This window comes from Monodon monoceros, unplaced genomic scaffold, assembly GCF_005190385.1.
Source record: "Monodon monoceros isolate NGI ecotype Baffin Bay Population unplaced genomic scaffold, NGI_Narwhal_1 Super_Scaffold_2, whole genome shotgun sequence".
In the NCBI taxonomy this organism is placed as follows: domain Eukaryota; kingdom Metazoa; phylum Chordata; class Mammalia; order Artiodactyla; family Monodontidae; genus Monodon; species Monodon monoceros.
In genome coordinates this window covers 32,695,534-32,839,712 of record NW_021703776.1, presented here as the reverse complement: position 1 = coordinate 32,839,712, position 144,179 = coordinate 32,695,534, and the positions used below count along the sequence as shown (strand labels likewise).

Below are 144,179 nucleotides of genomic sequence, written 5' to 3'. Positions count from 1 at the left end.
TTTATGCTCCAAATCCTCCCTGTGAAGATTATGACTATACCAGTAAATTTCTTAGGGTTTACTTTTTTAGGTCCCTGTTGCTTCCATTCCTAAATCCATGCAGCCTGTTGGCCTGGCATGGATTTAGGTGTGTCACTTTTCTGATATCCACAAAATCCCACTCACAACAAGCATCCTGTGAGTCTAGTAACTTCAATGGTCATGAGGAAAGTAATGATATTCATAGAACGGCTTTCTTCCATCTCCTATTGCCTCTGCTTTGTTCCCATTCTCATCCTTCTCATCCCTTAATTCTGTCCTCCTCTGTTCCTTTGTATACAAACAACCTTATCTCTACATCACACACACTACTCCTAATCCCTGGTGAAGCCAACACTATACCTGCAAAAACTTACCTCATCTAAGAACTTATCAAGAACTTCCCAAATAAACGTTGTTCTTCATCTACTAAACAAATAAAAACTGTTCTGTCTCATTATATGTGTAATACATGTGAATGCAGAAGACAATCTTGCCTAATGGGGTCTGATGTTTTACCCAGGTCATGATCTGTTTGCTTTTTGTCGTTATCTGTCATTACCTATCATTACCTATCATTCATCTTTATAGATTTTAACGCATCATCTTCCATCAAGAAATGGATGACATGGAGAAGCAAAATATTTTATCTCTCTTTCAAGGAAGGAATGGGGGATGAGATAGAGAATTTTGGGGAAAAAACAAAACAAAACTATATGCTAGGTGACATCTGAGGCATTTTACAAATATTACCACATTCAATAACCTTTTTAATTGAATCTTCACAGCAAATGAATGAGATGGGACTCCTGAGGCTGAAAGAGACCGAGTAACTTTCTCAAGGTCACAACAGCTATTAAGTATGGTAAGTGAAGTTACTTTATTCTGCTGAAATGCTGAACTAAAGATTGGAATAGATGTATAAGTTTTCTTTAGCATCTCTTTTTTTATAGCTATGACATCACTCGTCAACCTAAAGTCTTGGTCCTGCATTTGCAAACTGACCAAAAATTAAGCAAGGAGGATATGCCTTTGTAAGAATTTAAGTTCATTACAGACTCTTGGAAGAGAAGTTCAGAAACCCAAGGCTTGGGCTATCACCTTGTTTCTACTGGAGATGGTAACAAGGGAAAGAGTTAAATTTTTACCTACTAAATCAGTTATTCCTTCATTGATTTACCTTAATAACAGAATCACCTTATTTTAAGTCAAGATGAAATTCAAAACTGAACTTGGATCCTGTAGTCTAACAAATGTCTGTGACCTTAATATAGTTATCCAGACTTTTACCACTCACAGTCAGCCCCCAGACAGAGGAAATGACTCATCTCTTTTTAAAACTGAAAGTGTTAAAGTTAACATAAAATATGCCAAGACAAAGTACTTCTTTATATATGGTTCAGGAAGTATGCACTTGTGTTTTTACAAGTCTAATTCATGTGCAGGCCTTTAATTCTTGGGCACCTATGTCAAAATTTCAGTAAAAGTAAGCCCAAAATTGAAAAATAAATAGATTATCAGTAGAAAGGACCATCTATTCTTGGGTTTAATTATACCTATATGTTTCATATGAAAATTTAAAACTTATTTTTAAGTGTGCATCTATTATTTTATCTCCAAATATAACAAAATTTCCAAAAATGTTGAAAATGAGAAAACATGAAGTACTTCATTTGAATACAAATAATACATGATGAATTGAAAATATGACTGTGCTAATTTTTCATTTAAAGACTTAGCTATTCTAAGACTCATTTTGAAGAGGTCCATTGAAACTAAAAGGCAGACTGACCTCACCACAGCCATTCAGCAAGGAAAAGCCACCTTCAAGGTGATGATAGCCATATACAATATGTATTCTTTGATAAGAAAAAACACAGCATCTCTGAAGACAGAGAGAATACCTTCAGATGCACGCCTCAAAGAGAAACTCAAAAGGAAAAGAAGTCTATTTCAAAAGAAAGAAAAAATGTTTGAGGTCTTGCTCCCAAAGAGAGATTTTGCTTTAAACTACTCAAAAAAGGAAAATGGCTGGCTGATATCCAAAGATGAAGAAAGCTTTGGCATTCTTGACCTCAGATACCTTAATGAATGATACACAAAAAGTCCTATGCTACAAAGTCCCATTACTAAGCTGGCATGCAAGAGGGAGGAATCATCCTGTGAGACAGAGGGTACATATACAAGACAATTATTTTACTGTAGGAACACTGGTGCCAGGATCTGATACACAAGGGTCCAAAGCTTGGCTGGGGATAGTATTCACAAATGCCCAAAAGTAAAAGCAGTAAAATAAAGACCAAAGAAAATCCTGAAGTTTAAGGCCAAACTACACTAGAAACCAAGGACATAATCTAGAATTAATGCCTGGCAGAACAAAAAGTTACCTGGGCATGATGTTGGTGAACCAAAGCAGTGAGAAGTCAGGTTTTGCAAATAAGGCTGTTTTCATGGCTTGCTTTTATTGGCTGTATAGTAGAAAATGTTACAGTGTGTTGGGTTTGACCTTAAAGCAATGGGACCTAGGAAGACAATAGGTTTAAATAAACTTTGTTGTACATCCAGTAACAACTGGCAAGGCATTTCTTATTCTTGGTTTTTATTTTCCTTTTCTTTTGCTCTGGTTATTTTTCTGTAACTCCTATTTCAGTTAATGACACCACCATTCTCTCCTTTGAGCAACTCCAAAATAAGGGATTCATCTTGACTCTTCCTTCAGCTAGTGTACCTAATATTTGTCTTTAAATGAACTCAGCATTTTTTAACTTAAATGTGTTTAAAAGGAAACCTTCATATTATTAATTAAAATGGAAAACCTCCATTAGTTACTATAAAACAAATTATCTTTAAAAATTCAATGAAAATAAAGCAATGTCAATAAATTTTAGTATAAATCCACTCCCTCTTTTTCAAAAAGATAATTAGCAAATACCATTTGATACAGATTAGTATCAACCTAAGTTTTTCTCCTTAAATTAATTAGAGGGGTTAAAAGATAATTGAAAAGGAAATTATTTTTTCATTGTGTGACTTAATTATGATTTAATGCAGCATCCTTGTACCATCAAAAGGTCATCTGTAGACAAGTTCCACACTTTGAGAAGCACTGGACCATGGGATAAAATCCAAACTCAGTAGCTTGATATGATCTCACTCCTGACTACCTTTCAATATAATTTCCTGCCACTCCACAAGCCACACACCCTGACTAAATTTGGCCCCGTTAATTTCCCCACTGTGTCTGCTGGGAAAATTCTAATGCCTCACTCTGGAGGTTTCAGATGTGAAGTCTAGAGGGACCTCCCAGGCACATTTCTCCTTAGCACTGACAAACATTCCTCATGGACTAAACTGTAGTCAGGTTCTTCTGAGTCCTCGACTCAACTAGGTTTCAACCTTGGCCTATAAAGATTTGAATAAATGCTAGTATGGTTTATAACAGCTCAAGGCCACATCCCTAGGATGACCCTAGTCTCCTCAAAGTACCTGCCTGAGAAAGCTCAAGACTTCCAAAAGAACTCACTACTTGTTCCAGCCGACGCCTGAAGATAGGGCCCCCGTCTCCCAGTCTCTGTGGGAGGGTAGGACCCTAATTTTGAAAAGTGCCAGTTAGGAAACCCAGATGGACTTCATGTGGACCAAATGCCCCCTTCTTGCTTTCTGTAATTTTTTTTTTACTTCCCTGAAAAATTCTGTTGCTCTCTTCCTTACTCCTTCATTCTCTTTTTAAAACACCAAGTCTCCTCTGTACAAATTAAAGTTGAGTTGACAGCATGCTGGACTGCTTTCCCTACTGCAATAGTTATTGCTGATTAAGTCTATTTTTACCACTTTAACTGTGACTGCCTTTGTTTACCTTTGACAGCACTTCACATCTGCTCCTAATTCACTACATTGTAAATCTTCAACCATCCCTCTTTCTTGCTATGTTGTGCTCACTGGTGTACTCCAAGTGCCCAGATCAGTACCTGTACAGTGTCTCCCATATTAGAAATGGCAAACTCTTTTGCTCACAGGTTAATGAAGTGAAATGATTCAACAATATTTTGTCAGATAGGTTTTTGTACTATATGTGTACTATGCATGAAATAGCTAAACAATATTTTGTCACATAGACACCGATCCACCACTGAGGCAATATTTCCTTGAGAGGAATTTTTAACTTTAAATAACTGCATACACAAAAAGGGAGAACACTGCTATGTGACTACTGTGACCAGGGCCATGTGGAAAGGATCTAACATATTGCTGTCGTTTTTCTCTCAACCTACAAATCATAAGAGGGACATCACACATTACATTAAGTTTTACAGTTTAAAAATAATTTTAAAATCTTTATTTTCATTCTTTCTTAACTTTGTCAGTATCATTTTTAATTCCAATGTTTCCTTTTACCTCTCATCTTCCTCTTTTGGATGTTCACTTCCTTTTAAAATGATAATTGTCTATGACTTTTCGTATTTTTTGTTTTATATTAGTAAGAGGATTTCTATAACTACGGCATGGGGAATTTACATGCAAGTTATGGGAGACACTGGGTTTTTACTTCAAAATTATTGATACTTTTGTTTTACTGCTACTAACTTACAGGTGAAAATGCTACTTTGCATAGAAGCCTATTTTATTCCATGAAATTAAATGAACCATAACTCCAAAGTGTGATGAGGCACACACAGCATGACCACATTATTTCGGAAAGCTGAAGAGTTGCCAGTCTGTTGATCTCAGACTTCATGAACCAAAGTGCAGCTCAAATTGGTTCCCTGCAGTGGCTTTGAGCTTCTGCCAAACAGACACTGTAGGACTGAAAACTACAAGGTACGGAGATGGCACCTAGGTACAAGTTTAGAAAGTTAACTCTTTCACTGAAGTTTATTTTCTTACTTTTATTAAAGGGGTTGGTGTCACATCAGACATTTTGCTTACTTAAAGGTAATATAAAATAATTGCTGGGATAGCCTACCACTGAAAACGTGAAACTAAATGTGGGGCCTGTGTGAGCATCCTTCTTTTGCCACTGAATTGCAAATGCTTCTTCCTATACACAATTGTACTAGCATTAAACCATAAATGTAGAATTCTTATTGTGGGTTGATTTGGGGCATATTAAGTCTCTTCTTGTCTTCAATTGCTGTATCAGCATCACCTTGTTGCCTAAAACTTCGTTGTTTCAGTCTCTGCCCCTCCCACTCTCGGAGTCAATTCTAATGCAATCAGGCAATATATTAAGACTTCTAACCACAATCATTAAATGGAGCCTGGAATTAAACACGCATTACTGTGCCCAGAATCCAGTGTCTGTGGAGTGACTACGCATTCATGCACCTGGCAAGCTGCAACCACTCTCCCACCCAACATTCTGTTGCCCAATCTTCATTATCGGATTCCTGTCCCTGCAGACATCCTCCACTCCTCGGGCTGCAACGCGTGTCCTAAGCGAAACCACCACTGGTTTAACAAGGGACCTGCCCCTGACTAGAATCTGGCCTGGCACTTCACACCCCTTCCCTAGACACTGACTGAAGCTCTGCTTCCAACTAAATGAGCTTTTTCCTTTCCTTGCCTGGAGCTGAAACACTAGCATTGCCATGAATTCTTATTGCTATATCGTCTCCCACCAGATTCCAACCCCTTATAAATTATTCCTGGCCCAGAATCTCAGTCTTCCTAATCTCAGATATTACGATTAGGAATGCTGGTAACCCACCCACTTTAGATCCCAGCCCCCTTTTTCCTGCTTATTTCTCTTTCCCTGACCTGAGGTCCAGCGTACTTCATAGTAGGTGAGGTGTGCGATAAGACATGTCAGTGTATTTATATCCCATCATATAAAGAAAATCTTTGAAGGCATCTTTTTTATTCAGTGCAAATAATCACCACAATTAATCTGTTTGGTGGTTTCTATTTTTTTTAATGAAAAATAAACCTTTATTTTTTTTCTATTGAGAAAATAGTATAATTTCCTTTTGTTTCATTGTTCCAAAATTTGATAAAAGTTACTCTTTTCAAGTTGCCATAATTTGTTAGGTGTTAGAAGTACCTGCAGTACGTAGTTTACTTTGTGTTAGGAGCTTGATTCTTCCTATAAAGCTTTCTGTACCATCTATATTCTGTGCTGCCCAGTTTCCCTGGCAACATGTTTGTTCCCATGGAGAAACAAAAATGAACACCTATACAGAGTTGAACTTGAAGATATAAAACTTCACAGGATGGATAGTTTGATCAGAGGCTATTAAGGCGCAAAATGAAAAGAAAGAAAAGCAGAAAATATATCTAGGTTTCAAGTTCCAGCTCAAAGCTAAGAAACTACTTCTGATCTCTTTTGACCTAAGTAACAAATGTATTCTTGGTGTCCTTAACAGCAACTTTAAAGAAACTTTTTTTTTTTTCTCCCAAAAGCACTTTTTAAAACTCACTACCTAGGCAAAGGGCCTTTTGAAATAGTGACTGGATGGTTTGTTTTATTTTAGCAATTTGGTCCCCGTAATGGCAATTTGTATTACATGTTACATGAAACTGCCTAAATTTAAGCCAACTTGATTTGAGAAACAAACAAACCACCCAATCTATATGCTAACAGTGAGACTGTTAGCAAATGAGCATAAGATTATTTTTTTTAATAAAAACAGGTTATTTTTCTTTCTTTTTTTAAATGTCCAGAATTTTCCTAGTCAACCTATTGCCAGTTTATGCTATCTGAATAGTGCTTGCAAACTGCAAATGGATAGAAATTCGGCTGCTTTGGTTGAATATGAAGGGAAGTTGATAGCCTCAGTTAAGGCTCACACCACTATGCCAAATTCCTAACATTATTATAGCAGGACTTGGAATGATAAATGATACCAGTAAAATAATTCACACTCATTTGCAAGCTCCATGCAAGTGGCATGAGCTCCACTAATAAGAGACAAAAGCGAAATCACTGGCTCTGGTGGCTCTTTGCTCTGTGACCTCCCACCCTCCTGCCTGCCTTCTTTGCCCCCCACTTTATAATCCAGACTTCATCCTCTCCATTTGTATCTCACTTCTTTGTCTGCTGTCCGCTAGCCTTCTTGTGTTTTTGCTCTAAAACCTTGACCTCCTTTTTCCCATTTTGTTCTGCTGTTCCTACTCTACATCTTTGTCACTTTTTTCCTAGCTTCACTCTTGTTTCTTACTCTCTTCCCTCTTCAATCTTTACCTTTTTTTGTATTATCCTTATTTTCAGTCTCCTTACCTGCCTTTAGTTTATTTTCAATCTTGCTACATTTTCATCCTCTCTATGCTCCCCCTCTTCTCCTAGAAGTTTGTACATTTCGCTCTATCTTTTTTATTATTATGTATTGTTTCTGGATGAATTATTTTTCTTTCTCCTTCCATGTATTATTTTTTTCTGATTGTTTGAACCCCAGTCCCACTGACCTTGTGCAAAAGACTATGACAGGAGCAATTTAAAGTTTGTCTTTATTATGATAAAAGTGGAAGAAAAATTAGCTTTAGGAAATAGCATCTTAAACAGTAGGTTGCCTTCTTGTTAACCAGTCTCTTTGTCCTCCCTGTAGGTTCACAGTGAGTAGAATCAATGAGATTTGTCACCTTTATCTGTCTAGATCAGGTGTTATTCACCCTAATCATGTAGAGAAGAACAGGACTTTGAAATCAGTAAGTCCAGCATGCTGAGTTGCTGCCACTCAAGAAAAAATAACTTTTGTATATTATACGGTTGGTCAACTGACAAGCAGAAGAATAAAGATGTGGCCCAGGATTTGCTGTAGCTGTTGAAGCAATAGTTAACAAGGAAAGAAAACACAGGTTTTACTCCCACTTATTTTTGTATGGTATTCGGGTGGGGGCATTTGCATCATTTTATATTGTTTATTCCATATGGCAGATAGAATAATAAAAATGTTTTAAACTCAGAACTTGTTTTTGATCCTCTATCATCAAATGGCATGTACTTTGAGTTGCTTCTTTACAAAAAAATTTTGGGAGTAGGATGTTCATCTTTCTTTTATAGACTTTTACCTAATTTCTAAAAGTATTCAATAGTGAATTTCATGTAAAGATAAATGGTCATTCAGGTTTCAATGCATTGCTTTGAACTAATAAGATATACATCCTAATATCTGAATTATTCATGACTATATATAGCTATATAAATTTTATATATATATATCCATTAGTATAGTGGCAGATTCTTTGTGTATGCTTGCTTTGTCATACTTAAAATTGAATTTTAATGTAAATTACATTTATTAAGCACCTAAAAGTCACACCCATCCCCTGACAAATTTTCAGTCTTATAAATCCATGAGAAAATATTCATGTCCCATGATATCTACTGGTTTTATAGCACTCAAAGCCTTGCTCAATCATTTTCACTAACCATAGTTAAGATATCTGCCCTTTGTTTTCTTCAGTTTACTGCTTTTGCATTTAACAGTTTTTATCTTGCTTAAAGACCTCAGGTTCTAAAAAAGACCATGACTTGGTAACTAAACCAAATTTATCCTATTCTAGTTTAATATTCTGTTATAATAAAATTTTTAGTACAGAGGAATTTTCCATACAGTATCTTCTTTTCCTTATTATTAATATAATTACAGAGCCAACATATACAGTCATGCAAGCTGAACATTGCACAATGCTAGGGGGTCATTCTTGATCTATGTGTGGGGTCCTGTATACAGTTGGATTCATTTTGCAATTCTCACTGAAACGATGCCATGCTTTTACTCATCTGATGGACAAAAATTTCTACTTCAATAATGCTGAATCATGTTTGGTTTTTATTCTCTAAAAATCCTGGAATGTAACATTTTAGAGTTAAGAGGAAATTTAAAGGTCTAGCTCTCCTCTTTCATGTTACATAGAAGGAAGATAATTCCAGAGAAATGATGTATCCTGACCACAATTTTATCACCATATCCACGATCAGAGTCAGCGTTAGAGCCAACCCTCTGATTCCTAGCTTCAGGAATATCATTTTGAATACATTCATGGTGATACAGAAAATATTTCTACCACACAAATCCCACTGGTTCAACTTTTTAGATTTTTAGCCTAATTTTACTCCTAGACAATTTTACATTGCAAGCTGCTAGAGGACTGAAATAATTTCTGAGTAATCCTCCTTATGCAGCTTGCTATGTAATCCAGCAACATATTAAAAGGCTTTTTGAGCTGGGATGGTCACCATCTCCATTGACTAACACAGTGAAGAATATTTAGAAAAGAAACTGTTCAATGCTACTGTTACATCTATATTACTACAGTATAATTTTGGAATATTAACATTAAACAATTGAAATAGAGTTTCTTAGGAATTAAAATGTTTCCCAATAATGTACTGAGAAACTACTAGTTTAATTTTAATCTTCTCTATATTTTCTCCATTAATATCAGCCCATATTTTTCCTTCTCTTCTTTTTTATTATTCACAAACAATGTGTGGTTTTTGCTGTAGTATTTTAATTTGTTTCTGTTCTCTTGCTGCATCTAAAAAGCTTATCAATTCCATGTACACCAAGTTTGTCTTTTATTTGTTTTCTCTCCTCCATGCTCCTTGGTGTGCATACGGTTCATGTTAAATGTGTGCTACTGAAGTGGACAAGAATTGAACCTGACACTTCATCACCGAAGTTCTGATTAAATGGAAACAAATATCTAAATTTAGTCTACATTGCCAAAAACATTGTCAAAAGTGTATGTAATGAATTTAAATGCCAATGGAACTAATCATTAATGTAACAACTTTAAAATGGAAATTACTATAAAGCAATATATAATAGTGATGCTTAAAATTGTTTCTCCTTCAAGTAGGTTAATGCATATGGAGAAAACAAGGTGCATACCATCACAAAATCATAATGCTTTTTAAAAAATTATTTCATCTTTCCCCCTTTTTTTTAGAACTGAAAGAGGTAAATGATGGGTTTGGTCGGCTTTTCATTTTGCAAAAGAAGAGAAAGAGAACATATTAGTGTTCCAAGAAGCCATAGCTTCTGGCAGATGCTGCAAAAATGAATTAGCTCGTTGGCCCCTTTTTATTTATTTATTTTTTTGGAGACTTGTGTCAACTTTGAGTGGAGTTTCCAACTGCACAATGAGCATCTGGACAGTTTTGACATCTTTATTACACTCTCTGAGTTCTTAAAATGCTACCATTTTGTTTAAAGATGATTTCTTTCAAGATTAAAACAATTATTTAACTGCCAAGAATAAATAATTCCATGACTCAATACCAATATAATTATCTTCCCAGATCTGGTTTCCTAACTAATATTCATAATCAAAATACCCGTTGTTTAAGCAAAATTAAGATTTGATTGATTGCTTGACGATATTCTCATTCCAATCCATTTCTTTCCAGGCCTAATTTTGTTTCTTGTATTTGCTTTGCACTGAATTTTTGTGGTTTAAATAGCCCGTTTAACATGACCACTTTCAAACAAGATCATAAATTCTCATAAAAGCAGACTATGGAATTCATAATCATAGCTCTTGGCCGCCACCTAAAGGTTTCTTTTTTGTTTTATTTTACATAAGACCTACTGTGCATTCCATTTATAACAAAACCGTTGCCTGCAACATCACATGTTTTCACATAAGTATAGGGTAAAGAGACTTATTTCACAATGTCTTTTCACTTTTGTATACTTGTATCAGCAGCCAATATAATTATATCCACTTCTCAATCTATTTGGTACTCAAAGACAATTTAAACTAGGGCCTCTGAGTGGTTTGAAATTTTCCATTCATTCAAGAAATAGTTTGTCCTTATTATGTATCACTCCCACTCCTAGGTCCATCTTAGAAATAAAAATATTTAAATCATGGTTTCTGGCTTCAAGAAAAATGTCCCAGATACTGATGTTTTAAGAAACTGGCTTCTCTTTTGTCATAATCTGTATTAGAATTATCGTTAATTGGATGCCATAGAGTAAATCGAGGAGAAGCCTGAACAAAGAGAAATGTTTCTCATTTCCAACTTTCCAAGGTAAATGCAATTAAACTCATGTTGACTGAACAATTGCTGAATGTAATGTATATGCTAAACTCTTTGAATTCCACAGCAAACATAAATAACAGGTGTAACCTCTTGATTATATTTAAGAGTAAATAAGATATCAGAATTAATAATTGACCTGTTCCATATCCTATTCTCACTCCCTTTATTCGCCTCCTAAGAAACACCTGATTGAATCAGGCAAAATATCTCCAACTTCCTACTTGTATTCTTTTTTTGTTTGTTTTGTTTTGCTTTGTTTTTTTGCGGTACGCAGGCCTCTCACTGCTGTGGCCTTTCCCGTTGTGGAGCACAGGCTCCGGACGCGCAGGCTCAGCAGCCATGGCCCACGGGCCCAGCCGCTCTGTGGCATGTGGGATCCTCCTGACCGGGGCACGAACCCGTGTCCCCTGCATCGGCAGGCGGACTCTCAACCACTGCGCCACCAGGGAAGCCCCCTACTTGTATTCTGACAAAGTCATGTTTGGAGACTGAAATAAATGCCATATGATATCATAGTGAAAAGTTAGGTATGAACTCTACAAACTTCTCATTTCAAAATTCATATGAATAAAGCATCTATGAACTACCCAAGTTGTTCCCAAACTTGTAGACATGTTTTATTAGCATGTATACTTACCACTATGGATTTTATGTATTTATCCCTTGACCTATTTATGGACCACTAATCATTAATTCATCAATTCAAAGAATATTTAGTAGGTGTGTCAGGCACTCACCATTGTCAGTGTTCAATAAAACAGACTGCTCTTTGCCCTCATGGAATTTGTGAAGAAGATGAAAGAAAGACAGGAAGGAAGGGAGAAAGAAAGGGAGAGAGGGAGGGAGGGAGAGAGGGAGGGTGGGAGGGAGGAAGGAAGGAAGGAAGGAAGGAAGGAGCTATAAAGGAACTTAACACACTGTACTGTGATAGAGAATAATGTTGAGGGGAGACAGACTTTCATCAGGGTAATAAAGAAAAGTTTTTAAGGGGAGGCAGTATTCAAAATGAGACCTGAAGAATAAGGAGCCAGCTCTGCCAAGAACACAGAGAAAGAGGCAGAGGGAATTGTCTATGATGAGGCCAAAATACAAAGAGAGGGCCACGGGATACAGAGCTGAATGAGCAAAGGGGAGTTTTGTGAGATGGGAATGGAGAAGTAACAAGGAACCCAATCATGCAGCGCCTTGAGAGCCAGGGTAAGGACACTGGGTTTTACTTGAAGTAGGATGGAAATCTACAGTAACAGATTAGAGAAGTAGTCTGATCTGATGGCTGCATGAAGAAGGGGTTGGAATGGGCCAAGGGAAGAGAGAGACAGTTAATAGTCTATTACAGAAGTACAAATGGGAGAGATGATGGTGACATGGACAAGGGTGGTGGCAGTGGAGGCAAGAGAAATGAACACACTGGAGATGAATTTTGGAGCTAAATTCAATAAGATTTGGTGGTGTTAAATGACCCCTTGCTTCTGCTGTTCCTTCCCAGCTTGTTAACATTTGCTGACATGAATATAACTGAAATGCTGATATAGTTCTCCATGTTAGACTTAGACTTCTAATTTAGATTTTACGTCAAATGTGAGCTTTAAATTTAGTAAAAAAAAATTTAAGAGGGCTTCCCTGGAGGCGCAGTGGTTGAGAGTCCGCCTGCCGATGCAGGGGACACGGGTTCGTGCCCCGGTCCGGGAAGATCCCACATGCCGCGGAGTGGCTGGGCCCGTGAGCCATGGCCGCTAAGCGTGCACGTCCAGAGCCTGTGCTCTGCAACGGGAGAGGCCACAACAGTGAGAGGCCCGCGTACCGCAAAAACAAACAAACAAAAACAAACAAATTTTTTAAGAAAATATTTTAATAGAATGACCTATTTGTACATCAATAAACACTTATTATCTAGCATTTTCTGCATATGAGGCAATCTACAACAATTAATTTTATGAATAATGGAAGTTTATTTACTAAAAGCACCAAAGCTTAGTTAATTTTAACCACTTAGAAGAATTTTTTCTAAAATTGTTAAATATTTCCCTGATCTCTTAAATAGAATATATTTAAAATAAGTTAAGCTTTTCAAAAACTCTGGGTCACCATGATGAAAAATAGCTGCTGTACCTAGTGGTATCCCTAAAAAAAGTGAGATATAAAAGTGGGTCTTGGGCTTCCCTGGTGGCGCAGTGGCTGAGAGTCCGCCTACCGATGCAGGGGACACGGGTTCATGCCCCGGTCCGGGAGGATCTCACATGCCGCGGAGCAGCTGGGCCCGTGAGCCAGGGCCGCTGAGCCTCAGCGTCCGGAGCCTGTGCTCCGCAACGGGAGAGGCCACAACAGTGAGAGGCCCGCGTACCGCAAAAACAAACAAACAAAAAAACAAAACAAACAAAAAAAGTGGGTCTCCTCTACTCTGAAAAACTGAAAACTATTCTGCTTTGAAATAATTACATTTTGTGTTATTGTTGTCTCAGTTGTCCTAGTCCTCGTTGTGCCAAACTGTAGACATCCACTTCTGACCCATTCTAACATGATGCTTTTCTTTGGCTGTAAGCTCAGAAACCTGCTACTAGATTTTCATGCAAGTTAATAGTATGTAGACTCCAAGTAAAGTACAAACTTTTGTATTCTATTTTGACTGTACAGAGGCTTTGTTAACATGCTGTTTTCTCAAGTATATTTTAGGTCACTGAAGTTGCTTGATCAGCAAAATTTAGAACAGGGAAATGTCCCTATACTAGCATTTTATTTCCCACATTTTTCATGATGCTTCTTGAAAATGGTATTCACATTATCACATACATTATCATTTTAAGTATCTGCAAAGGATCCTTCCTTATGACACAACTTCAACTACATCATTATAAACATTGGTTTTTTTGTTTGATGCCAAAAGTATAGTTTTAAATGTAACATAAAAGCACATAAAATTTGACCGTAAGACTAGACTAAAAAAAAATCCCAAATCTCTTGACTTGGATTATAATGTTATCTCTTTCCTTTTTTCATTTTGCCATGCATGGAAACTAAAACAAATCAAACGTTCACAAAATCCCAATTAGCAACACTAATTTCAAAGTGTCTCTTGACAAATAATATGTGCAGATTACAAACCCAAAGATATGTTTGAAGCAGCTCTTCTAAATAGCTACATTCCTCTCTCTATATCACTACCTTGTTTCATGGAAGAAAATGTGTAAATGTGTAATGGAAATGTGTAAATGATTAAAGGATCTGTATAAACAAAGAACATTCTTAACACGCATAAGAATTATTTTGAGGACTTATTGAAAAACCAGATACCAGATGCCTAAAGCTGACCTGAGAAATGAGAGTGCTTGAGAGAGAGGTCTAGAAATTAGTATTTGAAACAAGAATTCCCCAGCTTATTGATATAGGTGTTCCATAGAACAGTCTTTAGTTAGCATTGTCATAGACACCAGGTAATCAATCCTAAACAATCTGCCTTTGTATTTTCCAAAGATGACTGTACCAATGCATACCATCCTATATGCTCTTCCTATAAGGTGACATTGGCATCTCTTCACCAAAAGATGGGGTTTATGTTCCTTCTTGAATCTGGGCAGACCTTTGGCTACAGTGGAAATGATGCTATGTGACTCCCAAGACCAATTCATAAAATGCAATACAGCTTCCACCTAATTCTCCTGGGACGCCTGTCCTTGGAATCCAGCCATCATGCTGTGAGAAAGCCAAGCAGCCACATGGAAAGGCCACATGAAGGTTTTGCAGCCATAGCTCCCACTGAAGCCCCCATTGACAGCTAGGCATCGACCACCAGACATGTGAGTGAACCTTTAGATGATTCTGGTTCCCTGCTTTTTGGCCACCACAGTAGAGCAAAATCAAGGTCTCTCACCCAGCCATGGCCAAATTTCAGCTTTGTGAATAAAATTAATGTTGTCACTGTTCTAAGTCACTAAGTTGTACGGCAGTTTTTATACAGCAATAAATAACCAGAACAAATTCAAAATATTATGTGGCTTCCTCAGATGAAACATAAAGCCTCAGATAAATCTTCACACATGCCAGTTTCCATTTAAGGATTTCAAATTCTATCCAGCCAGGTCTCCCCAGGTCCCAGAACTGCTTGCTAGGTCTCGCTTTAGTTTATTGCGTAGACCTCTGGTTCTCAACCAGGAGTGATTTTTGCCCCTCAGGAGACCTTTGGCAGTGTCTGGACACAGTTAACTGTTGTCACGACTGGGGAGGAAATGCAATTGGCATCTAGTGGGTAAAAGCTAAGGATGTCGGTAAACACTGCAGTGCACAGCACAGCGCCTCCTCCTCAAAACAAAGAATTATCAAGCCTAAATAGGAGACTGAGAAACTTGCACCTAGACCTGGCCCAGCAGCGAGGTACTCCATACTTACCTGTGATTCTCTTCATTATATAGCTATGGAGTTCTCAACCAGGAGTTGAGGAAAAGGGGTGGGTGGGGGCACTAGAGTTGGAACATCAGGATTATCTGTGAAGATTTTCAACTTACACAAGTGAGTCTATGGTGCTTAAAACTGGTTACAAATTAGAATAATTTATCAGTTCTTTTCCTTTTGAAATACCAACTGTATTTAAATACCAGCTCAATCCCCAACTCTAGAGATTCTGATTCAAAAAATGCTGGAAAGGCAGTAGTATTTAAAAACTACTTAGGTGATTCTAATGTGTAGAATATTAGCCCCTTCAACTGGAGATTATGACTCCTAACTTGAGGAGAAGTATTTGCGGAGTCTAAAGAGTAAAACTGTAAAATACTTACAGGTGATTCTGTTGGCACCCCTCTTCCTCTCCCCCACTGAGAACCTTTGGCCTAAGTGCTCTCCTGAACTTACCTGCCATGTTATGGCAAGAAAAGGACCTGTGCCAGACTCTCACTTCACTCTCCTTCAGTCCCTTCTTTGGGACTGAAGCAAATCCTAAGGCTCAGTAAATGCTTCGTAGGCCAGTAAGAAGCACCATTTAGTAAATGCTGAACAGCCAATTCAAGTATAATAGGATCACTCTGCTTCACACCTCTCCACCAATAAAATCAGCTCTATTTACTAGATTTTCCATTAGAAGCCTGAGGTAGATATAAAAATATCAGTCAATATTCTTAGAATTTTACCACTTGGATGTCAAGCTACACCAAATAGTTTATACGATTTACAAAGTTCAAGATGAGACTGAAGTTGTTGATGGGATGTTATCATGCTGAGTCAGATTCATCTCCTTCTATATAGAACTTGTCTTGCCCCATCCCCCCAAAAAGCCATTAGCAAGGCAAATGCATTGTCATCTGCCTCAGATGCTAAGCAGATGAAAGTCTGCTCATTAAAAAAAATGAGTTGGGTGGAGAAGGGAAAAATGTGAAATAGGCTATTATTATACTAATTACTTTGGCAAAAATGTGTTATTTCATCATGACAATAATCTTTTCTGAACATGTTATTATTACGTTTGTGGTAAAAAGAAAAAAATCAAAACTATGTTTTTCTTCTAAAAATGTATTTGTTGAAGGAAAACACCAATTGAATAAATTAAATTTCTCAATATGATCAAGTTCTAACTTTTCTGTTTTTAATTCTTTCCCATTAAACCCAAAGCCAGAAAGAATCTTTAATGTGTTTTGTTACTTAGTAAAATTATTTTTCACCCTCCTCAAAACATAAATGTATGTGTATTTTAATATGTCCTTAAATCTTCTGTCCTTGGGCCTAAAATAGATAAGAGAAAACCAAAACAGAGTAAGGTTTTTGGAATGGGTTTTCAAGCTCTGGGATCCTTCTAAAAGAAGTTTGTATGGCAATTATGCTTTGAGTTCTTACACCTCTCCCTTCTCTAGAGACATATTGTTAGCTATGTGGGTAAAATGAACTTTAAGTTCTTCAAACTCTTGTTATCTTTTCAGCTTGCTAGTACTCAAAAGAATACTTATAAATAGTTTCTTAAAGGTGCTCGGCCTAATGTATTACTGAATACTTTATGTAAATAACAAAACCTGTTGTTGCCCAGTTGTATGTACATCTTTGCTTGAGCATGTCCCTAATACTGTCTTCAGTGTCCATGATGGAGGCAATATTGTTATTTAGTTTCAGGACCTAAAACCAACTAGGCAGGATCTAGTTTCATAAAAGTATATCTGTTTTAACAGGAGAGAAGCTGTTATAATTCTAAACCACTTCCTGCAGGCTGAGTAAAACACAGAGAGAAGAGGCACAGTGGAAAGTGGTGAGGGCCAGGACACAGAACAGGTAACAGGTAATCACTATTTGGTAAAAGGAACTGTGAAAAGATTGTCAGTAATTTTACTTATGCCAAATTCCATTGGCCATAATGTAGTTCCTGCTGCATTGATATTAAATGTTTGGTTGATGCTAAGGAAATAAAGAATTGGAGGTTGGGCACTGCCCCTTTGTTCATAAGCCACTAGTGCAGGGATCACAAAGTTAAATGTCCACAGGACTCAGGCATGTAACAGATACGAGCAAACCCTGTCTTGGTATATGAAAAGCAGTAACATGATTGCAGTGAAAAATGGTAATTGACTCTCAGAAAGACAACAGAGAATGGTGAAGACTGTGGCAAACTGGAGAGCCTGGGCTCCTTAGGGGGCAGCTAATATGCAGTTCCAGCTCATTGCCTTGCAGAAATGTAAGCCTAGTCATGCCTAATATTCTCATTGTTCAATAGAAGCTGAAAGTAGGATTTTATGAAATCTCTTGGTTTTAAAACATTTGGCAAAAAATCAATAATTTTTTAAACCACTCTATGGGCAGATAGTATGAGGGCCAAACAAAATATGTTCATATTTGATTCTGAAACTTGTGTTTCACAGTCAGGAAGATCCAGGAAATCCAAGCAAATAATTAGGGGTATATTTGAGAGGAAAGGGACCTCAGCTAGCAGCAATACAAAAGCTCAACGATTAGCAAAGATGTGAAACTCAGACTAAGAAGCAATTCTCAAGTTTCTTTTGCTAATCTTGCCAAGATAGATTATGGCTATCTTAATAAAGCCAATCTCCTTTCCCTTGGCCATTTGACCTCCTTTAAAGCTAAATGTGTTAGGTATTTTCCATTCACCCATCCAGTTCCCTTCTCTACCCTCTTTGTGTCCCAGGAAGCTAGCCAGTGTAGATTGCATTAAAGGGTTGCTTCCTCTCTGGCTTACACCGTGTTTGTTTGGCCCATCTGGGGCACTGACAGGAGTTTGGAGAGTAGGAAGAGATGGACATCAGGGCATTTATTTGCCCTGCTTTTTCCCTGCTGGTTCACTGATTAGCTCTTTTCTTCCCATCTGGAGGCTCTCTATTATACAGATCCTCCATGCCCTTTGTGTGTGTGTGTTTCTTGAAATACTCCCTCTTCTTGACCCTCAAGACAAGGGTCCTAAGGGTTCCCCACTGTTATAAGGCTTAGGGGACTATACCATCACTTGTTCCCTTCCATAAAACCTGCCCTGCAGGCTTCAACTACCCAGCTTAACTCTGCTTTCTATTTCCTTCTGGGAGCCTGCCTTAAGACGCCATTTCCAAGGACACAATCATTCCCCAGGGCTGGGATCTTAACTGGGCAAAGCTTCTCATCAAGTCCTTTAATTCTTATTTTTATGGGTCCTTTGAAAAAGCAAAGCTGTTTGGCAAGAAGTATCAGGAGCATTGAGAATGTATCTAACCTTTGACCAAGTAACTTCACCTTGGAAATTAGTTAAGGAAAGAATCTTAAATATTTAAGAATTTGAATAAAAATTTATGCAAATATGTTTATTTTTAAAGTGGTCAAAAACAATAAACAGCTCACATGCCATTTTAGGACTATGCCAAGTATCTTTTGTTTGCTCCACCAGCTTCCCACTCCACTTTTCGCTGCCCTGAGGTGCCAGCCTTTCTGGACTCCACTACCACCTGGCTTAGGGATGAGCTTTGCCAATTGTGTGTCTTGATCAGAAATCAGAGAAGGGGGAAAGAATGAAGTAGGGGTAGTTATTCTTCCTGTCCCTCCCTGAAGATGACCTCAGGCTGGCTGTGACTCTTCAACAAAGGTGACAGAACTTGTCAGGTGATATCCACACACTAAGTACTTCTGGGGTCCAGTGATGCACCCTTCTTCTGCCCTTTGAAGCCTAAGGAAAGCGACGTGTCTCCCCATGGTTTCTAACTCAAGGATACAGCACTATTACAAAATCCTATCACTATGTTTGCGAATAGCCCCTTCATTGTCAAATTCTCTTCAAATTACCCAGTTTGAGCATACCGTCTATTTCACTGCCAAGAATCTAGTGGAATCAAGGAGCATATTTAAGTAAACTCATTTGGGAATAATATATAACATAGAAAGATATTCCTGAAAAATCTGTATTAACAAAACTGGTAAGTCCAGTATGAACAAAGCTACATAAAAATAAAACAAATGAAATTCACCATGAAAATGTAATACGTCCTTCACATTTTCTGTTATAAAAACACACTACAGGGCTTCCCTGGTGGCGCAGTGGTTGAGAGTCCGCCTGCCGATGCAGGGGACGTGGGTTCGTGCCCCGGTCCGGGAAGATACCACATGCCGCGGAGCGGCTGGGCCCGTGAGCCACGGCCGCTGAGCCTGCGCGTCTGGAGCCTGTGCTCCGCAACGGGAGAGGCCACAACAGTGAGAGGCCCGCGTACCGCAAAAAAACAAACAAACAGAAAACACATTACATTTTTAATAAAAAATTTCCTTTAAAAGTTACTTAAAAGTGAAAGACACTTTAGATTATGCCTACAGGAATCCAGAACGATGTAGAAGTGGAATTAGAAATAATTCTTGAGAATAAAGTAGGACAAAAGAGAAGGAAAAGGAGAAAAAAATGCCCAGCTGAGGAAAAAGCCTATGGAAAAAACAAGTAAAAGTGCTTGTACAAAAATCAGGATTCTGTTCTGTACAGCATGTAGGTGAAGTTGAGAAGAGGGGAGAAACATGCCATTGAAAGTGGTACCCAGAATGTGATTTGGGACCAGAATATTCAGGGTTTCATAGTTGAAGCTAATGGTCTCTCTCATGGCCTGCAGAGAGGTTGGGAATGGCATAAGATGAATCATAGATGGGTTTAAGAAAAGGATAACAAGTTTATTTTTATTTTTTTTAATTTAAAATTTTTTCCCTCTTTGCACAGAGTTTTATTTATTTTTTTATTGAAGTATAGTTGATTTACAATGTTGTGTTAGTTTTGGGTTGTACAGCAAAGTGATTCAGATATATATATATATGTATATTATAAATATATAATATATATACATATTCTTTTTCAGATTCCTTTCCCTTATAGGTTATTACAAAGTACTGAATATAGTTTCCTGTACAGTAGCTCCTTGCTGGTTATCTATTTTACATATAGTAGTGGGCATATGTTGATCCCAAACTCCTAATTTATCCCTCCCCCGACTTGCCCCTTTGGTAACCATAAGTTTGTTTTCTGTGTCTATGGGTCTATTTCTGTTTTGTACATAAATTCATTTGTATCACTTTTTAGATTCCAAATATTAGCAATATCATATAATATTTGTCTTTGTCTGGCTTACTTCACTTAGTATGATAATCTCTAAGGCCATCCATATTCTACAAATACCATTATTTCATTCTTTTTTATGGCTGAGTAATATTCCATTGTATAATATATACCACATCTCCTTTACCCATTCATCTGTTGATGGACATTTAGGTGGTTCCATGTCTTTGCTACTGTAAATAGTGCTGCTATGAACATTGGGGTAAACGTATCCTTTCGAATTATGGTTTTCTCCAGATATATGCCCAGGAGTGGGATCACAGGATCATATGTTAGCTCTATTTTTAGTTTTTTAAGGAACCTCTATACTGTTCTCCATAGTGGCTGTACTAATTTACATTCCACCAACACTGTAGGAAAGTTCCTTTTTCTCCACACCCTCTCCACCATTTATTATTTGTAGACTTTTTGATGCTGGCCATTCGCATTGGTGTGAGGTGATACCTCATTGTAGCTTTGAATTGCATTTCTCTAGTAATTGGCTACGTTGAGCATCTTTTCATGTGTCTTTTGGTCATCCGTATGTCTTCTTTGGAGAAATGTCTTTTCAGATCTTCTGCCTGTTTTTTGATTGAGCTGTTTTTTTTTTTGCTTTTGAGCTGCCTGAATTGTTTATATATTTTGGAGATTAATCCTTTGTCAGTTGCATCGCTTGCAAATATTTTCTCCCATTCTGTAGGCAGTCTTGTCATTTTATTTATGGTTTCCTCTGCTGTGCAAAAGCTTTTAAGTTTAATTAGGTCCCATTTGTTTACTTTTGTTTTTATTTCCATTACTCTAGGAGGTGGATCCAAAAAGACATTGCTGCGATTTATGTCAAGAGTGTTCTGCTATGTTTTCCTCTGGGAATTTTATAGTATCCAGTCTTACATTTAGGTCTTTAATCCATTTTGTATTTATTTTTGTATATGGTGTTAGGGAATGTTCTACTTTCATTCTTTTACACGTAGCTGTCCAGTTTTTCCAGCACCACTTATTGAAGATACTATCTGTTCTCCCTTGTATATTCTTGCCTCCTTTGTCATAGATTAATTGACCACAGGTGTGTGAGTTTAGTTCTGGGCTTTCTGTCCTGTTCTATTGATCTATATGACTGTTTTTGTGCCAGGACTATACTGTTTTGATGACTGTAGTTTTGTAGTATAGTATAAAGTCAGGGAGCCTGATTCCTCCAGCTCCATTTTCCATGCAAATGGAAAGCAAAAAAAAGCTGGAGTAGCAATACTTATATCAGACAAGATAGACTTTAAAATAAAGGCTGTTACAAGAGACAAAGAAGGACACTACATCATGATCAAGGGATCAATCCAAGAGGAAGACATAACAATTTAAATATATATGCACCCAACATAGGAGCAACTCAGTATATAAGGCAAATGTTAACAGGCATAAAAGGAGAAATTGACAGTAGCACAATAACAGTGGGGGACTTTAATATACCACTTACACCAATGGACAGATCATCTAGACAGAAAATCAATAAGGGAACACAGGCCTTAAATGACACATTAGACCAGATGAACTTAATTGATATTTATAGAGCATTCCACCTGAGAGCAGAATATACATTCTTTTCAAGTGCACAGGGAACATTTTCCAGGATAGATCACATGCTGAGCCACAAAGAAAGCCTTAGTAAATTTAAGGAAATTGAAATCATATCAAGCATCTTTTCCAACCACAATGCCTATGGGATTAGAAATCAACTACAAGAAAAAAACTCCAAAATCACAAACATGAGGAGGCTAAACAATATGCTACTAAACAACCAATGGATCACTGATGAAATCAAAGAGTAAATCAAGAAATACCTAGAGACAAATGAAAATGAAAACTTGACCATCCAAAACCTATGGGATGCAGCAAAAGCAGTTCTAAGAGGGAAGTTTATAGTGATACAAGCTTACCTCAGGAATCAAGAAAAATCTCAAATAAGCAACTTAACCTTACACCTAAAGAAACCAGAGAAAGACGAACAACAACAAAAAAACAAAATTAGTAGAAAGAAAGAAATCATAAAGCTCAGAGCAGAAATAAATAAAATAGAGACCAAACATATAAATAAATAAATTAAAAAAGATCAATGAAACTAAAAGCTGGTTCTTCGAAAAGATAAATAAAATTGATAAACCTTTAGCCAGACTCATCAAGGAAAAAAGGGAAGGGCCCAAATCAATAAAATCAGAAATGAAAAAGAGGCATTACAACTGATACCGCAGAAATCCAAAGACCATAAGAGTGTAGTATAAGTAACTATATGCCAACAAGATGAACAAGCTAGAAGTAATGGACAAATTCTTAGAAAGGTACAATCCCCCAAGACTGAACCAGGAAGAAAGAGAAAATATGAACAGACCAATTACAAGTACTGAAATTGAACCCGTGATTTTAAAATTCCCAACAAACAAAAGTCCAGGACCAGATGGCTTCACAGGCAAATTATACCAAACATTTAGAGAAGAATTAACACCTACCCCTCTAAAACTATTTCAAAAAATTGCAGAGGAATAAACACTTCTGAACTCATTCTATGAGGCCACCATCACCCTGATACCAAAACCAGACAAAGATATCACAAAAAAAGAAAGTTACAGGCTGATACCACTGATGAACACAGATGCAAAAGTCCTCCCCAAAATATCAGCAAACTGAATCTAAACAATGCATTACAGGGTCATACACCATGATCAAGTGGGATTTATCGCAGGGATGTAAGGATTTTTCAATATCCACACATCAATCAGTGTGATACACCACATTAACAAGTTGAAGAATAAAAAACATATGATCATCTCAATAGATACAGAAAAAGCTTTTGATAACATTCAACATCCATTTATGATAAAAACTCTCCAGAAAGTGGGTACAGAGAAAGCATACCTCAACATAATAAAGGCCATGTATGACAAAACCACAGCTAACATCATACTCAATGGTGAAAAGCTGAAAGCATTTCCTCTAAGATCAGGAACAAGACAAGGATGCCCACTCTAGCCACTTTTATTCAACATAGTTTTGGGAGTCCTAGCCACAGTAATCAGATAAGAGAAAGAAATAAAAGGAATCCAAATTGGAAAAGAAGAAGTAGAACTGTCATTGTTTGCAGATGACATGATACTAAACATAGAAAATCCTAAAGATGCTTCCAGAAAACTACTAGAGCTCAATGAATTCAGTAAATTTGCAGGATACAAAAGTAATATACAGAAACTGGTTGCATTTCTACACACTAACAACAAAAGATGAGAAAGAGGAATTAAGGAAACAATCCCATTTACCATCACATCAAAAAGAATAAAATACCTAGGAATAAACCTACCTAAGGAGGCAAAAGACCTGTACTCAGAAAACTACAAACACTGATGAAAGAAACTGAAGATGACACAATCAGCTGGAAAGATATACCGTGTTCTTGGATTGGAAGAATCAATATTGTGAAACTGAGTACACTACCCAAGGCAATCTACAGATTCAACACAATCCCTATCAAATTACCAATGGCATTTTTACAGAACTAGAACAAAAGTTTTAAAATTTGTATGGAAACACAAAGGACCCCAAATAGCCAAAGTAATCTTTAGGAAGGATAACAAGTTTAGATTTGTATTTTGGAAGGAAAACTCTAATAGCACTGTGGCAATGAGATGGCTGGGAGTTCAAGATAAGGATGAGAAAAGCCTGAACTAAGGCAGCAGTAAAGAAATAAAATAGGAAGGAAAAGACTGCAGACACTTCACTAATGTGGGATTAATAAAATTTGTTAACTAATGAAAGACAGGGGTTATGCAGTACATATCTTTAAGAGAGAACAGTAATACCTAGGGCACACCTAAAATCATGATAATATTCTTTGCTACTTTAGCTTTAAAAAGCATTCTTCTAGTGACCAAAATATCGTTTGCATTTTTTGTTGTTGTTGTGATTTCTATCATACTGAAATGTGTATCTTTATAAATAACTTTATTATATTTCTGAATCTTTAGGGGGCTAATTTTCCAGATATAAAATTAGTGTTTCAGATATTTTAAAGATTTATTACATGCTGTCAACGGATTGTAAGAAAGTTTGAGCCAATTTACCATTCTAAGATTAATGAGTTTCTATTTCAGCCTTCTATTGTTAGATTAAGTACTGTCATTTAAAAATTCTTTGAGCATTTAATGGGTAAAAATGGCATCTCAGTTTTTTAATTAGTATTTTTTTGGATAGCTGATGGCACTGAACTGCCATGTTTTTAAGCATTTGTATTTCCTATCCTTGAATCATATGCTGATGCTTTCTGCATATATTTATCTATTGCAGACTAAATGTTTTCTTATCCATTTGTATGGACATATTCTGTGTTAAGTATTTTTACCCTTTTTTGAAATATTTATAAACACCTAAGTTTTAAATAAATCATATCAAATTTGTTGATCTGTTCTTTTGAAATTGCATACATTATTTTTACATTTAGAAAGAACTTTTATTACCAACACCAGAAAACAATTACATGTGTATAGTTTTGAAGTTTTACACTAAGCTCTTTAATCCATCATAAATGCATTTTGGTATAAAGTAAGTTTCTAGTATAAAATAGGTAAGCAACAGGATATATTCTACAGCCCATGGACATATAGCCATTATTTTGTAATAACTTCAAATGGAGTATAATATATAAAAATATTGAATCACTATGGTGTACACATGAAACTAATATAATACTGTAAATCAACTATACTTAAAGAAAAAAAGAAAAAAAAGGCTTAGTTACAGATGGAAAAATAAAAAAATAAAATAAATTTCAAATTCATGTTGGATGTTTTCCAAATAACTCACATTGTCCCATCACTATTTATTAAATTTATTATTCTCTCTACATTGATACTCAAAGCATATCTTATATTAAATCATCATTGATAGTAGAGCCTACAGCTGAGCTATTCTATTTACCAACTCAGTCATCTTTTTTTTAATTATTATATATTACTCCCAAATCAGATTATAATATCTTTGAGAAAAGGGACTGGGTTTTACTAATGCTTGTATTTTCCATAGGACCTATCACTTTACACATAGTAAACGTTCAATAAATATTGACATATCTATTAAATGAATGCTTAAATTGAATATCCTGTGCCTAATTTACAAAGAATTTCCTCACCATGTTAAAAGGTCACATTCTTCAAGGTGAAACATGAAGTAATTTTGAAATTGGAGAACAGGGCTGAGAATGGAAGCATTCCAAGTATAAAAATGCCATGTGAATTTGATTAGAATAATTTAAATTTTGTAGTGACTTCATTCTCCAGAGGCGATGTGATCATGAGAAAATACTGAGAGAATTTTAGTCGTGGGCTTACTCTGAATTACTGAAGTTCAGAAAGCCCTTTAGCTGTATAGTGATGTGCAAATCAGTCCACATACCACCATGGCTCAACAGATGAACTATGTCAATGGTGAAATGTTGTCTTTATAATGTCTGCTGATACCTTTATTTGGGAGAACCAGCTGTGGATCCTTAACATTGTTATACATTTAGAGTACTGAGCAATAAAGCAATGATATTTAAAACATATTACATATTCATTTCCCCTCCTAAGTATAAGTTTAAACATGCTAAATTTTAAATAAAAGGCAGTATTAAGTATGTTGTCCCTGTCATGTACAAATATGTGAAGCTTTCATATAGTTAGCTTTCTGTCAAACTACACAGGATGACTTCAGGCTGAAAAGATTGCGGAACAATCTTTTTGATTAAGGAGACATAAAACTAGGCTGTCATAAAGAATGCTAGGATTACAGGCTTCTATATAAAGACATGCTCACTACATCTATTAATGTGGGTAAAGAATTGTATAGTTACCAGAAAAGGAAAGTTATGTATTCAGCAAAACCAAAGATATCTGATGTTATTTTTATGACAATATGCAAGTCTTGAAATAAGTATTTATGCACTTTCAATGTTGTTTACATTGTGAAATTAAAGTAACCTAAATTACCATCCCAAAAACCCTTGGGATAATGTATGGTGAATTCTAACATGTTTCATTCTCCTTTGATTCTCATAATAATCTTACTTAGTAGTGTGTGTGTGTGTGTGTGTGTGTGTGTGTGTGTTTGTGCGCGCGCATTAATAGACTTTACTTCTTATAGTAGTTTTATGTTCCCAGTAAAATTGATGGAAAAGTACAGAGTTCCCTTTTGCTCCCTACCCTCCCATATTTTGCTTCCCCCACTATCAAAACCCCATACCACAGCAGTACGCTTAAAACAATGGATGAACCTACACTGACATACCATTATCACCCAAAGTCCATAGTTTACATTAGAGTTCACTCTGGATGTTGTACATTCTATGGGTTTAACAATTGTACAATGACATATATCCACCACTGCAGTATTATACAGAGTAGTTGCACTGCTCTCAAATTCTCCTGTGCTCCATCAATTTACCCTTCCCTCCCCTCTTAACCTGGCAACCATCTTTTTCCTGTCTCCATACTTTCGCCTTCTCTAGAATATCATATAGTTGGAATCATAGAGTATGTAGCCTTTTCACATTGCTTTCTTTTACTTAGCAACATACGTTTAAGGTTTCCCCATGTCTTTTCATGGCTTGATAGCTCAGTTCTTTTTAGTGCTGAATAATATTCCATTGTCTGGATGTACCCCCTTGTATTTATCCATTCACCTCCTGAAGGACATCCTGGTTGCTTCCAACTTTTAGCAATTATAAATAAAGCTGCCGTAAACGTCCCAAGTGCAGATTTTTGTGTGGAGATAAGTTTTCAACTCCTTTTGGTAAATACCAAAGAGTGCAAGTGATGGATCATATGGTAACAGTGTGTTTAGTTTTGTAAGAAATCACCAAACTCTTCTAAAATGGCTGCAACATTTTGCATTCCTCCCAATACTGAGTGAGGGTCCCTGTTACTCCACATCCTCACCAGCATTTGGTAGTGTCAGTGTTTGGGATTTTGGCCATTCTAATAGAAGTGTAGTAGTATCTTGTTTTAATTTGCAATTTTGGTAGCTATTTTAATTTTATCACTGTATAAATGAATAAACTCATTCTCAGTGAAGTTAAATAACTTGCCCATGATTCTACACTACTAAGTAGCAGATTAAAAATTAGTTTGTACAGATTCCAAAGCCCTTGTGCTTTTTATTCTGCAGGTTGCCTTATAGCTAGACAAGAATAAAATTCAAATTCACACACAGAGAACACCATAGAGTAGTTTCCAGGCTCATTATTACTCGTTTTAGTTTAGGTTCCTCCAGAAGAGGACCCTGAGACAAGAAAGTATCAGGGAACAGTGGAGAAAGGAAGGAGAGAAAGGCAGTGAATGAAGGATGTTTGAATACAGTTATCCCTGTGGGCAACTGCAGCTTACTCCTACAGGGAACCTAGGGAAACAGTGCTCAGTATTACTCAAAATATAGTGTGTGACAGAACCACTCCTTGAACTGTTTAAGACGCATCCAGGAAAAAGAATATATAAAAAGTAAAAGTAAGTACTTAGAAACTTCGATAACAACTTGACATTTTTGTAACTTCCATTTTTCTTTTTTTTCTTTTTTAAATTTATTTTATCATTCATTTTTGTCCACATTGGGTCTTTGTTGCTACGCGTGGGCTTTCTCTAGTTGCGGCGAGCGGGGGCTACTCTTCATTGTTGTGCACAGGCTTCTCATTGTGGTGGCTTCTCTTGTTGCAGAGCATGGGCTCTAGGCATGTGGGCTTCAGTAGTTGTGGGACACAAGCTCAGTAGTTGTGGCATGCAGGCTTAGTTGCTCCACAGCATGTGGGATCTTCCCGGACCACGGCTTGAACCCGTGTCCCCTGCATTGGCAGGCGGATTCTTAACCACTGTGCCACCAGGGAAGCCCCAACATCCATTTTTCTAATAATTCGTTTTATTTTTTTCCAATCCATGATGGATTGAAAATGAAAAACTGGTCCAAAAATAGTGTGAGAAGCACTAGTATGGAACACAAGGCCCAAAGTGATTCCTTTCAAGGAGCAAGGGAGCTGGGGTATTCATACCTCACTTCCCATCAGGTCAGTCCTTGGTTGAGACAGTGTCCAGAAGTGTTCATTTCCCCGCACTTCTGCCTGGGTGGAATGAAGTGGTATGCCCAGAGGGACACATGAATGTCAACAGTAGTGTCTACTACAAACTTTGTCAATGAAAAATTTCACTAAGCTAATTAATCTAAACATCATCACATCTCTATAATCATACTGATAATGAGTTAAAGGCTAAATAAGCATTAATTTGCTACGTGCTATATTTAGAAGGATAACAGAAAGCTAGAATTTGACTATGCACAGATAAAATGTTTCATTCAAAAGCACCCATGAAAATAACTAATACTGCCAACCAAAGCATTGGTTAGTGAGTAGGGTAGCTAAATTAAAGCTACATCATTACCTAAAATTCAACTGTAATGCAAAGCAGTAGTCCATGGAATTCAGGATATGTGAGTAATGAGCATCTGTCACTTTACAGGGCTTCCTTCATCAACCTAAGATAATTTTGTGTCATCTTGTTGGAAAATAGTATTTTATTTTCCACTAAGGAAGCCAAAGGCAAGAAGAGCTCCTCCTTCCTTCTCTCCACTCCCAGAAAGCCAGGGGACTGGCATGTGATGAAAGTTCTGAAAATTAGGTATTCTCAACCAGGATTCTGAATCTTAAGCAAGTGGTCCAAAGATGAAAGGATGATTAGAGAGCATTCTTATTTTTTGGAGACTTACTGCTACTGCTTACGCCTTCCTTGGTTTCTGGCCTTATTTAATCCTGGTCTCTCAGCCTCCTGCTAATTCTGTGAGCTCCCAATTTCCTTCCAATAGTTTCCTTTTTTTACTTATGACAGTTACAGTCTGACTCTTACTTGAAACCAAAAGTCTTCACTGATATGAGGTGGTGGTGAAGAATCAGAGCTCTGATTCATGCTTGCTCAGTAATTCTCTTGAAGAAGTGAGGTCAGTCTCTTCATCAACCTGGTTTTTAGTTTCCACATTTCTACAGTAGTATTAGTTCAGCAGTGTGCTTTATGTAAAATTAGTCTGTGAGATGTTCTCTGAATAAAGGATTCTTCCTTTGGAGAATCCAGTTGCATGTTAGCCTTTTTAAGTTCCTAAAAAATTGTCCAGCAAAGAATTTAACTTAACTTTAACCCAGCATTTCCTAAACTTAATCATGGAAGTCTTATTTCTGAAAATATTAACATCTCACACAGTTATTCATCCATAGAATACCTTGGAAAGAGGCATTGGCTCCAGCAGTTCATTTTTCTTTGACTTTGCACCTGACACTGGAGTTTATCACTAAGCACACATGAGGCCTTTGAGGAGTCTCTGCATTAATCCATTATGGCAGGGGTTCTTAAACCACAGTAAATAAAGAAGTATTTGAGAAGTCTGTAATAATGCATATTGCTGGACATCACACCAAATCTACGAATTCAGAATCTCCTGGAATAGAGTAAGGAATCACTCTACAGGTGACTATGTTGTAGGCAGTCCTCAGTTCACAGTATGAGGAACACTACTTTCTGTAAAGTACCTCCTGAACCTCCTGATGGCTTACATTCTTTATCATTGGAAGAATCTAGAAGTCATAGTCATAATACTATATCCCACTGGCTTGATCATTCAGATCATTCATCTCCTAAAAGCTGTAGATGAAGCAAGTTCGTAGACAACTTGTGAACATCAGCTTAAAACCTCTGTATAAAACTTTGAAAATCTCTGATCCAACTTCAGAAAGATACAATATTAAAATGTGAATATGGTTTTAGCTGTAACTATGGGGTCAATAATTTGGACAAAATCTACTTAAAGGTTGAACACACACTAAAAGGAGCAGTCAGTCTCTCAGATGTCTCTCTCACTCCTGTTAACTGTCTATAGCTTATTCATTTCTCACCATAAACTATTAGTGAGAAATCAAGGTTAAAGGAGTAGTAGGTCAGAAACTTAATTCATCCAATTTTATGACTTATTAGCAACTAAAAGATTCTGATGATAGGAAGCCTGAAATGAATAGCTAAAATGTTATTTTTAGACTATCTGTGAATTTCACTTGCTCTCATTAACACAAATGATGAAAAATCACCTGTCAGAAATTTCAAAGCAAGACAGCAGAACACGAAAGAAACAAAAATTACTCAAGTCACCATCTTCTGGAACATTTTTTCTCTGTTAGAATTCTTCAGGTAATATATGAAGAGAATAATACTACATTTCTTCACAATATCCTGTACATTTTCTTACAGGAAAAAGGACGAGTTGTGGTGACATTTTTTTTGTTGTTGTTGGAAACAAGCAAACTTTTTGCTCCTGGGCCACTAGTTATATTTACTGTAAGAAACCCTTACAGATGATTTGGAAGATTCAGGAGAATTCCCTTTTGTCTTTGCAATACAGCCCCAAATGTATAGATAATTTGTTAGTAAATAATTTGCAATCATAGTCTCACAGCTGCAATATTCTCTTATTTTATTTTGATAATCAGAATTATAACCTCTTTGCAACTGGGGAGTGACAATATATGGAGGTGTGCTTATTCTTCAACATCTCCATAAAACTGGTATACTGACATATATTTGCATGGGCTTCATATAACACAACACAGAATTCTTTCTTTCCAAAGGGCTTCAAAATTTACAAGCTTACCGATTTACAAGCTTTGCTTTATTCCTCTTGCTACACAGTTGTTTTGGCTTAGTATATAGAATATATCAACATCTAACAATATAGAGTTTAAGAAATTTGTACATACCTTACCATATTTCACAAAGTTACTTTCATTATTATTTGCATAAATTTATTTTATTTAATATTGTAACTTCCATTTACATTTCCAACACTAAGAATTAGAATTAAAAATGTCATGAAACTCTGATGTGATAGTCACTCAACAATGCAGAGTGTACTTACATATACATCCTTATAGGGATTATGGATTGACCTTTTTTCTTTATTGTAGCACTGCACTGTCTCAAGGGTGGCTGCATTCCTTAGGGTTGTGAACTAATCTCTGGAGAATACACATGCTGCCTCACTGAAGAGTCACTAATCAAAGCCTGAATGTGTTCCTTTTGTGTTCAAATTTCAAATCCTCATCCCCACTCCAGCCATTTTTCAGGATCCTTCCTTTAAGGCCACCGAAAGCAAAACAATAGCTGTTCAAACTTGGAACTAAGGAAAGAAAATAAAAAATGAAGCTGGGCTGGATTTAATTCTATGTAGAGTACATTGCCAAGAGTGCAATTATGTTTACAAGCATCAGTTTTTTCAGGTTTGGGTCATTCATTTGGTCTCTCAAAAGGACCTGCTTTGTAGATCCAGGGCACTTGTAATTTTCCACCTGCGTTCCTGGTTTGCTTAGCTAATCCTGTGGGCCCCAACGTGCAGTCCACACCTGAAAAGGGGGAGTTTTTAATGTCGTGGTTTATTAACCAGGTACTTTCCATTCACTCAGTTAACAATTAGAAAACAGAAAGAAAGAAAAAAAAAGAGCGAGAAAGCCTCCTACTTGTTTTTTTACTCCAAATATGGAGATGGAAACTATTAAACAAATAAGAAGGAGGGAAACTCCCGCATATTTCACCTTGACCTGGCTGGAATGCTCTGATGCCTGTAAGAGGCGGTGCTCTATGAAAGAGATCAGGCAGGCTGCTAGTGGAAAAATGAGAGGTCAGACTTTACCACGGGGAACCTCTCCTGCCCCTAGAGGAAAAAGAGAACCATCAGCCTGTGTCTCAGATTGGAAACAGCGCCTTGTTTTCAATCCGGGGGACTGGGTTCCCTCCCTCGACGTAACGTCGTAGGAATGGGACCCAAGAAGGCGCGCGGCTTCCCCGACAGTTGCCGGGCTTAACACCCGCTCCAGGCTTGAACCGATATTTCTGAGCTGCCAACAGGCAGAACGGCCCTCCCGCCTCCTCTCTTTAGTCTCACTCTTCTGCTCCACCGCCCTTTGTAACTGCTTTGTTCCGTTTATTTGGAAGGTGACGCTTAAGGTCAAAAGATCCACCGTGACTGGCAAAAGCCCAGAGCCACCACCATATCCTGGGAAGAGCAGGGCTGTCCACCTCAGGGCTGAGGCTCGGAGTGGAGAAGGAGCCGTGAGAAATTTCAGCTGCAACTCCGGGTACAGCCCCTGCGGACCGGCCCAACTCTCCAAGGGTTGGGGAGACGACGAACGGTCTCGGGGTGGGGCAAAGGGTGAGCTCCGAACTCTGCCAGCAAAGTGGGCAGTGCTCACCAGCGAAACAGAGGGTGTTGGGGGGCGGGGAAAGGTGCCTGGACTCCACGTAGTCTGTGGCAGCTGCCGAGCAGTGAGTATCTCCCAACAAAGGAACGCGCAGCTTCGGGGTCAGAGGCTGGGGTTTGCGCACAGCTGCCAGTCTTGCTGAGCTAGTCTCCGCGCCACCTAGGCGAGCGTTGGGATGTAGGGATTCGGAGAGGAGGGGGAAAGAGAACACGGTGTGAGATTCCTGCTGCGCGGCTACGCATCAGGAGTTCTTGTGAACGATGGGAATGGCAACTCTCAGAGCCAAGGGGAGGAAAAAGAGCTGGAGTGAGCAAAACAAAGAGTGAGTGTGGGCCGCGGTGACTTCATGCCTCACCAATGTCCCGCCCACGCTGCTCCGAGCTGTTGCTGCAGCCCGAGCCTCCGCGGCAAGGAACTCTGTAGCGTGGGGCGGTTTCCTAGCAACTCGCAGCCCGAACGCTCCTAGCTAGCCGCACTTTGAGAGCCCCAACCCTCCCTCCCCACCCCAGCGGGGCCGGGGCAGGACCATTCCTCCCCCGCCCCTCGCCAGCCTCGCCTCCTTCTCATCCTCTCCGGGGTGCATCCCAGAGCGCGACAGCTGTCCCGGCTCTGGACGGCGGGACGCCTGAGCAGCACACTGGAGCCAAAAGGACGAGGGCACGAAGCACTCGCCCCCGTGAAGCCAGGCTCCTGCACCCCCGGGGGACCTCTCCTTCTGCGCTCGCGGCCGTGCGCTCCACTCCCGGTCAAGCAGGGAGCTGCGATGCCTCACTCGGTGTCCGCGGGCGCCGGCGGGGGCTTCTAGGGCGCTCCGGGGCCGCCTCCCCCTGCTGCTGGCACATCAAGCTTCCTCCCTCGCCAACCAGGACGCTGCCTCTTCGACTTTGCTCGCTGCTCAGCTGACGAGGCTGCAAAGTTGCAATTAAGTGAAGTTGGCTTCCCTGCCCACCTGTGGAAGAAGCTCGACCTCATTGATGCGCCATCGACTTTTTCCCCTTCGGCCTCGCCAGCGTCCCCTCCCACAGAGGCAGCATCACCCACTGAATGTACATTAGGCTGGTTTTTCCCCCCAGCTTCGGGCTTTGTTTGGGTTTGATTGTGTTTGGCTCTTCGCTAAGCTGATTTATGCAGCAGAAGCCCCATCGGCTGGAGAGAGACAAAAGCTCTTTTCTTTGTCCCAGAGCAGGCTACGGAGCCTTTGCTCGCGTCGCCGCCCCGGGCCTTTGGCCGTCAGAGGAGGTGCTTCTCGCGGAGATCGCGGGACCGGCCGTGCGGAGCTGGGAGGGCCGCGGGGGCCCTGAAATGCCGAGCTGTGCCCAGGCCGCCGTACCTGCATCGTTTGCTCCGAGCCGCGGGGTCCGCCTGCCGGGCCTGCTGGAAACATCCTAGCAACACTTGGCACTTCGCGCCCGGGAGCGCGAGCGCGCATCCGGTTAGCAGCCAGGCGGCGGGCGCGGTGCAGTGCGGGCTGCTTTGCATTATGTGCCGCTCGGCCCTGGCTTTTTTTACTGCCACATTAGTCTGCCTGCAAAACTGCAGGCCAGGTCCTGCCCCATTCCTCCGGGCGGCCTGGGTGTTTTCAGTTGTTCTTGGACTGGGCCAAAGTGGTAAGTTGTTTTGTTTTCTTTTGTTTTCTTCCCTTCCTCAAAGGTCTTGGGCTGTCACGAAGAGCATCCCGGCCAGGTAAGCGGCCCGGTGACAGCCTCCATCTGCAGAGAACTTCAGAAGGGTGGGTGTGTGGCGCCGTTCTCCATTGCAGGTGGCCCGAGGGAGGCCAGGTGTCAAGCGTTTCCTCCCTAGAGGGACAGCAATAACTGATTACCTGAGGAGACCCTGTGTGTTGCTGAGGGAGGCAGTAATAGCATGGAAGTTTGGGAGTGTGGTGGGCCGTATTTACAGAAGCCCGTTTAGGGGTTCTGCCCCGTCCTTGAAGGCATCCTCCTTGAAGGCATCCTTCTTGAAGGCATCCTCCTTGAAGGCATCCTTGAAGATGCTCCCCATCTTTCTAGTATGTGGGTCCACTAACCCCTAGCTTGCATTTGATTCAAGCCTGAGGACAAATTGGTATAATGAGAGTGAGCGTTCTGTTTTTGAGTCCATGAAAGAAAAGGATAGCTGCTCACAAGTTTCCTCTACCATAGTGCTCAGCTTGAATGACTTAAACATATATGAAGAATATTCTTGCTTTAAGTCACTGTTTTTTCAGCTCAAGAAACAATTCCTAGCTAACTGATCCCTCAGTGAGATCAATCCTTGAGACCGAGACCCTGAGACAGAACCCGAGAGCAGGATTGACAACTTTCAGTCCAGGCAAGCCACTTTTGTCAGAACTACCTGATTTGGAGAGGATACTTCTTTATATAGGATATTGTCCCCTCATTTTACAAATCACAAAGAGAAGCTCAAGTCAAATAGTGTATGAAAAGGTGCTTTGGCACTTGTGAATTAGATGCAAATTTAAGGTGGCAGTACTGGATTGTTAGCAAACAGTAAGACATAAAGTAAGTGATAATAATAATCATGAATTTAGGACGAGTTCTTATTGGTATTAAATGTAGGCCAAATATTTATTTTTGCCAATGCAATGATTATTGCCATACTTTTTGGAACATGTTTACTTTATCTGTGTTTGGTCATTGAGACTTAAATTCTACTAGAGCCTTTCTCTGGCCTCTCCTGTTGAAGGAGAGTTGTAATTGTTCTGTACACTAAAATGTTCTCCTATGCTTTGAATTGATGAGCCAAATTTCTGCCTGAACCTAATTAAAACCATCAAGTCATAACCTTAAAATAAGGGTTTATAATGGAAACATGCTAGCTTCACTTATTGGTTGCATACACAGCTGTCTAATATTTGTTTCCAAAGAAGATTTATCCAACTGTGTGAAATGAGAGCAGTTAGAGTTAATTTTTATCTTGTGGCTCTTTTTTGGCTTATAAGTTGATTTCAAAATAAGTGAAACTTAAGGCAAAGGAAAAAGTAACATTATCAATTATCAGTTAAGTGACACCACTGAGCATAACTCCATCCTGTGTCAGTAAGTGACAAAGTATTTTTCTGGATTTAGTAAATACATACATACGCATATACACTAGTAAGATGACCAAAACTCGTGTCAACAGAGTATATTTTGTTCCCAATACTTAGGCAAAAGAAAAAGTGCTACTTGCCCCCAGATTTTGCTCGTAATTGTGAATTTTTAAAACATATTCATTGTGTTTGTAAAGATTAGTCAAGTTCTCGTGTAATAGCATTGTATTTCCATCCAGTGACTGTAGCTGATTTGAAGCAAATATTATGAATGAGCTCTCTTGCACCTGCAGTTGTGAAAAGGGAATGCTTATCTGAAATCAGAACAAGGCATCCTTTTCCTAGTCTCTGTCAATATACAAAGATTTCTGATGTATACTGGTTTGCACTGCAGTTAAAAACATGCAAAAAATTTAAATTATAGCCAGTACAACTCAGAAAATTAGAGATCAGCGTAAACTGTTGTACTTTTGTGATATAGCTACAAGTCTCAAATTATATGTCTTCACAGTACAAATTAGATGCTTAAAGCAGAATAGGAATTTAGGTATCACTTACAAAGGAAATCTTGTTCCCTTGCTCAGTAGTTTACACCAAGGAAATGTTGAGGGCAATAAAGCCATACAAAAGAAACCATAAACGGCACAACTTTGGGTTTAATTTTTGAAGTAGAATTTACAGGTCCCAAATACATAGTGGACTTTTAATAATGAATATATAGTGAGAAAGGGGGATGTTATTAATAAAATCTGAACATTATTCTGATCTAGAAAAAAAATTATTGGAGTTTGTTTTTCAACTTTCCTTGGTGGAAATTACCGACAATCAGAGAAACAATAACACTATAAAATGGTTAATGAGTAACTGGAAAACACTAGAGAATACCTTATGGTTAATATTTGAAGAGCTAATGTATTAACACTGCTGTTTCTACATTTGCTAGTTTTGAAAGGCTAAACATCTTTTTAACCTAAATTTTTACATAGCAATATAAGAGTGACAAATTTCAGAAACTACTATTTCTTTTTGGAAAGTGGTAACTATTGCGCTGAAATTTCACCTTCTGTGCATAATCAACTATTTATTCTTTTACATAACAATCAACTGGATTAGCATTGTTTTATAAGTGTAGTATATTACCTCAGAACATGTTTTATAGAATAAGTTTCAGAATTCTTTATGCTTACCTAAAGTGAGAGGATATTTAAGAGAACCAACACTTCATTTTTAAAAATCCAGTTTTCCAAATTATTTGCACAACAAGCATCCAAATTAATTCTATCTTAAAGCAACTGAGATACTTTCCAATAAAAAAGCTTGTACTGTATATGAAAAGGCTATGTTTGTGCTGTATATTTTCAAATCATACCAGCAAAGTAGGTGATATGATTTGAAAAATGACATAAAAATTCCTGTGCCCCTGAACAGTTCTTTCACCTGTTACCAAATTATCAAAAATTTCACCATTTAATGGATTTCTTTGGATTAAGCATGGTATTGACACTATGTTTCTTCTAATTTTTAACTTTATATTACGGACATTTTCAAACACACAGAGAAGAAGAAAGAATGGTGTAAGGAATCACCACAGACCCATCACCCAGCTTCATCAACTATCAACTGAAGCCCAACTTCTTTCATGTCTTCCCCCACGCATTTCATTTCCTTCCCCCAACAAGACTATTTTGAAGCAAATGTCTCATATCATTTTGTCCTAAAATATATCAGTAAATCAAAATACTACTGGAGGAGAAGCACGCTTCATTAATTCCCATAACACGAATTTTTTTAGCTAAAATTTAGGGCCACAAGAACGTCCACTATCTTTAAAGGGAGGAATGCGGAAGTGAGGGAGGCAAGCAAAGGCAAAGACAGTTTCAAGTATTTGCTTCTCAGTGGTTCTATTATATAGCTCCATTAAAAATATTCTTTAAAAAGTATGCATGCATATGAAAAAGAAAAAATACAGACAAATGTAATTACTTTATTCCAGTGGAATCACAGCAAGTATACCTTGTTTGAGTTTCAGTTTTAAGGAATGTTCCCCGTCTCTTGCATCATCAGTTTTCTCCTCTCTACTAGATCATTTACAGCATATGCATATCCATACATGCTGTAATAGCTTTCATCTTCTTTTTCTGTCTCCTTTGTAGCAAAAATTCTTGAAAGAGTTGTCCATACTTGCTGTCTCCAATTCTCCTCACCTTCTCTTTTAATCCATTGCTCAGGATTTCTTTACCATCCCTGAAGTTACACCACTCTGTTAAGATCAGTGACCTTCCTATTGTCAATCCGATGGTCAGTTCATAGTCTTCATCCTTCTTGACCTACCATCTGTCGGCGAGTTGACACTGTTGATCACTCCCACCTTTGAAACACTTCTTTCCTTGGCTTCCTGGACCCACATTCTCTTGGTTTAAGCTCCTTCTCCATCCCTGATGTTGGTTCTTTCTCATGTCCCAACCTCCAAATATAGGAGTGGCCCAGGATTCAGCCCTCAGATGTTCTCTTCTAGATATATACTGGGTCTCAGGTGGACTGATCAGGTCTTGGGTATTAAATACCATTTCTATGCTGACAGCTCCAGTCCTGCCCTCTCATCTCATCTCCAGAGGGTCTAGCAAACTGCCTATTCAACATCTCCACTGTATGTCTAAAGGCAAAGTTAACCCTAACATAGTCAAAACCAAACTTCCAATTTTCTCCCTCAGGTTTGCTCCTTTCACACACTTATTCATCTCAGTAAGCGATGTCAGTCTTCCAGTAGTTTGGGATAACACTTTGGCAGCACCCTTGATTTCTCTGTTTCTCCCACATTCCATGGTCAGTTCACCACCTCAATTGCCTAAAAAGCTGATTTTGCTGTGATTTTCTTTCGTCCACTCAGAGTTGATAAAAGTTGAATTAATACCATAACTTTTTTTTTTTTAAGTATAGGATATCTTCAAGTGGTAGAGCCATATATAGCACTCTGAAGAATAAGAGGACTGACCAGGTAGAAAAAGATCTTAGAATAATATTAACCAGCTGATATTTTTTTAAATGTATGTTTAAGTCTTAAAGATATATTATTTATTCATGAATATATACATACCTAGTAAGCTAATTAAGCCTTGATTGGACTGAAAACAAAATTAGTTAGTAACTTTAATAAAACAAGGGAAGTCAGAGGATATAGTTTAGAAGAGAAAGGGACACTATTGAATAGGATTTAATGTAGACAGTTAACAAGATAATCAGTTTTCAGTCCAATTTGATATTTTTATGAGACATAAGAAATAACATGATATAGCAACAATATATTGCCTTTTCAATTTTCCTGTACTCCATTTTGAATGAACCTTCCTTGAAGCAAATAAAGTATTTGAGATAATCTGGCCTGTGTTGTTTAACAGCCTTTTCTGCCCCATCTGCTAAATTAGATTTATCCAGGTATAGTTTATGTTAAATTTTCACTTTGTTCACCACTCCTCTCCCCCAGGGCCATTCTATTGATCACTAGATGGATCTCAGAGGGTACAGTTTTTATCTAAAGTTCTTTAAACTTTAATAAATGGGGCCTGATATGCAGAGACCATCCAGTTTTCTTAAAAAGTAATAAACTGTTTGCCTTGTGATATAGTCTTTCTCTTGTTTGTACTTATTAAGCAAAGATGCTCAAAGCATCCTCTTTGAAAGTGCCTGTTGTATAGCATTCTCAGTCATTTAAATGATGTCTTTTCACTGGTTTGATAGGTCTCAGTGATAGGTCTCAATGAGTAACTTATATAAAAATTATGTTATTTTTGATATTATTGAATCTTACCTTAACAAAGTGACATAAGGAAATAGTCTTTTTATATGTTCATTGAATGACCTGACAACATTCATAACCAATCCTGTATTGTTTATGCTCAGTCCTTCTTGGTCCTCAGAACTCTAGTCCCTGTTGCAGCCCAAGTCTACACATTTAGAGCAGTTTTGCCAGCATGAGGACTGTGAGGCCCTATGTATCTTCTCCAGTTATATATGAAATGTATTCTGTAAGCTATTTATTGATTATAAAGGAAGCCATAGAAAAAATATTTTATGCTTATGCATATTGCATTTTATTAAATTGAACAATTAAATACTGAGCTTCTCAAGTAGGTGACCTAACTGCTAATCTCTAAAAATGTAACTTTTCCAGTTGTATCCTAAAGATGTCATATAAGTATGGCTTCTATATGTAGTGGAAAGAAAGTGCAATGCTCATGTAATTTCACAAACAACTGGGTAGCTCTCTCTCTGTGCCATGCACTGATATAGATGATTTACCACATTAATTTAACCTTCATACTAACACTATGAGAGAGGTAGAACTGTTATTCCTGTTATAGAAATGAGGAAACTGAAGCACAGAGAAGATAAGTAACTCACTGAAAATCACCTAGCTAGTAAGTAGAAAAGATGGGATTTGAACTCGGTTATGCTGCCTCATACTTGATTTAAAAAGTTTCTAGATGTTGAAGTTATACATTCAGTGTGACTGTCAGATAGAGGACCTTCATGAGGAGGCCCATGGCATATTTGGAAAAAGGCCTTTCATTCATCCCCTTTCTTAATTGTTGGTGTGCCAAGGTGAATTGTGGTGGAAATCTGGGTGTTTCAGGGTTGTCCAGAAGGCAAGGAAACAATGGCCATAGGTAACATGCATGTGAGAGCACGGAAGCCTAGGAACAGAGTTTGGACCTCCTTCCCTGGAGGTTGCTGGGCTATGCCATGTAATGCTGTTACCCTCACGGAGTAACTGCAGCGAGGAGGATAAAGATTTGTGAATCAGGGCATGGTGAAAACATACCTCCTGTGGAGGCAAATACTCTCAACCTCATATACACCTCACTGTGGTTGCTTTCATATGGGAGTAAGAAAGGGCGAGAAGACACGTGGCCTTACGGGCGTAAACTGGAGCGAAACTCTTCCTCCCACAGGATTTCCGATGTGTTACAGATGTGTTTGACTTGTGGTTATGAGAAAGAAAGGAAAAGAGAAAGACATTGAGCTACTAAGTAGCTGGTAACCAGTTCAGTCAGAGTGTTCAAAGGGACAAAATCATGGTACAAGGCATCACACCATTGATCAACATAGGGCTCAAAGCATTCCTAGCCATTTGGAGCCACTCTATTATATAGCTTGATACTCTGTGTTGTTTAATATATTCATATTATTTTTTCTCCATGCATTTTTACAAAGTAAGTGTTTTTTCGGCTGTTAAATATTTACAGTGATTAGCCATAGCCAGTAGTCTACCAATATTGGTCATTTAGAGCATGGCATTTCCAGTATATGCCAGGCTCAAGGCGTCTACTGCTGTACTTTCTTCAGGCAGAAGTTTTTGCTCTGTGTGTGTGTGTGTGTGTGTGTGTGAATGATTTCAGTTTTATAACTATTTGACAGCAGCGGTTAGTTCACATCTATATGGACTGTCTATAGATTTCTGAAAGTGGTGACAGATTTATAGGTTATCAACATATAGAGCTTGTTTAGTGAATCTTCACCCTTGTTTCCCACATATGGATACGGTATAGGACATTCCTTATTCCTTTGGCTCAGACAGCTTTGTTAAACTTCGTGTCAATGTACACATCTGGAGTTCCCACCTCCTTCATGGCAAACTTCCAGATCTCTTTGAGTGTCCAAGGGCCATGCTTCTTTTAAAGCCTACTCCATATATGCACAGGTAAATGCTGATGGTTTATTCTCTGGTCATCACCTCATTGATGAAAGAATGGCCCTTTCTTCTCACCCCTCTTTTCCGTGGGAGCCATCCAAAGAGTGCAAGAGATTGTGACTCTTCAGGAAAGCGTTTAATGCTGAGACATCAAAGGCTCTATCTAAGCACTAAGAATACAGCAGAGAGCAAAACAAAGTCCCTGCTCTCATGATGCTTACATTCTAACTGAAGAAGACAAATACATGTATATATACATGTGTATATATGCATGATATATATGATATACAATTTATCACATGTGACATATATCATACATACACATGTGTATATATGTGTGTGTGTGTGTGAATATATATGGTAAAAAGAAGAAAAAATAAAGCAGAGTGAGGGAACTGACCTGAGAGGGACTGGACAGTCTACTATTATATACAGGATAATCAGAGTAGGTCATTCTAGTAAGATAACGTTAAATTTCTTAAATTTTTTTCTTTCTATGGTACACGTCAGACATTTCACAATCTTTCCTATAGTTTAGTTCCTTCCTGAAAATGGGAGGCAAAAAGATACACTAGGATTTCTAAGCTGTTAGTAATAGGAGTTTTTTTCCCCTTTGCTATTAAATTAAAGGTCATCAAATTATCACTTATGGCTAGGAAGAAAAGAGTTGAAAGGTAGTGAAGGGGTGACAAGATGATAAATAAGTGGGTGATTCTAGGTAAGATGACTAAAGGAAAATGGAGATTTTTTGTTTTTTAGCATCAACTCTGTCCATAATGGTTTCTCGAATCTATCTGCTCCTTTTAATACAATGCCACTAGAGTAGAGAAAGCCTGAAATAGTCTTCATTCCATGAGGCAAATCTTTTGGCAAAATCTATGAGTGTCCTAACCAGTCTCCATTATTTCAAACCTTTGTCCACACTTTACCTCCCTACTCAGAATCTTCATGGCTTCCATCGTCTTCAGGCTCCTCTGCATGGTATGCAAAGCCCTTCCAGAACATCCCATGCCTAACATTCTGGCTCCTCGTTCAAGTCCTGTCTCCACATCAACCTGTGACCACCCTGAGAGGAGAAACTGTGCCTGTTGATTCTGCATTTTCAGTGCCTGGCATGCAATAGGCCCTAATAAATTATTTGAAGTAAATGACTCAGTGAATGAGGTGAGGATAACAGTGATCAGTTTTAAATTGGGCAGCTAAGCAAATAAGCCCTATTCAGCTCTAATCCTCACTAGAATTTGAACTTTAAGAAATACAGTTTTCTTTTGAATGTGAGTTCTACTATAAAAGGTTTAACACCATGAAAGGACGTTTGTTTCTGCATTCCCAGTCCACTCCAAAAAGCAGTCTCTTGACTTGATAGGCAAATCTTTAGCAAAGATCACAATAGAGACTTAGTTTTTTAATCTACTTTTTACAAATCTGTTTTGCTTTCAAATTTCTGTGGTAATTATTTCCATTGTTTTTAATTAATATGAAAAGTAATCCTGATCCTTTACCCTCAGTGTGTATTTTAAAATTGATTTCTACTTAGATTATACAAACTGCAATTTGTAGTCATTTTAACCAAATACTAGAAAAAGTAATGAAAAAACAAGATATTCTAATCAATTTAGTCATTATACACTCAGATTTTCTTAAAGCATCTATAGCTTGGTGTCAGACACTGTTCTGGAGTTAAAAGAATAACAATAGTTAACATTTGTAAGGTATTTTCTCTATGCCAGACACACTCCTGTATATATGATAGGAAAATATGTCCTTTAATGCCCACAACCCTCTGAGGTATGTACTCTGATAATTCACATTTTATAGGTAATCAAACTAGTTAAAGAGTCATTGAATAACTTCTTCAAGATCTCTTAGCTAATAAGTAATAGAACCAGAATTCAGACCTGCGTGGGTTTGACTCTGTATGCTCAAACTCATAACGGACTATCTTCCAGGGGTATCTTCCAGAGTCTCTATCCCGGGCCTTGGAGGGCCTTGCTCTGGCCCTCTCCACAGGCAAGGAATCCATGGGGCATGCCTGCCCAGAGTCTTCAATTCCCTTCTAGATCATCTTTAGAATTCTCTGCCCAAGCAGCCCCAACCTACTTTCTTTAGGCTGTGCCACCCATATGCCAAGCCCGAGGAGAGGGGAAATAAATAGAGCTTGGGCATACAGGCTGGAGTATCCATGCAGGTAAGTGATAGGCTATTTGCTTTGCAGAATAAACCTAGAAGTGAGAGAGAAGAGGGGCAGCTTGAGGGCTGGAGGAACAACATACACTGCAAAGTTCCCAACCAGAAATCTTAAGAATCTGAAATTCTAAATTCACACCTAGCCTTCTAGGGCACTATCAATGCGTGTTTATCAATGTAGGAAAACAGAACTTATTTCACGTAATAGTTTCTTAGCCTGGGTTTTAACTGTTAAATATTTAATCCTGTTATGCCTGCAACGATTTGTATTCTTGCTCCCGCCCTAAAAAAAGTTAGGGACAGATTTGTCTAGTACATTAAATATTACGGGGGGGAGGGTGACAGACAATGAATGCACCATAGATCACTGAATAAAGAGAACTACTTTATGTCGAGGTGCTTTTTGGTAAAGCTCTGAGATGTATACAGATTACACTAAATTCTATTTTCCTGAAAAACAGTGTCATAGAGAGAGTCTAGTGTATACATTTTTAAATTTAGTTTTACTTTTTATTTCCCCTTATTGGTTTAAAACATGTCACAGAAAAGAACATTTTACTGACATGAATTAGCCAAATTCGGTTGAATTATTCAGCTGGCATATATTTAATATCTGTAAGTAAATGAATGTGTGCCAAACTGCCTTTATGGACTAAAAGGACTAGTTTCCAATTTAAATATCAGTCTTTTTTTTTTTTTTCTTTTCCTACAATTCTTTTTTTTTAACATCTTTATTGGAGTATAATAAATATCAGTCTTAATGTGACCTCCTTTCTGTTTTTACAGCAAGTAAATCACTCTAATTTACATATGAAAGAAAAATGTAATAAAAGTCAAAATGATTTCCATTGGGATTTTATAATTTAATTAAAACAGTCCTACCTTTCAACAAAAGTACTAGGATCGATTCTTGCTAGGAAACTACTAATATTAAATAGATATATTAAAATTATCTTCTCTAACTTTAGGAAATTAGGAAATAAGAATAAGATCATTAAATTAAAATTGCAGTGTTAAATTATAGTGGTCTTATTGGATATATACTCTTAAGGTGATTCTAGAAGACGCTTTTATTTTGAATGCTGTTATTCAAAGTACTAGAGGTTCATATTTTAAAAAAGCATATAAAGTCTTAAAAAGTGATCTTTCATGCTGACCTTATCAATGAGCCAAACTATCATTACTATAGTTATTTTGAAGAGAGTTGTTACACTCTTTCCCAGGTGTTTTTGTTGTTTTAATCCACTGTTAACATTTGTCAAAGATAGAGTCTGTTGCCGTTCTAGATCAGTACTGGTACAGTTTGATTACTCTGGAGAATTGCCCCAAAAAATCACAGCACCCAGGTAGTACAGAGTGAGGAACGAGAGTAGCAACCAAAGGCTAATTCAAGCTAAAGTCCATGAGAGAGACTGAGTTTGGAAAGACTGGAAATGGGAAAGGCTGGTAATGAAGACAGGAGAATAGCAGACTAGAAATATGTCGGCTCTGAAGAAACGTGCCAAATATTTCTCATTACGTATGTGAGGTGTGCAGTAGCTTTTGGTCAGGGATGTTTTGATATTTTGGACCCAGCCTCCTTCTAGGATTGAAAGAGTTGATATGCCGATGGTAAAATACAGCCACAGTCGAGGTATTGTTGTTCCAAATATACATATGGTAACAGGGTCCTATCCTTGGAATTGAACCACAAACATTTTCCAAGGTACAAGCATGTTTCCTGATTTCAGTGGGGGCCATATATTCAGTATAATTCCCTAGTAACTGTTGCAGGTACTAGGTAGGGAAAAGATCTTCAATCTTATAGAATGAGGGATGACTACTATGCTCTGAAGGAGCTTTAGAATATTATGAGTTCGAACAAAGAAAATAATTAAAAGAAAAATTCAAAATTCTGCAGGACCTTAAGGAAGTACCTTACGGAGTGCCAGACTAGGCATTGTCTTTTTTAATTGCCTACTCAAGTCAGGCTTGGAGGGCAGGCTGTCTACGCCTAATGGTGTAAGGTATTCATTGATTGCAATAAAACAAAGAATGCAGGAAAGTTTTGGGGTGTGCAGAAATTGCTGTAGAACTCGCTGTTCTAGTTGGAAACAAAGAACTCCTTGTAGCAGAGCTGAATTATTGGCTGAAAAATGACCTACCTGGTCTCTTTCTTAGTACAAGGCATACCTCCCAAGGTATCACTCTATTGTCTTTTGTGCATTTGGTTTGGATTTATATGGTGAATTGAAGACAACTGAACCATAATTTGCAAAAGAAAACCCTCGAGAAATGATACAAGCGGCTCAAGTTCCAAGAAAATTTATCTGGAAGATGATAACACTGAAAAACACACTCAAGAAGGGAGTCAGTTTCAGGCATCCTGAATTTTGGTTTAAAATGTCCCTTTTGATGAGTGTTTCAACCACAACCGTCTAGAAACAGAGCCCTAAGGTGAAGGACAATGTATATAATCACAGGGCCCAACCCCTGAGGTTGGTAATGGAAACACAAAGATTAAATGTTATTAGTACCAGTCTTTAGTTCAGAGGATATAACTTGTTTGATGCCTCTTGAAGACTTCACGGCCACACGATGCTTGGTGACATCTGATGGGACTAAGACGGAGTGTTAGAAGGGGTGAGGTGTCCTGAATAGGTACCTGTGCCCCAATGAAAACAGCATGACACAGCTGGAGAATAAAGCCCAGCACCCACTGTTAGGGAGCACATGTGTGTTAATATATATGTCCAGGGCCGACCCTTGGCTACTTGCAGGTCAGCATAGCATTGATGCCAGAAATCATTACTCTCTGAGAATAAGACTGCAGGCTGGATCATCTGGTGGTAGACTTACTGGGGTAGAAATCAACTTATGGGCATTATCAAAAGTCAGATATCAGGGCTTTTTGGACAAATCCTGCCTCTCAGAGATGTGTTTGATTTTGAAGTTAAAAAAAGACAAGTGCTGCTTCTGACTGAATTACTTGGCAGTGCAGAAATGTTTGGTCGGTTAGACCTATAACTGGATGTTACACCCCGCTTCCCCACAGGATAGACTTCTCAAATACTGCCCAGATGACATGGGTTTTTTCTCCTACACTGGGCACCTATCAATTCCTTTGGGTTTAATTTTTTTAAAACAGAAAAGCCCATGTACAGAACTTGGGTTTTCTTGGCCCTTTTACTAAATTACATACAGGCATACCTTGGAGATATTTTGGGTTTGATTCCAGAGCACTGCAATAAAGCAAATACTGCAAAAGCAAGTCACATGAAATTTTTCGTTTCCCAGTACATATAGAAGTTATGCTTACACTATACTGTAGACCATTAAGTATGCAAAAGCATTATATCTAAAAAAAATAATGTACATACATTAATTAAAAATATTTTATTGCTGAAAAATGCTGTCATCTGAGCCTTCAGTGAGTCATTATCTTTCTGCTTGTGGAGGGTCTTGCCTGGATATTGATGGCTGCTGACTGATCAAGATGGTGGTTGCTGAAGGTTGGGGTGGTTTTGGCAATTTCTTAAAATAAAACAACAATGAAGTTTGCTGCATCGATGGACTCTTCCTTTCACAAAGGATTTCTCTGTAGCATGCAATGCTGTTTGATCACATCTACCCACAGCAGAACTTCTTTCAAAACTGGAGTCAATCCTCTCAAACCCTGCTGCTGCTTTATCAACTAAGTTTATGTAATATTCTAAGTCCTTTGTCGTCATTTCAACAATCTTCACAGCATCTTCACCAGGAGTAGATTCCATCTCAAGAAACCACTTTCTTTGCTCATCTATGAGAAGCAACTCTTCATCTGTTAAAGTTTTATCATGAGACTATAGCAATTCACTCACATCTTCAGGCTCCACTTCTAATTTTCTTGTTATTCCCACCACATCTGCAGTTATTCCTCCACTGAAGTCTTGAATCTCTCGAAGTGATTCATGAGGGTTGGAATTAACTTCTTCCACACTTCTGTTAATATTGATATTTTGACCTCTTCCCATGAATCACAACTGTTCTCAATGGCATCTAGAATGGTTAATACTTTCCAGAAGGTTTTCAATTGACTTTGCCCAGATCTTTCAGAAGAATCACTGTCTATGGCAGCAACAGCCTTATGAAATGTACTTCTTAAATAAAACTCAAAAGTCAAACTTACTCCTTTATCCAGGGGCTGCAGAATGATCTTTTGTTAGCAGGCGTGAAAACAAATTAATCTTGTCCATCTCCATCAAAGCCCTTAGGTGATGAGGTGCATTGTCAATGAGCAGTAATATTTTGAAGAGAATCTTTTTTTCTGAGTAGCTGGTCTCAAAAGTGGGCTTAAAATATTCGGTAAACCATGTCATAAACGGATATGCTCTCATCCAGGCTTTGTTGTTCCATTTATAGAGCACAAACAGAGTAGATTTAGCATAATTCTTAAGGGCCCTAGGATTTTCCGAATGGTAAATGAACACTGGCTTCAAGTTAAAGTTACCAGCTGCATTAGCCCCTAACAAGAGAGTCGGCCTGCCCTCTGAAGCTTTGGAGCCAGGCATTGATTCTTCCTCTCTAGCTATGAAAGTCCTAGATGACATCTTCTTTCAATATAAGGCTATTTTGTCTACACTGAAAATGTGTTGTTTGGTGCAATCACCTTTATTTTAATTATCTTAGCTAGATCTTCTGGATAATTATCTGCAGCTTCTACATGAGCTCTTGCTGCTTCACCTTGTACTTTTATTTTATGGAGACTGTGTCTTCCCTTAAACCTCATGAACCAACCTCTGCTAGCTTCAAACTTTTCTTCTGCAGCCTCCTCACTTCTCTCAACCTTCACAGAACTGAAGAGAATTAGGGCCTTGCTCTGGTTTGGGTTTAGGCTTAAGGGAATATTGTGGCTGGTTTAATCTTCTATCCAGACCACTAAAACTTTCTTCATATCAGCAGTAAGGCTGTTTTGCTTTCCTATCATTTGTGTGTTCACTGGAGCAGCACATTTGATTTCCTTCAAGAACTTTTCCTTTCCATTCACAACTTGGCTAACTGTTTGGCTCACGAGGCCTAGCTTTCGGCCTGTCTCAGCTTTCAACCTGCCTTTCTCACTAAGCTTAATCATTTTTAGCTTTTGATTTAAAGTGAGAGACATAGGACTCTTCCTTCACTTGGCTGCTTAGAGGCCACCACGTGGTTATTAACTGGCCTAATTTCAGTACTGTTGTGTCTCAAGGAATAGGGAGGCCCGAGGAGAGGGAGAGAGATGGAGGAACAGTATGTCAGTGGAGGAGTCAGAACACACTTAATATTTATTGTTTGTTGTCTTATATGGGCATGGTTCGTGGTGCCCCAAAACAATTACAATAATAACATCAAAGATCACTGATCACAGATCATAACAAATATAATAATAATGAAAAAGTTTGAAATATTGTAAGAATTACCAAAATGCTGCACAGAGACATGAAGTGAACAAATGCACTTGATGCAGGGTTATCACAAACGTGCAGTTTGCAAAAACACAATAACTACAGAGCGCAATAAGATGAAGCACAATAAAATGAGGTAAGCCTGTAGATGCTTCTAGCTCTATGTTAAAGAATTCAAGCTCCAGAGTACTCCAGAATTGGGCCTTCGAGTTCTGTGGAGCTGCCATAGTGGCAGATGACCTACTAACTGGCCAATCCACTTTAGGATATTTCCTAGGGGTCTTTATTGACAAGCAGAGAACTAAAACACCCAGAAAAATCCCAAGAAATATGGAATTACCTAAAATTTGGAAGCCTACCTCTACAGCACAGTGGCACTCCTATATATGACTTACCTATGAGGAATTTGGGTTCCCAAGAACTTTACCCTTAATAGCACAAACTCACCTTTCCAAAGCTTTGAGGATGCTATACAGTAAGTGGCCTAGGATAGTCTGAATTAGTTGGCTATACAAAGAAGGCTGTTGGATATTGCCCAGATATACAGTGGCCCCCTCCATCCAAAAGATCACAGGAGATACCACATGAACACTGGGAGACTGGCAGGGAATTCTAGAATCTGAGAAGACATTATCAATAATGTATATAACTTAATTTATATGTTAAAAATATATTTTGAAAAAGACCTTTCATTCATCTCCTTTTTCAACTGTTGGTGTGCAAAGGTGAAGTGTGGTGGGAATCTGGGTGTCTCAGGGTTGTTCAGGAGGCAAGTAATCAATGGCCACAGGTACACATGCATGTGAGAGCACAGAAGCCTAGGAACAGAGTTTGGAGTCAGGTTGTCATTTGTTTGGGAATAGAATAGAATCTTCCAGGGAAGAAGGGGTAGATAAACTGACCTATCTCTGCACACTCAGTGGATCTGCAAAATGGGTCTGACAGGATAGAGAGGCACTCAAGAGCCTCAGTCATGGTGAGGAAACAGCTCCTATTTACCATTCAAAAATAATCATACTTGATTATATATTTTAAAAGGCAGCTTGGGAGTCTTTAGCAGAAGCATAGAGGTTGAACTGAAAAGGGGTGGCTAAGTATCAGAAGACAAAAGGGATATAAGGGCCAAGGGGAAGCTGAGTAGAAAACAGAAGGGTTCAGAGATTAGACCTGGGGTGTTGTATGTTGGGGAATGATTTCATTTTTCTGAACGGGTTGCTGCTGTTTTGCCAACTTTAACTGATCCAGCTGAATGGGCTGACCCCCTGTAGCAACTTAACAATACTGTGTGATTTCTAACAGACAGTATATATTTGGGAACAAGACAGAATAGAGATGCAATTATGTAATAAAAGGATCTGGCAAATTCCTCAAGGAAGTTTTTACTGACCCTCCCATCTGCCTTTTAGGTGACATCCTCCTATGGTTTGCTGCCATAGCACCTAGCCTGTTCTTTTCACAGCACACTTATTAAGGTTCTGTCATATGTTAGTTTTTGCTATAACTCTATAAGCTTCACAAGGTAGGTAACCTATTCTTAAGACCCTTCACAATGCCATGATTATAGCAGGTATTAAACAATTACCAAATAATTCATGAATGGACGAAGGCCATCCAAATCATTATAATTTCAAATTCCTTAAGAAGTGGAATTTTCTGCTGTGTTCCCAGATGATAATCTTTTCCTCTTTTGACCAAATCTCTGTCCATTCTCTTCCTTCTACTCAAGAAATCTTTTTTTTTTTTTTTTTTTTTTGCTGTACGCGGGCTTCTCACTCTTGTGGCCTCTCCCGTTGCGGAGCACAGGCTCCGGAAGCGCAGGCCCAGCAGCCATGGCTCACGGGCCCAGCTGCTCCGTGGCATGTGGGATCTTCCCAGACCGGGGCATGAACCCGCGTCCCCTGCATTGGCAGGCGGACTCTCAACCACAGCGCCACCAGGGAAGCCCAAGAAATCTTTTAATAATACTAACAGTGCTGCCCATGAGAAGGTGAGAAACAGTTATAGTAAAACCCTGGTTACCTACAGTGTATGTGAAATCCATGGTCATTCATAGTTTGATGCTTTCTTCCGAAAACCCTTTAAAGATGTATTTGTAAACTTTCCTATCTTAGTAAGTACATCATTCAGACTTTGAGATTTGAGAAAAGCCTCACAGTTATCATTCAATCAATAAATCAGAAGGTATTGTTTGAACACCTACTCAGTACATTTGGCATTGTACTAGTTGCCATGGGGACAGAGGAGATATAAGATATCATGCAGGTGGGATAGCTGAGCTTGGGAACTGTGTGAGTACGTAAAACAAGATAGTGATGTGGGGCCGAGATGGGTGGTCTGGGTCATTAGTGTTGCAGGGCTTTTGACTTCTCCGGAATTAGACAGGATATAGGTCAAGTGTGTCCTGATGCCGAGACAGAACCTCAAAGTCCCTTCTAAATATTAATACTTAATTTTAAATTTTCCTATGCTTCAGCAGAGAATTAAAGTGCAGAGCCTTGATTAACTGAAGGTTTCAACTACTTAGGTTTTACTATACATATGGTTCACCTTTTTAGGTACAATATATTCCTAGAAACCATCATAAAATGCATCAACATAAAGCAAATCCAGGTTGTGTATCCCTTACCCTAAAGGTATATATGATTACTTGCATTGTCTTTAGCTATTAGCAGAAAACTGTTAAATGAGTGTATAAAAACAGGAAGAACAGAAATATAAGGATTAATTTATCGAATGAGTAGACTAGGGATATCAAAGTGGCAAAATTCAGAGACAACGTGTCAAAAAAAGAAAGTGTTATGAGTGCTGGGGAGCAGTGCAGAATGGCCAGAGAGAATAAGTGCAGTAACAGGACAAAGCTTCCCCAAGGGGAGGCCTCCTGAGCTGAGTTCCAGAGTTGACTGAGAGAAGGGGACACAATTGGGAGAAAGTTAACTGAACGATGCAGAAGTAAACACATCAACTCAGAGAGAGAAGGGGTTGGGGGAGAGGGCACACACGGGACATTTTGGTCAATGCAGAGGAGACATGCATTCATCTTCTCTTTAAAGAAATATGTAGTGAGTCTCTATAATGTGCCAGATACTGCTCTAAGCCCTGAAAATAGAGCAGTGGACAAAATAGACAGAAATATCTGCCCACATGTAGTTTATATCCTAATGGGAGGAGCCAGACCCTTGACAAAATAAATAGAATGTCCAGCGTGCTAGAAGGTGCTATTTGTCTAGCACCTTCTGTAGTGAAAACAAACGCAGCTGGGGAATAAGCAGCAGTGCTCACACCTTCCTCTCTAGCACTCCTCACTCCCCATCTGAGTCTGTTTTTCTCTACAGAAAGTGCTAGACATATAGCACCTTCTAGAATGCTAGACCTTCTATTTATTTTGTCTATGGTCTGCCTCCTCCCATCAGAATGTGATATCTGAGCCAAGTCCCGGAGGGAAATATGAAAGGATAGCATCTGCCTCAGTGATACGTCACTTGAAAGGAAGAGACTGGCACTTAAACGTGAATTATAATCTAATAGGTTCTATAATTTAAACTAAAATCTAATAAGTGCTAATCATTTAACAAATAATTTTTCAACAATGACTGTGTGGAAAGCATCGTTCAAGATGTATAAGAAACATTAGGAAACAAAAGGACAAAAATCCTTGTCCTCATGAGTCTTATATTTTGGGGGAAGAGGAAACAAAATAAAAAGTAAACATGGTTATACGTAATTACATAGTATGTTAGAAAGTGCTAAGTGCCATGGGAAACAGTAGACCAGGATTAGGGGGATAGGTGGGAGTTGCCATTTTAAATGGATTAGACAGGCTAGACATCATTAAGAAAGGGGATGTCTGAGCAAAGTCTTAAGGGCAGTGAGAGTTAGCCTGGTGGATAATTGGTGGAGGGGATCAGAAAAAAAAGAGAGGCTATCAAGGGATGTAAGAGATGTGACATAGATGGGAAGATGGAAGGAGTGGAGGTGGCAGATTGTCGGTGTCAGGATCCTGGAAGTGAGTGAGATTGAAAGACAGGAGGTAGTGGTCAGAGAGGGTAATATGGGGAATATTGGGATTGTAGAGGGGTTGCAATTACTGGTAATTACAAGGTCTAAAGCTATGACCGTGGCTTAAGCAAGTAGCTAAATCAGAGTGGAGGACAAAATAACTGGAGAAGAGAATGAGGAAGTGGGGCATCTAGGTACTGCAAAGATGTTCTGCATATATACTGAAATTGCCATGAACTGAAATAGTAGTAGTATTGGAGAGTGTGATAAGCAACGAATCAAAATTCTCTAGAAATGAGAAGGCATCACCCTGGCGTCAGTAAATGCCCGTAGTAATTCAGGGTTCTGAGTGATGTAATCTGAGTTAAGAGTGCCAAAACTGGGAGGAGTGAGAGTGCCCTGGAAGTGGCAATAAGAACTAAGGAGGGCAGCTATCTGCCTCTAGGCCCAGTGTCATGAGGGTCATGGGAGAAACAGCCATTACTCATGAGGTCAGCAAAGGAAGCGAACCTCAGGGGTGATTCAGTTTTCATTAGAGCAAGGAGTGGGAAAATTCATAGAAGAGACCGATATACAGGGAATTCTTCTGGAAATGGGCTAACAATTTTGGAGAGCACAAGAAGAGGGTTTCTGGAGTTGTAAAAGAGCGCAGATGAGGGGAGAAGAGAGATTGTGTACAGCCTAATAGGGATTAGAGGGGCATTTGCAAGTCTTAGACTCCTTGAAGCGACTGACATGAACACGGATAAGTCAGATTAGTCTTTGTGAACTCAAGGTAGATAGTGGTGATAAAGCTGTGAGTGGCAAGAGGAAGGTGGAAGCTCTGGGGCTTGTTCTTGATTCTATGGAAGGAAGAGAAACGGTCTGAGGAAGCCTGACTTTGTTCTGGTGTGAGGATGCTCACTCTACTCAATCTCCTACGGAGCGGGAGATGGACATTTTTTTTGAATGCCTTGGGCTACCTCCTCAGACAATGAGCTGGAGCTGATTATCCGAGACAAGGCTTTGGAAGTGAAAGGGTTTACTGAAGACTTTCCAAACTATCTAACATCATCTCCTCCCTGGGGGAATTTGCTTCTTGCTAAGTATATTTACAAACGTAATATGTAAATTATACCCACACTTGCATAATCTGCAACTAACTGAATAAACAAATAAAACACAAATAACTAAATAAAATGCTTACAAATAACTATAATTTAATGAAGAATGTAAGAATTACAATGCAAATTCTGTAAGGACTCAAAAGTAGCGAGATAAGCCACACCTGAAAGGAACAGGAAGGAACTGATGGCAGAGATGTAAAAGTAAGATAAGTGTCTTAATTGGATGCTGAAGAACTGGAAGGACTGTAATAGAGGGAAATGCCCAGGATGACTCTTCAGGCAGAGAGAGGAGGCATACATACTGGCCATGACTAGGGCATCAGGGGAGAAGTGAAAGAGAGAGCCATTGAGTTAGATATAGGTGAATTTGTTTGAACTTGACTACTCAGGTGGTGGGAAATCATTGAAGGCTTTTTATCTGATTGTTTAGTAGGGTAGGCAATAATGTATACAGTCAATCCTCCATATCCAGGGGTATCACATCCCTGGATTCAACCAACCACAGATTGAAAACATTCAGAAAAAAAATTCCAGAAAGTTCCAAAAACAAAACTTGAATTTGCCACATGCTGGCAACTATTTCCATAATATTTACACTGTATTTACAGATATTTACATAGCATTAACATGAAGATTTAAAGTATATGAGAGGATGCGCACAGCTTATATGCAAATACTATGCCATTTTATATTACATAAGGGACTTGAGCATCCTTGGATTTTGGTATGGGGTGGAAGGTCCTGGAACCAACCCCCTGGAGAAACTGAGGAACATCTGTATAAAGTATTTCAGTGGTAGATGCCCAAGGTAAAAGACTGAGAAAATTGTTAACAGTAAAGCAAATGATAAATGAGAGTCTAAACTAGGTTGAAGTCCAATAAGGGAAAGATGAATGCTAAAGATACTGAGGTAAAAGCAAGAAGTATTGGTGACTAACACGTTGCTGGGATTATGGCAGAGGGAGGAGTCAATGTTGACCATAAAGATTTAAAGCAGAATAACTAGGAAAATATTGTAATTAACAGAAATAGGTCAGTCAAGTCAGGAAGAGCTACTGATAGATGGGAAGATGATTTTTATTTGAGACTTGCAGCTTTTGAAGTTCCAGTAGGAACCTACGTGGAATGTCCAGAAGACTGTTGAAAATTCAAGACAGAAACTTGAGTGAGAATTTGGAACTGCAGATACTAAGTTGATGGTCATGTGCAAGCAGATGAGACTTAAAGTCATGTTAGTTCATGAAGCCATCAAGGTATAGAGTTTAGAGAGATGTAAAAATAGCCAGACATAAAAAGAGAATTAGTTGTGGGAATGGGAGAAGTGATAGTGTCCACTCACTGTTAAAAGGTAGAGTACATTTAAACATTACTAAATACTAGCTGCTAGATATAATTAGGAAATTATCATTTGCCTTTGAGTGAGCAATTCACTAGACAGATAGAGGAAATGATCTTGGCAAGTACGAAACTCTTCTTCCTCTGAAAAGAGAACAAAGACAAATTTGACTTAAAAAAAAAGTAATTTAGATATTCTAGGTAATATAAAGGTAAGGTTGGGTCATATCTTAAGTATGAGGACTTGACAGAAGCGTTTGGGGATTTGAAGAGAAAGAATTAGAATAGTGAATGTGAGAAACTATGATGGAAAGTCAACAAGAGATGAATCAACAAGGCCTAGGGGTTAGGTGAAATGAGAAAGAAATTTGGAAGAAACAGTGCCCCACAAAGGCAGCTTCAGATGCTAAGGTATAAGCTGTTGCTTGGGATGCGTAAACACTACTTCTGTTTATTTTCAACTTCATGTTTAGAATTCTTGGCTCAGGAGCCTGCCTTCTGTCCCATCCTCTGGCTCCTCCTGAATTTGTCCTTTATCCTACTTTTGGTCTTTGGGTCTAATAACTCTCTCATGGTTGCATGATCCATTGGCCCCAATAGCTCATGAGAATTCCCTGCTGCAGGCCCCAGGGATTCCCAACAACTCTGTCTAAGGTGGAGGTAGTGAGATGTGGGGTGATTTGGGTGATTTTATGGAATTGGGTAAGCTGAAAATCATGAGCAAGATAATACTTTGTAAAATTTAGAAAAATGTCTGGTGATGATAACAAAGATTGGGAGGAGCATATTAAATAAGAGCTGTGAACTTTGAAAGAATAGAAGTTGATACGTTTTGGGAGGCAGGGACTGGGGGAATGGGGGGAGAAGCCTACAAACAGCTAGTGAGAGCAAGAAGATTAAAGCATTGGTCGAAGATTTACCCAAAGAATGATAAACTCTAATAAAGCTGAGTTTTGATGAAGTGGAAGCAACAGCTGGACCATTTGGGGAAATATGGAGACTATGGAACAAGAATTTCACAGGACAATATGGACTATAGATTAGTTTGTGTTATAGTATCAATATAAAATGTCCTAAATTCACCAACTCTTGGTGGTTTTATAAGAGAATATCCTTGTCCTTGGAAAGTACACCCTGAAGATTATGAGGTAAAGTACTGATCATTGATATATGTATGTAGCAAGAAGTACCTAGTCAAATTCCAGCCAATGGAAGTAAACTGGGCAATTAGTTGAAATAGTTTAGGTAATTTAAATGTTATAGAATATTAAATTTCATTCCTATAAGGTAGAGTAAGGTGAAAATTTTAAAATTATAATTCAGAATTTCCTTTTCCTGAGTCCAAAAGTAAAATGAATTTTATAAGAGACACTGAAGTATTTAGAGTCATCTTTGGCTTGAAGATTGAAGTGATTTTATTATAGAGAATGGACTATAAAATATATTATTAATGTGTACTTCAAACTATATTAGTATTAGTGCTAATATTAATACTAATTACTAAGATACTTAATCTTACACTTGGTATTAGTACACACTCCTTTCAATTTTTCATGCTGCTGAAGCCTTGCAAGGAATTCCAAGTAGAATATAAAAAATAATTTTTTAACGTGAAAAAAATTTTTATCATCTCACAGCTGAGCTCAATCTGTTTGAAGGAGCATTACAATAATTTACCCCTCGATCTGAATAGGTTATGTAAACCAGGTAAATATAGTATAGGGATAAATGACTTTAGTTAACCACAAATTGATCTGTAAGTCAAAAGATTTATATAATGTGTCATTGGCATACTTTTTAAAAACCACATAAAGTAATTTAATATTTTTATATATATTCTCAAGAAAGGAATATATTTCCCCACTGTGCTCTGATTGTCCTTTATCTAACAAATAATATTCTATCAAAGTTAATTTACAATGCTAATCTTAAATAAACTTTATTGATAAATATTACATCAATAAATCAACCTTACTGATAAAAGTTACATCATTTAAAGTGTCAAATGAACAGTTTTTGACAGATGTATAGACCTGTGAAACTAACACTACAAACAACATACAGAACACTTTCATCCCAGCAAAAGTTTGTTTGTACTTCTTTGCTGACAAGGTTAAAACATAAAACAATGAATGATTCCGCATTACAGACAACTGATGAGTAACTGATATATATAACATATAGGGTTGTGGATGACCTTTCAAAACACACCTTTCATATTATAAATTATATCTTAAAATGTCCACATAAACTAACAGGACTGTACATGCTATAAAGCAAAAGTTTTCCACCAATCGTCATTTTAACTCATACTCTACTTTTTAAAGTGTTTTCACAACACAGTAGATGAATACAGCATATAAAGAGCAGGAGCATTTTCCCTACCTCATCAGCAAGGAAGCAAAACCTCAGCAAAGTTAAATTATGAAGCCAAGGTCTGAGAATAGGCAGTTAGGACAAGAACAAGTTGCTTGCTTCCCTGTTCCAGATTTGGCTTCCAGGGCAGAACTGGAAATTCACAAATGGAAACTGCAACTGCAAACACCATTTCAAGTGCTTCTGCCTAATTAGCATGCAGCCCAGAACTGTCCCCTGGCAAGATATTGGGGAAACACAGTAGTAAAAGGAGAAGCTCTCTCCCTTGCTGAAAAAGTGCCAACCAATCTGATTCAGGCACTTGGTAAGACATTCAAGTTGGGGCTTTGGTGTTAAAACTCAAAGTTTCCTTGTGCTTAGAAATTAAGTGAATTTTGAAAAGGGCACTGAAGTACTTAGGGAAGTCTTTGGCACTGAGGACAGAAAATAATCCTACTGGGGAGAATCTAACATCCTCATCTCTAGAGTGGGACTGATGATAGGAAAAGTAATGACATACTACTAGTATGAAAGAATTGCCTTCAGCTACATGGAAATTATTATTGAGTCATCACTTAAGAATTAATAATAGTACTAATTAACAAGGGTTTTAGGTTTTAAATCATACTTCGGTATAATTGTCTTTCTTTATGTTTTTCTCTATTCTATACAGGACAATGTTTAAGAGAAGAGGCTTTGTAGTCAGAATTGGGTTCACACTTGGTCTCTGTGCTTACTAGCTCTCTGACTTTGAGATGAGACTTTGCCTGAGTTTTAGTTAGTTCCTCATCTTTAAAATGGGCTTAGTAGTGCTTTCCTCATAGGACTTTTATAAATTTTCAGTGAGGTAATACATATAAAGTGCTTGGGACAGGGCCCAAATGAGAGTAATCACTTAATAAATATTTGGGTTTTTTTCCCTAATTTTATCCTATCATATATATAGGTTTGATTTTCAAGTGGCAGAGTCAACTATAGATACCTTTTTGGTCTTTGAAGTGTAATTACAGGAAAACCAAATGCTGAATTAACTAAAATTCACTTTGAGTTTTAATTTATTTTTTTACTTAGAATAAAATTCTTTACAATATAGGGTGTTTCCCTGCTGCTCTAATCAAGTGCACACCTGCAACGTGACTTCAAGATTAAAAGATATAATGAAAAAAATGTATTCCTACTATCCTGGGGCATTTGGGTTTTGACATGAATAGCACTACGATTTTTTTTTTTAGGTGGGAGAAAGGAAATTCATACATGCCAAGAGTTGGAGAGGAAAATAGGAAGAGCCCCTAGAACTCTAGTGTGTTAGATTAAAAAACATTATTTAGAGGAACAGAGTGGGAAACCGGTGAATATTTTGGCTTTTATAAAAAGGGAGTGTGCCTCATAAACAGGACAGTTGGAATGTATGGAAAAGTTCCAGTTAAAACAAGACACAAAGCACATGACTAATATTGCTTTTCCAAGTTAGACAAATGCAGCTTTAACCAGAATTTGCCTCAGAGGGGCCTCTGGAGCCCTCCTTGAATCTTGAGATTTTGATCCTTTTTCAAGTTCCAAGTCTGAAGTAGGAAAGCAATATTGAGAGATGCTGTGTTTTTGCCCCTCACCTTTCTTCCTGAGTTTCCCTCGCTTTGTCACAAATTCCCACCAGGTGAGTGAATGTCAGAAGACAAACTGATATGCACAGGCAAAGGAGTAAATGCAAAACTTGATTTGAGCCTCTTCTTGTTGAACTATCTTGTTGAATACCTGCTTGGCCCACCAAAAGAAAATTCACTGTTAGGAAATAATGTGAACTGCAAAGTCATTTTCAAATGCAAATGACAAGTACTCTTTATACTCTTTTGTCTCCTTCCCATTTCAAAGAAGATATAATCTAAAAAACAATCAAACAAATTTCAGCCAGATTTCTGCATTTTACCTATCTTTCAAACCTGACGGTTTGTCCTTAATGTGAAGAGATTCCCTCATCAATAATAACTCATGGGGGCTTCCCTGGTGGCGCAGTTGTTAAGAATCCACCTGCTAATGCAAGGGACACAGGTTCAAGCCCTGGTCTGGGAAGATCCCACATGCCGCGGAGCAACTAAGCGCGTGCGCCACAACTACTGAGCCTGCGCTCTAGAGCCCAGGAGCCACAACTACTGAGCTCACGTGCCACAACTGCTGAGCCCGAGTGCCACAACTACTGAAGTCTGAGCGCCTAGAGCCCCTTCTCTGCAACAAGAGAAGCCACCGCAGTGAGAAGCCTGTGAGCCACAAGGAAGAGTAGCCCCCACTCGCCACAACTGGAGAGAGCCTGCGTGCAGTAAAGAAGACCCAATGCAGCCAAAAATAAATAAAATAAATTTTTTTTAAAAAGAAATGATAGCTGAGAACTTCTCAATCTGAAGAGAGAACTGGATATGCAAATACATGAAGCTTATAGATCACACTATAAAAAATAATAATAACTCATGGTATTTTATTTCTCCTTGTACATTTTCTATCACCTGAGCACGGATTGCCTTGTGTATTGTTTTTATTTCTTGTTCTACACACCAAACTACTGTGCATTTAGGGTAACCTGAGGCCTCAGCTTGCCTGAGGAGTTTCAGTTTACACCTGTTTCACCAGTGTAATTAATAGTTCCCCCTTTCAAGTTAAAATTGTTCTGGTATAGAGCATAAATTAGACAATCACCGAAGATGGCCTGCAATCAGAACTTTTTCAAAGCAAAGTTGGTTAAAATGTGTGTAAATGAGTCACAATAAAAGTTTCTGATATGACCCCTCCAGACTAGCCTTCTTGATGTGGCCCATTTCAACACAAATGAGTGTCATCAGTGGCTTCACAGTGGTTCTTCTTGTAAATTCCATCATGAACTAGAGTTTTGATTTATGCCATCCCAGCGTACTTTAAATACTGACTCATGTTGGGATTGCCCCAAACAGGGCAGGGCAGACTAATGGAATGTGAAGCATTGCCCTAACATTTCTTAACCTGCCCAGTGTTGAAAGTGGCTTTATTTTCCCCGTTTGTGCTCCAAAAATCTTTATGCTAGCATAAAACCCTATTGTACTCACATGATTTTCTGCTATATAACAAGGGAGGTTGAAATTTGTCCCTGAAACGAGGATTACATGTAATAAAAGTCTAATAAACCTGGTTAATAAGAAGAAAAGATACTAATGCTATTTCCTAACATTGGCATTATAAGGAAGTTCTTCTCAGTAAGAAGGTACTCCACCTCATAGGGGCATAAAACATTTGCTGAAATGGAATCTGATTTAGATCTGAACAATAAGAAAAAAAACCCGAATTTAGTAGTTTTGCATCTGATAAATATAAAATGAAATAGCATTCAAAAGTGCTATTTCAATTCAGTACCATTCCATCACGTATTCAGAGTTCTTTAGAAACTAGCCTTGCTTTAAAATAAATCAGCAGAACTGTACAATATCAGAAGACCAAATGTAAGGAAAAGAAATTTGTCACTAGAGAGTGGTGTGGACATATATACACTACCAAACGTAAAATAGATAGCTAGTGGGAAGCAGCCGCATAGCACAGGGAGATCAGCTCGGTGCTTTGTGACCACCTAGAGGGGTGGGATAGGGAGGGTGGGAGGGAGGGAGACGCAAGAGGGAAGAGATATGGGAACATATGTATATGTATAACTGATTCATTTTGTTATAAAGCAGAAACTAACACACCATTGTAAAGCAATTATACTCCAATAAAGATGTTAAAAAAAAAAAGAAATTTGTCACTATAGGTATATTTGTTTTTTTTCACATTTGGAAACATCAAGATGAGGTCATCCAGATGTGAAACATTAAGTAAACATAGTTATATTGCCTTCTGCAATAAACAGGTTTCGGAAAGAAAGATTATTTTAAAGTGCATATTCAGGAGCTAGAAAGACCTGAGAAATTAAATTGACAAATCAAACTCAACTTAGAATATCAATTATTCATCCCACATTAATTGAGTGTGTACCAGGTGCTAGGCTCAGACACTGAGGAAAGAAAGAAAATATATGTAAGCACTTGTTTTCTAGGAACTGACAGTCTAGTAGTCTTACTTTTCCAAAGAATAGCAAAACATGAAAAAACACAGTCTCTTTAGGGTGGATGATCTGTTTCATATAAAGTAATGTTATGCTTAACATTTCTAAAAAAGCAGTTATATTAATTCTGCTCGTCTTTCTCTTAATTTTTTTTCATTTTTTCATTGAGATATAGTTGACATACAATATTGTAAGTTACTGGTGTACAACAGAGTGATTTACAATTTTTAAAGGTTATATTCCTTTTATAGTTATTGTAAAATACTGGTATATTCCCTGTGTTGTACAATATATCTTTCTAGCTTTTTTTTTTAATACATAATAGTTTGTAACTCTTAATCCTCTACCTATATCTTGCCCCTCCCCCCTTCTCTCTCCCCACTGGTAACTAATAGTTTGTTCTCTATATCTCTGAGTCTGTTTCCTTTCTGTTATATTCACTAGTTTGTTTTATTTTATATATTCCACATATAAGTGACATCATACAGTATTTGTCTTTCTCTGACTTATTTCACTTAGTATAATACGCTCCAAGTCCATCCATGTTGTTGCAAATGGCAAAATTTCATTCTTTTTCATGGATGAGTAATATTCCATTGTGTGTGTGCGTGTGTGTGTGTGTGTGTGTGTGTGTGTGTGTGTGTGTGTGTATACCGCACCTTCTATATCCATTCATCTATTGACGGACACTTATGTTCCTTCCATATCTTGGCAACTGTAAATGCTGCTATGAACATCTCATTAATTTATCTTTTGAATCTCAGATGAAAAACTGTCTGAGGCACTGTGTTCATCTGCTAATAAGAGGGCCTTTAAAAATAGTGGCTTAAGTAAGATTGGGGTGAATTTTCCTCTTAATGTCAGAAACAGTTCTGAGAGACAACCCAGAAAGGGGACAGCAACCCCACAGTGATGAGCGGCCTGGGCTTCTTTACTTTTGCCATCTTTACTATTGGCTTCTATGAAAAAGGTTACCTCAAGTATGAAGATTGCTGCTGCTGTTTGAGACATCACATCCATGTTCCAGGCAGGAAGAAGCAGGACAAGCATAAGACAAAAGGGGCCTTCCAGCTGAATCAGCCCTCTTTTTGAAGAACTCTGACAGAAGCCCCATTCAGCAATTTCTGCCTCCTCATCCTAGTCATCACAACTAGTCATATGACCATGTAAGTGAGGCTGGAAAGTGTGATGTTCCAGTTCTTCTCAATGCCATCTTCAGCAAAACTAAGATACGCTTAGTAAAGAACAGGCAGGCAAATAGCAATCTCTGCCTGCTACTCTAATTATTTATCACTCTCTGGGGTACATCATTTTAGTAGATGTTGCTGGCACCCCATCTGGAATCCTTTTATAGGTTGGCACACCATCCCCAGCTACTGTGAATTCTGGCTGTTAATGGCTCACAAATGCCACCTTCTCAGAATTGGCTTCCACCAAAGCAAACTACATGGCTCAAAGATATCTGGGACTTTAACCTACCCTGACCCCACCCTATGCCCTCCAGGCTGCCTGCAGCCAATGACTGACTGGTATGAGGGTATAAATGTTAGACCACCCTTGCCTCAAGGTGGGACAACTCCATGGTGTCAATTGGGTATGACTTCTGGGTTGGATCAGGCTGAGATCAGACTTGGACTGCACCAACATCTTTGCTGAGCACCTTATCCTGACCTTCTCATCTCACTTCCCTTCTCAAAAATCACTTGCCAAGAATCTCTCTCAGGTTCTTCCTCTGAGGATCTAAGACAATTATTTTTTCTTAGAATCCCCTCACCCTTTTTCCTGAGCCACTATATAAGAATTGAACATTATCATACCACCACCTTTTCTCCAAATACACCTTTAGACTATCAAACCTAATCACTGGAAATACTAACAGGGAGACAAGAAAGAAAGCAAGCCAAGGTGTTTTTCACTAAACATAAATGTAGGTGTATGTTTCTTCAAGTGCAAGTAGAGGCAAAATTATTTAGACAAAATGGTTTTCCCCATAAAGGTACTCATTTTCATTTATATGGGCTGAATGCTTATTTGCTACAAGTTCAAAAGAAATTAAGCAGTATGTTAGAGGTAGAGGAGAAAAATTTGCCAATCTAAGCTGGATGCCGCTGCTGGAGAATAGCATTTTCTGAATTATAGTTTAGTAACAAACTACAAATATTAAAGTGAATTTTTTCAACTAATTCTATATGAGCACACTTGAAATATGCATTTGTTGCATAAAAATTATTTTAGTAGTTGAAGTTTTGCCACATATTATTATAATTATTTTAATTATATCTGCTTCTTTGTCTATTTCAAAAGTAAAATTATGTTTCATGTATTCTGAATACTAATTAAAAGAGGAAATGAAGAACACATAAATGAACAATTCAATTTTGTATTATTTATGTGAACTCCAAGGAAAAAACTAGAAGAAAAAAGAGAAATACCAATAGTTGTGTTATTTCTTGCTCTCCCTGTTTTGAGATACTGCCTCAGGCACTAACTTCCTTGTAATACATTTCTTTTTTTTTTTTTTTTTTAATATTAGTTACTATTATTAGTTCTTGTTACCTAAATAAAATTTTTTAAAACATTTTTATTGGAGTATAATTGCTTTACAATGGTGTGTTAGTTTCTGCTCTATAACAAAGTGAATCAGTTATACATATACATATGTTCCCATATCTCTTCCCTCTTGCATCTCCCTCCCTATCACTCTCCCTATCCCACCCCTCTAGGTGGTCACAAAGCACGGAGTTGATCTCCCTGTGCTATGCGGCTGCTTCCCACTAGCTATCTATTTTACGTTGGGTAGTGTATATATGTCCATGCCACTCTCTCACTTTGTCACAGCTTATCCTTCCCCCTCCCCATATCCTCAAGTCCATTCTCTAGTAGGTCTGTGTCTTTATTCCTGTCTTACCCCTAGGTTCTTCATGACATTTTTTTTTTCTGTAGATTCCATATATATGTGTTAGCATATGGTATTTGTCTTTCTCTTTCTGACTTCACTCTGTATGACAGACTCTAGGTCCATCCACCTCACTAAAAATAACTCAATTTTGTTTCTTTTTATGGCTGAGTAGTATTCCATTGTATGTATGTCACATCTTCTTTATCCATTCATCTGATGATGGACACTTAGGTTGTTTCCATGTCCTGGCTATTGTAAATAGAGCTGCTGTGAACATTGTGGTACATGACTCTTTTTGAATTATGGTTTTCTCAGGGTATATGCCCATTAGTGGAATTGCTGGGTCATATGGTAGTTCTATTTTTAGTTTTTTAAGGAACCTCCATACTGTTCTCCATAGTGGCTGTATCAATTCACATTCCCACCAACAGTGCAAGAAGGTTCCCTTTTCTCCACACCCTCTTCAGCATTTATTGTTTCTAGATTTTTTGATGATGGCCATTCTGACCGGTGTGAGATGATATCGCATTGTAGTTTTGATTTGCATTTCTCTAATGATTAATGATGTTGAGCATTCTTTCATGTGTTTGTTGGCAGTCTGTATATCTTCTTTGGAGAAATGTCTACTTAGGTCTTCTGCCCATTTTTGGACTGGGTTGTTTCTTTTTTTGTTATTGAGCTGCATGAGCTGCCTTGTAAATCTTGGAGATTAATCCTTTGTCAGTTGCTTCATTTGCAAATATTTTCTCCCATTCTGAGGGTTGTCTTTTGGTCTTGTTTATGGTTTCCTTTGCTGTGCAAAAGCTTTTAAGTTTCATTAGGTCCCATTTGTTTATTTTTGTTTTTATTTCCATTTCTCTAGGAGGTGGGTCAAAAAGGATCTTGCTGTGATTGATGTCATAGAGTGTTCTGCCTATGTTTTCCTCTAAGAGTTTGATAGTTTCTGGCCTTACATTTAGGTATTTAATCCATTTTGAGTTTATTTTTATGTATGGTGTTAGGGAGTGTTCTAATTTCATACTTTTACATGTATCTGTCCAGTTTTCCCAGCACCACTTATTGAAGAGGCTGTCTTTTCTCCACTGTATATTTTTGCCTCCTTTATCAAACATAAGGTGACCATATGTGCGTGGGTTTATCTCTGGGCAGGTGGACTTTGGGAGCAAGATATATTATTTTTTCCCCTTTCCCTCTTTTTGCGAGTGTGTATGTGTATGCTTCTGTGTGAGATTTTGTCTGTATAGCTTTGCTTTCACCATTTTTCCTAGGGTTCTGTCCGTCCAGTTTTCTTTTTTTTTTTTTTTTTACTTAAAAAAATTTTTTTTTCTTAATAATTTTTTATTTAATAAGTTTATTTTATTTTATCCTCTTTCTCTCTATTTTTTCTCCCTTTTATTCTGAGCTGTGTGGATGAAAGGCTCTTGGTGCTCCAGCCAGGCATGAGGGCTGTGCCTCTGAGGTGGGAGAGCCAAGTTCAGGACACTGGTCCACAAGAGACCTCCCAGCTCCACGTAATATCAAATGGCAAAAACCTCCCAGACATCTCCATCTCAACACCAAGACCCAGCTTCACTCAACGACCAGCAAGCTACAGTGCTGGACACCCTATGCCAAACAACTAGCAAGACAGGAACACAACCCCACCCATTAGCAGAGAGGCTGCCTAAAATCATAATAAGGCCACAGACACCCCAAAACACACCACCTGATGTGATCCTGCTCACCAGAGAGACAAGATCCAGCCTCATCCACCAGAACACAGGCACTAGTCCCCTCCACCAGGAAGCCTACACAACCCACTGAACCAACCTTGTAATACATTTCTAAGCTCTTCCAAGTTTCCCTACTCAGATCCATCTTTTCCAAAGAGCTTCCCATGCTTCCACCTTTTCTCCCTTGCCCCTTTACTTAATCCCTATTGAAATTTAACTGTGACTTTGGTTCTGTTTCCTGTGTCTGATTTTCAAAGAAGGAGACCTAAACCACCTCCTCCCTCCCTATATTTTTGTAGGGGCCTTTACAAAACAGTTCCTCAGTCAAAACTTGGAATAAGTAGATAATTACAAGTGATTAAAACACGAATCTATTTCTTTGTTTTAACTTTTATATCAAATGATAACACATTAAATGTCGTGTATGCAAGAACTTTCAGTAATCAGGTAATGTATTTTGAAGATATCTGTAACATTTACATGACTATGATATACACCTAGAACAAGGAAACCCTGAAGTTATACTCCAAACTTTATTCTACATGTACTCAACTTGCCTGGTTTTGACTGTTGTCAAAGTAGAATACATATCCATTATAACAGTGTTTATTTTGTGTTTTTTTTAAAGGAAGCACTTTTATATAATTATCCAAGTTTAATTTAATTTGTACCGTAAATGCAATTAGGAAGAGGATGCTGTCTGGAAAAAATGCATTTCTGCGTTTTTTACAAATCATTCTGTCTAGGAGTAACAGGAGGATCTAGAATGATTGATTCTAAATACCACGGACGATAATCTTTATCAGTTTTCGGTTCATTCTTCCAGATAACTATGGACATCCTTTAAATTTTGTTGAAATTTTGTGGTGTAGACTTTAGACCATAAAATCATTAGAAATGTTTCCTAGAACTTTCACTTGATCTGATCACGTGACTTATGGAAAGATCCCAAGCTAAACGTTGAAATTTCTACTGTCTTTAGGTTATTTTTTTCCTGGTCCATTTTCTTCTTTCTTTCACTTCTGTAGATTAAACATCCTCAAAATAATATTAATAAACATATCATCTAAAGAGGATCATTTTTCCTGTAGTTAAATAGACTGAGAAATGTCAGCCTTGGAACCAGGGGAGTATTAACAGAACCAAAGTCTCTGTGTCCCTTGGTCATCATCCTTAGGTGTCTGAAGTTTGAGAATGGAGGTTGGCACTACAACTTTTAAAAGAAAACAGAAAGCAAAATTCAGAGAGAACAGGGCTTCCCTGGTGGCGCAGTAGTTAAGAATCCGCCTTCCAATGCAGGGGACACGGGTTCAAGCCCTGGTCAGGAAAGTTCCCACATGCCGTGAAGCAACTAATCCTGTGCACCACAGCTACTGAGCCTGCGCTCTAGAGCCCACGTGACACAACTACTGAGCCTGCGTGCCACAACTACTGAAGCCCATGTGCTTAGAGCCCGTGCTCCACAACAAGAGAAACAGCTGCAATGAGAAGCCCGCGCACTGCAACACAACTAAAGAAAGCGCACATGCAGCAACGAAGACCCAACACAGCTGAAAATTAACTAATTAATTAAAAAAAAAGATTCAGAGAGAACAGATGTTTGCTTATAAATTCATTATTTACTACATGTGCTATAGACGTAGGAGCCTGACTTGAACTTGAACCAGGTTAACTTAAGACAGAGTCAGACAACCATTAGAAACAAAGACCAAAGTCATAGAATCTGCAGCTTCCCTTCTAGGAGACTGCAGTCTTAACTGCCACAGCAAAAGTCCTACCTATTCAGTGAAAGGCTTGGTCAACTCTGATCTGAAATAGACTTAATTCCATTTTCCAGCTGGGTCAAGCTTAAGAGTTGGTAAAGGTCAAGTTAGGTCTGCAAATGTGCTTGACTTCTACACCTAAACTGATTTGCTTTCTGAGAACGAAACTAAAAAGGTCACTCCTCTTCTGAATACTTTAGGAATAAGCAGGTTTTACAGTTTTGGAGGATAAGCCAGATGGAAGATTTTTAGGTTATGGAGTCTTCATAGTTGGTGACCACACTGTAGTAAAGAGAGCCCAAACATTAGTTATTTTTTTAGTCCTTGGAATTCTAGGCCAGTGAAGAAAATTCTAGCCCAGTGCAGTGCATCTAGATCAGGGAAGATGTTTTGGATGGTGTATTTTAAAAGCTGATGTAAAGCCAAGGACAAAGGATGAAGGGGACAGAAGAGATGGCTAATAGAACAATGAGATGCTAGGGAAGAATGCTTTTAGCTTAACTCATTGGTGTCTGGGGAAATACAGGGAAGAGTGCTCACTACCACCCCAGTTATTTCAGTTTTCAAAATACATTTTGGTCTAGAATTGCACATACTTCCCAATATCCCAATGCACCTCTCTGCTATGTTTACTTCTCTGTATTCCTCTCTCTCTCTTCACTGCCAACACCCATCCCATGCCACCTCCAGGTCAGAACCGTTTTAACCCTGTCTTCAAGAATGTTGGGGCAAGTTGAGAGAGAAGGAAAAGAGAAACCAATTAGACGGGGATAGCTAGAGATTTTGTAGACTCTATCCCCTTTCAAACTCCGATATACATGTGTGATTGGGCACACACACAGTCTTCTTTCATGCCTATTACATTTTTTAAAAAGAGATGAACACAAATGAGAAGAAAAAAAATGAGAGGGCAAAGAGACATACTAGGTATCACTGCCTCTGGGGAGCCATCTGTAAACATGCCCTCTTCTCTGACCCCTGCCCTTCCCTCTAAGTAGAGTGAGAAGATCCTCACCATATTCCCATAGTGCATTGGTGATATTTTGTTATGCTTATCACCCTGTATTTTATTGTTTTCTTATACAGTTTTCACCTCACCTGGACTGTGAACTACTTAAAGCCAGGATGTCTATGTTATTTACTGTGTGCATGTGAGATGGGTAGAATGCTGTGATTTCCCATGTCCTTGGGACATTTCATTGTAAAGGATGGAGTATGGGAAGCATGTGATTGTTCCACTAAAACCTCATGATAAAATAATTTATGACTCTCTCTTCATTATATTTTATGTGTTTAAGTCTGTAATATGAGCCTCTTTTTAATGATCTAAGTAGACAGTGGCTAGAAGGATAAAGGTAAATAGTATCCAGGCACAACTATGTTATTAACACATAACAGACAAGTGTGAGTAGCTATGGAAAAGTGAATTGGTCATAATCTTAAAGTGGTCCAGTCAGAGAAACTAAATTAGGTTAACTAAAACAACCCATTCATTTTAACCACTTTACTTCTAAAATACTGAATCATTGCCATTTTGTCTGGTTCTGATATCCTTCATGCCAAAATAATCAATATTAATGCAGTCAGAATTACCAAGTGAACTACTGTGTATGTCCATCAAGAACGTTTCTCAGAAACTTCATTCACTGTGACTCAATATGGATTTACACGTTGAGATTGAGGTCTGTATATGATTATTTTTACAGAAAAATTCTAGATCCAAAAACACCTCATTGGTTCAGATAATATGAACTACAATGAAACTTTAGCACACTAAAAAATTTGGAGGATCCTCTGCCATTGCAACAGAATTTCAAATGAAACCCCAAAACCTAAAGTCATATTTTTATCACCTTCTTTTCCCTAATTTTATAAAACCAGATGATAGCTATCCAGAAAATACGGTACATATTAATTGCAGTGATCAGGTTAACAATTCCCAAAGAAATTATATATTTTTTGATGTCATGTACTTAAAACTATGGGTCAGCTTATGTCAGTTTTCAAAATACATTTTGGTCTAGAATTGCACATACTTCCCAATATCAGAGTAAACCGTAATGCCTCATTTTATCCTCCATTACAGAAGACAATAGATGTGCATCTTCGAATGCAGTGTCCTGCACCAAGTGCCTTGCGCTGGGTCCGGAATGTGGATGGTGTGCTCAAGAGGTGTGCCTTTTTCTTTCTTTCCTTTTTTGCTCTTTTCTCTTTTCCTTAAAGTTGACCTTCTTTCTAGCATGATTTCACTGACCTAATATTCTGTGCCTTGAAGATGCATCAGGAAAAAGAAAGATACTGCTGAGCATCAGGAAAATTTTCTTTGGTTTCATGCTTGGAAACAGCATATCTGGCTGAATATAAGTATAACCTTTTTATTAGGAAAATTATGGTAATTTTGAAATGAAGTGCAAACCATTTTATGTTTTCCATCTGTTCTATAGAGAGAATTGGCAAACACGGATAGTAACTTTTGATAGGTCAGTAGGCTTTGTGCGAAATTCTTGCTGCAGCTTGGGGCATTAGGTTATATATCCAAGTTGGATCGTTGTCTTGTGCTTGCTTATTAAAGAAAAGCAAGCTAATTTATTGTTCCATCTCATTTGTTTTTATTTGAAATACTTGGAGATAAGTGATTTGCTCCATTTCATAACACTGTACATCAGTTCACTGGCTACTTATGCAAAATGGGATGCTTTTCTTTGACATGCAACCCTATTCATGCAATATTGTGTACATTAAATTCTGTTACATGGAGAATAACCAGAAAATGTTTATTCTTCAAAATTTGTGTTTTTATAGTCAAATAAAGAGAAACATATCCTAATAACAAAATTTTTAGTAAAACGATTATAATGTGTTCCTTCCTTCTTGGCTCTAAACTTGTATTGAGTTTTTTCTTTTGTTGGTAATCTTCAATCAAAACTACCTTATATAATAAGTTTCAATGAGGAAGCCAACTGCTAATTTGGGGTTTTTTTAATGAGGTTACCTAGGTAACTTTACAATTATTTATGTAGTCCCTGAGAAGTCAAACAAACAGACCTTTAATGGCCTTTTGCTTGACATGAAGAGAAATCTCTAGCTTTTGCAGCCTCTGATTTAGATGAAAAAACTGTATCTACCATTAGCTTTCCAATCTCTCCTGTTATTACTTGTCCTTTTATACATCCCCCAAGAGGAAACAGAAATATGAAAAGTAGCAAAGGATGATGGACATTACTTTCTTCTATGCAACAAGTCAGGGGAGGGGATCATGAAACAGTAGCCATGTCTTCTGGAAGTAAGCAGCCCTCCTACTGACAGCCCAAAGGCTTCCTGGACGTACTCTGGGCTTTATCGGTCAGAAAATCAGATGTCACTCAAAACTAGGCAGTGCTTTGCCAGAACCCATGGAGCCAGGCAATGTCATAGAGAGGACAATTCCACAGTTTCCAGGACCAATCTCATTCCCTCCTATGATCCAAATGACCAGACAGAATTCACTCTTTTCTCTGAGCCTCCCTTTCCACATTTCTATAAGCTTGAGTTTGAAGTTTACTTCCAGTTTTTCCTTGTCAGGTATGTTTTACATTTGTTGATATGTTGATATTTCCTGACCCTCACCCAACACTCCGTTTTAGATCTCTACTGCATGACCAAGGAAGATCATTAGAGTTGTGAAGACTGTGCCAACTTAACTTCAGCTCCTGAGAACTTTAGTGACTATAGTTTAGAGGGATTTTCAAAAGATGGTTCAGAAACCCAGTTACCAGCTAAATGCAACATGCCAGCCATATAGAATGTCAGTTTCCAGAAAGCACCCTTCTCCATCTCACACCTCTACTGGCATGAAAAGTCTGGAGAGTCACAGTTATGGGAGTAGCAATGTCAGTCCTGCCACGGAGGAGGGATTTTGTGTATTCAGAGGAATGGGTGGTCAAATGGAAGGAGGTAAGCCAAGGAGGAAACGTAGGGTGGCTTCCAGAGGTGTCTGCTGTTGGTCCAATCCTCAGAAGGGGATCTCAGAAAACATCCAGAAATGACTTGGCTGTTCATATCCCGAAATATTCTTCTATGTGGTGCAGGGTAGTCTAATTTATGTGTTGACAAAGCAGGCTCTGAAATGCGATCAACTTGGATTCAAATCCCAGTGCCATCCATTTCCAACTATGTAAACTTGGCCATGTTAACCTACCCACTCTGAGCCTCAGTTTTCCCTAGCTCTAAAATGGAAATAATAACTGTAACTATGACACACTGTTGTGAAGTTTAAATGAAACTGTATGTGGAAGGCATTTAGCACACAGGCATTGCTTAAGTTACTATAAGAACTATGGTGAGACTCTAGAGCAATTCATTCAGACTTAGGAAACTAAGAAAATTGCCTGTGTTAAGAATACAACGTCAGGGGAAGCAACCCATGTTAGCACTCAGTCACTGGCCATATCATTAACAGAAGGAGCTGTCCACTCCCTACATGCTGACCTGACACCACTGAAAGGAAAAATGCAATGATCAATTTTGAAAGATTGCCCACCATTTAGTCACATATGCAACTGATGGTTTTATTTCTCAGCCAGCAAGAGTAGAGGGACAAGAAAGAAAGAGGCATTTTTTCTCTGTTCATTATTAGAAAAGATAAACATGACCAACTTAAGCCTGGTTTGTATAATTCTCAAAGCTGGTCAAAAGTAAAAGTTCACTAGAAAATTTACAGAGTATAATCAATTTGTCTGCATTCTTGTGTGGCATGTCAATCTGCCATTCTGTATATTTTGACTTCTCTTTCTCTCCATGCTACATAAAAGGAACTGGAAAATATTTAGGATAGACAAAATTGTATCAGTATTACCTAGTTCAATGCCTCATATTCATTTTAACATATGTGAAAGACTGGACATAACATATGTGAAAAAAAAGATGACTTAACGTATGTGAAAGTTTTGAAGACTTCTCTTCCTCTTCTGCCTGATATGTCAGATACAGGTTGTTTTTACATAGCCAGAAGTTTACAGGGCAGCCTCGGAGCATAATTAAACTGAAATACAATACAAAGGGCATTCTCTGTCAAAAAGGAAGATGAAGGAATTCTTTCATTTCTGTGCAGATTGCCATGCTTGGAGGTTAGAAAGACTCAGAAACGAGTAGGAGAAAAACCCTATTTATATCTCCAGACTATTACATTAAATGGATGAAAGTAACAACTGATGAGAAGCCAACCAGGGTAACTTTCTAACCTGGGCTTTTCATTCTCAAATAGGTTTTAGACAGCTGGAGTATAAGTTTGCTTGAGTATTTCTTGTAGAAAAGTAAAATATAAGAATTAGAAGACATTAAAATGACACAAAACACCAAAAGTTAAAAGGGTGTGGTTTCAAATTCTTTTCTTTTATACAGAGTGGAAAGTAGGCCACAGTGGGTAGGGGCAGCATTCCATTCTTTATTTTGATGCCACGATCTTTTCTTCCCTGTTCAAACCTAATTGTCAAATTGGCAATGTTTTTCTAACTTAGTTTTTACAGTAGAGTAAAAACAGCCATGCTGATTCAGACACTGCAAAACAAATGATATTTTTTTGCCTATTTCAGCAAAATGATTTGACATTTAAAGGTCAAATGGCATAGCTTGATGTATAGTTGCAGTGAATTAACCACCCTCCCCTCTTTTTCATTCTGTATATACAAATAACAAAATTTCCGGCTGAAAAGAAAAATCAGAGTTATTTGTACTTTATTTCCTTTCCTGATTTGAAGGCTTGCAGTTTTTACTTAAATTAATTAAGTTAAAACACATGTGGCCCTTGGTCTGTGGCCTTCATGGGAGGCATGAATGAGCATACATGTACCGAGCCTTATGCACCCTCAGTATTCCCCAGGCTCTGGGACAGCTGAGATCCCCCATCCAGCCCCTTATATCTAGCAGTACATGCCACCTTTCTCTGAGGAGCTCCAAGTTGTTTAAAAACTAAATCTCACATTCAGAACCTCTAAGTTTTAACAACAGATAGGATAAACTTGGAAATGAGAAATTAAGGCTTTAAACATTTTAAACTTCAGCAAGCAAGGTCAATAGCAAGGCAAATCGAATTCTTCTATTCCCATGAAGTCATTCACCAATGACACCTGGAGATCTTGACTGAAAAGAACATATTCTCTCTTGTCTTTTTTTAAAACAAATTTATTTATTTATTGATTGATTGATTTTTTGGCTGTGTTGGGTCTTTGTTGCTGTGTGTGGGCTTTTCTCTAGTTGTGGCGAGTGGGGGCTACTCTTCCTTGCAGTGCGCTGCCTTCTCACTGCAGTGGCTTCTCTTGCGGAGCACGGGCTCTAGGCACGCGGACTTCAGTAGTTGTGGCACATGGGCTCAGTAGTTGTGGCTCCCGGGATCTAGAGCGCAGGCTCAGTAGTCGTGGGGCACGGGCTTAGTTGCTCCGCAGCATGTGGGATCTTCCCCAACCAGGGCTCGAACCTGTGTCCCCTGCATTGGCAGGTGGATTCTCAACCACCGTGCCACCAGGGAAGCCCTCTCTTTTGTCTTTTAATTATATTTATATTACAACTGTGCACCACACTCTAATTCAGGATCAGTACTGTAAAGGGTCACATAGTAAAATTTTTTGTGCCACATACTATCTCTGTTGTACATTCTTCTTCTCCGTTTTTATTGTTTTACAGCATTTAAAAAATGTAACAAGTATTTTTTAGCACTCAAGCCATACAAAAATAAGCCATGAGCTGTGTTTGTCCCACTGTCTCTAGTTTTCCAACCCTTTTTCTAAATTGAGAGAAGAATTAAACTAAAATCTTTGTATGAATGTTTTTATATTGCCTACCACCATCCCATCTAATTCCTCACCAGTGCCAAGGATCTCCTTATTCATAATTAGTGATCTCATAGTCAAGTAATATTAAACTTGAATATAATCTCTTTTCTCCATAACCCTATGACATTCTGTGCTTCCCCTAAATTTAATGCCTATGATAATTACATTTACTTGCTTAATGGCTGAATTCACTGGTGGTCTGTTGACTCTGATAACAGGGACTCTATCTGTTGTGTTCCAGTCTGTATCCTCAGCACCTAACAAACTACTGTCCCTGAGTATTCAGTCAACATTCTTTGATTGAATGAGTAATTGATCAGAAACCCAGTTCTCTGAATCAATTAAACTAGATGAGGAATGACTGAATGCCAGATCAAAATAGCCACATCCAGGAAGATCACTAAGCAAATATCCAGCCAATATGTAAGCAAATATCCCAAATAATTCAGGCCAACATTATATATAATAAACTATATTTCTATACTTTTCAATACATTTCCTGTTCTTAGGAAAAAACCTGAATGGTTACATTCAAAAATAAAAATATCAAATCTTTCTCAGTCAAGATAAATTATATTTTAAGCTTGCTCCATTAATTCCAAGTTTAATGGATGGCTATTGGATTACCATCAACTAACCAGTGCTGAATGGTAATGAAAGTTCAAGATTCTGTTCAAAATCAGGAGAATTTGAGCTGCACTTTTATATCTCCCAGCCTCATTATGAGCATCTTCCTTGGTTTACTGAATTACAGGCTGTTACGTGTATAAGAAGTCGGGGAATTTTTAGTTTAAGAAATAAAGATTTCCAATTCGTTCTTTTATGAATTTTCAGTACCTAATTAGGCATGTGATTTCTAAGGACTTGCTCTCACATTCCAAACATAATAGTATATAGTAAACATACCAGTTGGGTTCTTTGAGAACTGAAGCTTACATGTGGAACCACACTGAATGGTCTATTTTGGCTAAATTTTCTTTTGGAGCAGTATTTCCAAAGTAAAATATTTAGAAGGAATTAAGTTGGTATAATTTTAAAGTGATCAGTTAACAATATTTAAAGTACTTAGTTTAAATCTCCATTTTAATATTCATTTTCTTCCTTCAAAATAACATTTAGAAATTAAAGCTTTATTTAAGACAAATTTTCCAGTATTCTTTTTGGAAACATGCAGCTATTCTTAACAGTTGTATAATTTGTACAATATTGGAAGGTGGCTTCTTTGCAGTGTTTTTTATGTGGTTTTCTTTGGTTATAACTGAGATGATATGCACTAAAAACATCAGTGATTTTCCTTCTTTTAAACAGGATTTCATTTCAGGTGGATCAAAGAATGAACGTTGTGATATTGTTTCCAATTTAATAAACAAAGGCTGCTCAATTGATTTGATAGAATACCCATCTGTGCATGTAACACCAAGTAAAAATGAAATCAATACCCAGGTGACACCAGGAGAAGTGCTGATTCAGCTACGTCAAGGTATGGTTATTTTCAAATAAATCGATGATTCTTCATTTGAAATTATATCTAGCTTTATTTGCTCATATTTAACATTTTATGGCAGGCAGTATTGCTACAGTAGAAATAAGAGTGGGCTCAGAATCAAGAAATCAGAATTCTAGTCTTTCTTATGCCTATAGCTAGCTGTGTGGCCTCAGACACTCTGCAAACCTGACCACACTATATTATAATTATGTGTTTCAAAACTTGATCACATTGTACTGTAATTGTGTTCCTATGCCACTGCCAGCTCTGGAAGAAAGAGAACATGTTTTATCCCACTCTGTTTCTCCAATGCCTAACAGAGTGCTGGCATGTAGTAAGCACTCCATAAGTGTTTGCTGAATTTGTTAGTTGATTAATTAGTAAGAGATGTGAATTAAGCTAAGTCTTAGAGCCTGTGTGATAAGCTTGTAACAGAAAACTATAATTCATAATTATCATAATTAACTTGAGCTGATTTGGCCCCTGAGAGTAACATACACATTTCCTCCAATACTTCTCTTATACTTGTCCTTCCACACCACTGTATTGCACATGTAGCAGGCCACTGGAAATTATTCATTTTCTCCAGTGCCAGAGAATCCCAATGAACTAACTACATATGGCAAGATAAGTTCAGGTACAAAGATATGCATCGCTCAACTAGATACATTTAGTTTTAAGTGGTATGCAATTGCCTTCAAGCCATCATTATTTCATTTTGGGTGGTCTTGTCCTGTCATTAAACTTTTGAATAACCATTATCAACATATGACCTCCCAATTCCAAAGCTGAGCTATTTTTCCCAGACTCTTGGATTACCAAAATAACGAAATCCATTTCTTTCTTGGCCCTAGGCATATTCCCAGCTTCCAATTAAAACTGTGCACTTCACCATATCCAACAATTATACAACCCAGTATGGACATAAATGAGTGACAGCTGGAAAGGGATACACAAAAATTAAAGTAACTAGGTTGGTAAGATTATGACACTTGCCACCTTCTATTGCTGCCATAGCAAAATACCACACACTATGTGGTTTAAACAACAGAAATTTATTTTCTCACAGTTCTAGGAGCTAGGAAGTCTAAGATCAAGGTGCTGGCAGATTCGGTTTCTGGAGAGGGAGAGAGAATGACAGACAGACAGAAAAGGAGCTCTCTGTTGTCTACATATAAGGGCACTGAATCCACCATGAGGACCCCACCCTCAGGACCTCATCTATATCTAGTCATCTCCCAAAGGCTCCATCTCCAAACACCATCACATTGTGAGTTAGGGCTTCAACAGAGAAATTTGGCTGGGGGCGGGCAGGGAGGGGGCAAAATTCAATCCATAATTCTTGATATATAAAATAATGTTTTCAAAAGCTATGAAATATTTTTAGAAATTAATTATATTTTATACAAGAAAACTGAACTCCAAAAAGTGAAACTGTTTTTATAGGCCAACATCTCTGAACACCTCGCAATAAAATTTAAAATCAATACAAGAGGATAAACAAACATTAAATAATAGAGAAACAAAGAAAAGATTTTCCTAAATAAGTTCTATCTCCAAGAATAAATCAAAACTCTAGTCATAGACTATTTGATAATAACAATAATAACAACACACATCATAACATAATGGTATGTGTTCAAAGTTGCTCTCAGGATAATTCAAAACTTTAAATGCTTTTATTATTAAAGAAGAATGAAGCATCCAGATAAAGGTACAGAAACAACAAAAACAAAATAACCATAAGGAAAACAAGAGGAAGAAATTCATAAGTTAAGAAAAAAAACAAAATGGAATGCAAAATAGAAATAAAAAAGTAAAATGAACGTATAAATCCAAAATCTGGTTATTTGTAAAGCCCAATGAAATAGACAAATTGTTGGCAAAGCTAATTAAGAAAAAAGGACAAAAAGCAAATGACCTGATTATAAAGACCATAACCAGAGAAACAAATATTGGGTAAAAAGAAAACTTTAAGAAAATATTAAAAATGGTAAAATGCATTAAATGTGGTAAAATATATAAATCGTAATAATAAAGATAATTTTCTAGGAAAATATACATGACTAAAATTGACTCAAGAAGAGGGAAACCCCTAAGAAACCTAATAAAGATATAAGAAGTTAAGAAAATTATAAAAGAAACTCCCCCTAAAAACATTAGGTCTAAAGGTTTTCATGGGGAGAAATGATTTCATGTTCCCCTAAACATTTAAGGAACACATTATCCCTATGCTACATAAACTCTTCCATGGTTTTAGAGAAGGCTTAGAAGCTACTCAATTTTTACAAGCGTATCATAACTCTAGTATCAAATCCCTAATAACATTTTAAGAAATCAAATTAAACTGCATGTGATAATAAGAGCAATGTCACCATACAAGTAGATTTAACCTAGGGTAGTTGATTGTCTTAAAATTAATGTATTTTTATCATCTTAGTTTGCCAAAAGAAGAAAAATATATATTGTTATCTCAATAGATGCCAAAAATCATACAAAAAAATTTAGTATCCATTCCTGCCCAAACCAAAATTAAAGACTACTTCTTTAATATGTATTAAAATCCTTCTGAAAGTTTTACATAAAAGCAATCAGACAAGAAAACTGAGTACGTGTTATCAACATTTTGAAAAGATAAAGCAAAATTACCATTATATGTCTACCTGGAAATCCAGGCAAATCAACGACAACTAACTATTATAATTAAAAATAAAAGGCCATGGCAGGAAATTTTTTAAATATTCAAAAATCAATGAATTTCTTATATAGTATTAAATATAACTTAAAAAGGGATCATTTCAAAGCAGCAACCTAAAATGTAAACTGCCTAGTGATAAACTTTCTAAAAAATATGTAGAGTCTATTGTGCTACGTAAAAGACAGTATGAATAGATGCAGAAGAATTTTATGTTCCTGAATAGGGAAACAATATTATAAAAATAACAGTTTTCTATAAATATATTCTAGTAATGTAACAAAATCTAAGTGCATCAATAAATGTAAGACAGTCCCAATCAAATTTAAATGCAGTTTGTTTAAACAAATCTTCAGTGATACTCATTATACATGTATCTATCTATATCTATGTATCTATCTCTCCATATATATAACAACATATTTATTTAGGATACATTCCTAGGAATAGATTTACTAGGTCATGTGTATTACCAGATTATTCACAAGAAAAATTCATGTCCAGTTAGGCTTTCAAGAGTCAACCTCACCCATTCTCATTCTTTTTAATCTCTTCAATTTGTTAAGTGTAACTAGTCTATTAGCTGTTTTCTTTTGTCTTTTTCCTATTACTAGAAAGCGTGAATATTTTTCTTAAGCTTATTAATTATCTTTATCTCTCCACTTTGTGTGTGATTTGCCCCTCCATACAAATTTGCTTATTTTTCTCATTGAATATTAATTTTCAACAGCTTACAGATGAGGCTTATCATATATTATTTACCTCTAAAAAAATGACTAATAGCCTTTAAAAATGTCTTGCTCTTTTTTAAATACTTGAGATTTGAAAATTACAAGGTGCATTTTTTTATATTGGTATGTTACTTTTAAATTTATACACTTGAATTTAGTCTGTTCTCTTCTGTAGACATAATGGTGGCTGAATCCTCCTGAGACTATAAATTAACAGTTCAAAACTTGGGAAGTTATTTCAGTGCTGTAGATAAGCAATGGCAGTAATGGTAACAAGGCAGGAGAAAAATGGCCAGACTTGAGAGATAATCCGGAGGTTTCATCCCCAGGGATTGGTGATTGATGAGTATGGGAACACCTGGGCTCTGGCTCGAGCATCTAGGTGAGGTGGAGAAGGCTGCTCTTTGTGGAGGGGGTGAGTCTGAGTTCAAACAGACATCTTGAATTAAGGTAGTGACTTACCCATTAGAGGCTGGAGTTCTGGGGAGAGACAGAGTTGGAGATAGAGAAGCCGGAGATGTCAACATGAGGTAGTAAGTGAAGGTAGTATGAATGAGATCATGGGAGTAGGAGAATCAAAACACAAATGCTTAATGTCTATGTCAATCATTATAGGGTTTGATTTTAGTCAATTCCCCAATACTCATGAATTTCTGTGTGAAAATAGTTACTGTCTAATGTGTATGTTATCTTTCCAACATAGCTATGACAGAACTATATTTTTATAATCTGCATATATAGCAAATAATTATTAAAATAGATTTAATAAGTTCATCTAAAAGTGCATCGTGGCATCAAAGACATGCCAGCTTTGGGGCATAATATATAAAGCTGTATTTTACCAACTCCAGATATATAGGAACCTCATTCCTTACAATGTAAAGTCCTTTGCACCCTAATATATATATAAGAGTTGAGGGTCTGGTATAATGAATACCTAAGTGTAAAATACATTTATTCCCTAATATTAATTTTGATTTATTAGATTTATTTATAGATAACCACTTTATTCTTACCTGATAAAAATTCATGACCTTCAACGTAGCATTTATTAAGGATTTTTAAAAGTTTTTATTTTTAAAAATAAAAATATTTCCATTATATCATATACTAAGTTTTTAAAGGAATGTTAGGGCTATATAAAATATGTATATAATATATATAATTGAATATTTTAAATGAGATTTTAAAAAGATCTTTTCTTTTACTTTTCACTTCTTAAACTATACTTTTTAAAATTTTTACCTATCAATTTTATGGAAAAATAATAACAGAAATAGGCGACTAATCCTAATTTATGTCCCCTAAGAACAGTGAAATGAAATGAAATCTTTAGGAAGATAGGTGAGAGAAGATAATTCTCGATTTCTGTTTCAGAAGTAATATAATGTATATGACAAGGATGAGTATAATTTGTACTTCACTAATTGAAGAAAAGGTTTCAAACTTGATTCATTTTAATATTTTAAAGAAAAAAAGTTCTTTAGTGTAGCTTAATTTAAAATGTAAGATTTTTCAGGTATTCTTCTTGAATTCAAAACTTTTTTCAAAAAACCTAAAAATATAGAGTCATGCATTTTTCCTCCTCAACACCTGGCACATATCCCCCATTTTATCCCACACAGAAATCCAGAAATGTGCTGGAATCTGTACCTTGCTGTTTCAAACTAGTCTAATTCTTGGGCCTTCTCCTTCCCCTGCTCAAGGATAATGAATAGAAATTGGCAGCTCTTTCCTCCTGCTACAGTTCTCCATATTTTCTTATGGTTTTTCAGTTTCATCTTATGCAGAATATTTCTTAGTTATCTTTTCTTAATATCCAGTCATGTTTGTTGTAGCCAGCTCTTCAGAAATGCTCACACCATTATTTGAGTGATTTAAAACTCATTCGAACAACTTTAGTTTTTTGGTCTATTCAAACCAATATTGGCAATAGCTCTAAGTAGGTCTCAACTTTCCTCCAAGTCCTCTTTCTTATTCTATGTCACAGACTCTTTTCTTGCCTTTAAAGTTAATCAAAGGAATAGGACTTGAGCCTTTAGAATCTCAAATTATGAGGATGAAGCTTTCCTGGAGATAATGTAAGTGGTGGCATAAATATTTTGGGGCCAGATGATACTCTTTTCCTCTTATAGAGAGAAACTATTTAAGATCTCCCTAAACTATGGGAAAGAAGTTATAAATATTAGCTTCTTACTGTGGTATATATATGGGCCTTTTGAAATGCTGTATCAAAATATTCTTCCAATATAGTTTAAAGAACATTTATGAGTGGCTATGCACGTACCAAACCCAGAGGCTTCAGAGATAAATAAACAGTTCTTATCCTAATGTTGTTCTATCTAATGTTAGATAGAACAGTTCTATCTATCATCTATTCTAACATTAGAATAGATCTAATGTTAGAATCTAGTAATACTAATGGTAATAATTACTAATGTCTATATATTTACTGTGTACCAAATACTGTGGTAAATATTTTATATGGATCACTGCACTTAGTAGCTCTTACCCACTAAAAGAATCCACCCCCACATAGCTCCTTCTCTCAGAGTAGCATTTAAGACATTGCTGCTGGAATTTATATCACAGTGGTGATGGCCGCAGATATTGTCTTATTTTTAGATGTGTTACTTTCTCATTCGATATATTCAAAACCTCTTTAATGTCATCTTCCCTTTGAGCCCAGTGCTGGTGGCACCCCAGTAGGAACTGAATGGCGATTTTATCCAGGGACATGGTATCCATGTTCCCATGAAAAGATATTTCTACTGCCTCCAAGAGAAGGTTTCTCCGTCATATATAATTATCCAATCCAAAGCCAACTTGAGAGCATAATGTGGGGAGTGTCTCAGGCTCATGGGCAAAATATGGTAATCTAAGCTTGGCCCCTTCAGCTTCCTCCTTAACAAGCAGAGTGGGGTTTGGGGTCAGCCTATGTAGGGCTGCCCACCTTAAGCTTACTACTTAAAGCTAGAACCTTTTAGGAAACTCAAGTGCCTTGCAGTTTAAAAGTAGCGATTATCATTCTCTCCAGCGATGAGTAAAAGGCCTGTGTACAGAAAGATTCTCCTTTCTCCTTTAGTGAAAACTTGTCTTACTGAGGTGTCAGCCCACGCTGAGGTCTTCAACTGACCCAGGTACATGTGCTAACGCCAGCATCTATGTAATCAAAATCAAGCTACAGCAGCCTGCATCCTCTAACCATGGCCATTTGGCCAGGCTTCCTAAAAGCCTGGCAAGGCTTCCTAAAAGCCCTCTTCTTTGCGGAGGCCAGTGAGACTAGGATTCGCTCGCTAGGCTATGAGCAGCTGACCTGTGCTGAAGGCTCCTGTGTGGCTAGCATTTTACTGGAGCTCCCTGAATAGCTCAGGCCTCCAAGGCCTGTGCTTTTGCTGATGCTTTGTAGACTCTGCCTGTTGGCTGAGATAACCAACCAATAATATAACAACTCACACAATACGCTGAATATCTGGTACATTTTTCGATGACTTTATAAAAATAGGCAGCCATTCATCTTTAGACAGAGCCACCATAAACTATAATGATCCATCAAGATGAAAATACCATGTGACCAGCTCGTAATGCCTTCAGCCATATGTCCAAGTCAACAGTTAAAAAACAACTACACAACTTTAAAAAAATTAAAAATTAAATGCTGACCCACACATTAAAATTCAAGCTCCTCCACATGAACCACACTCCCCAATACGCTCCATTTCTATTTCTCATCGATCCAGCCCTATCTACCAGATTCTATCATTCTTCTGAATTAAACTTCTCTACCCAAATTGCAGGACACTTCCACATGGGCAGGATTTTTCACCAGGTACTTGGAAAGCAGAGCCAAATATATGTTCACTGGAGGCAGCCCAGCTCCTAAAAAAAAGGAGTGAAAGAATTGACTGGGCTGGGCTATGCAAGCCCAATTTCTCCTCCCAAACTCTTGGGCTGAAAATCCAAGAATGTTATAATAAAGAAGTTTCCTGCATTTAAAGGCAAATTAGGAATAATAGCCCTTTTCTCCCATAATTAATATTACAAACCAAAAAACCTTACTATTTTTAATACATTCCATAATCTGGCTGAAGAACATTTGATTTGTGAAGTAAGTTTTAAAATATTGCTATTTTTAAGATATTAAGACTGAAAATATGATTTGATAAATTGTAAGATTCCTTTAATAAGTAGATCAGGCTACCAATATGTATACAAATTTGTATTTATTAAAAAATTTTTTACACTCAAAATATTCCCCATGTGCAAATAATTAATGACTTATAAGCATTTGCTTTATTATTTAAAAAAGTAAAATTCAGAAACTTCTTCTATTTAAATTGATAACTTTTCATCATGTACTTTAAAAAGTTAAATACAGAAGTACTAACTCTGTAGGGTACCAAATCCTTGTATCACTTGATAATGGACAGAAAACTAAATAAAGCTGTATTGCAAAGACAGTTGTCTTTTGGAGGCTCCAACAATTCTCCGTATGGTGACCCTCTCTACTCATCCAGTTTCTTTGCCCCTGTGATCCCTCCTCAACATATGTTTATCATGCACCCATTATGCATTGGACAAATGCTGTCCCCTACATTGTCTAGGTCCTCAATGTGGCACTGCTGCCTATCATTCTTCAGACCACTGTCTCATTTCTTCTTACAACTAACTGTTGGGGAGAATCTAATCAAGTAACATGATGAGGTAGGAATTATTTTGAATAGCTTAATGTACTTCTCAGTACCAGAGTTTTCACATCTCATATGTAAATATACCTTAACCCAAAAGAATGAATCTATACCTGCATCCAATAAGGGGTAAATTTTCTTAGAATACCTTTCTGGCTGTCTTCATATCTAAATGCGACCTGAAAACAAGCACAGACACCTACTCTCTCTTATGATAGAATGCTGCTTGCTGTTTGTGCTGTGCTTTACTAGACACTAGAAATACAGGTTCATATGGTGATAAATATATTACCTATTACATTTATGTTGAGCTGGTCTATTTGTTATTATATCTATCTGCCCTATAGAATTACGAGAAATGCACTGTAGAAGTTGGAGACTAAGACATTGGTATGTCTGGGATGGTACCGTTTCCAAACTGCCTTGAAATTATTCTGGAATATTCCCAATTTCATTCATTATGCACAAATTTGTGATAATTGTTCTATACCTAAAATGTGACTGGCTTATTGATAGCTTAACCTGAGATGTTTAAAATGAATACTATACTATGTTTGTCTTTCTCTGAACTAGGAGCTGAAGCTAATTTTATGCTGAAAATTCATCCTCTGAAGAAATATCCTGTGGATCTTTATTATCTGGTTGATGTCTCAGCATCAATGCACAATAATATTGAAAAATTAAATTCAGTTGGAAATGATTTATCTAGAAAAATGGCATTTTTCTCCCATGACTTCCGCCTTGGATTTGGCTCATACGTTGATAAAACAGTTTCACCATACATTAGTATCCATCCAGAAAGAATTCATAATCAATGCAGGTATCTAATATTTGACGTGGACTTCCTAATGCTAAACAAATTTAAAATCTTATAAAACCTCATTTTGTTTTTAAATCAAAGACTTACTAAATTTTATACTTTTGTTTTAATTAAATGATAAATGAAAATATGTATAGAAGAAGTATGTTTCTATCTGAAAACTTCTGAGACTGAAGGGTGGCTTTTTACTTTGTATTTTTTCAAATATCATTCACTTAGTTTCTATTACAAAAAACACAAATAATATTAGTAATTTTGGATAAACCTCCAATAATCAGGCTACCATATATATATATATATGTATATAATATATATATATATAAAATACGTCTTTGAAACTTCTGTATTCCTTTTTTGATTGATCCAAATTTGCTGAATTAAGGTTTATCAAATTTAAAGTACTTATTTTGCCAGTATTGCATCTGTATTTCCATTACTGTATTGTGACTGTTTATAATTACATTGCTTATGATGTGATTTCAAACAAAACTCAGCTAGCACATGGAGGATAGGTAGGTCAAAAGAGAGAATTTGTTTGCTAGAAAGAGCCCTTTTTCTTATCATTTTGGAACAGCATATTCCCTACTATGAAAGGAAAACAGACCTTTAAAATATGAATTTCTCACACGATACTTAGCCTGTTGAATTTTCAGAGAGAACTATAAATGTGTTCAGTTCTTCCTTAACAAAACATTTCATTTTATCGTCTTCTTTCCTACTTTCATGAATTGCCCACATCACTTTACAGTATATACTCTAATTTACCAAAACAACTCTGCTTTCTGTTGTAGAGGAACAAGACTGATGCCTCTCCACATGGAGCTTCACACACCTTCTCCCTGAACACAAATGCACCTGAGGAATGATCCTCACCTTTGGGGACATTATGGAATTCTCAAAACAATTTTAATGAATTTTGACCATTCATCAATAATTCTACACCAAGCATCACTTTAAAATTAGCAAAATATTTTAAAATATCTAACAGTAGTATAATATTTTAACTAAATTCCTAAAAACATTTCCCAAAAAGTGTTTTTCAGCTGTTCCATGGGCAAATGTGATAGGAAATCACTGTAAATTTTCATCTCCTCTTAAAAATTAACAGTGCATATTAGCATAATAAAAGCCCTTAGGTGTCCTATATTAAACATGTTTAATCTTCTTTATGTTTTGACGACCAAGGCATTATATTGCTACATGCAAAGAAATATTCACCAATATTGAGCTTTTCTCTGATTTTATAAAATACAGATTTTCTCTAATAAAATTTTCTTGGCAAAAATAAAAAAGGTATTCCCTTCTCACATCAACCACACACTTTTACTATGACCATGAGTAGTATTTTGGATCTTTGAAGGACGCATAGCAAAACAGAATTTGCATTTCTTCTTTACCCATATAGTGACTACAACTTAGACTGTATGCCTCCCCATGGGTATATCCATGTGCTGTCTTTGACGGAAAACATCACTGAGTTTGAAAAAGCAGTTCACAGACAGAAGATCTCTGGAAATATAGATACACCTGAAGGAGGTTTTGATGCTATGCTTCAGGCAGCTGTCTGTGAGGTAAGAAGTTTCACATTATTGAATATTTGCTCAGATGAAAAATTCTCCAAGAATTTAGGATTTTTCCCTTTGATTTATGGAGTGAAAACATAGCATAGAAGAATACATTCTTCTCCTATCTGTGTCGTCACCAGTATTATTCATTTTGGTATGTGTTCAGGACAGAGGGGCTAAATTAGGAGAGGGTTATAAATAGGAAAAGATAAAAGGGAAAGAATAACTTATGTACTTGGAAAATCATTTCCAAAAGGGCTGCTCTTTTCACTCACTGCTCTCCAAGGAAAAAAACAGAAATAGCTTGTTGTCCTACTCACATCACAGTGGGCAGTCTGCACTTCATAAACCTGGCTTGCTCTTCCTCTGTGGAACACCAGAAGTCTCTAGCCAGGAGATAGTGTGGTCAAACGGCTGTGGAAGAGGATATACAAATAAAAGTTAATGCTATTTATGAAACAGCACTGAATTTATGCACATCATTCTAGCCTGACTTAATGTTTTAAATTTAATGTTTACTTGAAATGAAGACCATAGTAAAGATCTATGTTATTGTACAAGATCTAATTACATGTTTATTTTAAGAGTCACATTGGATGGCGAAAAGAAGCTAAAAGATTGCTGCTGGTGATGACAGATCAGACATCTCATCTTGCTCTAGATAGCAAATTGGCAGGCATAGTGGTGCCAAATGACGGAAACTGCCATCTGAAAAACAACGTCTACGTCAGATCAACGAGCATGGTAATACAGCAATAGCCTATTAGTAGTTATGACTTTTCTGGTTATAGTGTAAGTTTAAATTGGCAATTCAGCTGTCCTTGTACCGAGAAATTACCTAAAGGATCATGATGCAGAGTCAGGATAAGTCATGAAAGACAAGTTACAGAACAATGCAGTCTATAAATTCTGCTCAATAAAATATAAGGCTGAAATACTTTGATAATATCTAGTAGCTGACTCTCTAATATCCTACAAAGCACTGTATAATTTATGAAAATAAGAGTGATAGAAGAGCTTACTTTTTACTCAACTGAAGGACCTTAAAAGGAAAAGAGCATATACATATACCTTTGCCTTACTAGTTTACTTATAACTACTTCTACAGGGTTAGTATTGAAAAACATATTAGAGATTAAGAAGAACGTATTTGGCTTGAGGAATCCTCGCAGTAAAATAGACAGAATCAAAGTAGAGACTAGGGGAAAAAAGGAGTAAAACAAAACCGGCTTTCAATTTTATACCTCACTCCTTCCTTCTGAAGTTTATGTATATTTAAGGGCTCTTTTGTTTAAACAGTGCATATCTGGATTGCTTCCTGAGGGTTAGTTTCGGCTCTGAATCATATATTTAAATACAATCTCTTAGAACATCTTTCCCAGCATTAGCTATCATTCATGTAGAAAATAACTGCATAAAGCATCATTTACTTGTGACGTGACACCTACTTATACAGGCATGCAAATGTTAGAACAAAAGCTTCCAAACTTTCTTATATTGCGGTACCTAGTGTCTCAGTAATCTTTTCCCTCGTACACGTAGGCAAAACAACCAAACAAAGAGCCTGACAGTTCTGTTTATTAAGTAGTTAGGTCCAAATAACATAACTATTTGTGTCCTAAAAACTTAGTAGCCAGTTAAAAAAATAACACACATGAACATCAAAAAATATATGTGTGTGTGTGTGTATGTATATATATATATATATATATATATATATGTATAGTTTGTCATTCTTAGTAAATAAGTTACAATGGGAACTTCCCAAGCCTTGGAATCAGACTAGATATAACCATCCTCACTTCCTGTTCCGCACTGATTTTCATGTTGCCCAGTTTTGCAAAGATATGGCATCATCTAAAAGAACAGAGCCGAATGTAATGGTAAAGCTGTGAACCACCTCCAGCTAGTAGTTCATGGGTACCTGACAGATGCCACATATTACTGTGCTTCCCTTAAAAATTCAAGATATTTTGAGGTACCCTGGTGAGTGTACTGCAGTGCTCTAAGGCACCTCATGCACAGTTTGGGAAATGCAATATTAGAAACATATAAATTATGCTGAAATGTGTGTGGTTCCCATGAGTGAAATTTAAATAGTTTAAATTTTGTTAATCTGAAACATTCTACCAGACTTTTTGAAAGTCTAGAGGAGCAACTGTTATTACCACATAAAACAAGTTCAATCCTTGGTTGGTTTAGATTCTTGAAAGCAGCCTCAACACTTAAAGATTTTTTAAAATAACTAGAATTTGAATTTTAAATTTTAGCATTTGGAGTTATTCCCTTAGTGTCTTTCTTTTTGCTAATTCTCTTCTACTCAGCCACATTTCACTTTGGTAGACCCATCCACTTTAATTAAGTCATTTATTATCTTTCCTTCCATTCAACCTCTTTTAATCTGAGACAGAGTTCTAATTCATTTACTGGGAGTGGAGGAGAAGACAAGAGGAACTATTCTATTGTGAGACAAGTAGAAGCTTTTTTTTTTTTAAAGGGAAAATAATAATCACATTATTCTCAAATTGCATTGCATTATCATTTTGAAGTTTTGCCAAGTCATTGAAGTCATCGCTCCATAATTGTATTTTAGAGGGTGCTGTTGCTCATATAGGACGGATTCCTTAAGGCAAAGAAATGTTCTCATACTTTTAGACATATGCCATGCCATATAACCTTATGGAAACAAATTATAATTCTGATGGAATTTTACACAGTGTTTGGGCTCTTATGATATCAGGAATTTGGACAAACTATCATGAACTTTATTTGCTTTCTTGAAAATTGTTTTACCTACTTAAAACAATGAACCTTCCACATGTCACTGATATGTATTGAATAAACCAAGGAGTAGTGTGTTTATTAATAGCTTAGAAGAATATTTTTATCTCATTTATCCCATGTCTGTGTTTTAAGAGATCTTCTTCCTAAGAAGTTCATTCCCTTCATTTCCAGGGACACTGCCCTAAAACAAAAGAAGTTGAAGCATTTTGATTGATCCCTTGACTATGTGTTTATATACACAAGGTGTACGACTGCTCTGAAACCTCCTACATCCAAAGCTACCCTGAGCCTAATAAGCATATGTACCTGCTTATTTTAAAATGACCTCCATTCTCTCCTATTCAGCCATTATAGAGGAATTTAAAAAGGTATTATTTAGACAAGCAATCAAACACTTTGCTTCTTGGCTTTATGTCTAGCAGCCAATACCAGTAATGTTGAATAGTACCTGAGCTTCTTGGGCCAAGACTCTGGTCCTTTCATTTATAAAAGGAAATGATAAAAGACCTTTTACATGTCTAAATTACATGATCCAGAGTTCTACTGCTTATTCACCTAGCTATTTCATGACGGTCAATGTGAATTCCAGAATTATAACATCTACCCTGTTTTCAGTTTTTATTAACTGAAACCACATATGTACATGCAGTATCAGTATACTGCATACAGTACAGTGTATACAGTATGAAATTTATCTTTACAACAACTTGGTACGGTAGTCATAGTTATCTTTCTTTTATAAACAGAAAAACTGAGGGGAGAAGAAACTAAGAATGTTGACTGAGGACAGACAGCTAAGAAGTTAATAAGTGGCAGAGGTAGGGCTCAATCCAGTTCAATCTTTTATTAAAATCTATATTCTTAACCACTTTGCCACAGTGTCTCAAGGGAAAACTAGAATAAATAGAGCAGTGAAGTTCTTGCTGTAGTTTCTGCTCTAACTTTCTAGTTACAGTCTTACTTATAGAAGAAATAAAGCAGATAATCTGGCTTACTTAAATTACATAACATGATAAAATTTTAAACAGTTTAAGCATTGTTACATTTTATATATGGCCATTGGCAAATAATATTATAGTATTAAATAAATTACCTTTTCCACTGCTTTTTCTCTGGTTGCCAGTATGAAAAACTTGAGTAGTAATGTAGTTTTATAATTTACCAGTAATAATGCCAGCTTAAAATAAGGATTTGTTTCTAAAATGGTAGAGGTTAGTATAAAAATTGTTAATGGTGTAGAAGACAGGTTAATACTGAGGTCCTAGAATTTCACCCTGTCTCCCTACCCAGCTCCTCCAGGGTGATTCCCACTTCATGCAAAGCCCTCCTCACAACCATTCACCCCATCCTTGGCCAAGAATAACACCAGAGTCTCCAGTAACAATGAAAGGGGCCCAAAGAGCAAATATTTGGAAGAGGCACACAGGTCATGCAATGAACCATTATTAATGGGACTTTCAAATATTGCTGTGACTCTCAGTCCTGATGGAGAGATGCAAATAAGCAAGATCCTACCACACTTCTAATTATATTAGTAGCTCAGGTATGGTGTTTCTTTGAGCATTTTTTTGTGCCCCATCATATTATGGTCAGTGATTCTTCACCCCTCCTATCATTTAACTCCTCAGAATTCCTTTACTTATTTAGTCTCATGGAAATTACTGATACATAATTATAAGAATAATAACATTAAAATTCTAATATGTCAAAACTAAAGCATATAATAAAAATTTTCACCTTATTTCCTGATTCTTACTTTGTTTTTCTCTGCTTAACACTGCATAAGAAAAACTTTTTAAATTAATTAAAAAGATAAGATCAGTTTAGAGTGTTAGCACCTTTGGGTTTTATGAACATGCACCATCAGGAAAGTAAAGGGAATATCACTCAGGCTAAATGCACCCAGAAAGTTTCAAGTCCATATGCAGCTGGTTTTAAAAAAAATATTGTTACAACTTTTAGTTAAAGGTAAAGAGAGAACTTCAGCAAGAGAAAAATAAAGAGTCACATACAAGGGAACACCCATAAGGCTGTCAGCTGGTTTTATAGCAGACTTTGCAGGCCAGAAGGGAGTGACATGATATACTTATAAAGTGTTGAAAGGAAAAAAACCCCTACAATCTAGGATACTCTATATAGCAAGTCATCATTCAGAATTGAAGGAGAGAGAAAGAGCATCTCAGACAAGCAAAAACTAACAGAGTTAATCAACACTAAACCAAACTTACAAGAAACATTAAAGGGCGTCCTTTAAGTGAAAAAGAAAAGGCTGTAACAAAGAAATAAATTATAGGAAGGGGAAGATGCCACTGGTAAAGGCAGATATATAGTAAAGACAGGGGTTCAACTACCTAAATAAGCTACTACAAAGGTTAAAAGACAAAAATTGTAGAAGCAACTAAAACGACAATAAATAGTTAAGGGATTGATATGAAGATATAAAATATGATATCAAAAACAAAAGGTGGAGGGGATAGTAAAAAATGTAGCTCTTTTAGAATGTCCTTGAACTTAAATGACTATCAGTTTAAAACAAGTAGATATAGTTAAAGGTCGAAATATATGAACTTCATGATAACCACAAATCAAAAACCTGCAGTAGGCATACAAAAACTAAAAAGAAAAGAGATGAGCTAAAGCACATCACTAAACTAAAAAGAGACTAAAACTAAAAAGACATGAACACAAGCATACAACTAAAGAAAATCATCAAACCACAAGGGGATAGACTAAAGCAAGAAGACAAAACAGAGAAACAACCAGAAAAAAGTAACAAAATGGCAATAAGCACATACCTACCAATAATCACTTTAAATGTCAATGGACTAAATGCTCCAATCAAAGGACACAGCGCGGCTGATTGGATAAAAAATAACCCATCTATATGCTGTTTATAAGACACTCACTTGAGAGCTAAAGATACACGGACTGAAAGTAAGGGGTTGATAGTCTATGCAAATGGAAACAAAAGAAAGCTGAAGCAGCAGAACCTTATCAGACAAAATAGACTTTAAAACAAAGTCTATAACAAAAGACAAAGAGGGAATTATATACTATATTATGATAAAGGGATCAATACAAGAAGAGATTACACTCATTAACATATATGTGTCCAAAACAGGAATACATATATAAAATATTAACGGAAATAAAGGGAGAAATGGACAGTAATACAATAATAGTAGGGCACTTTAACATCCCAATGACATCAATGGGGAGATCATCCAGACAGAAAATAAATAAGGGAACAGTGGCCTTAAATGAATCATTAGGCCAGTTGGACTTAATAGATATCTACAGGACATTCCATCCAAAACAGCAGAACGCACATTCTTTTCAAGTGTACATGGAGCATTCTCCAGGATAGATCACATGCTTGTCAAAACAAGTCTCAACAAATTTAAGAAAATAGACATTATATCAAGCATCTTTTCTGACCACCATGGCATGAAACTATAGATCATTTATAGAAAGAAAAACAGGAAGAGAACAAGCACATGGAGACTAAACAACATGCTACTAAAACAACAGTGGTCAATGAAGAAACCAATGAGGAAATCAGAAAATATCTTGAGACAAGGCAAATGAAAATGGGAACACAACACTCAAAAATATATGGGGTGCACCAAAAGCAGTTCTAAGAGGGAAGTTAATAGTGATACAGGCCTAACTGAAGAAATAAGAAAAATCTCAAATAAACAGCCTAATTTACCAACTAAAGGAATTAGAAAAAGAAGAGCAAAGTCCAAAGTCAGCAGAAAGAAGGATATAATAAAGATCAAAGCAGAAATAAATAAATTAAAGACACTACCCCCCCAAAAAACAACAGATCAATGAAACCAAGAACTTATTCTTTGAAAAGATAAACAAAATTGATAAGTCTTTAACCAGGTTCATTCAGAAAAAAAAAAGAGAGTACCCAAATACACAAGATAAGAAATGAAAGAGAAGCTACTGCTGTTATCACAGAAATACAATAATAAGAGAATACTATGAACAGTTAATGCCAACAAATTGGACAACCTAGAAGAAATGGATAAATTCCTAGAAACATACAATATTCCAAGACTGAATCAGGAAGAAATAGATAATTTGAATAGACTGATAACTAGTGTTGAAATTGAATCAGTAATCAAAACCTCCCAAACAAAAGTCCAGGACCAAAGGGCTTCACAGGGGAACGCTAACAAACATATAAAGAAGAGTTAATACCTATCTTTCTTAAACTATTTCAAGAAATTGAAAAGGAGGAAACACTTTCAAACTCATTCTATGAAGCCACCATTACCCTGACACCAAAACCAGAGAAAGACAGTAAAAAAAAAAGAAAATTACAGGCCAATATCTCTGATGAATATAGATGATTCTATCACTATATGCAGATGACATGATACTGTATATAGAAAACCCTAAAGTCTTCATCAAAAAGCTATTAGCACTAATAAATTAATTCAGTAAAGTTGCAGGATACAAGATTAATATACAAAAATCTATTGCTTTTCTATACACTAATAATGCATTAGTATTATGTATTTTCTCAGGAAGAGAAGGTAAGAAAACAATTCCATTTAAAATCACATCAAAAAGAATACAATACCTAGGAATAAACTTAACCAAGGAGGTGAAAGACCTATACTCTGAAAACTATAAAGCACTGATGAAGGAAACTGAAAACGATAAAAAGAAATGGAAAGACATCCCATGCTCTTGGATTGGAAGAATTAATATTGTTTAAATGGCCATTCTACCCAAAGCAATCTACAGATTTAATGCAATCCCTATCAAATTACCAATAACATTTTTCACAGAACTAGAACAAATTATCCTAAAATTTATATGTAACCATGGGAGACCCCCAAATTGCCAAAGAAATGTTGAGAGAAAAGAAGAAAGCTGGAGGTATCATGCTTCCTGACTTCAGACTATACTACAAAGCTACAATAATCAAAACAGTATGGTATTGGCACAACAAGAGCCATACAGATCAGCTGAACAGAATAGAGAGCCCAGAAATAAGCCCATGCACATATGGTCAATTAATCTATGACAACGGAGGCAAGAATATACAGTGGGGAAAAGACAGTCTTCAACAAGTGGTGCTGGGAAAACTGGACAGCTACATTCAAAGGAATAAAATTAGAACATTTTTTTCCACACCATATACAAAAATAAACTGAAAATGGATTAAAGACCTAAATGTAAGACCAGAAACCACAAAAGTCCTAGAAGAAAACATAGGGAGTATGGTCTTTGACAAAGATCTTAGCACTATGTTTTTGGACCTGTCTCTTCAGGCAAGGGAAACAAAAGCAAAAATAAACAAATGGGACCTAATCAAACTTAAAAGCTTTTACACAGCAAAGGAAACCATCAAAAAAATGAAAATGCAACCTACTGAACATGAGAAGATATTTGCAAATGATATGTCCAATAAGGGGGCAATATCCAAAATATATCAACAGCTAATACAACTCAATATCAAAAACACCCTGATTAAAAAAATGGGCAGAAGACCTGAATAGGCATTCTTCCAAAGAAGACATACAGATGGCCAACAGGCATGTGAAAAGATGTTCAACATCACTAATCATCAGGGAAATGCAAATCAAAACCACAATGAGATATCACCTCACACCAGTCAGAATGACCATCATCAAAAAGACCACAAACAATAAATGTCAGTGAGGAATGTAAAGAAAAGGGAACCCTCCAACTTGGAAAACAGTATGGAGGCTACTCAAAAAATTAAAAATAGAACTAACATATGATCCAGCAATTCCACTCCTGGGTATATATATATATCTGAAGAAAATGAAAACATTAATTCAAAAAGATCTATGTACACCAATGTTCATAGGAGCAATATGTAAAACAGCCAAGATATGGAAGCAATGTAAGTGTCCATCAACAACTGAACAGATAAAGAAGTTTGTGGTATATATATACAATGGAATATTACTCATCCATAATAAAGAATGAAATTTTGCCATGCGCAACAACATGGATGGATATAGAGGGTATTATGCTTAGTAAAATGACTCAGACAGAGAAATACAAATACTGCATATTTTCACTTATATGTGGAATATAAAAAATAAAACAAATGAATGGATATAACAAAACAGAAACAGACTCACAGATACAGAGAACAAGCTAGTGGTTACCAGTGGGGAGAGGGATAGGGGGGCATGTGAACAATAATGACTTTAATAATAACTTTAGAATAGACCTAATTTTAATGCTTGTCATGCTTGCAGAAAATTACCCAGGAAATTATTTCTGCAAACAATATTTATTTTTTCTTCTTTAAAATTGAAAGCAAAAGTTTCACACAGAATCACCTGAGCTAGGCTTAGAGTAGTCTCATGTTGCTTTTATAGTGCCCCTGAAAATGAGAAAAAATACTGATTTTCCAAAGTGACTCAATAAAAACAAAAATTGATGAAAATACTTATGAAATAAACTGTTCCAAATAAATTATATGTTTGGTTAAGTCATATTTAAGCAGAAAACTTACTACCATTCTCATTGAAAAGCTTACAAAAATGGTTATTCCATGCCCCTCATTCAGTAGCAAGGATATCAAGAATGCAACTGATACCATGTTTGGCAAGAGCCACAAATTTGAACACTTCAGGAGCCAGGTGCAAAAGGTAAATAAATGAGGCAAGTTAAAGCATATCCAAGAGCCCAGCATTTAGCCTTTAGTAATGGCCTCCAACTGTCTTTTATTAAGCAGTCTTTTATTGAAAGCTGTCTTTTATTAAGCAGCCCTGTGGTATTTGTCCCTTTACACTTAGGGAGCACCACCCAGCCTCCCAGTGAAGTGTAGATATTGTTATTACCTCCATTTTATAAATGAGAAAATGGAAGCACTAAAAGGATCAGGAACTTGTCTGTGGTCACACAGCCCTGCATAGTAGTGCCTAGGTAAATGACAAGCAGTGTGACATCAGGACATGAGCTTCTACTTACCATTAATATGGGCTTAATAATTAGAAAATGGTAAATGAAAGTCTTTACACATGTTAACCCATTTAATTCCCACCATAACCCTGAGAGGTAGATACTAGTATTTATACGTTTTACATATACAGAAACTGTATCATAGAAGGTTAAGACAGATGCCCAGTGTTACATGGCTAGTAATTGCAGAGCCAAGAGTTGAAGGCCCAGGTGGTCTGCTTCCAAGCCCCTGCTCTTGGTATGGCTCTCAACCAGAACGATTTTGCCCTCCAGAGAACATTTCAATGTCCAGAGACATTTTGGTTGTTACAACTGGGGGAGGAGGGAGATACTGGCCTCTTATAGGTAGAGGCCAGGGATGTAGCCAAGTACCCTACAATGCACAGGACAGCCTCACACCCACAACACAAACTGTCCATAGTGCCACTAATGGGAAACATGGGTCTATGCGATTATGACTATGCAGCCATATAGATAGACAAATAGGCCATTGGGAGAGATGGGGACTGACAACACATAAAATCTTCATCTCTAAATAAATCTGTGCTATCACATTGTTTTCATGCTGTCTCTGTCCTCTAAAAAGTGAACTATAAAAAGTAATCCAGATAACTGAATACTTTCATTTAACCAAGACATTGGTTTTTTGTTTTGTATCTTATTATGATATTCAATGTTTCAAATTCTATATTATCTTATAAGAACTTTTTATAATGAAACTCACTTTTATGAAGAATCTTAAAACACTTATTTTCTTGTCACTACACAGGCATATTATTAAAATTCATACATCTCTACATAGTTATCTCTTTAACTGAAACTGTCTCCATTGAATCTTTCTTACCTCATCTTCCCTTCTAACATTTATAAGTTATTTCCCACAAATCACAGTGAAGGTGTTGGTGAAGAAGAAAAATGTGAATGGAATCCTTTTGCCCTTAATTACTTAGCAGCTGCCTTGGCACATTGCTTTCCCTTCTCCCTTCTGCCCCAGAAATGCTTGTTATCTCCATTAATTATTTTCAGAGTTCAGAGAAACAATATGTAATGGGTTAGACAGAGGGGGAGTTAAAGCTGAGGAGCAGTGACGTCACCAGCACAGGACAGCTGGCCGAGAGGGAGTGTTCCTGCTAGTGAAATACAAGACATAAAAGATAAAATACTTAAAAGATACTATGCTTCATGGAGGAAAGGGGAAGGGGTTTCAACAGTGGCCATTAATCCAAAATTCTCCCATCAACAATGGTTTGTTTAAACATCTATTAAACATTTGTAGTTTTAACAATCTGCCTCGAGGTACTTGGAATTTTCTTTTAAAACATTTCTTTCTAGGCTTAAAAAATGTGTCCTTTTAAGCTTAAAAATCCAACTGACGTTCTTAATGATCTTCGGAGCAAACAAGAACTTTCTAGATTTAAATTTTGTGTACTTTTGGTCAATGTGACTTCCTGTTTTTGAAAAGGGGAAAGAGATTAAGCAGCCTCCAAAAGCTGCTTACATTTTGGACTGCTCTTTAATATTGATTTTATGTGAGTTAAGTATAAGCTGGTTAAAAACATATGGATTAAATTTTCCTGAAAATATGAATGGTTTTAAAAATTAAGAAGGGGGAATGCTTGGCAAACTGTGATTATTTTTTGTCAAAGCAAAAATATTTGAAAAGTAGTTGTTGCCCTTATAAATATTCCCAATACAGCTAGACTTACCTTCTTTTACTTGTTCTCTTTTTTGTTGTTGTTCTCTTTAATTTACCAGCATTATGCAAACTGTCATAAGTCTATTTTAAGAGTATGCATATTATTAGGAACAAGGAATAAAAATTTATCTGATAGAACTTATATTTTGGGGATTGTTCTTCTATTACTCTAAAATTATATTCTTAAGAATTGCTGTGGGTAGAATTTTTCTTATGCAAATCCATGTGGTAATACTTTTTATACCCCTTTGTAAATTGGAGTCATATCACATTTAATTGTAGTTCAAGAAAATTTTGTTTCTACAAAGCAATTATAGATTATATAGAAATAAAGGATATTTGTTATGATTATTATCTTAGTCCATTCGGGCTCCTATACCAAAACATCATAAATTAGGTGGCTTATAAACAGCAGAAATTTATTCCTCACAGTTTTTGAGGTTGGTAAGTCCAAGATCAAGGCACTAGAGGATTCGGGGTCTGGTGAGAGCCTACTTTTTGGTTCAAAGACAACACCTCCTAGTTATAACCTCATATGGCAGAAGGTGCAAGGGAACTTTCTCCACTGGCTCTCTTTTATAAGGGCACTAATCCCATTCAAGAGGGCTCTACCTTCAAGACCTAATCACATCCCAAAGGCCCATCTCCTAATATTACATCACCTTGGAGGTTAGGATTTCAATGTATGAATCTGGAAAGCGGGACATAGATATTCAAATCACACCAGTTACTAATGTTAGTGATGGTAGTTTTAAGCACAAGGCTGTGTCTTATATCTTATTAAACTTATATATATAAGTTTAATAAGTGGGTCAAAGAACTTAGGCTATAAGTGAAACTAGTAAAATTAGCTCTTTCTAAGTTCATATAGTTGCCAAAATCCAGAAATATTAACCAAGATGGTTTAAACAAAATTTTCCCTTAAGAAAAGCACAGTTAGCATTGGAGGGTGAAAGGGGAAACAAAAACTACAGAGTAATCTGAACTTGAATCAGATGATACTAATTAGGCTCAGTCACATGATCCTTGGCTTACACTACTAGGCACCAAAAACAGGTGGGCCCAACTGCAGGTGAAGTTTGACATCATTTCTCTAAAGGTATCTAGAGTTGTTATTTGAGATTGCTTTAATATCTAAAAGAGCATTTATAGAAAGAAAAATATCAAGTACTATGTCTTACTACATAACTTTATATAGCAAATTCCATAGTTGTCAGATTTCTCATATTTACTAAGTTTTATTCCCTTTCTACTCATCCCCTGCTTTCTTTCCCACTACTGCAAAGAGTGTCACAGTTAGAGCTACATAAGTTTTATATATCAATGTAAGACAGATTTGTAATACAAATATGTGTATACATAAATGACAAAAAAGTATAATGATAATAAGTTGAAAGATCTGTAACCTACACCTTGTATAAGCTCTTGGAAATAAAAATTATAATAACCGCTATTACCTTTGAGTATATGCAAGAAACTGCTCTAAATAATTCACATACTATTGTTATCTTTCTACTTTTGCCAGCAATCATGGAAGGCAGATACCATTCACATGTTATAGAGGATAGATCTGAAATACAATTTTTATCATAAACTGATAATCCGAGATTTGAATACAGGGTTTTCTTCTTTTAAACAAACTTTGTTCTATACCATGTTATATATCAAATTTTTATATGTATGTAAACATGTATATATATACATGCATATATTTGCATTTTAAAACTTGTTACTGAATTTCACCTCAGAATGTGATTGTCACTAATAGGTCTCTGTTTCTGAATATTAAATAATCTGTCAATTATATTACTTGGAGTCCAATGTTAATCTAAAGAAGTGCTAAACACTCTTTGTACTATGTTGAATGCAACCCTCTTCGTTTTTCTGAATTTCTAAGGTTTTTATGGAGCCTTTGTCTTTAAAATATCCTTAATAATGTTGATGTTGACCTTATTTATTTTATTTTATTTTTTGTGGTATGTGGGCCTCTCACCGTTGTGGCCTCTCCCATTGCGGAGCACAGGCTCCGAACGCGCTGGCTCAACGGCCGTGGCTCACAGGCCCAGCCGCTCCGCAGCATGTGGGATCTTCCCGGACTGGGGCATGAACCCGTGTCCCCTGCATCAGCAGGCGGACTCTCAACCACTGCGCCACCAGGGAAGCCCTGACCTTATTTTTTAAAAGAATTTAAATGCCTCTAGTAAAATGATAATCCTTCCCAACACAATACATTTTTGTTAATCATACAGTTTTCCTCATAACAGATGTTTGGAAGTGTGTGGAATTGAGCTACTAAATTTCACTCCCTTCTTTATTTCATTTTCTGTTACAGGAACATCCCTCGTTAGGCCAACTTTCAGAAAAGTTAATAGACAACAACATTAATGTCATATTTGCAGTTCAAGGAAAACAGTTTCACTGGTATAAGGTATGTTAACTCCCAAAATATAAAAATTAAAATGTTTGCATCTATAGTTAAAATTAGAATACTTTTTAGAACCCCAGGTAAGGATTCTGGAGTTATTATACTTTGTACAATCTAAATTTAATACTGTATTAACTAACATAGCCCAGGTGTCCATTCCTCTGGTGAGATGGGGCAGGAGATGCTCTCCTCAACTCCTTGCCTGGGTGGGCAACTCAGGCTCCAGGGCCAGCAGAAATCCTCATATGAGGGTCCCACTGAGTTCCCCGGTCAGAGTACTGTAGCTGAGTGGAGTGGCTGCTTGGGACTACTGCTCAGGTGCTGCAGAAAGCCTTCTTGGAATCTGACATGTTATCACTCTGGGACCATTGGCCAGCTACTCCTGACTTGGTCACATGAAGGCTGACTGTTACAGACTCTGAACTGAAGAGAACCAACACTATTAGGGTATCTCGCACCACCATGAATGCAAGGTATTTCAATTAAGAGTATCAGGAGAACATCTATAAATCCCAGACTGGCATGTGCAAGTTCTGCTGGTGGAATAACCCAATGTATCTGGGTGACCTTTGGAGACAGCTGAGACAGAGCTACAACAGGGCAGTGGCTGACACCCAACTCATAGCCCATCTTCTCCAGCCGTGTGGCTGCCAGGGTCTTGGGGCTCCGGCCGGCTGTAAGGCCTGAGCCTCTGAGATGGGAGAGCTGAATTCAGGACATTGGTCTACCAGAGACCTCCCAGCCCCACGAAATATCAATCGGCGAGAGCTCTCCCAGAGATCTGCATCTCAAAGCTAAAACCCAGCTCCACTCAATGACAAGCAAGGTCCACTGCTGGACACCCCATGCCAAACAATTAGCAAGGCAGGAACACAAACCTACCCCTCAACAGAGAGGCTGCCTAACATCATAACAAGTTCACACAAACCCCAAAACACACAACCAGACGCGGTCCTGCCAGAAAGACAAGATCCAGCCTCATCCACCAGAACACAGGTGCTAGTCCCATCCACCAGGAAGCCTACACAACCCACTGAACCAACCTTACCCACTGGGGGCAGACACCAAAAACAACAGAAACTACGAACCTGTAGCCTGCGAAAAGGAGACCCAAAACACAGTAAGTTAAGCAAAATAAGACACAGAAACACACAGCAGATAAAGGAGCAAGATAAAAATGCACCAGACCAAACAAATGAAGAGGAAATAGGCAGTCTACCTGAAAAAGAATTCAGAGTAATGATAGTAAAGATGATCCAAGATCTTGGAAATACAATGAAGAAAATACAAGAAATGTTTAACAAGGACCTAGAAGAAATAAAGATGAAACAAGCAACGATGAACAACACAATAAATGAAATTAAAAGTACTCTAGATGGGATCAATAGCAGAATAACTGAGGCAGAAGGACGGATAAGTGACCTGGAAGATAAAATAGTGGAAATAACTACCACAGAGCAGAGTAAAGAAAAAAGAATGAAAAGAATTCAGGACAGACTCAGAGACCTCTGGGACAAGATTAAATGCATCAACATTCAAATTATAGGGGCCCCATAAGAAGAAGAGAAAAAGAAAGGGAAGGAGAAAATATCTGAAGAAATTATAGTTGAAAACTTCCCTAATATGGGAAAGGGAACAGTCAGTCAAGCCCAGGAAGCACAGAGAGTCCCATACAGGATAAATCCAAGGAAAAACACTCCAAGACACATATTAATCAAGCTATCAAAAATTAAATACAAGGAAAAAATATTAAAAGCAGCAAGGGAAAAACAACAAATAACATACAAGGGAATCCCCATAAGGTTAACAGCTGATCTTTCAGCAGAAACTCTGCAAGCCAAAAGGGACTGGCAGGACATATTTAAAGTGATGAAAGAGAAAAAACTATAACCAAGATTACTCTAACCAGCTAGGATCTCATTCAGATTCAACAGAGAAATTAAAACCTTTACAGAAAAGCAAAAGCTAAGAGAAACCACCAAACCACCTTTACAACAAATGCTAAAGGAACTTCTCTAGGCAGGAAACACAAGAGAAGGAAAAGACATACAATAACAAACCCAAAACAACTAAAAAAATGGTAATAGAAACATACATATCAATAATTACCTTAAATGTAAATGGGTTAAATGCTCCAACCAAAAGACACAGACTGGTTCAATGGATACAAAAACAAGACCCATATATATGCTGTCTACAAGAGACCTACTTCAGACCTAGGGACACATACAGACTGAAAGTGAGGGGATGGAAAAAGATATTCCATGCAAATGGAAATCAAAAGAAAGATGGAGTAGCAATTCTCATATCAGACAAAACAGACTTTAAAATAAAGACTACTACAAGAGACAAAGAAGGACAGTACATAATGACCAAGAGATCAATCCAAGAAGAAGATATAACAATTATAAATATTTATGCACCCAACATAGGAGCACCTCAAAACATAAGGCAAATGCTAACAGCCATGAAAGGGGAAATCTACAGTAACACATTCATAGTAGAGGACTTAAACACCCCACTTTCACCAATGGACAGATCATCCAAAATGAAAATAAATAAGGAAACACAAGCTTTAAATGATACATTAAACAAGATGGACTTAATTGATATTTATAGGACACTCCATCCAAAAACAATAGGATACACTTTCTTCTCAAGTGCTCATGGAACATTCTCCAGGATAGATCATATCTTGGGTCACAAATAAAGCCTTGGCAAATTTAAGGAATTTGAAATTCTATCAAGTATCTTTTGAAACCACAATGCTATGAGACTACACATAAAATAAAGGAAAAAATCTGTAAAAAATACAAACACATGGAGGCTAAACAATACACTACTAAATAACCAAGAGATCACTGAAAAAATCAAAGAGGAAATCAAAAAATACCTAGAAACAAAGGACAATGAAAACACGATGACCCAAAACCTTTGGGATGCAGCAAAATCAGTTCTAAGATGGAAGTTTATAGCAATACAATCCTACCTCAAGAAACAAGAAACATTTCAAATAAACAACTAACCTTACACCTAAAGCAATTAGAGAAAGAAGAACAACAACAAAAAAAAACCCAAAGTAAGCAGAAGGAAAGAAATCATAAAGATCAGATCAGAAATAAATGAAGAAGACATGAAGGAAATGATAGCAAAGATCAATGGAAATGAAAGCTGGTTCTTTGAGAAGATAAACGAAATTGATAAACCATTAGCCAGACTCATCAAGAAAAAAAAGGGAGAAGACTCAAATAAATAGAATTAGAAATGAAAAAGGAGACATAACAACTGGCACTGCACAAATGCAAAGGATCATGAGAGATTACTACAAGCAACTCTATGCCAATAAAATGGACAACCTGGAAGAAATGGACAAATTCTTAGAAAAGCACAACCTTCTCAGACTGAACCAGGAAGAAATAGAAAATATAAACAGACCAATCACAGGCACTGAAACTGAAACTGTGATTAAAAGTCTTCCACAAACAAAAGCCCAGGACCAGATGTCTTCACAGGTGAATTGTATCAAACATTTAGAGAAGAGCTAATATCTATCCTTCTCAAACTCTTCCAAAATATAGCAGAGGGAGGAACACTCCCAAACTCATTCTACAAGGTCACCATCACCCTGATAACCAAACCAGACGAAGATGTCACAAAAAAAGAAAAGTACAGGCAAATATCACTGATGAACATAGATGCAAAAATCCTCAACAAAGTATTAGCAAAGAGAATCCAACAGCACTTTAAAAGGATCATACACCCTGATCAGGTAGGGTTTTCCCAGGAATGCAAGGATTCTTCAATATGCAAATCAATCACTGTGATAAACCATATTAAGAAATTGAAGGAGAAAAACCATATGATCATCTCAATAGATGCAGAAAAATCTTTCGACAAAATTCAACAGCGATTTATGATAAAAACCCTCCAGATAGTAGGCATAGAGGGAACTTACCTCAACATAATAAAGGCCATATACGACAAACCCGCAGCCAACATCGTTCTCAATGGTGAAAAACTGAAACCATTTCCTGTAAGATCAGGAAGAAGACAAGGTTGTCCACTCTCACCACTATTATTCAACACAGTTTTGGAAGTTTTAGCCACAACAAGCAGAGAAGAAAAAGAAATAAAAGGAATCCAAATTGGAAAAGAAGAAGTAAAACTGTCACTGTTTACAGATGACATGATACTATACATAGAGAATCCTAAAGATGCTACCAGAAAACTACTAGAGCTAAACAATGAATTTGGTAAAGTAGCAGGATACAAAATTAATGCACAGAAATCTCTTGCATTCTTAGCCACTAATGATGGAATATCGAAAGAGAATTTAAGGAAATACTCCCATTTACCGTTGCAACAAAAAGATAAAATACTTAGGGTTAAACCTACCTAAGGAGACAAAAGACCTGTATGCAGAAAACTGTAAGACACTGATGAAAGAAATTAAAGATGATACAAACAGATGGAGAGATATACCATGTTCTTGGATTCAAAGAATCAACATTGTGAAAATGACTATACTACCCAAAGCAATCTACAGATTCAATGCAATCCCTATCAAACTACCAATGGCATTTTTCACAGAACTAGAACAAAAATTTCACAATTTGTATGGAAACACAAAAGACCTTGAATAGCCGAATAGCCAAAGCAATCTTGAGATAGAAAAACGGAGCTTGAGGAATCAGGCTCCCTTACTTCAGACACTACTACAAAGCTACAGGAATCAAGACAGTGTGGTACTGCCACAAAAAGAGAAATATAGATCAATGGAACAGGATAGAAAGCCCAGAAATAAACCCACGCACATATGGTCACCTTATCTTCAAAGGAGACAAGAATACATAGTGCAGAAAAGACAGCCTCTTCAATAAGTGGTGCTGGGAAAACTGGACAGCTACATGTAAAAGAATGAAATTAGAACACTGCCTAACACCATACACAATAATAAACTTTAAATGGATTAAAGACCTAAATGTAAGGCCAGACACTATAAAACTCTTAGAGGAAAACATAGGCAGAACACTCTATGACATAAATCAGAGCAAGATCCTTTTTGACCCACCTCCTAGAGAAAAGGAAATAAAAACAAAAATAAACAAATGGGACCTAATGAAACTTAAAAGCTTTTGCACAGCAAAGGAAACCAGAAAGAAGACGAAAAGACAACCCTCAGAATGTGAAAAAATATTTGCAAACGAAGCAAGTGACAAAGAATTAATCTCCAAAATATACAAGCAGCTCACGCAGCTCAATATCAAAAGAACAAAACAAGCCAATCCAAAAATGGGCCGAAAGCCTAAACAGACATTTCTCCAAAGAAGATATACAGATTGCCAACAAACACATGAAAGGATGTTCAACATTACTAATCATTAGAGGAATGCAAGTCAAAACTACAATGAGGTATCACCTCACACCGGTCAGAATGGCCATTATCAAAAAGTCTACAAACAATAAATGCTGGAAAGGGTGTGGAGAAAACAGAACCCTCTTGCACTGTTGGTGGGAATGTAAATTGATACAGCCACTATGGAGAACAGTATGGAGGTTCCTTAAAAAACTAAAAATAGAACTACCATACGACCCAGCAATCCCACTACTGTGCATATACCCTGAGAAAACCATAATTCAAAAAGAGTCATGTACCACAATGTTCACAGCAGCTCTATTTACAATAGCCAGGACATGGAAGCAACCTAAGTGTCCATCATCAGATGAATGGATAAAGAAGATGTGGCACATATATACAATGGAATATTACTCTGCCATAAAAAGAAACGAAGTTTTGTTACTTGTAGTGAGGTGGATGGACCTAGAGTCTGTCATGCAGAGTGAAGTAAGTCAGAAAGAGAAAAACGAATACTGTATGCTAACACATATGTATGGAATCTAATTTTTAAAAATGGTTCTGAAGAACCTAGGGGCAGGACAGAAATAAAGACACAGATGTGGAAACTGGACTTGAGGACACAGGGAGAGGGAGTGGTGGGCTGGGATGAGATGAGAAAGTGACATGGACGTTTATAGACTACCAAATGTTGAATGGATGGCTGGTGGGAAGCAGCTGCATAGCACAGGGAGATCAGCTCGGTGCTTTGTGACCACCTAGAGGGGTGGGATAGGGAGGCCTGGAGGCAGATGCAAGAGGGAGAGGATATGGGGATATATGTATACATATGGCTGGTTCACTTTGTTATACAGCAGAAGGTAACACACCATTGTAGAGCAATTATACTCCAATAAAGATGCTGAAATTTTTAAAAAAGTAATGTATACTACACAGGGTCTTAAGTTAGCAGTTAAGTATAAATAAGTATAAATTCTATGTTTGTAACACCTAGAACCAAGTGTGGGCACTGATACTTGGTGTTGTACTGACTGTGACAATAATGGAGGAGACTTTTATCAGGTGAAAAGTAGTTCACACTCCAAGTATACCACTCATGTCCAGAGTTCTGCTTTTTCTAGCCCATGGGCATATCTTTATAATAGATTAGGTTGGGGAATAGCAGCATATTTTAAAATAGCACCAACGTACCTAGGTTTGGTCTAGGTCATCTAGTAAAGGAACAAGAGGAGCCATGGAAGTGGCTAACCCAGTCAAAGCCTTCCTACATAAGAATAATGTTGATTTTGTCCAGTATCTTTTGGGCCAGGTGAGTCCTACAAGCCCAAAAGACGTTTGGCATCTATGTCACTCTGGCAGCACCCAATGGGATTCCCCCTGTCACCCTCAAACCTGTAACTTCTGTGATCCTGCTATAGCTTTCTTTTCACAGTCTTTAAGGTTCTTTTTTCCAGAAAACTCTTTTTTTCATTTCTACAATATTGTGATACCCTAATTTTCATTACACATATCTGTTCACTGGGTCTTCTTCATCTCCTTTGTTGTCTTTGCTTCTTCCTTCTACTCCTAATGTCCTTCACTTATTTTTTAATACTTCACAGAAACTACATTTTCTTTTGGCTTCAACAAATACTTGAACCCATTTTAACTTGCCACAAAGCTGGTGTTCCCTTCAACAATTTCCCTAATACCTGACTACCACGTTTATCATCTGAAAGTGCTACTTAAATTATACCATTTCTTCTCTTAGAAATTTATAGTGAAAATATAAATCCCTGTTTTCCCAAACTTATATATCATGGAACCCCCTTTTTAAGCAAACAACCATTAATATCCACAGAAGTAGGGCTCTGACCCAAATTAAATGCCCAAATCACTTTATTAACAATAGTAACTGCTTCCACTTATTGAGCACTTACAATTGTCAGGCACTGAGTTTATTAACATTAACTCATTTAATACTCTTAAAACTCATAACAATGAGGGCAATATTACTAGTATGCCCATTTTAAAGATGAAGGAAATGCATTTAGGGAAGTTATATACTTCCCCAAACTTTCCTAACAGCCTAAATCCTGTGTTCTTAACCCCTAAGCTTAAATTTCAAATTGAATTTCAACTTACTGTGCAGCTCTTTATTGCTTTTACCTCCTTTTTCTCTGCTATTACTTCCTGATGGTGATATTAGCTCTAGCAGTTTCTCCCTACTCCTTTAAGAAAATTTCCACTGACTGTTAAACCATAAAACCAGGTTTATTATTAATTGAATTGTGTGCAAAGTAAGAGTCAGCAGGTTCTAAAAGCCTGACAGGCTCTGCTAAGAGTCCTGTGTATGCCGTTTCAGTCACCTAATTTGGCTGCTCAGAGATATTTTTATTAATTATCTTTGTTTGGATTGTAACAGCCTCCTAACTCATCTCCCAAATCTATCTTCCACTCGGCTGCAGGATGAGCTATTTGAATCACAGGTGTGAGCACAGTACTCCCCAGAGTAAAATGTTCCAGTGGTTCCCTCTGATCTAGAGGATCAAGTCTTTAATATTGTCTGCGTTAAACTTGTCCCTCCAGTCGTGCTTCTAATCCTCCTGTGTACACACACTCACCAGGCTCTTTCTTTCCTTTGTGACTTTGTTCTTGCTACCTATCTCCCATGCCTGGAAGCCCTTCTCCATCATTACTTGACTCTTACTCATCCTTTAAGACACAGCTCATGAATCACCTCCTCCAGGAAACAGTCCCTGACAACTTTCCCCAGCTCTCAAATGCTTGCTCAGTATCCCTCTCATTAGGGTCTGTACATATGTCTATTGCTTCAGGTGTACGTTGTTTTTTGAAACTGTCATTTATATTCCTGTGAGATCCTGAAGGATGGAAACTATGTGGCGTAGCAATTTAGCATTCCCAAAGTGGTATATGGTGGTTAATCAGGGTTGTATAAATGAATTTTTAAAATATTTAACTGATACATTTTCCCTATTACCTGAGATACCAAATTGTTAGTAACCAAGTAGTAGCTGGCATACAGCAGGAACTTAATGATACTTGTGAATGGTAAAATGAGTATATAAATGTATTTCAAGACTTTTCATAATCTGATTCCATATAAATATGCACCATTCACTCTAGTCAGACTAGTTTCTTCTCTATTCTTACTTCATCTACAACTTGGGTAAACCTTTAAGCCTTTGCTAATTCTCATTTCTCACTAGGAATACCTAGAGTTGATTCCATAATTATTATGTACCATCCATCAAGAACACCTGCTCCATGCAGCTTCCATTTGTGACTCTGATTTTTTTCTCCTGTCTGGGCAAATATGTCCTAAAGACCATTCCATGGAAAAGTAGTTCTGCAAAATAGTTGTATATGTTACATGAGAAAAGAGTTTTGTAATTAAGTAAATGTTAGGGAATGCTGCATTTAATAATGCTAAATTATTTCTGAATTGCAGTGGTGTACATTTTGAGTCTCTATGTGGAATAAACCATATGCAGAATTTATCAAACTTATTTGCCCTCAGAACCCTTTTCATTTTAAAATCTCTTGGGACCATGTTCTATGGGAGATAGTTTGGGAAATGCCGGTCTGTGCTTTGAGTTTTAGGTCAGCATGTAACTTGTGAACGCACACACACTCATGCACATACAAATACATACTATTTCAGGAACATATGTTTTGGCTGCTCTGCTTAGTTGCTTATATTTTTCTTGTGTCTCATATTTTTTGATTCATGTAATGACTCACCTTCCACTGATAACTACAGATTTTTTAATATTTGATTGCTAAACCATTGTATACTATTGTCATTAAGTGCAGGTTATTGGTATGTTTTCTAGGATCTTCTACCCCTGTTGCCTGGCACCATTGCTGGTGAAATAGAATCAAAGGCTGCAAACCTCAATAATCTGGTTGTAGAAGCCTATAAGGTATGTATATACTGTACACATTTTTTCAAATAAACTTTTAACCCCAATTTCCATGGCAAGGTACAAACTAATGCCCTATCATCTTGAGAGGAGTGGTGGAAAAAACAGATTAGGAATTAGGAAACTGAGCTTAGCTCTGGGTCTACCACTAACTAGTTATAGAACCTTGGGAAAGTCATTTCAGCTTTCTGTGCTTCACTATGTCTCAATGACACAGTTTACTAAACTCAGGTTGAGCTACAGACTATCTAAATTTCCTTCCTCATCAAATGTTCAGTGAGTCACCAAATCACAGCTATAGAATATACTTTATTACCAAGAAATTTCACAATTTCCAGTGCCATAAAGATAAAGTAATCAATCCACAGTGTTATTTAAACAGCAACTTTCCAGGGAAAATGAACTATATGAGATATAGAAATTACTAAGAGAACTTTGTTGGGGTCTCCTAGATCAATCACTTGGTTGTTCGGTCGTTTACTTTAGCAGTTTTACTAAACTAGTTTGATTAAAAGAATCATCCTAAGAGATACACTACTTTATTGAGATGACAGTTGTATGCTGTCCCCAGTTCGTGTAGAGTGGGTACCAAATGCAAAGATTTAAGAAACATCTGCTCTCTCAATCTAAGTCATTTCTGGATAGAATAATCTCTTTTAAGAAGTTGTAATAATAGTAGCTGTCATTTTAATACCACTAAGAACCAATTATTTTCCATACATGACCTCATTTAATCCACACAACCGACCTATAAGGCAAGTATTAGTACTCCCACTGTGTATTTGTAGAACTTCAAAGAAGCTAAGCAAATCAATCAAAGGCCAAACAGCTAACAAGCAGAAGCAGCAGCACCAGAACCTAGGTCTTCCTTAATTCTAGCTTCCAGGTGCTTCCTCCTGTGTTACACAATCTGTTTTTCTGTTGTTGTTTTTTTCTTTTTTACATAGTGTCTAAAGATATGCTTTATTCTACCCTGAATTTATGCACCATTGATAAACTCTCACCTCCCAAAATTCTCTTTTTCCCTTCCTGACACAGTAGAGTTGAACAGTGTTAAAGTAGCCCAAGCATTGTGAGAAATCGCAGGCTTCTCTTCTCATTTTCTTCATGGAACATCTGCCTTCGACTCAATTACAAAAGAGAAAGGCAGGAAGTAGACACGGGATAGAAAATGAAGGACTTGTTTAAACTTTCTTTTTTTAAAAGGAAAATAAACCTTGCGAGATTTTTTTCTTTTTGTGTTTTTTGCCAAGGAATTTTTCTATATCTGAAGACTATGTTGGATGAAATAAGAAAAGCATTTTTAATTATATTTCTTCTTCACTGTTACGAAACAAAAACAAAAAACATTAGGACTGGTGGAGCTTCTTATCAAGGAAAACCAAACCTATGTACAATTCGTTCCCATCCGAAGTTTGTTCCCAAGTATAATCAAAATAAGAAAGGAGCTTACAGTGTTAGAAGTCACCCTAGTTTTCATAGTATGAACCCATTTATTACCCCAAAGAAAAAATATAAGTCGACAAACTTTCCTGTATCTCAGACTGCACCCATGGAAAGGGAAACAGCAGTTTTTTTTTCATGTTCTTTATTTGCTAGGATAGGTATGTGATGCATTATCTAATTGCAGTTCTGATTAACCTTAAACAATCTGAATAACAATTTTAATAAAACAACAAAAACTCTGGCGAAACAATCTCCTTAAGTTGGGGTTCTGTTATTATTTTATATATGTCTATACTTTCAAAATTCTTCTGAAATTTCATTTTGTCTTCACAGCTCAACAGAAACTGTTCACAGTTCATTGAAGAAAAAAATAATAGAAATATTTTATTCTAACTTTTAATACTTTGCATTTCCTTTTTAAGACTTTTATAAAATTATATACAAATTTAGTACAGGTGAATGTGATTGCATTTTGTTTTTTATCCTTTACATCTGCATTGCCATTAGAATTAAAACTATATAAAAATCATGACTATAATAACTTAATAGTAATTTAGCTGAAATTAAGACATAAAAAAAATTATGTTGAATAAAAAATAATTATACATTAGAAAAAATAAATTCTGCCTCTGTTCCTGTTAGATATTAAAAGACAAGCTTAAGACTGTGTCTGAAACTTAATTTCTTTTTTTTGCGGTACGCGGGCCTCTCACTGTTGTGGCCTCACCCATTGCGGAGCACAGGCTCCGGACGCGCAGGCTCAGCGGCCATGGCTCACGGGCCCAGCCGCTCCGCGGCATGTGGGATCTTCCCAGACCAGGGCACTAACCCGTGTCCCCTGCATCGGCAGACGGACTCTCAACCACTGCGCCACCAGAGAAGCCCTGAAACTTAATTTCTTAATCTCAAAACTGGGCAAAATTTTAGCTATTTGTCTTCATACCCTGTTTGAAAAACATTGGTTAAACTAGATTAAGGTTTTAAGGGAAGCAGAATTTCAAAAGGGCAAAAAGAACAGTCATGGTATTAGGAACTTCCTTCTGATTTGTCAAACCAACCATATCAATACCATTTGTATACCATTAGAAGTTTCTATTTTTTACTGAAATTGTTTAATTAAGTGATTACAATGTATGAATTCTCTAGTAGATAAAAAATGTGACTAATATAGTCTTACCTTTATTCAAATAAAATTTGAGGAAGTATCTTACTCTAAAGATTTACTACCATAATTCCATGATCAATTATTAATCAGTAAGCACACATCTCTTTATTGATTATACAGCTGAAGAAGAAAAATTACTCAAGTAAAGAATTAGAAACCATGGGGATTTCTTTTTCCTTCACACCCTGCTACTCACTCTTTCCTTAGGTACATACTTCATCTTTTCCCTTTCCTTTTGTTTACAAAAATAAGTTAAGGATTTTTGCATGTGATAGACTCTTAGTTTTATGAGATGAAATTCACACAGATCTACAGAATATATTTAATGTAGCAAGAACTTTTGGAACCCAGAGATTGGATGAAATTAGGATGTGCTTGATACATAATAGGCAATACATACATGTTTTTTGAATGATTATATAAATTAGTGAATAAATGAGCAAATGATTTTCTGCCCAGTAAGGGGCCCTATTTCAGTATTACGGATTGGAACAAATTTGATTGACATAAGCAAGCACCAGGGATTTGGCAAAAATTCTAGGCCATTCTTGGAGAATTTATAGAGCCATAACTGGCAGGTATTTCTTATACCTACAGTATAGAAATGCCCTCCCAAAAATTTACCTTTCAATTCTGTATCAGTAAGGCAGTTTAGCTTTCATGATAGTCTAAAATGTTTGAAACGGAAATGCTTCTTTAACAGCTGTAAATGTCAGAAGCATGTTCCAGATTTTAAGCTGTCAAGATTTAGCCTCTGTGATGATATATATATTCTCAATGCTTTATTTAAATTTTACCAAAAAATATAAATGTTATTGGATTAAAATGATTATTTTCCTAACAAGCTGAGTGAGAAATATCTCTGAAGTGATCAAAATGCAGTCATGGAAATATGTGAAAAAATAGAGCCATTTAAATGCAGATAATCCTTCAGTATTTTTTATGTATTTCAAATGTAATTGGGTCATTATGTGGAAACACTGTTTTTAATCGACCTTTTACAGAGACAACCTCTTTGATTTAGTTAAAAATTAAATCTAGAATGACATGATAAACTTGACTCTGTTTTGTTGCTTACATTAGAAACTGCTATAGTATACAACTAAAAAATGTCATCTCTGCAGAAACTCATTTCAGAAGTGAAAGTTCAGGTGGAAAACCAGATAAAAGGCATCTATTTTAACATTACTGCCATCTGTCCAGATGGGAGCAGAAAGCCAGGCACAGACGGATGCGGAAATGTGACAAGCAATGACGAAGTATGTGCATGTGCGTTTTTCCCATTTAAAGTAAACTAAGTTGTTTGGCATGCTTTCTTACAGAAAAATCAAACCATTCAGAAAAACTTTTTTTACTACCGACCTCAAGAATCTCATTTACACTTCAAAGTAACTTTTATTATCTAATCCCTAAGTTCCTACTTGTTGTAACTCCATTGACTGTTTTCTCAAACTCTCTAGTTAAAATAAATAAATATATATCATATTAAATAATTATTTAATAATAATAACTTTAAACTTAGATGACACAGCCAGTGAATGTTAGGAAATCATATCTCCTCAAACAAGAAGTGCCTATACTTAGGATGATGATAATACCTTTTTGTTTCAAATCTGAAAATTCTCAGAGTAAATGTGAAAGTTGAAAGTAAAAACGACAGAGAAGAATGCTGTTGATAAAGATTAAGAATTACAAAATCTTTCACTTTGTGATTGTCCCAGTACACTTGTATTAGCTCAATACAATGACCTACGAGGTAGGGAAATTTGTTAAGAGCAACAACAACGACAAAAAAGTGTCATTATTTAACTAAAAAGGAATGAGATATGGAAAAGAGAGATCCAGATTATAGCAGCATCAGGAAATAGGACTGGGGAAGATACGGATTCTCCCAGGATTGGCACAATAGAAAGTAAATATACAGAAATATGCTTTTAAAAGAAATTCTTGTAGAATGAAGTGATTTTCAGTGAGTCATTTACCTCTTGAGGCATCAGTTGCCTCATTTTTAAATAAACAGCTAGAACTAGAAGATTTCCAATCCTACCTCCATCCATCTCCAAGGTTCTATGATGTTATTATTTTAATATCATGCTATAGACAAAAAGAAAAAGTTACTGAAAGAGATTAAAAATCCTAGTATTCTAAGGTTGAATAAAGGAGAATCTTCCTTCTCTTTAGTTAGAATGTAATTTTCTCTCTTGGGAAGTTTAGAATCTGCAGGTAGTATAGTTGTTCCAACAAGCTGTATATTTGAAATTATTTCAAATTCAAATTCTGTAGGCTCCTCCATAATCACTCCTTGAATTTTGTTCAAAAGATATTTTATGCCAGTTTACAAAATACATATTTAATTTCCACTGAATATAGAGAAACTTTGTGCTAGCAAAAGATAGTGCTAAGTTAGTTTCTGAGAAAAGGTTACCTTTTTAGAAGTAGCTCTTTCTTTCAAAACCGATTTTGGAAGAATGGTTTTCCTTACTCCTTACATTTTTTTTTCTTTTTCTTTGTCCACATCCCTTTTTTCCCTCACTTTCAACCAAGTAGTATAAACAGTTTGACTAAGGAAGAGTCATTTGACCACTTAATTATATAAACCCCAAGTTCTGCTCTATTAATATTGGCAGTTGACCACATTATCCTACAGTCTGTTAATCCTTATATTTTTAAAGAGAAAAAACATTTCAAGTCTGACACCAACTGTATTGATTTTAATATTATGAGACTAATTCTAATTCCGAATGGATATATATATAACGTATAAACCTAAATTTAGACCTTTCATATCAGTGTGTATATTTGTGCTAGGCTTTTTGGTTGGGATGGATATCTATCTATCTATATCTATATACACATACATATATATATAGAGAGAGAGCGTGAATCTCTATATATTCATATATATATCTATCTCTATATATTCATCCATATCTATTATCATCTATCTATCTAATCTAACTCCATCCCAACCAAAAAGCCTAGCACAAAGTATTTTTAAATTGTAACTTATCTCAGTCTAATATGGAAAAAAAACATGTAACCTTCTTATTTGCCAAAGTACCTGAAGATCATAAGGTGAGCTAACAAATATGAATAGACACACTAAGCCAATCGTGTTGTACAGGAAGGCAAAATAGAGAAAAAGGAAAAATTTGGCAGGAGAAAGACATTCTGTAGTTTGCATGGGGGAAACCAATTCCTGCCAGGCCAGATCCTTAGTTGTGGACTAACATCTTCCAGTGAAACAAATGTATGACCTTTTATTGAGATCTTAAGATCTAAAAGTGAGAATCCTAAATCTTTTTCCCTTGAGTAACATCAGGGAAAGCCCCATATTTTCTTCATAACACCATGTGTAAACTAAAATTTAACTCTAAAACTTACTTGGGCCCCTGGAAAACAGAAACAAAATAAAAATTGTTCATTTGAACAATTGTTCATCTCAGGGTTTTAAACCAGTAGAGCAGAAGCTCTTGACTTTACTTTATTTGATCTATCTTTAGTGCCAAATATATTCAGTAACTCCACATGTTAAGGACTGAATCCAGAAAATGGTCTATTCTCTCTCAAGTTTACTAAGAAGTCAGTTGAGGATATAAATTAATGATCGGAAGTAGAGTACACATTTCAAATAGGCTTGAACCCATGTCCATTTAATGCTGTAATACAGGCAAGTCTCAGTCATTGCATCCTTTAACTCTCCAGTTCATTAATTAGGAAATAAATGAAATTAAAAAGGAATGTTATGTCTACATATGAGAGTGCATGTGTAATTTATAAATATTAATTTATATAAGATGGTATATTATTGACTTAAATATTAACAGATATAATATTGGTAATAAAAATTATCAAGACATATAAATATATTTTCTTCCTCCCCACCCAAATATTTAGGTTCTTTTCAATGTAACAGTTACAATGGAAAAATGTGATGTCATGGAAGGAAAGAGCTATGCAATAATCAAACCTATTGGTTTCAATGAAACCACTAAAATTCATATACATAGAAACTGCAGCTGTCGGTGTGATGACAGCAGAGGACCTAAAAGAAAGTGTGTAGAAGAAACTTTTCTAGATGCCAAGTGCTTCCAGTGTGATGAGAATAAATGTCATTTTGATGAAGATCAATTTCCTTCTGAAAGTTGCAAGTCACACAAGGATCAACCTGCTTGCAGCAGTAGAGGAGTTTGTATTTGTGGGAAATGTTTATGTCACAAAATTAAGCTTGGAAAAGTGTATGGAAAATACTGTGAAAAAGATGACTTTTCTTGTCCATATCACCATGGAAATCTGTGTGCTGGTGAGTATAAGTATGTACATGCAGTTATTTATATAGTTATATATTAAACTAGCATATATGCTAAAGTATCTTTAAATCACATCTTTATAATTACCAACTTTGAATATGAATTTAATATTCAAACTTTCAAAGTCTGTGAAATTAGGACATAGCTACAGATTTATAGTACATGATTCTGATATTTATAGTTTAAATTATTTTATACAGGAAATATTTAAAAATTAGAACCAAAAGTTAATTGTTATTTTCAAGTATGCCTTGATCTTGTAAAGACATATACCAGAAAAGGAAATTACCGATAATGTCTGACAGATTTTCTATAATCTGGGTATTCTTCTAGAAGGATCTGATTCATTCTCATAAGTGGTTACTCCCTCAGTCTTGCTCAGAGGATAGTTAGCTATAAAAATATACTTTTCATTCACTGTAAAATTCTTAATGCATTATCATAGATGGCATTGTAAATCTGTAGTAATTTAAATTTCTCTAGTTTATTTTTGGAACAACGCCAGCAACAAAACTGTCAAAGGACAGAATTCTTCAAGAAAATGCTGGTTTCATAAGAAATCTAGATTAGGCCCAGAGGCCACACAAAGACCGGATTTAAAAATGAGATAATTTAAAATGAAAATATCAAAAGTGCTTTTAGGTTAATTCAGTTTACTGCCACCTAGAGGTTAGATTCTAGAAAATATATGCAACATTTGAAAATTAATACAAAATATTATTTTTGAATGAATTAATTTTTCTGTGACAGTGTGCTAAATCCACTTATTGTTAAAGCACCTTTTTAAAGTTTGCATTTTGGTAAGCAAATATTAAATTATTGATGAAATGAAATATTTCATTGTAATAAGCATATGGAAAGTAACAAACCTATACAAAATAAATTTTTATTTTTGTGTAAATTAAAAATGTACCCTATATCACATAAATATGTGATGGCAAATTTCCTTTATATTCTATCTTATACACATAATATTTTATATTCTAAACATTTATTCAGCTGTACCTGGTATCTAGGTAGAATGGATTATAGATGACTTTAGAACAAACTGCAATTGTCATCTAATATTTTAGTGTTAATCCTGTTTGGGACAGGGCAGAAAAAGAATTCTGAGATCATCATTTCCCACAGCTGTCAAGCTCTCAATGAACTTTGAAATACACTGAGAAATCCCAGTCTCTGTTAATAGTAGAATATTAAAAATCAATGTACTGGTCCTTCTATATGACTATGATACTACTGACCTACAGGCAGTTGAGAATCTGCTTTGAATTATTTGTATATAAGTTATAAATGCAAACTGTAGGCTGACAAGCATTTTCTTCACTAGCGTCCTTTGAGAATAAGAACACATGATCACAGATCTGCTGGCTAGGATTAGGCATGCAGCCCATATACAGGGGACCGGGTCTGGCAGGCATTTGTTTGGCCTGGATATCATTAGTTTTACATTTAACAAATTGAGCTGATCCAACAGTAGATGCTATGGAACAGTTACCCTGTGAGGTGCTCCACAATAAAAGGAAGGAGGGAGGAAGCCAGGAATTGAGGGAAGGAAGGAAAGGAGGAAGAGAAGGAGGGAGGGAGGAAAAGAGAGAGGGAAAGAGGAGAAAGGAAGGAAAGAAGGAAGGAAGGGAAAGTCTTTGGCCAGATAAACTTGAAAAACATTTTACAGCCCTGAAAATTTACCCTCTCTTGAAGATTTCTAGTTCACATTAGCATATTAAATCTTGGATACTTCCTGCAGGCTAAAATCCACTTAACTGAGTATCATCAGTGTTCTTCCTCAACTACAACATGCACACACATACCACCTTGCTTTCCTTCTTGCCTTCTCTCATTTAACACCTAATAACACCTCACAGCATACTTTAAGACATGTCCCACAAACCTGCTAAATAATGTGCTGAAGATGTGAAAGGATTACTTCAACTTCCCCAGAGATCTTATCTTTAAACAAGGCACTAGCAGAACTGAAGCACTTAAAAGGGTTTGCCAAATAGACCTTCAAAGTTATCCCAGGCCCTGAGCAATAATGAGTGACTAAGAGAAAAATTATGGAAGCTATTCATAAAATACCCGTTTTTCAAATTTCAAATCAGACAACATTACGTCAGCCTCTGTAGCTTCTTTATATTTGTCTTTTTAATTTAAAACTGAATGTACAGCGACCTTCAAGTAGTTGGGCAGCCACTGCGGCAGGGCAGAATTCACAATTGTCAGCACAATAGATTACCATGGGGAGATTATCTACAACAGAACAGCTTTGAAAATAGACACTCCTAAGTCCTGGCATTGTTTATGTCAGACAAATAGAAAGTGATGCTGTTTCTATTCACTTGACTGTCAGTGTGTTTCCATGGAAATGGAAGGGGAATTCATGTTTGGAAATGCTTCACAAAGTCAGTGACCTCAATAACTTAGGTCTTGGAGTGTCTTTGTTGCAGGGCATGGAGAGTGTGAGGCAGGCAAATGCCAGTGCTTCAGGGGCTGGGAAGGGGATCGGTGCCAGTGCCCATCAGCATCTGCCCAGCACTGTGTCAGTCCAAAAGGCCAAGTGTGTAGTGGAAGAGGCACATGTGTATGTGGCAGGTGTGAGTGCACCGATCCCAGGAGCATCGGCCGCTTCTGTGAACATTGTCCCACATGTCACACAGCCTGCAATGAAAACTGGTATGTGTTTCCTGATTCCAAACATACATAAAGCAGTCCTTCATTATATTCATGTTCGACCTTTTCTATTTTGCCTACCTTAACCTAAAAGCCGGATCTTCTCCAGATAAATTGTTATCATCACGCTAAAAAAGAACTGAATGAGGAATTTAGGAATTAGAAGACTTAGATTCCAATCTTTGGCCATGCATGAAAATTTATCTAGGTATTCACTGCCTTTTTTGAAATAGGTGTTTTTTTTAAAGAATAATATTCAGTGTTCATAAGCTTCATTGGTTTTTTTTTTCCCCAGCTTTTTTGAGATATAATTGACATATAACCTCGTGTAAGTTTAAGATGTACGATGTGATGATTTAGGGGCTGCCTGCTTCCCAACTTACTATTAATTAGCTGTTTAATCTAGGGCAAGATTTTTTAAATTCTTTGTGCCTCAGTTTCGTGATATTAAAAGTGAAGATAATAATAATACTGTGGTATAATTCTGTGAAATAATTAAATTAGATGTTCATGCAAAAAATACCTAAACCTTTGTACTTGGTGCATAGTAATCATAGAATAAATGTTAGCTGTTATTATTGTTTTATTTTTATTCTTTTAAAGATAAAAAGTGGTGGCTATGAAGCACTCTAGAAAGAAGTGATGGATAAGGGAAAGGTGATGTTAAATAATGGTGGCATTGTTGTTTTGTGCCAATAATTAATTTTCCAATAACAATTTGAGTCCTGCTCAAAGACCACTACTCAGAATATCACTGTGCCTTACAATTTGTTTTATTCAATTTTTAAAAAGACATTCTCAAGTAAAATTTTTTAAATTATGCATTGTAGGTTATGTAACACACTAGGAAGATAACGATGGAGTGATGGAGGTATTTCTAATGAACCCAACCAAAATTTGAACTGTATGTGCATGCTAAATTTTTCTAGTAGTATCATAATATTCATCTTCTAAAACATCTGTGCTAGCTGGTTTTGTTTTTGATTTTGCAGTGAGAGTATCTTATTCATTTCCTAGAGATTTTCTTCTCAGTACAGAAAAATCATTATGTTGATTTTATACATTAAAATATTTTAAGTGGTTAGGATGTAACTTTGCCATGGTATTAAATTCAGCCAAGATTACAAATAAATGTCATAGTTTTCTTTCCCAGTTTTACAATTCTGCTGTCCTAAAGCAGTACCCTATTTTATTTTTTACAGAAAATACTACAGGCTACAACATTTTAAAAAATTAAATGTTTTCACTTCTGTTTCCCCTTACAGGAATTGTGTGCAATGCCTTCACCCTCACAATCTGTCTCAAGCTATACTTGATCGGTGTAAAACCTCATGTACTCTCAAGGAACAGCATTATGTGGACCAAACATCAGGTAAACAAAAGGTTAATAATCAAAGTACTGAAGAGTATCTGCAGAGAATCATATTCCCTAAAAAGGCTCATAATCAACCATCCTAAAGAAAGGACTAACTGCTTCAATGTTTTCAACCTCCAAGAAATAGTGCTCTATAAAACCAGCTGAGGATATTTGCCATGGTATGGCTGAATTGCTAGATCTCCCACCTAACAATTAAACTACCATCTCAACCACCCAGCTAAATTCGCATGCTGTGCACCTCCATGGAAGTATACCAAACAGATTTTCTAGAGAGACCTCAGTGAGCCAAGAATAGGAGTTTCCTAAGTAGAGTCCATTTCACCCTTAGAGACAAGGTCTATGGAGCCATCATTACCCTTCACAATCCAAACTTGTTTCCAGTTATAACCTTCCTCATGTCAAACTAACATTTACTTTCATGTTTCAGGTGACGCCAAAAAATTCTAAGTAGCAATGATTTAATTTTGCAAAGTACATAATTTCAAAAGGGCCATTCCTCCCTGATAATTTTCATTCTGATATAAATATAATTTAGGGGTGAATGAATATAAAGGTGGCACAATGGAAAGGGTATGGAAATTTTAGTCTGAAGACCTTAGCTTAAGGCATGTCTCCTGACACTAGTAACTAAGAAATATCAGCCCTCTTACAAAATTTCACTGAGCCTCAGTTTCCTCATCTGTAAAATGGAGATAATAATACCAACCTCAAAGAGCTGTATGGATTAAATGAGCCAGTGAACATGAAAAAACTTTTTCAGTTAAAAGATGATATATGAATGGAAGAAACATGTGAAAGCTGCGTTCAAAGATCATTTTGGACAAAAGTTCATTAGAACTCAAAAGCCAGCACCCCCATTTTGTTCAGGTTTAAGGTGTTAAACTATATAAGAATTAGAAATGAAGCTTGAAATTATGCATTCATTAAAATGTTCCTACTGCTACTACTATTTCTAGTCTTTCCTCTAACCTGTAAGAATAATTCCAGGTCTTAGAGAGATTGCACAGGAGAATAAACTTTCTCCAGAGTTTTGTTTCCCTCTCCCCTCACATCCACACTAATCTTAGCCCATAATAAATTTGGCTTTGAAAAGAGCCCATGTGCTGCCAGCTGGGGCTGCAGCAATCACACCCCAAAGCCAAGTGCCTTTTCTAATAAATAAAGCTCTTATTGTCAACATGTAATTTATTATGTTAAGGAAACAAACCTATTCTGACCTAAGTGCGGTTACAAAAACTATTCCCTTAAAGCTCCTTAGGAAAAGCCCTTGCTTGACCTAAACTAAGAAAAGAGGCATGGCCAGGGCTAAATTTTTGGCTCTCCAAATTTTGAAATTTAAAAATGCATGCAGATTTGAGCCCCAAAAATGTCCATTAGAAATATTTGTAGGGCTTCCCTGGTGGCGCAGTGGTTGAGAGTCTGCCTGCTGATGCAGGGGACGCAGGTTCGTGCCCCGGTCCGGGAAGGTCCCACATGCCACGTAGCGGCTGGGCCCATGAGTCATGGCTGCTGAGCCTGCGCGTCCAGAGCCTGTGCTCTGCAGCGGGAGAGGCCACAACAGTGAGAGGCCCGCATACCGCAAAAAAAAAAAAAAAAAAAAGAAATATTTGTAAAATGTATTAGAAGCTAGGGGGCTACCCTCCCCTTCACAACTATTGTGCAAGGAGAGGGAAAGGGCATTTGTTAGCCATCTCTATTATCTATCCACTTGATCACACTTAAAGGGTGTTCTTTTGGTCTTTCTGGCTAAGCTCCTACTAGGCAAGAAGCCATTAAGTGAGATCAAGCCACGTGCCACCTTAGCTGATTAAGTATTCTAAGTCAGCCAAGGGAAATGAAAGGCATGCATGTCACAAACCTGGGCACCACCAAGGGTACCACTTTTGAACAGAGCATGTTGGATTCTCTCTGCATGTGAGACCATAACAAAGGGAGACTTGCACTTGCATCTGGTGCTTCTATTCCAGTTAGTAGTCCTCCAGCCTCCTTTTAGCATTTCTTTCAAGGAACCTTATCACTATGACCAAGAGAAAACTGGGCTCTAAGTCTTCGCACTTAGAGAAGAGCCCCTGCCCTTGTTACTGAATTCTTGGCGTATTCAAGAGCAATGCTTGGTCATCCCTGGGATTTCAGACACAAATCACTCATGACTGACTGTTCTTCTAAGCCTTGGCAGGTCCCCTCCCAAAAGGCATTCTCAAGGAGACCTTCAGACAGTTAGGTGAAGTCCCCAAAGTCTGGAGGATGCACGGAAAACACATGCTTCTTTAGGCCAGGAGGTAATTTTGTGAGTGTGGGGCAGCTGGTGAGTTCTGTGGAGTACTTGTGTATTATGCAACCATGTTCCTCTTAGATTAGGGTAATACCTCTGGCAGCCACAGAGCCTGCAGAATTTCCAACTAGAGTTTGCCAAAGGTCTAGGGCTAAAACAGAGACCTAGAATGCCCCTCCTCTTAATGTAGCATTTCCTTTTCCAGCTAGTAATTATCTGTCCTTGAAAAAACAAAAAGCAGGATTTTTAGAAGCAAAATAGGATAGATGTGGTTAACAGACAAGTAAAAAATAAATTAATAACAATTGAGGAAAGAGATTTGGGTATTGTCCCAAATTATACACTCCCATTTCCTGGAGAAGCTATGTGTAATAATAATGAAAACTTACACTGCAGTTTCAAAGGAAATATTTATTCATCTATTAGAGTAGTACTGATTTTAGCTTCTGCAGATGTTTACTTTATTTTCCATTACTGATGTGTAACAAATGAGGAGTAAGCATAACAAGAAAAACATACGTTAATGCACGGAGCTGTTAAATAATTTTTTAAATCCCATTTTCCACTTAGTGATGCACACCACGCCAAAATACTGTCCCTCTCTCTGTCATGGATAAAATTATATTTGGTTAAGGGATTTGGACATATTCCAGTTAGTACAAATAAAGAATCAAGCTGCAAAGAAATAATCTTATTGAATACCTTAATTGTGGCTATTCTCCAAAGGAGAGTTTTCTGTTGAAAAGATTTGAATAATAAATGTGTAATAATAATTAGTTTACTTCTTGAATCAACAATAATGGCAGTCCTCTATTTTGAAAATGTAGATTTGCAAATATCTCTAATCCTACTGAGATGATGAACATTATTTACTTCTAACATTATTGTTAGAACCCTTTGATTTACTCATTCCAGTTTTTTAAACCATTTATTCGTTTGCTTCTTTACAGAATGTTTCTCTAGCCCAAGCTACTTGAGGATATTTTTCATCATCTTCATAGTTACATTCTTGATTGGGTTGCTTAAAGTCCTTATTATTAGACAGGTGATACTACAATGGAATAGTAATAAAATTAAGTCCTCGGCAGATTACAGGGTGTCAGCCTCAAAAAAGGTCAGTGAATTCTAAAGAAGAAATACTTTCAGTATGTTTTTGTCTACTTTCAATATTTAGGCACTTAATTAATGATAATATTTCTTCTCCATCAAGGACAAGTTGATTCTGCAAGGCGTTTGCACAAGAGCAGTAACCTACCGACGTGAGAAACCTGAAGAAATAAAAATGGACATTAGCAAATTAAACACTCATGAAACTTTCAGGTGCAACTTCTAAAAAGATAAAAAAGTACTTTATGGGAAACTGGATTGTTAATGATCGCTCCTAAAAATTATTATTATAAAATAATAATTTTATAAGTCACAGGAGGAGATAAATTTTCTAGATCATGCCAGTTGCTGGTTGTCCACTCGAATGAAGACTGACAAGCATCCTCATCATCATGTGACTCACACTGCTGCTGAATTCTTCAGAGAAAAATGTGTCTTACTACTGTTTGATACTAGTATCATTGTAGCACTTTACTGTAATATATAACTTATTTAGATCAGCATAGAATGTAGATCATCTGAAGAGCACTGATTACACTTTACAGATACCCGCCATTTCTACACTTCCCAGAGAGACAATGCTGTGAGACAGTTTTGGCATTGTGTCACTACAAGGGTACAGTAATCCCTGCACCAAACATGCAGATGAAAAAATAATACGGCAGTTATACTAATGTTGCCAAACACTTTAACAATTGGCAGTGAATAGACAAGAACAGATAGATGAGTAAATGATTAGTGTTTCACTCATTCAAGAGATGAACAGATAAAACCTTAATCTTGAGGGATATTGCTTTTGAAACTAGTTTCATGCATGTGTGTTTGTTTTCTTCTTTTACAAGATGGATATTAATTCTAACATTCTTTCCTCTTCGCCTTTATATTTTGGTTTTCTTTCTTACAGGATAAGTTTATATAATGTCACAGATGACTGGATTAAATAAGTGCTAAGTTACTACTGCCATAAAACCTAATAATAATACAATGTCACTTTATTAGAATACTTTTAAAAGCCGAACATTTAATAAGGGACACTTCAAGTATCATCAAAATTTGAACAGCTTCGTTGTGTGCAGATGTGGAGTTTTATATCTTCTTACCTGGTAAACTGGATGGATTATTTCACCATTTCATTTGTCTAATCATCAGGCTGAAATTCATGAGATATTTAGAAACTCTGCAAAGTTTCTAAGCAAAGTGTCACACTTTTGAGTCTTCTCCAATATTTATTCCAAGTAGATAGTAGCATTTTTCAAATTAAAAGCTAAATTAAGCTATATTATTTTTGCCCTTCAATGCAGTCTAAGGACATTCTTTCTTTGAATCACCTCAACCCTACTCACCAGAATTCTAAAAGTACACAATTGGAGGAGGATAGACAATATCTTAGAAATAAGCTAATTCACTCTTGTACTTGGAGAACTGAGGCTCAGCAAGTTTAAATGATTTCTCAAAAACCCCTAAGTGACCAAGTGGCAACATTCAGAGAGAACTATTTTCTTATTGCCAGGCCAGTGTTCATTGAACAATGTCATACTACCTCTTGAAACTTTAAAATAATCAATTGGCAAGTATTTTTAGATGTGATTTACTGAAGTCTTAAGTATAAGAAAATTTCAAAACAAAGCAGAAAAAAGTAATTCAAACAGAATTGTCCATGGTTGGCTTCCAGTCTATCTGCTAATCAGCTTCTAAGAGACTGCAAAATAGCCTAACTAGGGGGAAGTCCATTCACACCATAGCCTGTGTGAACGGCGCCCCCTGGAGTTGTGCAGTGCTCCGTGCTCAGCCAGAGAGCTTGATACAGACAGAGGCCATGAACCTTTATCCTCCCCAACAGGAACTTCATCATAATTACCATATCCTTAAAGACTTACTCAGTCTGATTTTATTGGCTAGAAGTCCAACAGTCCTGTATGCAGTACAGAGCTTTGCCTATGACAACTAAGGAATTTATTTTAAATTCCTTTAAAATGTCTTCTTATAATCAGCTTCCCAGACTTTCTGTCTTCCAGCACTTGAGTTAAAGTGCCAGATATTTGCATTTCGATGAAGACTAAATCCCACTCCATATTCTACCCTAAAGAGGATTTAAAAACATAAAATAAGTTGTTCTGCAGCCAACAAACACAATAACTCCATCAGCTGTCCCCTGCAGCCAAGCAATTATGATGCTAGGTTGAACTCTATGTCTTTCCCCAAATGAGAAATCAGCAGCATTGACATAATTCAGTACTGTGACTCACTTATGTAAAATACCTTTGATCACCAATGATAATGCAAAACTTCTTTTTGAAGCATGCCTGTCACAGCATCGTTTTTAAAAAAGAAAATAAATGGATATTTGACAGCCCCAAAAAGGAAAAAGTGGAAAATATCCATTCACTGAAATGCTGAAAATTTTAAAACATTTTAAAATTTTAAAACATTATGATGTTCATAAGCTAATTTCTATGTGGGCTGAGTTATCCAAAATAGCATAATAAAATGAAATTCTTAAAATAAAGGGATATATATTTTGACACTCTCACTAGTTTGCACTAATTTATAGTGGAACAAGGCTCTTCTCACAGGAAGGGACAAACTTTCTGATAGGCAGTTCAATGCTAGATGATGACTGCAGTTATGCTTGTGATGTCTTGTGCTTTCCTTTTTTACTTAAAGGTCTAATTCTTAAAAGATTTTAGAGCTTATATTTACTTGAATAATTGACATTTTCCTTGTGAGAAAAGAATTAATATTTGACTAGCTAGAATTAATTAAAAGTTAAGGGAAACAGGGTATTCTTAGATTAAATAATTTATGTAAATAAAGCCTATTTTCAACTAATATGAACACAGGAGCCTTTTGAGATTCACTGATATTAAACACGAGTTATGAAACTTTAAATGATTAACAAAGTTAAGAACTTCAACAACACTTTTGGTACGACAGCATTTCTGTGCCCTAAAGTATTTCATGATTTAGAAATGTGCCATATATGCACTACAATATAACTGTATGCATTTTACTTCTCTGGGGATATCTTTACACTGCAGTGTACATGCATTTATAAGCATCTGATATCTTTTTTTTGAAATTTATTAATATTTATGAAGTCTCAGACATTCTCTGAAACACTCAGAAATTCACTAAAACTCTGATTATGTCCTAAATGTTTAATTTAGCTTTGGTTTATAAAGATAAAAAAAAAAAAATCTAAGGTTAAACAGATTTCTCTGGAGGCAAATTTTTCAAAATTCAAAATTAAAATTAGTGGATGCATCAGATGCAACACTTCACTAAAGAATAAATTTCAAATTTTTTTAATATACACTTAATATCTATTGAAGATATTCTTATGTATGACAATGGGCATCTATAAGATGTTGAAATATGATTATGATGGACTATGAAAATTTTTCTCCTTAGAATTATGTTCCTCCTGGTACCTGATATAGTAAGTTAAACTCAATGGCTTTTCCTTCCTTTCCTTACTCCTGTTCTTTTCTATTCATTTTTCCTAAGAGAGTGTCCCAAAACTTCAAGCTCAATAAGCCTAATTGTGAAAAATAACTGACTGTAATGGTATAATGAAGTTCTTCATTTCCATACATCTCTTAATGATTTTAAAAGTTATTTGAATCTGTGCACCTGAACAAAGACCCATTAAAAATGAAGAATTTTAAATTTTTACAACTGTTCGACTTCTTTCAATTTTAAAGGATTTGAGATCTATATATTTTAATAAAAGTATCAAGTGAAATACAACCACTTGGGAGTTCAATCATGTGCATATTATATTGTTTTATTTACTCTTAACATTTAATTTACAACTATCCTTATTTATATCGACCTTAAGAACTCCACTTCATGCAATGCAAACTGAGATATATTTTGAAAGAAATATAAAACTAGCATTCTTTCAGATCATTTCCCTTTTCTCTTATAATTCCTCAATGGTAAATTTATTATGGGTAACTAATTATACTTGTTTATATTTCATTAATTCTAGGACATCCACTTTTTAATTTAACATCTCTAAAATGTATCTTACAGTTGTTGACCTCTTAATGCAGTGTTTGAAGTTTTGCTTAAATAAACATTATATTAATTTATCTTTAACCAAATGTTCATGGGTATAGGGACATTCATTTTTGTATAAATATTTAATAACACATTTATGATAACATGTGAAGTCAGTTTTCAGTACATCTGGATCACATACAACTCAACATGGAGCCTAACCATCTGATTATGAGTTCAAATCCTGTAGACCTTTAGGTTATAAAAGCTCTTTCAGCCTCCTACTTATGCTTTACGCTAGTGGCTACAATTTCAGTGAACCCTAACCTAACTGACAAGAATGAGTGAGTTTCTCCCAAGTTTGTTAACAAATTTTTTTTCTTTCTATTACTTCCTAAAGAATACTTGCATATGATCATCTCACTTTTAGACAGAATTAACTGGAAAAATATTACATAAAACCATCATATTTAGATTTAGATTTTGCATATTTAGGTTTTGCAGCATCTTGTATGTTGTATGTCAATGACAGGAGAAAAATATATAACCAATCAGTGTTGTAGGAAAACTTTCCCTTCAAGTTCTCTTACATTTTTATTCTTTACCATTTCTGTTCTTTTGTTTGACATTTTTCTTTGGCTCTGATAAATTCACCTTAAGCCCATGTAACAACTGTCATAAAACTGCATATTTAAATTATTTGACTTATATGAAACAATTGTTCAGCTATCTGGGCAGCTGTTAATGAAATATCTGAGAGTAATAACACTACTCTTTTATCTACCTGGATTACTTTCCCACAAAAATTTACCTTTGTAAGGTAACTCTATTAATCAGGTTTCTAACCTCCATAACCTATTTCAGTTAAAATCATCTAATCCAACAATAAAAAAACCCAAAACACTTCAGTCATCAAGGATGGAAATTGTATGACTTGTGTAAAAAATCTTTACTAACTTTACACTGTACAACAGATAAATGTGATTTCGATAACAATTCCACACAATAAGTATGGCACATAGATTTTATTAATATTGAATATAAAATATTTTAATTCTAAATTAAAATAAAATATAAATTTGCACATATTAATATAGAAATTCATTTGGTGTATATTTAACATAACTTTAAAACCATTTTACATTTACCAGCTACTTCATTAAAGTTTTTTAAATGTCTGCAAAAAAAGTAGAAATGTTTTTAAATTTCAGTAATATAGCCTATGTGTTTCATTTAAGTCCTGCCTTTGTAAAAAAATTTTTTTAATGTAGAGTGTATTTTTAAATTAAAATATTTGAATATAAAATAGTTCTAAGAAAGAAACTATTTCTCATTAAGCAAGTTTCTTATTATTTCTGGCTTTGAATTATACATAAATTTAAATTGCCTTAAATGACATAGAAGATTGGGGAATACGATAATTTCACATGGTATACTATGAGCCTGTTCATATAATTCTGATTGACTACTAACTTTGGTTTATGTATTTATTAAACAGCTGACACTGTAGTTTGTTGAGATGTTTATTTTTATAACAGAGCTTATAACAGTTATGACAAGGCATTTAATTAATGCATCATTCTGTTTGAAAGTAGGTGTTAACCAATATGAAATTCTATGTTTTAAAATAAAAATGTAAAGATCTAAGTATGCACAGAATGCTTCTTTATTTCTTATTGTGTGCTACATGACTCTCAGCACTGCCAGACAATAGTACATTGTCACACAAGGAAATGTAATAACATTCATACATGGTCATTGGTAGAGGACATTACATAATTCCAAAAAGCTACTACTTCTGGAAAACTGTAGAGCCAATGATAAAGATGTGAGGCCATCCTAATTGCTCTATTTCCCTTCAATAGCCACCCAATGGTGAAAGCAGAAGGAATATCCTAATTACAAAAACTGAAAAATTAGCTAAAAGACAAATTGGGCTTTTTCTAGCAGACAAAGGCTTCTACCATCACCCTGATACAAACATATCATGTTCATAATCTTAACTGCACATTCTCCAGAGCCATATTTAAACAAGTGAAATTTATGGAGTACCCTTGTGTTGTGATTTTCCTTTATTTAATCTAGTGGAAAAACTAAAGCAGATGAGGGAGCACACTGAAAGTTAAATAAGATATGCAAACAGATTTCCTGTCCTTAAGGAGTTTTAATAGTTTGAAGGAAAGGATATGTGTAGCATACTATAGATAAAAGGGTTTCACTGGAGAGATCAGATGGAAGCTATCAGGAGGTTTAACAAGGCCTTTGTTTTTGAGGATTCATCCCAGTTGGGTTTGGGCTACAGTCTTTCAGGCTCAGAATACTGATTTTGTTATGAGTGTTGTTTGGCCCCATTTTTCCCTTCCCTCTTTAGCAATAGGACCCACACCCTGAGTTTGAATAGAGCACACAGCTGAGACGTAACTACCCAGACTCCTTTGCAGCTAAATGTGGTTACAGGACTAAATGTTGGCCAGTGGGGCAGATGCGAGAGGAACCCAGGATCTCACTTCCCCTTTCCATGTTTTTGCTATCTCGACAATTAGCGGTGTCTTGGCAAAGGAAACCCTGTGCTGAAATATTCAGAGCTTCCCCTTCAGCCAAGAACTGCTCTCCTCAACTGAACCCTGGTAGGGAAACAATCTGTTTAGCTAAACCATTGCATTTGATGGTATAGCAGATATTTTGTACTCTAATGATGTGTTATTTATATAATCGTCTTACTCCTCAGCGATAATAAATACCATTTCTGTCAATTTTTCAAATAAGGAAAACAACGCACATAGAGGTTAAGCACCATGTATAAATGAACGCAGCCAGTAGGTGGCCAAGGCCGGATTCATAGGAAGATCTGTTTTTCATTCCATAAATGACTGATCATATGTTTTATGAGGATAGATTTTTACTAAGTTAATTAGTTTTACTAGTCTAACTAAGTCCTTATGAACCAAAAAAACGTGCAATAAAGTTGAGGAGCTAATATATGTGCAGAAACACTACACAGGAAGAAGTGAATGGAACTTAAAAATGAAAAACAAAATGTTAAGTGCACTCAGATGCTGTAACTAGACTGGAGCAGTCCATGGAGGATAGCATTTGGCCTAGGCCTTGCAGGAAAGGTAAGTGTAGCCATGCAGAAAAGCAAGGTCATGGAGAGGTAAGGGAATAGTAAAGTAGAAAAGGGTGGGGATTCCATCCAAGAACATTGAAATCTTGTTGAGATGCAGCACTGGATACTGAAAAACAGTAACCTACAGGTTCTAGTCTATGGAGCCTGCTTTCCTGACTAAGAAGTTTGAACTTTGGTTACTAGGAAAAAGCAAGCCCTGAAGTTTTTGCACGGAAAAGTGGTATTACTGGAACTATACATGGTTTGGAATATACTAACATAAACCAAATATAACTTTTAATTAAACATTAATTTTATCCCCTCTAACACTAAATATAAATACCACTTTATAATGTTAAATATTTAATTCTATTAAATGCCATTTAATAATAAATTTAAATACTATTTAGTACTAATGTAAAAGAAACTGAAGTATACAAAAGCAGAAAAATTTGAAAATCCAACTTCCTAACGGCAATCACTTTCATATGTAGGCATATTTTCACTTTATTTTTCTATGCACTTTATAGGTTATTATGCAGATAACACATATTTGTGGTAAAACATCTAAAAATACCTTGACATTAAAATTAAAATAAATATTACTCCAATCCAACCACTCAGAGTTGACCATTGCCATATATTATGTGTGCGTGTGTTTGTAACTAAGAAAGAAATATGCTATTAATAGTATGGTATAAAGATATTTTTTCTTCAAAAACATTTCAAACATTTTTCCATGTCAAGATTTAAACTATAGTTTTACTAGGTGGATATAATCCCATCCAGGAATGTGCCACAATCTTAGCTCTATGTTCAATGAGAAAAAGAATGAGCAAGAAATGATACCAAATATAAAACAATGGTCAACAACTTTAGTATTCAATAGGAGGAGATTGGTTAAGTAAACTGTTTTTGAATGGGAGAGATTTGCACATTTATAATGGCAGAGGAGAGGGAACCAGTGCAGAGAGAAATGTTTATATTAGGATGGTTTGTGTTGGTCTAAGGTACAATAGGGGAGCATTTCAAATTATGACAAAGTGGAATCAGTGAAATGAGCTTAGAGAATTTTCGTGAGGAAATAAAGATTTAGACAAAAGTACAAAGGGAGGGAATAAGAGCTACTGCTACAAGGAAAATTAGAGAGAACTTGGAGATTGGCTAGATACAGGTGATAAGGAAAGAATTTAGTTGAACAGAATTCTAATGCCAACTCTGAAAGTCACTACAGACTTCTACCCAAATTGGATAAAACTCCCAATCTGGTCTCACAAACCACATTGTTCTTGCCAGTCCATGACTTTTAGACTAAATTCTAACTTCATCAAAATATTTGGCCAGACAAAACTAAAGCTGCAAACTTTTAAACCATGTCAATGGTCATGCTTTCAGTACTATCAAAATAAGCCTAAGTGCAAGATAAGCAGTATCTCCTTTTAACCTAGTTATTTATATATGAATATTTTGATCATAATCAGAAGTAGTGGTGGGCTGCACAAGAAAAACAAATGGCACCTTGGCTTCCAACTTGGCAATCCTATTTAGCACTTATTTGGACTGGTGCATTATTTTGTACTTAGGGCCCAGTGCTGTTTAGACTTCTTCCAATGAATTGCTTAAAGGTCATAAAAAACTATCTGTCTATAGTGGTGAGAGGAAAACTCTTTCTTTATTGGGCTTTGTCATACTTTGTGCTGTTTTTCCATTGTTATGAGTACAAAATACATTCTAACCATCATTAAGGTCATGAGAGAGAATTATCCATTTAAGAAAATCTTAATTTGCCATTAACATTTTTTTAAATATTTTCCCTTATTAAACTAAGGATAATCTATAGGTCCGTGGTTTTCAAAGGGTAGTTCCCAGACCAGCAGCATCAGTGTCACATGAAAACTTGTTAGAAATGCAGATTTTTAGTCTCTACCCCAAATCTTCTGAATCTGAAACTCTGGGAATGGGGCCCAGAGATCTGTGTTTTAACAAGCTCTCTAAGTAATTCTGATGCCTGCCAAAGTTTAATAACCATTTCCATAAAGAGTAAAAGTTAGCATCAGGAAACCAAAAGCTATAGAATATGCTTACTGGTGCACATAGACGAGTACCTGATACTCAATACTCAGTGCAAGTACTTATTTATTAAGTGTTGAATGAGTCAGTGATGTTCTATTTTCTCTGAGCCCCTCAGACATGTCCCTTTGAAAAGACTGTGCTCAAAATTTGTCTGTCATTTATTATAGCTAAAATCAAAGTAATAAAATGATTGTCTGGTATGTTGTTTAAGAAATTAAAATTGACTTCAATTACTTTTTAAAACAAGCCTAACATATCCAGTGTATGTAGAGGCCCACATTAAATATTTTTATTAGCTACAGGCAGTTATCTTTTTCTCTGTCACTTAAACACTGTTCTTCCCAAAAGCTAAATGCATACAGATTTATGTGTGGGTGTATGAGATAGTGGAGGATCTCTACCACTGCCCTAATTAATAGGGAAATTCCTAACATGGTCTGTGGAGTTCCATCTTGGTTAGAGGGCTGAATCTTCTCTTCATATTCTCATGTCCACCAAAGTATACAACTTCTCTCCCTCCTCTCTGTTCAGAGACACTTGCAAGTGTCAAGGTCTATTGGCTGTCTATAGGGAATACAAGTGGGACAGCGATACCAAGGACAGCTGGGTACAGCATCCCTTCCATTCCACCCACTGGTCACTGGAGTAGAAAACCCTTCTGCTCCCTCTTACTTTGAGGAATCACATTTGTTAACTCTTCTCTAAGAAAAATATCTAAGTCACCCCTTTCTCCCTTACCCCAGATCCAGTTTTATCTCATCCTGAAAAAAAAAAAGTAGCTCTATAGGCATGCATTCAAATTTGTCTCTGGTCCTCTAAATTTTGAACTTATTTTGGTAGTATTTCTGCTTTAGTGTCGACTTGGACAAGGGAAAATAACCTGTACAGTATCAGTGAATAGAAAAAAGGAAAGGAAACATATGCATATGTGTATATAGGGGCAGACAGACCCAAAGAATAAGAAATGGTACTGAGAACTTATTCTGGGGCTCTGGATCCCTCAGACCAAGGAGGATGTAAAGAGAGGGCAGAGACAGGAAGGAATGGATACTGTTAAAAAAATAATTTTTGAGAGACCCTTTGCCTTGGGTCTCCACTTCAGCTTTCTTTGGGGATAGGAGGGGATATTCCCTCTAACTTCCAGCCTAGTGTGGCTTCAAGGGAACTCTTAGGACCTTTGAAATATATTCCCTACACCTGGGAGACAGAATTCTGATGCCTAGCTCTTGCCAGAAAAAGACGCTTCATCATAGATTAGTGCTCATAACACATAAGGCTGCGGCCTGGGTCCTATCTCCCCCAATGAAAACTAGAGGGGAAGAATGGCAAGTATTAGGTATGTCTGTCCTAATTCTAACCAAGTGTCATTCTTACTCTACAAGTATATAATCATTACATATATATATATATATATATAAAATTCTCTATTTAATGGCACTTATATATACAATTATATATAATTTGAAACAATAAATGTCATTTTCTTTCATTTCAAATACCAAAACAATACTATCAGACTCTTCTCAAGAATGATTTTAGGTGTAATTTAAACGCCCTCACCCCGACCAGAGAATTTGAGAACAATGAAAAACATGTATTGAAAACATTTGGAATAATACTGTTTATTATGTTTTTAAAAGTACTTAGAGTTTATTTTTAGTGCATTTAATAAGCATGAGATTACTTTGTATAAAAAATATTCACCTTAATCTACACATTGATTTTGCAAATATTGGTTACTTTTCACTTGGCAATCTCCTTGCTTCCTTTGGTTTGACTAAGGTTTTTATTTTTTAAAAAATAGAAATACAGACTATTATTCAACATTTAAAATGACTACAGTACTCTCTTTTGCCCTTGGATAAATTGTGAAAAGGCCAATTATTAAGCTTCAAGATTTCATTACTTTGTCCTCTGATGACATTGAGTCTATTTGGGTAGAAAAAATATGTACAACTCTTCAAGTCAAAATTGTATGACTAGAATGGTAACTATATATGTCAGCTTTTAAATTTCCTTTATTAATAAAAGAAATATATTCAATTTAAGTTTCTTCCTAGCTCCTCAAGTCATTTAGTAAAATAAGCATACATCTTAACTCTCTATTCTGGTAATGAGTAGATAATGGCCTAATTAGTAAGTAATCATTTGAAAACAAGAGCAGATAGAAGAAGAAACCCACACACTTCCAAAGATATGGGGAGAAAGTAAATGCATTCTTTAAAATGATGGTGAGTGAAGGCATCAGTGAGTCTTTATGATGGGTGTAGGTGGTTCAAGAATAAAAGAGAGACAAATGGTGAAGAAAAAGTCACAGCAGGAAAAATCTCCATCACTTATCTAGCAGCCCTTACACACACACACACACACACAAACACACACAAACACATACTCATTCTCATACACACATACACACACTTACATATACTACTCTGTATGAGATATGACATGTCATGACATAGCTGCCCAGCATCCCTTTTGGATTTTCTTGTTTTATGTTTAATTTACATGCAATAAAATGCACAAATCTTAAGTTTATAACTTGATGAGTTTTGATAAATGTATACACCTGTATAACCACCGTAGAACATTCTTGTCACTTCAAAAGGTTCTTTATGCCCCTTTCCGGTCAATCAATCCCCTTCTTACGATAATTAATTTTATGTCAACTGGATTGGGACACAGTGCCTAGATATTTAGTCAAGTAGTATTCTGGATATTATTGTAAGAGTGTTTTAGGGTGAGATTTACATTTAAATCAGTGGACTTCGAGTTCTCCATAATGTAGGTGGGCCTCATCCAATCAATTGAAATTGAAGTTGAATCAGTTCTGTCACTGAATCGACTGATTTCTCTTACCATAACCAAACAGCTTTCTTACTTGTAATTTCCCTCAGAATTAACAGACCTTCCCCTGACATTTATCCAAACCCAATCTTCTCATAGCAACTAAGTATGGAAGCTAGCATAATACTTAAATAAATTACCTTTTTTTTTTAAAAAGTCAGGTTTATTGTAGTATAATTTATCCTATAGAAAAATTTATTCTTTTCAGATGGATCTCAACAAATGCATGTATATCACTGTACAACCACTATCATAATCAAGATACAGAATAATTCCCAAAAGTTTCCAATGCCCCTTTTATAGTCAGTCAATTCTTTCTTATTATCCCCAGCCCCTGGCAACCACTAATCTGATTTCCATCCCTATAGTCCCCTTTTATCAGAATGTCATACAAATGGAATTATACCGTATACAGCCTTTTGTGTATGGCTCCTTTCACATAGCATAGTGATTTTCAGATTCAACCGTAATGGCACGTGTAAGTAATACATATTGCTGAACTGTAAGATTCTACTGTATGAATGTACCACAATTTGATGATCCAATCACTGGTTAATGGGAATTTGGACTATTTCCAGTTTTTAATGATTTTTGAGTGAAAATGCTATAAGCATTCTCATAAAGCCCTTAATGCAGACATATGTTTTGTTTCTCTTGTTTAAAGACCTAGGAGTAGAACTGTTAGGTCAAATGGTTAGTGTATGGTTAACATTATCAGAAACTACCAATCTGTTTTGCAAAGTGGCTGTACCATTCTGCAATCCCAGCTGCAACAGATGAGTATTGCAGTTGCTCTGCATCCATGTTAGGACTCTGTAGTGTCAGGGTTTTGGGTTTTTTTTGCGGTACGCGGGCCTCTCACTGTTGTGGCCTCTCCCGTTGTGGAGCACAGGCTCCGGACGCGCAGGCTCAGCGGCCATGGCTCACGGGCCTAGTCGCTCCGCGGCATGTGGGATCTTCCCGGACCGGGGCACGAACCCGCGTCCCTTGCATTGGCAGGCGGACTCTCAACCACTGCGCCAGCAGGGAAGCCCTGTAGTGTCAGGTTTTTAAAAACCATTCTAGCAGCTGTGTACTGCTCTATCTTGGTTTTAATTTGCACTTGCCTAATGACTAAAGATCTGTAACTTCTTTTCAGGTGCTTCTTTACTATCTGTAGTGGCCAACATCCAAGTCTCCCCCACCTTTCGCGCCCCCCCCACAAATGATCCCTAGATACTGGTATTCACACCTCTATGTACTTCTCCTTAAATTTAATAGGGCTTTGTAACAAATAACAAATAGGATACCATGAAAATGATACAGTGTAACTTCTGAAGCTAAGTCATAAAAGCCACTGTTGCTTCCTCCTTGATGGCTCTTGACTCATTCACTTCGACGTAAACCAGCTGCCATATAATGACGACATTCAGAAAACCCTATGGAGGGGACTTTCCTGGCAGTCCAGTGGTTAAGACTCTGCACTTCCACTACAGGGGCCATGGGTTTGATCCCTATTCCGGGAACTAAGATCCCACATGCTGCCTGGTAAGCACAGTGGCCAAAAACAAAAAGCCTAAAGAGAAAACCCTATGGAGAGATCCACATGATAAGGAACTCAGGCCTCCTGACATTAACCAGCACCAACTTGCCAGCCATGTGAGCCATTGTGAAGGCAGATCCTCAAGCTCCAGTTAAGGCTTCAGGTGACTGCAGCCCCCACCAACATCTTGACTATAAAACAGAACAACACCAGTTAAAATGCTCCTCATTTCATGGTCTTCCCTGGTGGCGCAGTGGTTGAGAATCTGCCTGCTAATTCAGGGGACACGGGTTCGAGCCCTGGTCTGGGAGGATCCCACATGCCGCGGAGCAACTAGGCCCGTGAGCCACAACTACTGAGCCTGCACGTCTGGAGCCTGTGCTCCGCAACAAGAGAGGCCGCGATAGTGAAAGGCCCGCACACCGCGATGAAGAGTGGCCCCCGCTTGCCACAACTAGAGAAAGCCCTCGCACAGAAATGAAGACCCAACACTGCAAAAATTAATTAATTAATTAATTAATAAACTCCTACCCCCAACATCTTCAAAAAAAAAAAGGAAAACCACAGCTTTAAAAAAAAAAATGCTCCTGATTTCTTGAACTACAAAAACTCAGATATCATTATTTTAAGCAACTAGGTTACTTAGTAAATTGTTATGTGATAATAGATAACACACCATTCATACCTTTTCTTTGGTAAAATGTATGTTCAAGCCTTCATTCTATTTTTTTTTTTAATGGGTTGTCTTCTTGTTCTCGAGTTAAAAGATTTCTTTATATACTTTGGGTATAAATCCTTTATAAGATAGGTGTTCTTCAAATGTTTTCTCCCAGATTTTTGGCTTGTTTTCTTTCATTTTCTTAATAGACTCTTTCAAGGAAAGAAATTTCATATTTTGATGCAGTCCAATTTGTCTACTTTTTCTTTCATGGTTCATACTTTTGGTGTCATATCTAAGAAATCTTAGCCTAATGAAAGGTCAAAATATTTTTTTCCATATTTCCTTCAGGAAGTTTTATAAATTTAGGCTTTACTTTTAGATATGCAATCCATTTTTAAGTTTTTTAAAAATACAGTGGAGTTCATTTTTTCAAAGTCTAATTATTCCAGCAACGTTTCTTAGAAAGACTATTCTTTATCCATTAAATAAACTTGGTACCTTTGTAAAAAAAAAAAAAAAATCAATTGACTACAGTTGGCTCTCAAACAATGCAGGGATTAGGGGAACTAATCCTTTGCACAGTCCAAAATTTGGGCATAATTTATACTCAGCCCTCTGTGTGCATGGTTCCTCCTTGTCTGTGATTCAGTATCTGCAGATTCAACCAACTATGGATCATGTAGTACTGTACTATTTACTACTGAAAAAATCCATCTATAAGTGAACCTGAGCAATTCAAACCCAAATGTTGTTCAAGGGTCAACCATATATGTATGTGGTTCTATTTCTAGACTCTATTCTATTCCATTGGTCTATTTGTATATCCTTTACCAGTATTTCATTGGCTTTATTACTCTAGCTTTAGAGTATAAATCTTGAAATCAGTATGGATTCTCCAACTTTGTTTTTTCTTTGTCAAAAGTTCTTTGGCTATTCTTGGTACTCTGCTTTCCACACACATTTTAAATTATACATTTTTCAGTTTCTGTAAAAAGGGCTGATGAGGTTTTAATCAGGACTCTATTAACTACATAGATCAATGTAGTGAGAATTGAAATCTCTTTTTTTTTTCTAGTTATGAAGATAAGCCTTCCTTTTCTTTTGAATTTTATTTTTTTGATAAAGCAGGTTCTTATTAGTTATCCATTTTATACATATTAGTGTATATATGTCAGTCCCAATCTCCCAATTAATCCCACCACCAACTCCCTGCCACTTTCCCCCCTTAGTGTCCATACATTTGTGTTCTACATCTGTGTCTCTATTTCTGCCCTGCAAACCACGTTATCTGTACCATTTTTCTAGGTTCCACATATATGTGTTAACATACGGTATTTCTTTTTCTCCTTCTGACTTACTTTACTCTGTATGACAGTCTCTAGATCCATCCACCTCTCTACAAATGACCCAATTTCATTCCTTTTTATGGCTGAGTAATATTCCATTGTGTATATGTACCACATCTTCTTTATCTATTCATCTGTCAATGGACATTTAGGTTGCTTCCATGACCTGGCTATTGTAAATAGTGCTGCAATGAACACTGGGGTGCATGTGTCTTTTTGAATTATGGTCTTCTCAGGGTATATGCCCAGTAGCGGGATTGCTGGGTCGTATGGTAATTCTGTTTTTAGTTTTTTAAGGAACCTCCATACTGTTCTCCATAGTGACTGTATCAATTTACATTCCCACTAACAGTGCAAGAGGGTTCCGTTTTCTCCACACCCTCTCCAGCATTTGTTCTTTGTAGATTCTCTGATGATGCCCATTCTAACTGGTGTGAGGTGATACCTCACTGTAGTTTTGATTTGCATTTCTCTAATAATTAGTGATGTTGAGCAGCTTTTCATGTGCTTCTTGGCCATCTGTATGTCTTCTTTGGAGAAATGTCTACTTAGGTCTTCTGCCCATTTTTTGATTGGGCTGTTGGTTTTTTTAATATTGAGCTGCAGGAGCTATTTATATATTTTGGAGATTAATACTTTGTCCATTGATTCGTTTGTAAATATTTTTTCCCATTCTGAGGGTTGTCTTTTCATCTTCTTTGTAGTTCCCATTGCTTTGCAAAAGCTTGTAAGTTTCATTAGGTCCCATTTGTTTATTTTTGTTTTTATTTCCATTACTCTAGGAGGTGGATCAAAAAAGATCTTGCTATGATTTATGTGAAACAGTGTTCTTCCTATGTTTTCCTCTAAGAGTTTTATAGTGTCCAGTCTTACATTTAGGTCTCTAATCCTTTTTGAGTTTATTTTTGTGTATGGTGTTAGGGAGTGTTCTAATTTCATTCTTTTACATGTAGCTGTCCAGTTTTTCCAGAGCGACTTATTGAAGAGGCTGTCTTTTCTCCATTGTATATTCTTGCCTCCTTTACCAAAGATAAGGTGACCATAAGTACATGGATTTATCTCTGGGCTTTCTATCCTGTTCCATTGATCTATATGTCTGTTTTTGTGCCAGTACCATACTGTCTTGATTACTGTAGCTTTGTAGTATAGTCTGAAGTCAGGGAGTCGGATTCCGACAGCTCTGTTTATTTCCATCAAGATTACTTTGGCTATTTGGGGTCTTTTCTGTCTCCATATAAATTTTAAGATTTTTTTGTTCTAGCTCTGTGAAAAATGCCATTGGTAATTTGACAGTGATTGCATTGAATCTGTAGATTGCTTTGGGTAGTATAGTCATTTTCACAATATTGATTCTTCCAATCCAATAACATGGTATATCTCTCCATTTGTTTGTATCATTTTAATTTCTTTCATCAGTGTCTTATAGTTTTCTGCATAGAGGTCTTTTGTTTGCCTACGTAGGTTTATTCCTAGGTATTTTATTCTTTTTGTTGCAATGGTAAATGGGAGTGTTTCCTTAATTTCTCTTTCAGATTTTTCATCATTAGTGTTTAGGAATGCAAATGATTCCTGTGCATTAATTTTGTATCCTGCAACTTTACCAAATTCATTGGTTGGCTCTAGTAGTTTTCTGGTGGCATCTTTACGATTCCCTATGTATAGTATCATGTCATCTGAAAACAGTGACAGTTTTACTTCTTCTTCTCCAATTTGTATTCCTTTTATTTCTTTTGCTTCTCTGATTGTTGTGGCTAGAACTTCCAAAACTACGTTGAATAATACTGGTGAGAGTGGACATCCTTGTCTTGTTCCTGATCTTAGAGGAAATGCTTTCAGTTTTTCACCATTGTGAATGATGTTTGCTGTGGGTTTGTCGTCTATGGCCTTTATTATATTGAGGTAGGTTCCCTCTATGCCCACCTTCTGGAGAGTTTTTATCGTAAATGGGTGTTGAATTTTGTCTAAAGCTTTTTCTGCATATATTGAAATGATCATGTGGTTTTTCTTAGTCAATTTGTTAATATGGTGTATCACACTGATTGATTTGCGAATATTGAAGAATCCTTGCATCCCTGGGATAAATCCCACTTGATCATGGTGTATGATCCTTTTAATGTGTTGCCGGATTCTGCTTGCTAGTATTTTGTTGAGGATTTTTGCATGTATATTCATCAGTGATATTGTCTGAAATTTTCTTTTTTTGTAGTATCTTTCTCTGGTTTTGGTATCAGGGGGATGGTGGCCTCATAGAATGAGTTTGGGAGTATTCCTTCCTCTGTAATTTTTTGGAAGAGTTTGAGAAGGATAGGTGTTATCTCTTCTCTAAATGTTTGATAGAATTCACCTGTGAAGCCATCTGGTCCTGGACTTTTGTTTGTTGGAAGATTTTTAATCACAATTTCAATTTCATTACTTGTGATTGGTCTGTTCATATTTTCTATTTCTTTCTGGTTCAGTCTTGGAAGGTTATACCTTTCTAAGAATTTCTCCATTTCTTCCAGGTTGTCCATTTTATTGGTATAGAGCTGCTCGTAGTAGTCTCTTAGGATGCTTTGTATTTCTGCGATGTCTGTTGTAACTTCTCCTTTTGCATTTCTAATTTTATTGATTTGAGTCCTCTCCCTCTTTTTCTTGATGGGTCTGGCTAAAGGTTTATCAATTTTGTTTATCTTTTCAAAGAACCAGCTTTTATTTATATTGATCTTTGCTATTGTTTTCTTTGTTTCTATTTATTTCTGCTCTGATCTTTATGATTTCTTTCCTTCTGCTAACTTTGGGTTTTGTTTGTTGTTCTTTCTCTAGTTCCTTTAGGTATAGGTTAGATTGTTTATTTGAGATGTTTCTTGTTTCTTGAAGTAGGCTTGTATTGCTATAAACTTCCCTCTGAGAACTGCTTTTGCTGCATCCTATAGGTTTTGGATTGTCGTGTTTTCATTGTCATTTGTCTCTAGGTATTTTTTGATTTCCTCTTTGATTTCTTCAGTGATCTCTTGGTTATTTAGTAATGTATTGTTTAGCCTCCATGTGTTTGTGTTTTTTTCCGTATAACTGATTCCTAATCTCATAGCATTGTGGTCAGAAAAAATGCTTGATACAATTTCAATTTTCTTAAATTTACTGAGGCTTGATTTGTGACCCAAAATTGATCTATCCTGGAGAATGTTCCATGTACACTTGAGAAGAAAGTGTAGTCTGCTGTTTTGGGGTGGAATTTCCTATAAATGTCAATTAAATCTATCTGGTCTATTGTGTCATTTAAAGCTTGTGTTTCCTTATTAATTTTCTGTTTGGATGATCTGTCCATTGGTGTGAGTGAGGTGTTAAAGTCCCCCACTATTATTGTGTTACTGTCGATTTCCTCTTTTATAGCTGTTAGCAGTTGCCTTATGTATTGAGGTGCTCCTATGTTGGGTGCATATATATTCCTAATTGTTATATCTTCTTCTTGGATTGATCCCTTGATCATTATGTAGTGTCCTTCCTTGTCTCTTGTAACATTCTTTATTTTAAAGTCTATTTTATCTGATATGAGAATTGCTACTCCAGCTTTCTTTTGATTTCCATTTGCATGGAATATCTTTTTCCATCCCCTCACTATCAGTCTGTATGTGTCCCTAGGTCTGAAGTAGGTCTCTTGTAGACAGCATATATATGGGTCTTGTTTTTGTATCCATTCAGCAAGCCTGTGTCTTTTGGATGGAGCATTTAATCCATTCACGTTTAAGGTAATTATGGATATGTATGTTCCTATGACCATTTTGTTAATATTTTTGGGTTTGTTTTTGTAGGTCCTTTTCTTGTCTTGTGTTTCCCACTTAGAGAAGTTCCTTTAGCATTTGTTGTAGAGCTGGTTTGGTGGTGCTGAATTCTCTTAGCTTTTGCTTGTCTGTAAAGCTTTTGATTTCTCTGTTGAATCTGAATGCGATCCTTGCCAGGTAGAGTAATCTTGGTTGTAGGTTCTTCCCTTTCATCACTTTAAATATATCATGCCACTCCCTT

The 144,179-nt window shown here is 36.6% G+C and overlaps 1 protein-coding gene across 2 annotated transcripts; it reads left to right on the top strand.

The window, feature by feature from the left end:
• Positions 1-32,812: 32,812 nt before the first annotated feature.
• On the top strand, positions 32,813-130,271 carry ITGB8 (integrin subunit beta 8). Of its 2 annotated transcripts, XM_029233999.1 has the most exons (14): positions 32,819-34,412; positions 70,415-70,500; positions 76,443-76,614; positions 85,308-85,554; positions 86,960-87,125; positions 87,705-87,863; positions 100,898-100,993; positions 110,183-110,272; positions 114,008-114,142; positions 116,781-117,186; positions 119,641-119,866; positions 121,129-121,235; positions 124,464-124,627; positions 124,724-130,271. In XM_029233999.1, exons 1-14 carry the CDS (start codon positions 34,286-34,288, stop codon positions 124,844-124,846), a joined length of 2,304 nt encoding a protein of 767 aa, XP_029089832.1. In that variant the 5' UTR covers positions 32,819-34,285; the 3' UTR covers positions 124,847-130,271. The 2 variants fall into 2 exon arrangements, 1 of the variants encoding a protein (XP_029089832.1); XR_003795299.1 differs by lacking the exon at positions 119,641-119,866 and having other exon boundaries at positions 32,813-34,412.
• The last annotated feature ends 13,908 nt before the right edge of the window (positions 130,272-144,179 follow it).

Bases quoted from the DNA above. Each gene is read 5' to 3' on its own strand.
- ITGB8 (XM_029233999.1), top strand. From the start codon at position 34,286: ATGTGCCGCTCGGCCCTGGCTTTTTTTACTGCCACATTAGTCTGCCTG. The intron at 85,555-86,959 runs GTATCTAATATT...TTACCCATATAG, and splicing joins AGAATTCATAATCAATGCAG to TGACTACAACTTAGACTGTA. The intron at 114,143-116,780 runs GTATGTGCATGT...CCAAATATTTAG, and splicing joins ATGTGACAAGCAATGACGAA to GTTCTTTTCAATGTAACAGT.